The sequence below is a fragment of the Erythrolamprus reginae genome, chromosome 1, assembly GCF_031021105.1.
Source record: "Erythrolamprus reginae isolate rEryReg1 chromosome 1, rEryReg1.hap1, whole genome shotgun sequence".
Classification (NCBI taxonomy): Eukaryota; Metazoa; Chordata; class Lepidosauria; order Squamata; family Dipsadidae; genus Erythrolamprus; species Erythrolamprus reginae.
The window spans coordinates 239,570,349-239,714,527 of NC_091950.1; the positions used below are offsets into that span (position 1 = coordinate 239,570,349).

The 144,179-nt window shown below is 40.1% G+C and overlaps 1 protein-coding gene across 1 annotated transcript; it reads right to left on the minus strand.

The window, feature by feature from the left end:
- Positions 1–15,214: 15,214 nt before the first annotated feature.
- Positions 15,215–121,322, minus strand: SPTLC3 (serine palmitoyltransferase long chain base subunit 3). Its single transcript, XM_070738151.1, has 12 exons — positions 121,212–121,322; positions 70,288–70,479; positions 68,138–68,292; positions 66,161–66,309; positions 55,694–55,818; positions 51,543–51,636; positions 43,437–43,542; positions 42,424–42,643; positions 39,508–39,634; positions 20,660–20,795; positions 19,028–19,157; positions 15,215–15,766 (listed from the first exon to the last, which is right to left on the minus strand). Exons 1-12 carry the CDS (start codon positions 121,320–121,322, stop codon positions 15,653–15,655), a joined length of 1,659 nt encoding a protein of 552 aa, XP_070594252.1. The 3' UTR covers positions 15,215–15,652.
- Positions 121,323–144,179: the final 22,857 nt, after the last annotated feature.

The following is a 144,179-nucleotide window of genomic DNA, read 5'->3' on the forward strand; positions in this document are numbered from 1 at the left end:
GAATTAGTCCTTAAAGCACTGATGATGTCGGAGGCCACCTTTTCTTTTGGATCTTCAGGGCTGCGACACTTGGTGCTGTGGAAAATTGGGTGGTGGTGGTGGTCATGGAGTTGGTAGAAATATTTAGCCATAACAACATTCTTTTCTCTGAGTGTCAAGGACATTCAGCCTGCACCTGGAGTGGCATGACTGGGAAGCTTCTCCAGTTGGGACAGTGGATTGATTGGACCATGAGACGGACATGTGGGTGCAGGCGAGCAGTGAAATGCGACCATCTCAGCCTAGCTTGGGAAAGGCAGTAGGGATGATTTGAATCAGTTCGCAGAGCCAGTAAGAATTACCCTGATTGGCATCGCCCACGCCTGTTCGCTTGCCCGCCTGGTCACTATTCACCTCTTCGGGCCGACTCGACCGTGAATCTAACTTCAATTCCCAGATGCCTAGAGATGGATAATAGGACTGCAGAGCACATGATTCCCAGTCCACAGTTCCACCGGGGATGCTCTCAAATAGCAACATCGGTTTCCCTATGTATATAATATGTATATGTATATATACTGTACATATTAATAACAGACAAGAGTCTTATCAAACAGGAAAACAAACTGTATTCAGCTATGAGAAGTGTCGTCAACTTGGCTATGCCCACCCACCCAGTCACATGATCACCAAGCTACGCCCACCAAGCTATGTCCATGGGGACAGTAGTGAAAATTTTTGAATTTCACCCTTTGTGCAAGCTATTTCGACTTTCCTCACTTTGGGTGGGGAAAACCCAGGAGCTTTCAGATTCGGGTTTTTCCCAGATATGTCAGTATGACATCTCTAATAAAATGGAACTTTGAGGAAGTGCTTGCCTAGGAATATTCTTTGGTTGGGAGTGTTACTTGGAATCCCGACAATCGTATTACACAGAGATGTAATTACCAGCATTATAGCTCCCTGTCAAGTGCATTGATTACAACTAAAATTATTGGTCCATCTTCAGGCACAGCTGAACCCAGGAACCTGTTGAGTTTTTTTAGCCAGTTAAATTCAGGGGACGGATGGTTGCACGATCTATAGCAGAGTGTTTCAAATCTTTTCAGACTTTGGAAACTTAGCTGGAAAGAAAAATCCTAGAACTCCTGATTAATTGGCAAAGCTATAATGTGAGCAAAATTGCTTTGATCAAATAAACCCTCTTCCCTTTTTAGTCCCTCTCATGAAATGTCCACAAAATTCCAGATTTACACACGCACACACACACACACACACACACAGCTTGAAAGACCCAGGCCTGTTGCACAATTCATGCTCCAAAATTAAAGCAGATAATTTTGAAAGGTTTTTTTTAAAAAATACCAGCTTCCCCCCCCCCCTGCAGGCCTTGCCCTTGCCCAGTGTTGGTTATGACCTTTAAAGCCCTTCATGGCACTGGACCAGAATATCTCCGAGACCGCCTTCTGCCACACGAATCCCAGCGACCGATTAGGTCCCACAGAATGGGCCTTCTCCAGGTCCCGTCAACTAAACAATGTCGGTTGGCGGGCCCCAGGGGAACAGCCTTCTCTGTGGCGGCCCCGACTCTCTGGAACCAACTCCCCCCGGAGATTAGAACTGCTCCTACTCTCCCTGCCTTCCGTAAACTCCTTAAAACCCACCTCTGCCGTCAGGCATGGGGGAACTGAAACACCTCCCCCGGGCATGTTCAATTTATACATGGTATGTTTGTGTGTGTGTTTGTTAGTAAACGGGGTTCTTTTAAAATCTTCTTAAATATTTTAAATTATTTGGATTTGTCATGATTGCTGTGTCTTGTTGTGAGCCGCCCCGAGTCTGCAGAGAGGGGCGGCATACAAATCTAAATAATAAATAAATAAATAATAAATAAATAAATTTGCTATTGAAGTCAGTTTTTAAACTACTGTCCTCTCAATGTATCAGCCAGAAGGCTTTGATATGAAAAAGGCTCTCTTTTTCCTCTTCCTTAGACATACACATTTCTAGAGGGAAGGGATTGTATGTCATTGTCAAGACAAATTCTGGAGGATGCGGGTGGATTGCCTTCAGAAATAGATGGCTACAGAAGACTGGAAAGACCCAAGGCACCGTCTTACGGAGCGGTTCAGCAATGGAACAGACTATTTTCCTTCACTGGAAGTGTTCATGCAGAGGCTGGTTGCAATCTCCCAGGAAATCCATAGTGGTGGATTCTTGCACTGAGCAGGTTGGGTTAGATCAGGGGTGTCAGACTTGATTTCATTGAGGGCCACATCATGATTGTGTTTGACCTTGGGGACCCAGGATGGGCATGGCTAGCTTGATGTCACCTGTTGGGGACACCTGTGGTGGTTCGAGCACTCTGCCAGCAAAAATGGCCTCCTGAGCTCCGTTTTCGCTGGCAGAATAATTGTGAGCCTCTCTTTCACTGTTTCCAAGTGATTTAAGTACTCTGCAGGCTGGATCTGGCCCTGGGCCTTGAGCTTAACACTCCTGGGCTAGATGATCTTCAAGATATCTTCCAATGCTTACACTTTATGATTCTGCGATTTCAAACAGAAGGAACCAATATGTAGAGATATATATAAATATGAGGAAAATGTTCTTCGTTTCATGCTGAACTAGTGGATGGATCATGATACTGCATTTACCCAGCTGCAGTAAAAATCTTCTCTGTGTTTGGTTCCTGGACTTCAGAATAAAAAGGTGATATTTGGTGATATTCTTTCTATTAATAGTGACACTACAGTTCTGTTAAAGTGATAATCATTACGTCTGAATGTTCATATGTAGTTTAATATTGTATGTTTCATGAACATCATTTTAGTTTTTTTCATTGTGAATGAAATGTTTTGTCTCTTCTCCTGGTAAAGTAGCATGGATACTATAACAAGAAGGTCATGAGGAACAGTATATTGATCTGCATTGAATTCTGAATGAACTGGTGCTAAATAGCTGCTTGCTCTCCTCCCTGGTTATTATGTTAGTCATCTTCCCATCCAAAATAATTTTAATTAACAACAGTGGAAACACTGGTCATAAGTTGAATGAAATAAATACTATGTATTAAATTGCATGAATCTATGTTGCATGAGGAGCCATTTGATATAGTGGTAAGGTGCTGGATTAGGAATGGTGACACCATAAATTCTAGATCTTCCTTAGGGTGGGTAGGGGACTTTAGAATAGTCACATCCTCTCATTCTAACCTAGTTTGCAGGGTGGTTGTGGGAAAAATAGGAGGGAACATTAGGTACCACCTTGAGTTTTATAAAACAGAATAAAACAGGATACATTGCCAATCTAATAGCATTTTTAAAATTGCTATTTAAAAAAAGGGGGGGGGAGGTCAAAAGCTGAATGAATCATTGAACAGGTTTTCAGTGGATTTGATATGAAATTGCTGGAGCTTATTTTTCAGTCGGCACGGGTGAATCCTATAAAACAAGTAAAAAAAACATTAGCTATAACTCTTGTGTTAGTATTGGCATTCCTTGGGTTTGGGTCCTTGTTTTAAAAAACATCTTGTGGCCAGGGAACAAACAATTAAACTGCAAAAGATTAAAATCTAACTTTTCAAGCATCCAATTGCAGCCTCCCTAATCAAATTCCAGGGAGAGGAGACAGCCAAAGCAGAAAAGGTAGATTTTTTTTAAAAAAAACCTTGAATTATTTCCCTGCCTTACTATTTGGGGGAATCAGCTGATTGCAGACAATGACAAATTGCCTTTATTGCACATTTATCAGACATGATGGAACGTCACCTATCTGGCAGGCATTCCCCAAGCCCATTTTTGACAGTTTTTATCTTTCTCCTAGAGGAAGCACCATCTGACCCCTACAGAAGGTCAACAACTTAATTATCCTACTCAAGACAAAGCCACTCTGTGCACAGGAAATGAAAGAGGTACTTTGAAAAGAAAGACATTTCCCTCTCTTGAAAGAAATGAAACCTACACAATCCCATATTCTTTTCATCCTGAACAGACCTCCTGACTAGATGCTAACTGATGTGGATCATGGAAAGAAAGGAAACCCAGGCCCCCTTCCTGTCTTTCTGAATACAAGGACCCCAGCCCAGTGAATCTGTTTGGAAAAATAGTCCTATAAGGACTTCATACAAGGGCAAACTCAGCCATCAGAGGAGCCACTGCACAAACAAAAGTAATTAAGAAGCCAAACTAATATTACTGCGGGCACCTGCCTGGCATGAGTTGAGGCACACAAACAGTTGTAGGAAAGAAGCAAAGTTTTTATTTTTATTTTATTTGTTTATTTATTTAGTCTAATACACAATGAGGGTTTTAGTGGGTATATATATACACACACACACATAGTAAAATACATGATGAAGGTTATAGAGGATATACTCATAGTAAAATATATCTATGAAAGAATAGAAAAGAAGATATAGTAATAGAACATATCAATGAAAGAAGAGAAGAAGATATATAGGAATAGAAGAAAGGTATAGGAGATATAGGAGAGCAATAGGACAGGGGACGAAAGGCACTCTAGTGCACTTGTACTCGCCCCTTACTGACCTCTTAGGAATCTGGATAGGTCAACCGTGGATAATCTAAGGGTAAAGTGTTGGGGGTTTGGGGATGACACTACGGAGTCCGGTAATGAGTTCCACGCTTCGACAACTAGGTTACTGAAGTCATATTTTTTACAGTCAAGTTTGGAGCGGTTAATATTAAGTTTAAATCTGTTGTGTGCTCTTGTGTTGTTGTGGTTGAAGCTGAAGTAGTCTTCGACAGGCAGGACGTTGCAGCATATGATCTTGTGGGCAATACTTAGATCTTGTTTAAGGCGTCTTAGTTCTAGGCTTTCTAGGCCCAGGATTGAAAGTCTAGTCTCGTAGGGTATTCTGTTTCGAGTGGAGGAGTGAAGGGCTCTTCTGGTGAAGTATCTTTGGACATTTTCAAGGGTGTTGATGTCTGAGATGCGATATAGGTTCCATCTCTTATGGTTTTCATCTCTTCCCTTGCTGCTAACAATAGATAAATGCACAAGAGGTGAAAACAGAACTGGCTTATATTAATTTGCCATAGGAAAGAACCCACAGTAATTTAAATACATAAAAACCCAACTACAACAAACATATAACTTAAATCGCTGGGTTAAACATCGCCGGAAAGTTAAGAACAAAACGAAGATAGGACGCTGTCAAGTCTCTATTAAATATATCTCTTGCTTGTTTTTTCTGTATTTTCTTTTCTTTTTTTTAAATGTAAATGTATTGTCTGTTGTTGTTGTCTTATATATATGTAAATAAAAATTATTTTTTAAAAAAAAAAAGGAAAGAACCCACACGTTACAAAGAAGTGCATTAGGTGAAACCAAGAATATTAAAAGTAACTTAGTTGATAGATCTTTTTTCGCATATTTTAGAAATATTGACTACATCCAGTAGCTTTCACTTCCCATTATTTCTTGCAAATCCAAGATCTAGTCCAATTCCAGTTACAGACGACAAAGGCAAAATGTAAGCTTGTTTGCTTGCCTGCTTATTACTTATTTACCTATAACCAAAGTACAGCCATTCTTTCATGTGCCAATAAACCCACGGCCCCTTTCATTTCAAAATACCTTTACACCTAGTATCCCAACTACTGTATATGCAAGGAAAAGTTGGCTTATAACCCGGGCCATATACAGGGGAGGTGAGAGGGCAATATAGCAGGTATGAAAAAAGGTAGAGCTTTATTGCCATCACCTTCTTGAGCTTCTTTTACTACCCTTGAAGGTGTCCCTGCCTGTAGGCCATCCATCACAAAGATCTTGAGTTCTCCTTTTGGTGGGATGCAAACTCCTATGAAAATTAAGAAATGGAGAAGCCTGAACAAACTTTCCCCACCCCCGCCAATACTCTAGAATTGGAGGGAGAATTGCTGTTTAATAGGCTAATTTTTTCTATGGTTTTTCGCCAGATATGCTGACATCCTCAGAGATAAAATCAAGACAGTTTACAAACACGGGAAAGAACCAGATTATTTCAACTGCAGTGTGTCCAGTTGAACTTCATCTTGTAGCGGAGGAAGAACAAATTGTTCCGATGGTTTCAATGGTTTATAGCTGTTGTTATGCTCTTGTGTTTCTAAAATACACAATCTAAACCAGACTTCCTCATCTTGGCACTTTTTGAACATATTGAGACCACTCTCAGATTCTTACCCCATATGGCTCAGCAGTCTGAGAATTTAAAAATGGATTGTTCTAAACCAGGAGCAGTCCACCTTTTGGTATCCAGCAATATAACTTTTTTGTGAGCTGGGGTTGAGGGCAAGGACACCCTTGTTTATTTATGAAGAGTGATCTATTGTGAATCATGGCAAGTTTAGAATATCCTCCCATCTCTTGTTTTGGATGAGAAATTTAGGAGGGTTTTTTGGCTTTCAAAAGTGCAAGAGGTAAAATTAAAGTTGGGCTTTTCTTCCTCAAAACTAAGGGGAATTGGTGAGCTTTTGGAGAAGGTATGGTGAACTGAAGGTGGTTCTGCAAAAACTGAGCTGATGACTACAGCAAAGACCAAGGAACTGGTGAGTAGACTGATACCTTAGAAGGAAATAAGAAGACAGGAGATCACTCTCATGTGCTCCAGATGGCTGTTTCTCATGAAGAGACCTCATGACAGTAGTTTTCCATGGGTTGAAGTGCCAGGAGACAATGGGAGTAATCATCTTGCTTGGCAGCTGCAGCACAAACGTTTAAAGGACACTAGGTTCACAAACTACATTTTCACTCGCTTTCAGAAATTGCTAATTAGCTAAGGCGTTAGGGATCTTCAGACAGAGAATTTTTAAAATCCTAGGGGATAACACCTAATCTTTAAAGTGTTAGAGATTTTCAGAAAGACAAGTTTGAAAATCCTAGGGGGATTTAGAATCCTAAATTTAGAATAAAATCCTAGGGGTTTAGAACTAAGACGCCTTAAACAAGATCTAAGTATTGCCCACAAGATCATATGCTGCAACGTCCTGCCTGTCGGCGACTACTTCAGCTTCATCCACAACAACACAAGAGCACACAACAGATTTAAACTTAATATTAACCGCTTCAAACTTGACTGTAAAAAATATGACTTCAGTAACCGAGTTGTCGAAGCGTGGAACTCATTACCGGACTCCATAGTGTCATCCCCAAACCCACAACACTTTGCCCTTAGATTATCTACGGTTGACCTATCCAGATTCCTAAGAGGTCAGTTAGGGGCGTGTACAAGTGCACTAGAGTGCCTTCCGTCCCCTGTCCTATTGCTCTCCTATACCTTTCTTCTATTCCTATATCTCTTCTTCTATTCTTTCATTGATATGTTCTATTACTATACCTTCTTTTCTATTATTTCTTAGATATATTTTACTATGAGTATCTCCTCTATAACCTTCATCGTGTATTTTACTATGTGTATACAGATATATACCCACTAAAACCCTCATTGTGTATTGGACAAAATAAATAAATAAATAAAAAATAAATAAATTCTGCCGTTGAACATGAACAAAAGCAATTTCCTGATTTCAGAAGTGGACACTAGAATGGACTAATGTTTTTTTAGGTAGAGGAAAGATTTACAAATCTGTTGCATAACATTGTAACAATGAAAATATTGAAGGAATCTTTAAAAGAATAGAATTAGATAATAGTATATCCACAATATCAGTAATTATGTCTGCTTCTATGCATAGAACATTTTTTGTCTAAAAGACGTTATTAAGAACTGACAGAAAGATAGAGATGGTCTTGAGAGAAGATTTACAACTAAAAGGCCAAGAAAATGACTTTAAAAAGGATGTTTCACTGGATCTGGTTTGTAGATAATTCAGCAAGCAATTCTTCCTTTGTGCAAGATATCGTAGGTGAATAGTATTCCTAAAATACTACCTATTTTCTGTAATTTTCTTTTAAAATAAATATACTGTAGTTTGACAGCAATTGTGCTATGCCTCTCAGGTAAGAAAATGTTCCTTTGCTTACAATTAACTCTCTGTCATTCTCTGACCAGGTTGTTCATATTAGATACACGAGCGACAGTTAATTTATACTCAAACACTCACAGTTTGCCTCAACAACTGGGATATAACATCACTCTAATGACATGCCTTGTAAAAGAAGTTAATTTCTTCTCAATCCTCTTGAGCCAAGAGCATTGTTCTAGATAATGGCAAGAAAGGAAAATTGGACAAGCTAATACACTCCACTAAGATCCTAGACACAGAGGAGGGTTATAATGAGATTAATGAGTATTTTAAGAGAAATTCAAGATATTTGTATTAAGCTTTATTAAAGAATTTTATATAATAATAAAAATGGTTCAAATGCAAGAAAAAAGAGTAAAAAAGTGGTGAACAGGTAAAGAAAAACAAAAACATATGTAACGAATTAAATTTCACCTGATAGGTTTCATTATACAAAAAGTATAGCGAAATGGATTTCACCAGAGGAAAAATAAATTTGGCCTCTCCCTTCCCTCTTTAACATTCCACCATTCCACCCTTTTCAATCCTCAAACTCCATAAACCCCAGTTCAAGGAGTGTCCAAGATGGCAACACACGAGCAGCTCCCGAAATAAGCTCCCATCCTTTCACCCCTCTGAAACCCAGAGGCAAGGGAAGCACCTAGGACAGCTCCAGTAATGATACTGTGCGGGGTCCATAAGTCCAATACAGTGATCCCTCGATTAGCACGGTCTCGATTAGTGCGAAACGCTACAACACGGTTTTTCAAAAAATATTAATTAAAAAATACTCCATGTTTTTTTTTGCTATACCACGGTTTTTCCCACCCGATGACGTCATACGTCATCACCAAGAGTTACTTCTCTGTCTCTTTCTCTTTCTTTCCTGTCATTCTCTGCTTCAATCATTTTCTCATTTCTCTTTTTTTCTCCCCTTTTTTCTATCATTTCTCTCTCTCTTTCTCTCCCTGTTGCCGGCGTGGTATATGAGAGAGAAAGAGAGAGGCAGAGGTCGGGCGCATTACCGGGAGGTGGAGGCGGCGTGGGGACGCTGGGTGCCGGGGACACCGAGGAGGGGGTGGACGTGGCCTCTCAGCTGCAGAGCCGAACAAGAGCGGAGGCAACGGCGGAGTCCGGCGCTGGGGCCATGCGGGGCCGCTCATCCAGGGGGGCGTGGACTGGCAAGTCGCCCTCCTTTCTCTCTCTTTCTCTCTCTTATACCACACCGGTAACAGGGAGAGAAAGAGAGAGAGCGGAGGGCACCTTGCCGGTCCACGCCCCCCTAGATGAGAGGCTCCGCATGGCCCCAGCGCCGCCCAGGCAAAGGGGAAACCCCAAGATCGCTTGCCGCTTGCCGTATTGCAGCGAAGGAGGCGAAGCAAGGCTCCAAGCTGCAATACGGCAAGCGGCAAGCGGCAAGCGATCTTGAGGTTTCCCCTTTGCCTGGGCGGTGGGAAGACCAAGGGAAGGTTCCTTCAGCCGCCCAACACCTGATCCGCTCCGCAGCGCGGCAGCAGCGAGGAGCCGAAGATGGGGTTTCCCCTTTGCCTGGGCAACGGGGAAACCCCATCTTCGGCTCCTCGCTGCTTCCGTGCTGCGGAGCAGATCAGCTGTTGGGCGGCCGAAGGAACCTTCCCTTGGTCTTTCCCGCCGCCTACACGCAAACTCCACCATCTGCGCATGTGCGGCCATGGAAAAAATGGCGCGCATGCGCAGATGGTGTTTTTACTTCCGCACCACTATAATGCGGAACTCGATTAGCGCGGGAGGTCTTGGAACGTAACCCCCGCGCTAATCGAGGGATCACTGTACAGCAGAGAAACAGATGAGGATTTACGCCTATTTCCCCACTGAGCAACACAGCTTTAACTTCAGGATCCTCTTTACCTTCAAAGGTTATGACAATATAGAGGCCAGTAATAAGACAAGTCCCCTGCCTGGTTATCCAAAGTTTCAGCCTAAATTACTTCAAAGAGCAGGATGGGAATGAAGGTAAATTTCTGGAACAAGTCTCCTGCATTTATTCTATGAGTTCTGCCTTTTGTCTAGAGAAAACTTGATCTTCATGGGTTGAAAACATGGTCTACATGGGGCTATCCTTAAAGAGCATTCGGAGACTACAATTAGTCCAGATTGTTGTGGGTGTGCCTCGATGCATCCATATAACAAATACATTACGTGAGCTGCACTGACTTCCAATCAGAACGCAATTTAAGGTGTTGATTATCATCTATTAAGGCCTACATGGCTTAGGGACAGATTATTTACAGGACCATCTTCTACCTCATACTTCCCAGAGACCAGTTAGAGCCCACAGGGTTGGCCTCCTCTAGGTCCCGTGGGCCAAACAGTGCAGCCTGGCAAGAATGCGTGGGAGGGCCTTCTCTGTGGCAGCTCTGGCTGTCTGGAACCAGTTACTTCCTGAGATCCGCACCTCACCTCCCACTGTATTGTCCTTCCGGAAAGCCTTAAAAGCCTGGCTCTGCCAGCAGGCCTGGGGCCCTTGAGCAATAGCACCTAGCTCCAGCCCAGAAATATGAAAACTTTTATTAATGGGGTTTTAACTGTTTTATATTGTTTTTTAACTATTGTATGCCACCCAGAGTCCGAAAGGAGATGGGCGGCTCACAAATCTAATAAATTAAATTAAAATTCATTCTTTGATAGCTAAGTGACATTTCAGTCAAGGTGAACTGAAACTTACAACAAGCCCTCCATTTGCAAAATGTGGGGAGGGGTTTAAAATGGCAGCAGAAGCAGCCTCCCTGACATCAATAGTGCACCTGGAAGCAGCCAATCACCACCATGTGCCTCAAGAGAAGCAATTCCTCCTAGAAATCCATCAGAATGCTCATACAGTAGATGGAACATCTAAGAGACTACTGTGACCTTCCTATCTCAGTTCCGAAACTGTCAAAATAGAACCATTGATTTAAAAGGTTTTCACTGCTTACCTAATTCAAGAAATTTTAAGTGCGTATTCTTGGATTTAAAACAATCGTCTCTGCCCACCAGACTCACATAGAAATGAGCGTGGCAAAGTCAGCCCACCCAAACTGTCAAAATCCCTAAGGATGAGTTAGTTCATGACCTCATAACTAGAAAAGTGACAAATGATTGTGAGTCAGCAGTTAATAACCATAAAAATGGACAGCTAAAAGGTAGTAAATCTGCCAGACTTGCCAAAACTAAGGAGGCTAAGTAAACTTCAAGGAAGGAGGAAGCTAAACCTATACACTGAGAACTCATTAATTGGAGGAAGAAACTAGCAATTCTGATATGTCCTCCCAGTGCTGGTAAGTAATATGGAAATCTAGCAATAACAATACCTCTGCCCAGTGGTGGGATTCGATTTTTTTAATTGCCAAGTCTGTGGGTGTGGCATGGCTTGGTGGGCATGGAGGGGAAGGTTACTGCAAAATCCCCATTTCCTCCTGATCAGCTGGGATTCAGGAGGCAGAGAATAGGTGGGGCCAGTCAGAGGTGACATTTACTGGTTCCCCAAACTACTTAAAATTTCTACTACTGGTTCTGCTACTGGTCAGAACCTGCTGAAACCCACCTCTGCCTCTGCCACATTGAGGTGTTCATCTTCAAAATCATTTCATACCGCAGACTCTGCTTTGTCTTGGACACCAAAAGCTGTCAGCACACTATTCTGACTTCTTCACCAGTAACTGACAATGACTTCTCTGAGATCAATACTCCAGCAATATTGAGGGATATCCCAAAGAAACTGCCTCCTCAGCCAAGCATTGAGGAAATTATCAGTCTCCAATAACCAAGAAAGGCACATGGTCATTCTTCCAAATAGATTTTATTGTTCCTCACCTAGAGACAGAATTGGGCTGAACAGAAGTATCCTGCAATCTATAGGAAGCATATACTATGTGAACTATTAGGAAGGAACTGTCGTCACCCGTTTTCTTTCACCCAAATTATCTGAACTGAGTTACTACTTACCGATCGCTCCTTATACATTTTTGGGGAAGTTTGTTTGTTTTTATATCTCCTTTTAATATTAGCTTTTAAAAAATTACTTGTTTGTACCCCATCTTCTGTTTGATTTGACTCACCAGTTCGGTCCCATCCCCCCATTTTCAGCAAAAATGCAAAAGGATTTCTAGTCGCAAACAAAAATACCCGTTTCTTCTTCCCCAATCAAACAAGTTTTTTTCAATTTTTGAAAATTCTGTCATTTTCACCAGCAACTCTTCTGCTATACATACTGCTCAAAAAAAATAAAGGGAACACTCAAATATAACATCCTAGATATGAATGAATTATATATTGTCCTGTACAAAATTTAATACGCACAACAGCATGTGAAATTGATTGTCAATCAGTGTTGCTTCTTAAGTCGACAGTTTGATTTCACAGAAGTTTGACTTACTTGGAGTTATATTGTGTTGTTTAGGTGTTCCTTTATTTTTTTGAGCAGTGTATATTTCTGAATCTTTTTGTAGATGTCTTATAATGTGCAGCTTTGAGCTATCAGATGTTTAAGCAGTTTTATTGGGGGTTTATTTTATATTTATTTTAAAATATTGCTGTCCTTGAACTTCTTTGGAGTGTGCATAATCCCTATGAAAACTTGGCAAGTTTTAGGATCCAAGTATATTAAAACAGAGATCTTCATTTCCAGCTCTGAAAACTGTTAGACAAATGTTAAAACTCTGAGTATAGGACACTTGGCAGGGGTAGGTTCTGATTTCTCCTACTGCTGGTTCGCTCAGGGACATGATGTGCTGGCACAAGTGCGTGCATGCGCAGTACTTTAAAAAACTTGCACATATGCAGAGGCAAAAAAATCAAGATGGTGCCACCTATGACACCGTCGAGAGAACCAGCTAGGAGGGGTGGCAGACCTAAGTCACTGCTGGCTCCAGTGACATAGGCTGCCAAGTTACTACCAGTTATTTACAACCAGTCTGAACCAGGAGGAACCCACCTCTGACTCTTGGCCTTAATAGTTCTCTCCTGCTGAAACTGCTTTGGTTTAACAATTATGGTCCTCTGTTATCCTAAGTGAGCTGAGTGTGCTCTGGACAGAGAAACTACTTAACTATGGCCTCTTATTAATTTTTCCCAAATAGGCTTTTTGGCTGATTTTCCTCTTTTGCACCAAATAATGCTCTTTTGATCTAATTTTATAATAGTTGTATTTTGACATTTTAAATATTATTTCCCCACTTCTAAAACATTCGAGTCAGGGAACAAAGTAAAGTAATTTTAGGAAGGTTGGCCAAAATCCTCACAGTGCATTTCAGATGGCCTTTATAGAATTCTTTATCGTAAAGAAGATTTTTGTTTTAGATAGTTCATATAATTTGACGTTGGAATAACACAAACTGATCTGTCCATCCATTTCTGCACCTTACCTCTCTCCCTGTGATTAACATGGGGGCCTATCTATAATTCTCTGCACTCTTACTTATGGTTCTCTAGTCATCTTGAGATGGCTGCTTTTAAGTCACCATTATGGCTATTACGGGGATGGCCATACTGCACATGGGAACAACAACAAAATCAGACATCTCTTAACAACAAACTTCAGAATTCATTGAACACACATTTTTTTCTGCTTCAGGCAACATAACTACGTACTGCACTAAGCCAGAGTCCTGCTTTCTTTGATCATGATCAGAGCAGCTTGCTCTTTCCAGCATCTGCTTTTAGTAGACTGTTCCAAGCATGGAAATACAGTGAAACAGGCAAAGGCAAACTGCTAGTGGCTGAAGAGAATTGTGGAGGAAAAGACACTGAGAACAGGGTCTTCTGGAAATTTTTTATAACACTTGTAGAACAGAGTTTCTTTGTAACATATGGTTATTCATCAGGGGCAGATTGGTCCTGAGTCATTGTGCCAATTTTTCTTTAATGACCAAGAAATGAACCAACTTCAAATATTTTAAAAAACACACAAAAACATCCTTTATTTTTATACAGCAGTTTTAGTATAATGCACAAACATGGGCCTGGTTAGTGTTTTTCAAGTTCATTTACGAACGTGAACAATCATACAACACTGTACAATTCGCTCCTTTTACCCTCCTGTACTTCTAAAGCAGAGATCTGATATTCTGGAATGCATCGTGGTCCATTTTTAACCTTGTAGCCCCACTGAATTTTATTAACTTGAATAACAAAAAGGGACCTCAAAACTAATCAGCCTTGCTTCATCCTCAAAACTGCTTTAACAAGCAAGGGAATCCCATACTGTAATTGGTATTCCACAACTTAAATTGTTCAGTCCTTAAATCTAACTTTGCAGCTGTGTGTTAAGTGGATACCACAGCTTTTCAAGAACATGAAAGTAAAATACATCTGTGAAACAGAAAGCAAGGCCATCTCTTGATCAGACATGTTTACAGCAAGTATCATGAGACTTTCAAATGGTTTGTATCTCTCTCAAAAGTGATAGAAATACCTTTCAACCAGTTATCTTGGAGTATGTGTGCATATGCTTATAGCTATTTGAGGCCTTAATTGTTGAGAATGAACAACAGTCTGAAGGCAATGGTATATTCTAATTAGCCCTGGTCCCGTTCATTTGGTGAAACAGAAATGGAATTACATCTACTTTACTTTCCAAATCAACTGGTCATGTTTTAAAAACAGTTAATAATTTTAACCTCAAGAAAAAGATGGATATATCAACCTTCCAGAAAAGAACATTCATTGCGGTTTCATCTATTAAGTATATTCCACTGAAGTAATAAGGCTAAAAGGGTTAGTTCTTTCAACTTGAAGATGGCAGTCACAAATGCTAAGATCTTTGAGAATTGTTATATTTTGTAATAGCCTGAGTGTTTTGATTCAGCAGTCTGATTACCAAGCAAACAAATATTCATGGAGAAAGAAAAATGTCTTACAAATGACATCTGCTTTTTTCAGACTGAAAGACTTAACACATTGCAAATGGGAAAGTGAAATAGCTATTGCAACCGTATGTGATAACTCTACAAACCTACCTGAAAATTAAATAAGTAATTCTCCTTTAAATTATAAAATAATTCAAATAATTCAACAATGTTGAATCTGAATTAACATTGTCTTGGCTTAACTTTATCAACTGAAATATAAAACATTTTTAAAAAAAATATCAAGCAGCAAAGATGATTTTTTTCTTTTTTTCTTTACTCAAAATTTTCTAACAATAATACTTAGTTACACAAAAAACATGAAAGACCATTGACTATCTCTGAATCAAGCTCCTATTTACTCAGTATGTCAAAGTATTTCTACTTGATGGGGATTTTTTGCCTAAATCCTGTTAAGACGCAATGGAGATATATTCTTCTATAAATAAGGGCCAATTTAACAAGATAACTCTTTTTCAGCTATTACATTATATTCCAATTCATTTTTAAAAAGTGTTATCATAATTATCATTTTTCTGACTCTGCTCTTAAAACAGCAACAAGGGCTGTGTATTATCAACTGATGTAGCAGTAAGGTCTTTGGGGGTCTAATAATAATAACAACAATAACAATAATACTTGTATTTCCTTGTGAGAGAACTGCAACAATATTCTAGTCCTTTGCAGACAGAATCCAATCTGCTAAAAACAGATGTAAAATGCTTCTCTTGGATCAGGTAACTGTGAAGCAAAAACTGTCTTTAGAAAAAGAGAAATGCATTCCTATTGTTGAGATCCCCATCTTCTCCTTGCAACATCATTACAGTTTCTCCATGGGAGGGAAACTTAGTCTTCAAGTTCAAAGCTTGTTTCATCATACAGTTCAGGGCGAGATGACCTGGCATGCCGGGAATATTTAAGACACAAAAAATCACCCAGTTCATCTAGTGCGTTCAGGACCTGAAATGCAATTTCAGTGTATTAGAAAAGCATATTTAGTGTTTAAAAAAAGACACAAAAAAGACATATACTATTTTTAGTAAGGCATTTAATGCTGAACTGTTATGAATAACTCAGTTTTTTCAGAGGTCCTACATAAATCATGCATTTACAAGTTTCTTGTGGTTTCTGAGAGCTGCTTGTATCTCCTTGAGGAAGTCTAACAATAGAATAGAATTTTTTATTGACCAATCTCTCCTGGATTAGCAGAATTTTACATGGTTCCGGTCTTGGTGGAAAGGCATAGTTATGAAAAGGGTGATAAGGTCTTGCATGAGCCAGAACGCTCTCTATCTGGAATGGAATGAATAGGACAGGACTTGGAAGTTTTCTAGTCCAGCCCCCTGCTCAAGCTGGAGAACCTATAACTGGTGCTGGTGAACCTGTGGCATGTGTGCCACAGGTGGCACACGGAGTCATATTTGAGGGCACGCAAGGCTTTGTCCTATGTCAGCTCCAGTGTGCATGCTGGCCAGCTGATTTTCAGGCTTGGCGAAAGCTGTTTTCACCCTCTCCAGATTTTAGGAGTGCGAAAGACTCTGGAGTGTGAAAAATGCCCCAATGGGCAAACCAGAAATTTGGAAAAATGGACTTCCAGTTTCTCAGTTTGGCCATTTTTCACACTCTGGAGTCTCCTGAAGCCTCCGGAGGGTGAAAAATGGCCCAATGGGCAAACTGGAAGTCCGTTTTTCTGAACTCCTGGTTTGCACGTTGGACCATTGCAAATTGGGGGGTGGGGTGTTGCATGTATGGGGTTGATTACATGCGCATGGGGGATTTGTATGTTGGCACATGTGCATGCTATTGCATACACACACACTCCCATTTTTGAGACACAAGAAGAAAAAGGTTCGCCATCACTGACCTATGCCATCTCAGACAAGTGGCTGTCCAGCCTCTTCTTAAAAAGCTCCAGTGATGGAGCATCCACGATTTCTGGAGGCAAGCTATTCCACTGGCTAATTGTCCTCACTGCTAGGAAATTTCTCTTTAACTCCAGGTGGCTTCTCTTGCTGGTTAATTTCCATAATATTTCTACTTTTCTACATACTTTATTTTTCTTTCCTTTCCTTTTGAGCAGCATTTTGTTTGTGGGGAGGATGGGAACATTGTACAGTGGTACCTCGGTTTTCGAACGCTTCCCTTCTCGTACATTTCGGATATCGAACAAAATTTTCTGCAAAAATTTGCTTCAGTATCCGAACAAAAATTCGGATACCGAACAGCCAGAGAAAATTTTGTTCATTATCTGAAATGTAATCCCGGCAGCTTCAGGGCGCTGAGGAGCTCTCTAAGAGCTCCAAGCTGCAGGAAAGGTGGGGGCTGCTGCAATCCCAGCAGCTTTGGGGGGCTCTTTTCCTCATTGCTTCGTTTTATTACCTGTAAGGAGCTTCAAAAACTTTTTCCCTGTGGCTGCAACAGCGGCGATTTCCCTTCCAGTAGCAAGAGCCCCGGGAAGTCACGTAATGAAGAGAAGCTGCTGGAGCGGCAGCAATTGCTGAGATGGCTCCGCCAGCTTCCCTTCATCACATGACGTTCCCGGCGCTCTTGCTACTGGAAGGGAAATCGCCGCTGTTGCAGCCACAGGAAAAAAGTTCTTGAAGCTCCTTACAGGTAATAAAACAAAGCAATGAGGAAAGGAGCCCCCCAAAGCTGCCGGGATTGCAGCAGCCCCCACCTTTCCTGCAGCTTGGAGTAGCGAATTTATTTATCCCATTGGAAATAAAGAAAATAGATTTAACTGGTTCCCAGCGAGTTAACAGGGGCTGGGAACCAATTAAATCCATTTCCATTATTTCCTATGGGATAAATAAATTCGGTACTCGACCAAATCGGTTCTCGACCACACTTCTGGAACGAATTGTGGTCGAGTACCGAGGTGCCACTGTATATGAGTAGGTGTTTAATATTAGTATTAAACTAAATTAAATACATCTGGAAAAGCATCATAGCACTGTACCATTCTAAAATTCAGGGTTCTTTTATTTTCAAATTACTGCAGAGAACAGATCCTGACTGTCTCTAGCAAATATAGAATTCTTTAAAAGGCCTTATAGTACGTTGCAGTTCTTTAATGCGTTAATTGACTTTGGGGCATGGTCTTTTCCAATTTTATTAAACATATTGTACTTAAAATCATTAGCTGTCTTTCAAGAACAAGCAGAAGAATAACAAAACCAGAAGATCCAATTATTTGGATAATAAATTATTATAAATTTTATTTAAAATTCTGAGTTCATCAGGACAATATAGTCAAACAGAATATTTATAAATAATTAGATAGTGGCTCTTCTCTTAGAGATGAGATAGAATTATTATTCAATCACATTTTGACAAGCTTTTCCACAAATAGCATAGTTTTCTTCTGCTAAGAATCTCTCATTAATTACTCCTCCGAGACCTGAGAAAACTGAGAACATGATATTACTTTTCAGATCTGCCCCAATACCATAAAATTTGATACCATTGCATTGATACCATTGTAAGGGAAATGACCTATAAGAACTGGAATTAACAAGCAAAAAATGGTTTAAACTGCTTTAAAATATTTTTTTTGAGAGTAACTGTGAGCAGGCTGTCAAGTGCCCCAAATTTTGATTATGTGACTGTTGGACCCATTCAAGGCATAGGCTTTATTCATTGAGCACTACAGTAACTTTCAATGATTGCTGTATGAATTTACAACTTTTTCTGCCAGCTTCCAGAAACAAAGTCAATGAAAAAAAGCAACAGGAAATCAGAAATTTGGTCATGTTGGGTTCTTGATTAATAACTGATAGTGATAAGTCATGAATTCCACTATTGATGAGAACAAAAATATATAGTGTATTTTTATCAATTGTCCATAATATTGTAAATATTTAGCTTAACAGAATTTCAGGATTTCTAAAGGGTATTACTCTCATCATTCATAAAATAATATATATATATATTTGTAATTCTGCTCCCTTTCTACTTTGACAATTTAAGAATTCTATACAAACTCAAAACCTAATACAAATGGGTCCAATAAAATACACTGTTTAATCTATACTTCCTATCTTTATAGCAGCAGTGTTTCTGATGTTTCTAATTATCTAACTTAAAAGCTCTAAAGCCTCTGTGATCAAATGAAGCTTAAACAAGACAAAATTACAAGAGACAACAAAGAAGAGAAATCTAGTGAGGCTTCTCCCAAGCCCCTCCAGGAAGTTCATTTCATAAAGCTATCTCTGTGCTTACCGTGTCTAGCATCTCCCGTGTATGAGCAGTGGACACACAAAACCGAGCCCTGGATTCTGTGATTGGGGTAGCTGGGAAGCCAACTACAACCACACCAATGTTTTTGGATAACATGAGTCTTGCAAAAGCCCTGAGTAAGGAAACAAAATGAAACAGAACTTATTTTCTTAAAACGGCATCATATTTAAAAACAAAAAAATAAGAATTGCAAAAATAATACCAAAAACACAAACTTATTCTGCTGATATAAGAATCAATGTTAATTTTAAAAACTTCCAATAGGATTATGACCTATAAAGCCCTTCATGGCATCGGACCAGAATATCTCCGAGACAGCCTTCTGCTGCACGAATCCCAGCAACCGATTAGGTCCCACAGAGTGGGCCTTCTCCGGGTCCCGTCAACTAAACAATGTCAGTTGGCAGGCCCCAGGGGAAGAGCCTTCTCTGTGGCGGCCCCGACTCTCTGGAACCAGCTCCCCCCAGAGATTAGAACTGCCCCTACCCTCCTTGCCTTTCCTAAACTCCTCAAAACCCACCTTTGTCGTCTATACAATTTATGTATGGTATGTTTGTACGTATGTCTGCTTAATAATGGGTTTTTAAAAATATTTTAAATTGTAAATTATTAGATTTGTTATGAATTGTTTTATTGTGTTGTGAGCCGCCCTGAGCCTACGGAGAGGGGCAGCATACAAATCTAATGAATAGATAGATAGATAGATAGATAGATAGATAGATAGATAGATAGATAGATAGATAGATAGATAGATAAATAAATAAATTACAGCTATGATTAGTTCTTTCTTGTATTACTGTATATATGTAGTGTGGACTTTCAAAAACATTTATTTGGTAGATTTAGTATACTTTAACAATTCAATGGCATAAACAAAAAGGGGCTCCAGGTCTCACTTTCCTTCCCAGGCTTGCTTTTAGAAAACCAGGTTTAGAAAACCAGGTTTTAATTAAATTACGGTATCTAATTATGGCTTCCACATTCAGTTAACTAATCATTTCTGATTCCTCTCCAAAGGATCCTTTAATAAATGCACCCAATTGGAAGCTAGATTCATCTATCCATCCATCCAGTGAAGGGCTACCACAATTTTTACTACCACACTGTGGGCATGGCTTATGAAGGACGCCCTGCATTTTCTTTCAATATCTTTCAGTGCAAATTGGGTGCTCTAGGGTGGAGCTCCATTTTCGCTACCCCACTGTGTGTGTGACCCCCCCACCCCCGGTCCGGGCAGTAGCCCACCCCTGCATCCATCCATCCATCCATCCATCATCTATCTCCTTCTCCCTGCCATCTCCCACTACCCTGAGTGCAGCCTTACTGATATGCCAAATTATACATGGTGTAAATCTTTAAAAGGATGAGAATCTCATTCTGGCTGAAGGCTATTTTTTAATCACATAAGAAGTACCCACTGCTGAAATAATATAACAAAGATAACTTGCAGCCTGCTCTTCCCCACAAGATTGCATGGAGGGAGGGTAGGGAAAAGCCCCAATTTGCTATAGATAACCACCTATGTTCCTGTTAAAAATAATTACAAATGAATTGAGTTTAAAAATTATATTCTGAAAATTATGTAGGTTTTTTGTGCAACAGGAATTAACTTACCCAACTTTACCAGGTAAATAAAGTAGTAAAGGCACAACTGGAGAATCATCATTGCCATAAGTAATGAAGCCTAATTCACGCAATCTTCTTCTGAAGTACCTTGTATTTTCTGCTAGCTGACTGATTCGTTGATGTCCTGAAAGAATGAATGAATTACAGAATTCAGAAAAATAACGCAATATACTTGCTACCTAAAGACAAAAACAGAAGTATAGATATTTACATTACAAATGTAAAAAACACTTATTTGAAGCAAATTAGGAACTCATCAGTTCTGAAACATGGTGTAAACTGTAAAACGGATTCATGAAATTATTTCCAATAAATAAATTTGCCTAAAATTATCAGGCAAAAGAGTAGTAATGATGAGACCTAGTGAGGTAGACATTCAACCTTTTGATTTTTTAAAAGAGGATTCAGCAATAACATAAGCACGTAGAACAACACATTTTTCTATTCAGAACTAGTTTTCCATTTGTCTAATCATTTTCCTGCATGTTTATTTTAGAAATTAAATAATTTAACAATGTACTTAAACCATTTTAGGGAAGAAAAAGAGTGGCACTAATAGAGAGGTCCCATACTTGGTTTAACAGATTTCTTTTAATAGAACAATTCTCTTTGTTGCTTTATATTTGAAAAAGGGAAATTGCCTCATTTCAAAGCATGCTCTCTTTTTCTTTTCCAGAAAATAGAGAATACTTCTCAACTCTACTGAAAAACACATTAGAAATATTTAGAAAAAATTATTGAACTCTCAGGATAATTACCACCTATCTCTATACTGCTTGAATACAATAAACTTGAATATGTCAGGATATGCAAATCTATCTAAATCTGATCTCAGAACCATTGCCAAGGCTATTGATACACCTAAATTCCTGTTCCACTTGTCTGAGCTTGTGCTATCTATCCCAGCACTCTTTTATCCTTTTGGAATATGAAAAAAGAATTTGAAGGAGTAAGGCAACAAGATGTCATCTTATTCAATATAACTTTCAATGCTGTACAGCTAAAATTGGCTAGCTGAACATGTTTCCAGGACCACACTGCATCTTACAGATCAAAATGCTGATCTGATGGAATTGTTATTCAGTCACTTTCAACTTTTTGTGACCCAGTGAACATCATTTCACCGGAACTGTCTGTCAGTAGCTGCTTCTCTAAGTCCTTGTATACTCATGGCATATTTCAGCACTGATAGTATCTAGCCACCTGTCTTTCTGTCAGCCTCTTTTTGATTGCCTTCATTTTTTTCCAAGCATCAAGCTCTTCCAATGACTTTGCATTATGTGTTCAAAATATTTGAGTTTCATCTTACTATTCACTAACTGCTTTCAATGAGTAGTAGGAAGGGGCAGTTTTATCCTGTGGTCCCTTCTAGGTTCTACAAGCTTTGGAAAATTACTATCAATCTTCTCTAAGTTGTATAAAGGCTGTGGAGGCAGTGATTCAGGGTGAACTATTGGGCACCCTAGAAGAAATGAATTATCTAGATCTTATCAGACAGCGTTCAGGCCTAGGTAAAAGACAATTGATAGCATTTGTAACTTTGGGTGATACCAAAGTGCCTGAGTTGGCTGAGGAGCCCTCTCGGCAGGCCAAAAAAAAGCGGCTTGGGCAAGCAGGAGTTAGGAGTGCAAGGGTCTTCAAACCTGGCAAGTTTAAGGCTTGTGGACTTCAATTCCCATTTCTGAGCTAGCATGACTGGTGGAGGAATTCTTGGAGTTGAAGTCCACAAGTCTTGAAGCTGTCAAGTTTAAAGTTTGTAAAAAGTGCACATGGTTTTAAAAAGCATACATGGTTTTAAAAAGTATACATGTAGTATTCTGCTACACTGGTATTTTATTAAACAATATAATACTAGACCATTTGGTTCAGAATACTTTTTTCCTTGTTTTCCTTCTGTAAAATCTAGGGACATCTTATACACTGGTGCGTCTTATACACCAAAAATATGGTAAGCATTTTGCAAGAGCTTACAGGCAGCCTTTGCACATCACACAACAGTTCCTGTGGCATCTCTGAATTTTTAAAATAGCCTTGATTGAATATTTCTATTTAAGGATGTCTCTTTGACAATTGCCATTATGCAAATTCATTCTTTCTAGAGAAGCAATCCACAAGCACATACTGCTCCACCTTGGCACATATTATTATTATTTTACAATGTCTCTGCTGTTCTTTGTAATTAGCACTTCTCTCAGGCACAATGTCAAGCCTGACTATTTAGCATTCTTTTATATTTCATTTTTGATGTTGTTATTTAAAAACCAGTAATTACCGCAATCTTTGTCAAACTTGCTTCCATCTACTTTGGGTTGAGAAATAAGGTACTTAACATCCTCTGATTTTCAAAGCACTTATATGCCACTAAGACACATATGCCATTAATCATATAACTTAATTAAGAAACAATTGTTAACTGGGACAGTTATGAAACAAAAATCTTATTTTACTATAGCTGTTGTACATGGACATGATCAAGGACTATTCATTTCAACCCCTGAGCTACAAAATATTCTTCTCTATCAGAAATATGATCACATGATTTGGGAGAAATGTTTAAAACTCCATCTCCTCAAGTTAAATCAATAAACAACCTTTTTAGATATTGCTGAAATCTAATTCCAAGTTCCTTTTATCATAGACTTTATGATGGTGGCTTCTTGGTGCCGCAATTCAACAACATCTAGAGCAATGTTTACCATATTTGGCAACTTTAAGTTGTGGGACTTTAACTGTAGTGTCTACAGATTTTAAAGTTGCTGAGTTTGAAAAAATACTGCTCAGAGCACTGGATATTATGTCCCTTTCACTACTGAGCTGCTCCTTGTAGGAATCTTACTCGTAGAGAATTGGCATGTTGTAGATAAAGTTAAGCTGGAGCCTGCATTTCCAACCTGGAAATCCTTATCTTGGGTTGCATTCTGTGATACCATATTGATCAGGGTGGGTTGAGTTTAGAAAAATCTTGATAGCAATTGATAAGACTGAGATAAGAAAAATCTACCCTTAAGCAGTAGCTACCGTCCCATACAAATTATACTAAATAGATCAAAAGGTTCTATTTTCCATGCAGACAAAGATATTCCTAAACTGAAAGAAAGGAAGGAAAAAATCATAAAAAATAACCTATACAATTACCCTAAAATTATCAGAAGTTTAAAAAAATCTTAACAATTGAAGGAACATGATACTGATATCTAACTGGTACATGGTATCGAACAACACAATCCCAAATATATCTACCTATCAGCAATGTTCCCTCTAATTTTTTTTCGGGGTGGGCGGAAAAGTATAGTGCCTGAGGGGCATAGAAGTATAAATAAATAAATAAATATATAAATAAATAAATAAATAAATAATAATGAATCCCTTCTTTTTTATTAAAAGAAATTAATAATAAAATAAAACCAAACTCTATTACTATTAAAACTAAAACAACCAGCAAATCCAAAAACATAACTATTAATAAAAACAGGTGAGGGCTGGGGTTTTTTCTCTCTGTTATTATTTAAGTGCTTTTACCATATGCTTTAAATCAAGAATCACTTCTCTCTCTGTTTCTCTCTCTTTCCTGTCATTCTCTGCCTCAATCATTTTCTCATTTCTCTTTTTTCCTCCCCTTTTTTCTATCATTTCTCTCTCCCTCTCTCTTCCTTCCACTCCTCTCTCTCTTGCTTTCTTCCTCTCTCTCTCTCACTCTCTCTCACTCTTTTCCTTCCTCTCTCCTCTCTCTCTTTCTTTCTTGCTCTCTCTCACTCTCTCTCTTCCTTCCTATCTTCTCTCTCTCTCTTTCTCTGTCTCTCTCTTCCTTCCTTTCCTTCTCTCTTCCTTCCACTTTTTTCTCTTTCTCTCTTTCTTTTCCTTCCTTCCCCTCTTCCCCTCCCTCTCTTTCTCCCTCTCTCCCTTTATATTTATCTCTTCCTTCCTTCCTCTCTTCCTCTTCCTGGGGAGTGCACGCCCGTAGAAAAGGGTGCGCGGGGGGTATTTTGGGGGGCGCGCGTGCTCACGCGCGCAGCTTACAGGAAACAGTGCCTGTCAGGAGTAAGTCTTACTGAATTAAAAAAAATATTTTAAATAAAAGGGCACAGAACTGCAGCCTCGATTCTTGTAAATGTATCACACAAGTGGGATGTATTTATTGACAACATCCAGATAGGAATATTCTATAGCAGCCTTCTAGTTCCCCTTAGACAGGCTGAACTTCAACTCTCTTCATCCCAAGGCAGCACAGCTAAATAACGTGTTACGGTAGTTAACGATGACAGGAATTGCATCAAGTTGGGTAATGCTCTTCTAGAAAACTCTAGGAAGAATCTCAATGCTGAAAGTGGGTAACTCCAACAATTTATACCACATTTTAATCATACATCCCACAGATTGAAAAAAAAGAAAGACGGACAAATTTGGGCAATGGTTTAACCAAGAACTAACAGAAGTCTAGGTATGTTTTTTCCCCCTTATAAAAGTAATGGTGGACATGCATTCTTTTTCAGCTAGGAAGTTTTTTTCTTTTAATGTGAATACTTTGGAATTATTTACGTCTTAGCTGAATTAAAATGAAGAGAACAACATTAAAAGTCCATAAGGAACATATGGAGTAAAGGAGCAAGACAGCTGCCATGATGTTACAATGCTTGACCCTAGTAGTTAGCATGTGCAAGGATGTGGTCAAAAATAACTCTTCTGAAGTATGAATCTAGGGCAACCACAAAGGAATTGAGGAGCCCAAATGTCACATATAGAGCCATAAGGGGCTTCTTAACCACAAGTTCCCCTCTTCCAGGAAAAGATCTTAATCTTAGAAAACCACTGGTTTTACTAACATGAAAGCTGTAGACACTTGGAAATTTCTAGTTACCTATTGAATGCTGTCACAGCAATGTTCACTTTGCCACATCTTATGCAGTCAGATTCCTTCCTGGCTATATGCTGCTTGTGGAATTATGACGTTTGCAACATTACCATTCATTATTCAATTCTTATCTTTCCTTTTTTTTTTTTTTTTGGCCTCCAGACTTATTCCCTACATTCTCCATAAGCATAAACAGGTACAGTAGTTCGTGATAGAATTGACCATTGGAAACTTGGGGTTGAGATGGACGAGTAGCGGTGGGCGAGGAATGGCCTTCCAGCCTTTCATAGGCTGTGCTACTTTTAAAAAAAATAAATACTGTCCCCCCAAAAGATACTGATCTTCACCTTATGTGAATGACATCTAAATGAAACGATTTGCTGAGTGCTCCATTGATCAAATGGGGGAAGTTATGAAAGAAATTAAGGAATGTAGGAGTTATATAATAGGAGTTTTTAGCAAGAGTTTTTGAGTATAGCAACAGTCATGATTTAGCAATAAAGTAAGCAGATAGAATAACTTCAACTCTGGACAGGTACTTCTCACTGTACGACCACAAGTCAGCCCAAAATTTATGTTGTTAAGTGAGACATTTGTTAAGTGAGTTGCCCCATTTCATGACCTTTCTTGCCACCGTTAAGTGAATAACTGCAGTTGGTAAGTTAGTAGCATTAGTAATAGCATTTAGATACCGCTTCATAACACTTTTACAGCCCTCTCTAAGTGGTTTACAGAATTAGCATATTGCCCCCAATAATCTGGGTCCTAATTTTACCCACCTCAGAAGGAGGGAAGGCTGAGTCAATCTTGAGCTAGTGGTGAGATTTGAACTGCTGAACTACAGCTAGCAGTTAGCTGAAGTAGCCTGCAGTGCTGCACTCTAACCACTGCGCCACCCCGGCTCTATTGCTAAGTTAGTAACTTGTCAAAATCTTGCAAAAAGTGGTCATGTGATCTTCAATCACTGTAATAGCCATAAGGAGGCTATAAGCCACTTTTTTCAGTGCCGTTGTAACTTTGAACGGTCACTAAATGAGCTGTTGCAGGTCGAGGAGTATCTGTAATATGGATTAGATTCAAGGGGAAGACAACTAGAGTTAATTGAAGGTTAGCATTTTGCAGTTAACAGGTTCAACATAGTGTATCTATTTTTGCCTTTGGCCTTCTTTATACCCCAAATGTTTACACCTCTATCCGTGTTCTACCCTGAAAATAAGACTCTGCCTTATATTTTTTTTGAACCCTGAAATAAGCCCTTGGCCTTACTGCCATACACTCAGAAGCCTGATTGGGCTTATTATCAGGGGATGTCTTATTTGGGGGGGGAAACAGGATAAAGTTCTTTGGTGCTTGATAATAAATGCATCATGTTTTCTCTGTTGTGGGGTCTTCAACAGGGAATGCCATTAACATGGCTCTGTATGCTTGACCTGGCTTTGCAAAGTCATAATGATTCTGGAGACTCAAGTACTACTTTGTGTTCTCCTGATTCAATAGACAAAATGAAGTTCATGACTGACCTGGTGATAGAGATACAAGAAAGTGGAATTTGGGTAAGTTCTGGAAATTCCCGTTTACAGATTTTATTTCAACCAGTTAAAGAGTTAAGGCATATTTAACGCTGCCATATAACAAATACAGTTATACCTTGTCTTATGAACTTAATTAGTTCCAGGACGAAAGGTTCGTAAGGTGAAAAGTTCGTAAGGCGAAACAATGTTTCCCATAGGAATCAATGGAAAAGCGATTAATGCGTGCAAGCCCAAAATTCACCCCTTTTGCCAGCCGAAGCGCCCGTTTTCATGCTGGTGGGGTTCCCCTGAGGCTCCCCTCCATGGGAAACCCCAGCTCCGGACTTCCTCGTTTTTGCGATGCTGCAGGGGAATCTCAGCATCGCAAAGACAGGCGCTTCACTGTCAACGGAAGTCCAGGGGTGGGGTTTCCCAGCGAGGGAAGCCTCAGTGAAAGCAGTATTGGTCAATTTGGACAAAGTCTGGCCAGCATGACACAAGCACAAGCAAGCATGCTCATTTCCGATGCAATCTAGGATTTCCAGTGCAAAGACTATACTGCAAGTCAAATTACTGTTGCTTGGGTCTCTAACTAGATGGTAGGTACACTATGTATGCATACACACACAGACACAAAAAGTATCATATAGACAGGTTATTATTCTTTAGAGTTGCTATTCAGCATCATTGTGACAAATTCTTCAACAGATCCAAAACAACATCAACTATGTCAGAGTAACTCCACTCAAGTCCCCACACTATTTTCCTGCTACTAATGCAAACAACAGCTTTGACATGCATTTAGAAAGAGGTAATTGTCCAACATCCTTTCCTTTAAGTTGTTTCCCTTGCAATGCAGTACGTTGCAGCCTTACTTTCTGTTGTGATCCTGGCTAAAGGCTAAAAGGTGCCTTTGACTGTTGGACAGAGAAATGTTTCATGATCTGTTAATGAATCAATGGGTTTGGGGCTATGGAGGTACAGTATCAAACTTCAGTGTGTATGTATGTACAGATGTGTTTATGTGGATGAGTTTATATATTTATTCATTTCAATCTCTGGAAGCAGTTGGCCTGCAAATTCACAGCCATTCTGGGATTGCATCTAAGTGTGTTTTCCCCCATCCAGGCCTGAACAGCCTCAGGCACAAGGCCAGGTCCTCCATTTCATCTCCTGCCTGAATTATGCAAGCTGCACTCCCACGACTATTTTCTGGTTGGCTATCTTAATTTGTTATGAAGGGCACAGTGTCCATGTGTCCTTGCACTGTCAACATTTTTTAAAGAAAGCGAATAAAAATCCTGTCATCGTTATGTCCCTGATTTAAACCAACATGAACAGGGTGTCCTGTGGCAAAAGTCATTTTAGGGGGAAAAATTGCCGGGGGGGGGGGGGGGAATGGGAAATAGTTCAAATAGGTAAAATTTGTTTTAATGGCAAGATCAAAGACCTGGCTTTTCACCCAAGTTTCATAAGGTCTCAACTTTAGGGTGGTTGGCTGTACCTGCCTCTTTAGGTCATGTTGTACAATCCTGGCCCTGTCATAGCTAGTTCAGGGCCTGCTTGTAATCATCCCAGCTGTAGACTCCTCCTTTCTACAGTTGAGAAGGGCTCCATATGGCTCCAGTCCCTTCTTAAGTACTACTGCAATTAGAACTGGGGCTTGTTAACTTGCTTGTTCTTAAGTAACTTCATTTTTTAGTTTTTGTACTGGTGTATGAAAAGACTACAGTGTTGTGGCTCTTAAGATAATGGATTAAATCTCATGTGGCCCTTAGGTCTACGTCCACTGCACTAGAATGAAAGAGCATGTAAAGCTAACCCTTTCATAGGAGGGAAAAAATTATCTCAGATATTAACAGGATTGACATTTAATGAGGCTCAAATTTTTCAGATTTTATGTTTTTACTTCTCAGATGTATGTACTGTACTTAGAAACTTGGGTATTAGCTCTTTGAGGAAACAAAAATTGTAGCATCAACTCTGAGATATATTTACCCAATTTTTACATGATCAAAGGAAAATTCCCAAATTAATTTTAACACAGGAGAAAATTAAATGCTCTGGTTCCATTGTTTTGCATGATGTCATCTCATCTATTTTACAACATTGTTCTACCTACTGTGGTCAATTACGTGGCTCCTTTATGTTATGTATTGCCAGCTACTGAGGTCTCATTGGCTATCATAAGAGAAGAACAGAGTGAAAATATGTCGGGAAAAGATATCATCATAGTTGGAGAAGATCTAATCCAGGGAAAGGCAAAGTTGGCTCTTCTATGACATGTGGACTTCAACTCCCAGAATTCCCGAGCTAGCATGATGATTTTAATCAAAGAAGTGAGATTTAATACAGTTAAGCTTAACTTATTTTTATTTAATTAATTCTATATTGCCTTTCAGGATTGAGTATTTTTTGAAGTAACTCACCTATGATTTAACTTACAATGTGTCTGCCACTATTTAGTAATGCCTTATTCATATTCCATGGCTTTGATATTTGCTTGAATTGTAATAACATAAGTAGAGAGCAATATGAAATCATATACAGGTGTGTGCAGTTACCCAGTGGGAGATGCCTGTATGTTTTCAACCAGATATATTTCAGCCTTCCTATCTTACTACCTTACCCCTTCCTTCCATCTTAAAATTCAAAATTCAGGCTCCTCCCTTAACCATTTAAGAGACATCTATGACCAAGAGAAAACATCAGGAAGCTGTATATAAATTCATATTTTCAACAATAGTTTTCTCCACAACTACAATTCCCTACGACAGTGATAGCGAACCTTTTATTGGTTCGTGTGACAAAGGGGGAGGGGGCGCAGGGAGGTCATGGGCACGTATGCACAAACCCATAATTCCATGCACCCTCTAAGCATGCATGCATGACCCCCCACTCCCAGCATGCAATGACACACCTGTTTTTCGCTCTCCCCAGATTTCAGAACCTTTCTAGGAGCCTAGGGAGGGCAAAAATGACATTCTCCATCTTCCCGGAGACCCTCTGGAGGCCAGAAATGGTCGTTTCCCAACTTGAAAGGTTCAGGAGCTTGGAAACAGTCTGTTTCCTGACTCCCAGTGGGCCCAGAAGGCCTGAAAATCAGTTGGCCAACGCACACATGCGCACCAGACCTGAACTCATATGCCCACCGATATGTCTCCGTGTGTCACTTGTGACACACATGCCATAGATTCACCATCACGGCCCTAAGATGCCTCTTTGTTATCCACCTTAATATAGTTTTGGCACAAGAGTAAAACTTTTCATCATACTTTAAGAAGGATTCGGAGAGTGATAAATACTGGGTGGTGGTGGGGACAATGAAAAAGATTAGGAGCCTGGACACTAAACCTTGTGAGGAGAAATTGAAGGACCTTAGCATGGTTAGATTACTTCTTGTAGGAATGTTACTCATAGAGAATTGGCATGTTACAGATAAAGTTAAGCTGGAGCTTGCATTTCCAACATGGATAATAATAATAATAATAATAATAATAATAATAATAATAATAATAATAATAATAATAATGACTCTGGCATAAGCCAGTGAAAGTGGTCCCAGTGGTACTTGGCACGCTGGGTGCAATACCAAAGGATCTCAGCAGACATTTGAAAACCATCAGAATTGACAAAATCTCCATCTGTCAATTGCAAAAGGCCGCTTTACTGGGATCGGCAAACATAATTCGCCACTACATCACGCAGTCCTAGGTGCTTGGGAAGTGCCTGACTGGTGATGAAATACGAAATCCAGCATAGTTATCTCATTTGCTGTGTTGTATTGACATAATAATAATAATAATAATAATAATAATAATAATAATAATAATAATAATAATAATAATAATAATAATAGATTTGTATGCCGCCCCTCTCCGGAGACTCCTTATATTTTGTTGCATTCTGTGATGATATATTGTTCAGAGTGGGTTGAAAGTATGGTTTAGAAACATCTTGATAGCAATTGATAAGACTGAGATCAAACTGTTCAAGCAACTGAAGGATATCAACTGTCTTGTATTGACCCAGAGTATAATACTGTATATGGAATATTAATTTTAAGTGTAACTTAAGGCAGTCTTCAATCCAACATTAGGAAGTTTTCTAACAATAAGAGCAGTTTGACAATATAGCCAAATAATCCAGGAAATGGATCTATTCCAATTTGCTAGATAGATACAAGCAGACGCTAGATTTCTTGGTGAAAATTTAGCTTGGATTCCTGCATTGAAGAAAAGGTCAAACCTGATTGCATGACTGGCCCTTTCCAACTAGTTCCATATTGCTGGTTATTATAAGATTATGCTTCATTTTAAATTAATTATGTTATTGTCATGGTCTTGACTGAATTTATGCATAAGAGCATATTTAGATTTTCCTTAGGCCATTCTTTGTATATATGCCAAAAATCTCTGCCGGAGTGCAAAAAAAAGCACAGCAAAGAGCAGAAATCTGAAATGGCAGTTCCTGAAAAATGTTACATTCAAACAAGTGTTGTTTCTATTTGAGACATAAACAAAACATACTCTATCCTTTTCTTTCTTACACCAATGCCATTTTGAGCAGACATGAAGGAATTACTAGGGATATTGTATGTGTGTGTGTGTGTGTTTGAAAGGCAAGTGGAGAAGAAAAGAGGAACTTCTATACCAGATGATAAAAAGGATGTAAGTTGCTCCTTCCTCAGCCTTGCCACTTTCATCTCATTTTTGTTTGTATGTTTTTGCGGTCAGAGACCACACGCACTTAACTGAAAACCTTCCCCATCCCCCATATATATACATGTTTGGCTGAGCTATTTTAACACACAAGAACAGATATTACAGTGATAGGTACTTTGGAAAAACCTCAGGGCTTGAACACAATTACAGACTTGCAGCCAGATGCAGCTCAACAGTAAATCAAGGTAACTTAGCAAGGGCATGACATGGAGCCGAAATGGTGGGTGTGTTTTGCCCGAAGCAGATTTCAATGTGTCACTTTTACAAGTTCAAGCTGTAGCTGGAATACTTAGGTTTTAATTTCTTAGTGCTCTGAAGACTCCAGAGCACATCTGGTTTGAAGTAAAGGAAAGGGCTAGTTATCTCCTCCACACCTCCTCCTTTCCCAAATATACACTGCTAAAAAAAATAAAATAAAGGGAACACTTAAATAACACAATATAACTCCAGGTAAATCAAACTTCTTTGAAATCAAACTGTCCACTTAGGAAGCAACACTGATTGACAATCAATTTCACATGCTGTTGTGCACATTCAACTTTGTACAGAACAAAGTATTCAATGAGAATATTTCATTTATTTAGATCTAGGATGTTATTTGAGTGTTCCCTTTATTTTTTTGTGCAGTATATTTTTGAAATGAGCGATCTTAGTTGTCTTGAAAACATGGCAATAGAGATTTAAGAATTTCTGCTTATATTCCTTTTGGGTAATGGGAGGTGGCTTAAATCCTTTAAATTCAGGATTGTATTCCTTCCAAACAATGTACTATCTTTAATGGGTGGTGATGAAAGCCAAAGGATGTGCAAGCAAAAACTACTAAGGATAAACTACATCTGTCTGTGAGAGCCTGTGCTGATATAAGGAAGGATTTACCCATGACCTAGAAGTGGCACTATATTCTTATATTTCAAATATGCTTTCTACTGATACAGATATGATGGTAAATCATTAAGACAAATGTGGGGAATAACACACAAAGCATTCAGAACTCATAAGAATATATTCTGAATTGATATGCCACAAACACACAAATATCTCTTGAGTTTATGTAATTACTATAAATATAGCTATTTAAAAAGGGAAGGGTAAGCCTTGTCTATTGATGGGAATTATATATGGGGCAGTGGCATAGAGAAAACATCTTACAAAACTATAATTCCTGTTAACGTGTAATTCCTATTACAATATGCCATTTAAATAGTGGGTAGTGGTGGAACATAAACATGATCTTTTATGTGTACCCACAAGGGGAAAAAAATCACACGGTTAGGTCTGGAGATCTCGCAGGCCAAGCCCAAAGAGCAAGGTCTTTCAGAATGCCTTTTCTTGAAGACTGGTCATTCCGAGATTAAACAAACAACTGAACCTTGCTGGAAGAATGACACTACTACATCGCACCTGTGGCAGCAATTCAAAACATAGATAACTCATCTTTCAAATTTTCATAGATTCATTACATGACGATGCTTCATGAAATCTATTCATTAAAGATATAAGAGAGAGAGAGAGAGAGAGAGAGAGAGAGAGAGAGAGAGAGATAGATAGATAGATAGATAGATATCATCTGGGTGCTTGTCCTTTGATTCTTGTGCCCTGCAATAGCCAGATATTCTGCATAAGTATGACCTTGCCTGCAATAAGTAGGATGCTTGGCTGCATAGCTAGAGGTATAACAAGCAGGAAGAGGGAGATTGTGATCCTGCTATATAGAGTGCTGGTGAGACCACATTTGGAATACTGTGTTCAGTTCTGGAGACCTCACCTACAAAAAGATATTGACAAAATTGAACGGGTCCAAAGACGGGATACAAGAATGGTGGAAGGTCTTAAGCATAAAACGTATCAGGAAAGACTTAATGAAGTCAATCTGTATAGTCTGGAGGACAGAAGAAAAAGGGGGGACATGATTGAAACATTTAAATATGTTAAAGGGTTAAATAAGGTCCAGGAGGGAAGTGTTTTTAATAGGAAAGTGAACACAAGAACAAGGGGACACAATCTGAACTTAGTTGGGGGAAAGATCAAAGGCAACATGAGAAAGTATTATTTTACTGAAAGAGTAGTAGATCCTTGGAACATACTTCCAGCAGACATGGTTGGTAAATCCACAGTAACTGAATTTAAACATGCCTGGGATAAACATATATCCATCCTAAGATAAAATACAGAAAATAGTATAAGGGCAGACTAGATGGACCATGAGGTCTTTTTCTGCCGTCAGACTTCTATGTTTCTATAAAGAAGATTTTCTAATCTTACTGATTCTATGAAGTATCTGCAACTAGCTGTTAGCTGGATGCAAAGTTAAACTTCCATATATATATATATATATTGCCATATCTGGATAAAGTCTGGCACTTGATGTGTGATTCAGTGAGGAGAATCAGGGAATGTAGCTCTTCCAAACCTGAGACAGATGCAGAAAGAGACAATTCCATAACAAACTTACAGTCTTACAGGTCTGTAAAAGTCTAGTAAGCTAATAACGTGCTCTCAAGATGACACACTATTGCATTTGGTAGGTGGGTGTTTACTGCCTCTGAGGCTATTTCATGAACTTCATGAAACATGTAATAGGCCAAAGCAAGAACCTTTTGCCAGTCTTATAGTAGTTACCCATGGCAAAGATCTTTAGTTTTAAAGAAATCAAGTGAGCCAGACAAAATCTGAAAAGTATTATATTTTGCCTAAATGTTAAGTAATATACTGAGAACATGTGCCCTGCCGTGATAAGTGTTGGTTATGACCTATAAAGCCCTTCATGGCACCGGACCAGATTATCTCAGGGACCTCCTTCTGCTGCACGAATCCCAGTGACCAGTTAGGTCCCACAGAGTGGGCCTTCTCCGGGTCCCGTCAACTAAACAATGTCGTTTGGCGGGGCCCAGGGGAAGAGCCTTCTCTGTGGCGGCCTTGACTCTCTGGAACCAACCCATCCCCGGAGATTAAAATTGCCTCCACCCTCCTTGCCTTTCGTAAGCTTCTTAAAACCCACCTCTGCCGCCAGGCATGGGGGAACTGAGATATTCTTTCCCCCTAGGCCTTTACAATTTTATGCATGGTATGTCTGTATGTATGCTTGGTTTTATAATAAGGTTTTTTTAGTTGTTTTAGTATTGGATTGTTACATGCTGTTTTTATTATTGTTGTTAGCTGCCCCGAGTCTGCAGAGAGGGGCGGCATACAAATCCAATAAACAAACAAACAAACAAACAAACAAACAAACAAACAAACAAACAAACAACATGCAGGTTATATTTACAACAGAAAACCTTTTATAAAAACTGGTTTGGCACTGTTCCAGAAATTAAATAAACTTCTGGTCTTACCATTAAACCGAAGATCGATTACCAACCCACTGAATATTGTTAATAGCAAATGAGACAATGATGGGTTCTAAATCCCATTGCTACCGGTCTGCACTCGCGCTGCTTCTGCGCATGTGCAGAAACATCCAGGGCAGATGGGCGGAGTGTCCCACAGCCACTGCTACTGGTTCGTAGAACCGTACTGTATTTCTAGCCACCGACCATTGAAATCAGAGCGAGACCAATTTAAAAGTTTCTGAAAAAGACATGTAATACCTCTTTTCTTCATTATAAAGCAGTCACATTTAATAAAAGCTACATTGACAAGAGTCAATTTAGTATAGTAGTTAAAGGCATTAAGAACAAAGCCAGTTGTGTGACTTTGAGCCAGTTACTCTCTCTCAGTCCTACAGAGAAAACAGTGGCCAATATTTTCTAAAAACACTGTCCAGGAAAGAACAAGCATGATACTTATCAACAAGAACTGTTCTACTCTGGACTCCACTCATGTGCAAAAGTTGAACTGATCCAATACAGAGGTTGTGATCATCTCTGCACAATAGTATGAAGTTTGCAGAAGTGTTCATAAGCCGAGCTGAGTTTATTTATTTTATTTATTTTGTTTATTTATTTATTTATTTATTAGATTTGTATGCCGCCCCTCTCCGCAGACTTGAAGTGATTAACTTCAAGAAGAAGCCCAAAGAAATATGCCTTTGTAGCATTTCCTTTGGGACTGTGGCGTGGGTATTTTTTATTTGCCTCCCAGATCCTCAATAGCCCCCTCCAGTCGAGACATTGTTGTTGCATCTCCCCATCACAACCAAATAATCGGAAAGGTGGTGAACATGTAAGAAAAGAGAACTATTTGAAATGTTGCTATTTTGATTTTCCACTGGCCAGTTGGAGGGTGAGCAGATATGGTTGTGGGTCAGGGCAAATGCAAATATAGGAATTTGTCAGGAAAAGGTGATCTACAGCCTCCCTCCCTCCCATACTAGTTTTTTACCTTTAGGAGTATTATCCCACAGATGCCTGCAATGCTAAGTAAGGCACTTTTCAGTAATCCAGTCACACCTTATTCAAACAACCAAAAGGAACAGGTACATTCTAGACATTTCAAACATTCTTAGCATTTAAGCAAATAAAGATGCCTGCACATGGAAAAAAATGTTGCCATACAAATTACCACTCGGTGTTGTAATGTGAATTAGAGACACTGCATTGTTTCAATGTTTAAATACAGGAACAGCACAGATGTTATAGGAGAGCAGTATTTGTCAAAAAAATAGTACTGAAATAAAGACTTGAAATTTAGTTCTCAAGCTTGGGGAAAATCCTTTGATACTGGAAAAACCAGGACAATGTTGCCCTCCATTGGCAAGAATGTTTATATACAAAAACACTTAAACGGGCCTATTTTTACGATATCGATTGCAAACTCTTTCTGTAAATTAAGTTTCCATGGTTTGGTGCCACTTTAGAAATGGTACAATAATTCTGCTCACAGCTGACACTGAGCTGAAGTAATATGTCACTTCTGTTCTATGATGGCCTCTCTTGCAGCTGTCATTTAAATGTTATAATGGTTTCATGCAGATGTAGCAAATAAAGCCTTGAGATATGCTACTATAGCAGGAATCTAGGGCTAGACTCCTCCCCTCCCACTAACACCAACAGGAGCTGAATCTGGAGGAAGAAAGAACGACTGTAATACTATGTGTCCCACCTCTAATTCAGAGGTAGGTTCCTCCTGGTTCGCATCGGTTCTATAGAACTGGTAGCAAACCGCTAGTGACATCACAGAGCTGGTTTGTGGACACCTCCATCTTTGGGGGGATATTTTTTTAAAAAAATATTTGGGGGAGGATTTTTTTTGCTGATTTTTTCTTCTGCGCATGTGCAGAAGCGAAGTTTTCAGCACTGTGCATGCACGCACAACCACATAGCACAGGAGAAAGCAAACTGGCAGTGAGGTAAGTTAGAACCCACCCCTGCTCTAATTCCTAGAGCCAGTCCAGAAGTATACCATGGGTTGATAGTGTCAGAAGCCATTGAAAATTCAACAAGAGTTAGGATGGATGATTTTTCCATTCCCCCATGCGGGTCATTGTCTTTCCCACTACTATGTCCTTGTCTGAACTCAGATTGAAATGGGTCCAAAAACCTTCTTCCTGGGCTCTCTAGAGCTCTAAGGTACCCTCCACAACATCCTTCCCTAAAATGAGGGGTTTGAAGGCAGCACAAAAAAAATGAAGAGAGTGCATGAGAATCAGCAGGGTCTTTGAATGGCCGTTGTTGCAGTGCGAATGTGGAGTGGATGGTGGAGAGCGCACAGCTTGGAGACATTCTATGTGCCCCAGCCCAGCAATTGAGGACCTTTGTTGCTGACTTCCCCATTAACTTTCTAAAGATCCTGGCAGGAAAGATTGCAAATGACGATCACATGATCACAGAGTGTTGCAATTAGTCATACGCACAAACTAGTTTCCAAACATCATGTGACTCTGGGAACCCTGGAATGGTTGGAGCTCTAAAGGCAACTTGAAATCACCATTTGCTTAGTGCCATCATAACTTCAAATTATCACAAAATGAATAGTTGTAGATCAAGGACTGTGTATTCTAATGTAAATTAGATCAGGGGTTCCCAAATTTTTAGACCTCGGACCACTAAATTCATAATTTTAAATCTCATGGACCACTGATATGATCTGCCTAATGACTGGCTTGGTGGGCATGGCTAGGTGGTGATGTGACTGAGTGGCCGTGGCCAAGTTGATGTCAACTCACATCAAGGGGCGCCTCGCCAGCCTCTACTCACCCCTACCGTCCGAGCCACTCCTTGCCTGCTCTCGAGGGGGCAAGGCCCCAACAGGAAGCAGCTGTTGGAACTAAGCAGCCATCCTGAGAAAGAGTTGGTAAAACAGCTGGCTTAATTCAAATTGGATCTGGCTGAGAAGGAGGCTCAGCAGAAGCACCTCACTGAAGACTATGAGCATAGGCTTTCCAAGCAGAGAGAAGACCTGCAGGAGTGCAAGGCCAGGTACTGGCGCCTGGAGGCTCAGCAGCCATGATGCAGTCCCACTGGAAAGAAGCCCTCCAGCTCTTTCCCATCAGCAGCACTTATCACCAGTCTTCGCCCAAAGCCCTATATCAGGAGGCTGAAGCAGACCCCAAGTAGGAATTTCTGCCTCCCCCCCCCCGCTATGACCCCCACAAAAAGACCCCGAAGAGGGAGATTCTCTGCAGCAACACAAGCATTCATTGCAAGTATCCAGCCCAGGGGCTGTAATTTGAGGACTCCTGATTTAGTGCTAAAGCCCACTGCAACAATATCGCCAAAAAAGCCTCTAGAGTTGTTAACCTGATCCTACGCAGCTTCTGCTCAGGCAATCTCACACTACTCACAAGAGCCTACAAAACCTTTGCCAGACCCATCCTAGACTACTGCTCATCTGTTTGGAACCCATACCACATCTCAGACATCAACACCCTTGAAAATGTCCAAAGATATTTCACCAGAAGAACTCTTCACTCCTCCACTCAAAACGGAATATCCTATGAAAATAGACTAACAATCCTGGGCCTAGAAAGCCTAGAACTACGGCGCCTAAACCACGATTTGAGTATTGCCCATAAGATCATATGCTGCAATGTCCTACCGGTCAATGACTACTTCAGCTTCAACCGCAATAACACAAGAGCACGCAACAGATTCAAACTTAATACAAACCGCTCCAAACTTGACTATAAAAAATACGATTTCAACAATTGAGTTATCGAAGCGTGGAACTCATTACCAGACTCAATTGTGTCAACCCCTAACCCCCAACACTTCTCCCTTAGACTCTCCACGATTGACCTCTCCAGGTTCCTAAGAGGCCAGTAAGGGGCGTACATAAGTGCACTGGTGTGCCTTTCGTCCCCTGTCCAATTGTCTTTCCTTTCTTTCACCTATCTTATATATTCTCTTCCTTTCATTTATCCTCTCCTCTAATTTCACTTTCACCCTCTTTTATATTATCACATGTCTATTTTTCTTCCTATGTATTTGTGTATTGGACAAATGAATAAATAAATAAATAAAATAAATAAATAAAAATAAAATAAATAAATAAAAAATGCAGATAATTTTTCTGTGGACCACCAAAATTTTCTTCTGGACCACCAGTGGTCCATGGACCACCAGTTACTTACCCTTGAATTAGATACTAAAAACATGGAATGAGCAGGGGAGAAAGTAAAACATGAAACATCATTCAAGGATTATGTGAGTCAGATATATTGGTCTGAAAATTGCCAGCTTGTTCACACTTGATAGTATAAAAAAATTACATTCATTCATTCATGATACCAAATATGTTTACAGTATATGCAGCTATGATGACAATTTCATCTATTTTCAGTACAAACAAGACCAGGTTAGTGAAATATCCTACCTTGTGTGGTCCCATCTAGTCCCATGACACATTTCATCGCTCTTATAATTTGTTCTGCTATAGGTGGAGCCATAGATGTGGCATAAGTTGCACTATGTGAATGAATTCGTAGGTAGTCCACTAATTCCTTAAATCAAAAAAGAACAATATTTCAGTGCGGTCATTAAATCCTTTTCTGCTAGAATAAAAATTGGCAGATAAAAGAAACACCCTTCTTCCTGTGTATAGAATTGCAGAATGGCATGCGTTAATTTATCACTAAATGACAATTAAATTATTGTCCCCTTCTCATTGAAATTTTCTTTGAACATGTTGCTGGATATTTCCTCAATCAGCCTTAAAGCAAAACAGCCAAGACAAATAAAGAAACAAAACCAGTACATGGCAAGAAAAATGTATTTCCAAATTATCTTGAAAAAACATAAAATGCCTTATTTTGATTTTATTCATATATAGTACATGCATCACATACCCAGAAGAATGAAACAGTGCTACTTTGCCAGAGCAACAATTTTCATGTTGCTACTGATGCTAATATGAACAGCGTTATCGTTATCTTCTTTGTTAAATGCCTGACTTTCTGTTTTGCACTTTGTTGTGAACCATGTCAAGGAATGTGAGCTTTCCTCTTAAATCTATTATCCAGTTTGGCGCCTTCAGATTTATCTGATATAAATCTAAATTCACAAAATTAGAGTATAAACTAAATATATTGCATTGAGTTTAATGTTTAAACATAGCATGGAATCCGTATCTAGTTCTCATATTCACTTCAAACAATATAGGAATTGAAAGTTCAGAATGCTAACCTTACTATTTATGTAAAATAAGATTTTCATTTATGTTTAGCTATATGTACTAGTTTGACAAGTTCAGCAGGTAAACTAAAAGAGGCGGGTTGGTATGACTAATTAAACAGAGCCATTTTCCTAGTAAGTTTTTAGGGCATCGTATATGCTTGCATTATCATAATTAAATCTATCAAAGCATTTTGAAAGTGCTTGAGAACAATATGCAAATACGGTAGTTGCTATATTTGCAACTTACAATTGTACAATATCTGAAAACTTTAAACTGTGAGCAATCTGCAAGTAGACTAGTGGAATGAAATACTGGCCGAACTAACTACATAGAAGAAAGGTTTATTCTTACCATCCTTAGGAATTTCTAACAATCTCTACATTCTATGCCATCTGAGCACTTCTAAACTATTTGTCAGATCTCAGAGGTGGTTGAATGATTAGCAGGTGTAACCAAAGGTTAAAAAAAAAAATAGTTGGGTAGTATATGGACAGAGATCCCCATCCCCAAAATAGGGAAAGAAGGAATTCCGAAACTGGAGTACTGATTTCCACAGCATATTAATTGGAATGGAACCTATGTATGATGGCCCAGGTAAAGATCTTTATAGTCAGAGCAGTAAGATATTAAAGGGTATGAATCAGCCCCCCCCCCCTTTTTTTTGTGCTTTGGACTACTCTCCCAATAAGCTCTGATAAATGCATAAGAATATCTTGACCATTTCAGATAATTTTCCTGAGAAAAATGACTATTTTTTCATTTAAAGATTAAAATAGATGCATGAAACTTCAGAGAATTACATTTGCTTTGAGCTTTACTGATAGTGCTTGCTTAATGACCTCTTATTCAGTGACCTTTTGAACTGAAAACTGCCAAACTAGTACTTATGACCAGTCCTCACATTTACGTTACTCGCCTCCACTGTCCTAACATCATGATTAGAGTGCTTGGAACTCATCTTGCAATTGTGTTGAAGCATCTCATGATCATGTGATTGAATTCGTGACCTTCTTTGCCAGTTTCCTACAAGCAAAATCAATGGCCATGCTGGCTAGAGATTGCAAGTGGTGACCACGTGATTTACTCACTAAACAACTCTTAAGGATTTGTTTAACAACAAGTGGCAGAATTTCCATCTCTAAATCATGTGATATCTTACATTTCTGACAGTGATAGAAATTCCAATCCCAATTCATGCAGACTACCTGTAATTTATTGAAATTGACAAAACTGAGCTACCCAAAACTGGCCACTTTGCTGTCAGCTTTTGGCAGTGCAATCTTAATATGCTCGGAGAGCTTCAAAATGAAACATAGAAACATAGAAGATTGACTGCAGAAAAAGACCTCATGGTCCATCTAGTCTGCCCTTATACTATTTCCTGTATTTTATCTTAGGATAATAATAATAATAATAATAATAATAATAATAATAATAATAATAATAACAACAACAACAACAACAACAACAACAATAAATTATTAGATTTGTATGCCACCCCTCTCCGAAGACTCGGGGATGGATATATGTTTATCCCAGGCATGTTTAAATTGAGTTACTGTGGATTTACCAACCATTTCTGCTGGAAGTTTGTTCCAAGCATCTACTACTCTTTCAGTAAAATAATATTTTTTCATGTTGCTTTTGATCTTTTCCCCAACTAACCTCAGATTGTGCCCCCTGGTTCTTGTGTTCACTTTCCTATTAAAAACACTTCCCTCCTGAACCTTATTTAATTCTTTAACATATTTAAATGTTTCGATCATGTCCCCGCTTTCCCTTCTGTCCTCCATATACAGATTGAGTTCATTAAGCCTTTCCTGATAAGTTTTATGCTTAAGACCTTCCACCATTTTTGTAGCCCGTCTTTGGACCCGTTCAATTTTATCAATATCTTTTTGAAGGTGAGGTCTCCAGAACTGAACACAGTATTCCAAATGTTCGCTAAATTGCTAAACTTCAACATATGGAGGGACATTAGAAAAGTTCAGATCACTCTTGTTTCCTGCTTGAACCCACAATTTGTGATACTGTATCAACTTTTTTAAGGAGCCACTTATTGTAACATCCATAATGTTTTGGCTATTGTTGAATGCCAATGCTTGCTGCTGTTACCTTTTTGCCAGCTATATAACCTCCAGCTGCTCCAAAACTTTTCGTGAATGTTCCCATCAATACATCAACATCATTAGGATCCATTCCAAAGTATTCTACAACTCCTCTTCCTGTAGGACCAACGGCACCTATGCTGTGGGCTTCATCCAAGTAGACATAGGCTTTGTATTTTCTCTTCAAGGAAATAACTTCTGGCAAGCGTACAATAGAGCCTTCCATGCTAGAAGAAAGTTAATGAGAACTGAGCACATCTAATGAATTAATGAAAATGATCCATTATAATGTCAATATCATGTCAACTACTCCCTAGTCAATTTCTTTAAAAAATTATTTTGCTCAAGCATGTATAAGATAAAAGATATAAGTATGAACATGTTTATGAATGGATACAAATAAATGGGGACATCAGGACAGGGACGATAGGCACAGTGGTGCACTTATGCATATCCCTTACAGACCTCTGAGGAATGGTTGAGATCAACAGTAGAGTCTAAGGTTAGAGTTGTGGAGGCTTGGGGAAGAGACCGAAGAGTCCAGGTAGTGTATTTCCCCGAAGCAAATAAAAATTCTAAAACAGAATCATACAACCAGCAGAAGAAATAAATTAAGAAAAAATTATTTTATTTATTTATTTGTTTGTTTGTTTGTTTATTGATTGATTGATTGATTGGATTTGTATGCCGCCCCTCTCTGCAGACTCGGGGCGGCTAATCCAGTTTATTTATTTATTTTATTTATTGGATTTGTATGCCACTCCTCTCCAAAGACTCGGGGCGGCTAACAGCAATAATAAGACAGCATATAATAATAATCCAATACTAAAAACAATTAAAAACCCATTATAATAAAAACCAAACAGACATACAGACAGTTTGTAGGACAAAATCCAGTTTGTAGGACATAATTTAAGGCTCTTTGGTTACTGTGCTTACTAACATATTCAAAATATTGAAGTATTTTATATGGATTTTCTAGAATTTGCATTGTCAGTTTAAATTATATATTTTACATACCTATAAATGCCCTCTACTAGAATAAGGATTTTTTTCCATGCTCTTCGGCTTCGAGGCTGTCCCTGTATTACTGCATCCTTCAAAAGCTTTTCTAAGCTCTGCATATCTAATTTTAAAAATACAAGATAATGTGAAATATTGTAACAAATTATATATAAAATTTCTACAAACCGCAAATCTATTTTATAATAAATTTAAACCAAATGCGAAAAAAACAAACCAAGCTTCTGTATGAAAGATTACTATTGTAACTTTAGTATATGGACAAGTAACAATGTTTTTTCACAATCTCTTTTAGGAAATAACAGTCCATTAAACTTGACAGATATATGAAAGTGAAATGCTTTAGAGTTATTTGTATCTTATCCTTGCTCAGTCATATAGTCTATTAAGTTTCCGGATATAAGGCATGAGCCTTCAAATTAGGGTATGATATCAAGTTATTGATTACAAATTAAAATATTGCAAAACATAATGCTGTTAGATGGACAAAAAACCAAATAATGCAATAACAAATTTTTAATTTGCATTCTCTTTGCTTTTAAAAATTAATAGAGTTCCATTCAATTGCCCTGTCATTGCAACCGCTGACTACCAGCTGTCAATGATCAAAGCCCTGATTGTCCGAGTGGCTAATAGATAGAAGCTGCCCTAGGCAAGTAATTAGGCAGTCCTTTGCGTGATTTGCAGCCTTGGATATAAACACAGAAGGGAAAGTGGCTAGCCATTTCCCAAAACCAAATAGGCGTTGATTGCTTACCTGAACGCCTCTTCTCGTACGGTGAGTGGGTACAGCAGTCACGTGGGTTGCTCCTGTCCAATCCGTGGAACTGAGCCTAGTATTAAAAAAGACTGCTGGATCCGCCCCTTCCCCAGAATGCGCGAATCCGTAGACTAGGCTCAGTAGTGAAGCTCTTTAATGTTCAACTCTCATGTGTTATAAGAAATTAGGATAGAAGGTAAAGAAGACCACACAAAGGGAGGGAAGTGACTGCTGTACCCACTCACCGTACGAGAAGAGGCGTTCAGGTAAGCAATCAACGCCTATTCTCCGTACTGAAGGAGTGGGTCCAGCAGTCACGTGGGACATACCCAAGAGATAGGTCCCTAGGGTGGGAGTACATTGCTATCGTGAGAGATAACGGATTGGAGTACTCTTCTGCCGAAGGCAGCGTCTGCTGATGCGTACGAATCGATTTTGTAGTGCTTTATGAAGGAATTTGGCGAGGCCCAAGTGGCTGCTTTGCAGACTTCTTCCAACGGAGCCTGAGTCGCCCAAGCGGCAGATGTGGCAGCACTTCTGGTGGAATGCGCTGTAATATTCCTTGGAATGGAGAGGGAAGCTGTCTCGTAGGCCTTAGAGATGGTCTCTCTGATCCAACGACCTATTACTGTAGAAGACACTCTGGATCCCAAGGATCTGGGATGGTAAGCCATGAAGAGTGCTTCAGACCTCCGGATGGATCTTGTGCGTTGGATATAAACCTTTAGCGCTCTAGTGAGATCCAGAGTGTGCCATCTAGTTGCCAGGGGATGCTCTCGTTGGAGGCAGAAGGAAGGTAAGACGATATCCTGAGATCCGTGGAACATGGAACTGACCTTTGGTAGAAAGGTGGGGTCCAGTCGCAGAACCACCTTGTCCTGGTGAAACTGACAGAGGTCCTGTCTGATAGAAAGGGCTGCCAACTCAGATATGCGTCGGGCGGATGAAATCGCCACCAGGAATGCTACCTTGAAGGATGGGTACCTGAGGCACGCAGAGTTCAGGGGTTCGTAAGGTGCCTGAGTAAGAGAGTGGAGAACCCGTGGCAAGTCCCAGGTAGGATATCTGTGGATTTTAGAAGGCCTGAGGTTGGCCACTCCTCTTAGAAATTCTTGGATTTCTGGAAAGGAGCGGAGGGGCTGCCTGCGAGGCCCCGCCAAGACGGAAGAAATGGCTGCCAGGTGTCGGCGGATGGTGCTGGTAGAGAGGCCTTGGTGGAAACCCTTCATGAGGAAGGCGATTATCCTGTGGATGGGAAGACACAGGGGGGATAAGCCCTCCTGCGAGCACCACTGATGGAATTTGGACCAAATATGGTCGTAGATCCGGTTGGTAGACCCTCTTCTAGACTTCAGGATGATTTCCACTGTGTCCGGGTCATACCCTCGCAGGTCTAAGTCCCTCCGGATAATAGCCAGGCGGTGAGGTGGAACCACTCTGGGTCCGGATGGAAGGAGGCCCCCTGTCGCAACATATCCTCCGAAACGGGGAGTCGCCAGGGGTCCTGGACGGACAGTTGTTGGAGGTCCGCGAACCAGGGCCTGCGAGGCCAGTGAGGGGCAATCAGAATTACTCGGGCCTTCTCCAGGAGGATTTTGTTGATCACGTCTGGCAGAATTGGAATTGGAGGGAAGGCATAGAATAGACCTGGAGGCCAAGGACTCCTGAGAGCATTGATTGCCTCTGCTCCCGGAGACGGGAACCTGGAGATGAAGCGAGGGAGCTGGGCATTGGCTTTGGTCGCAAATAGATCCAACACTGGATGGCCGAACCTGAGGCAGATTTGGTGGAACAGTGACTGATGGAGATTCCACTCGCCTGGATCTATGGTCGCTCGCGAGAGCCAGTCCGCTTGGACGTTGAGGCTCCCCGAGATGTGGTCGGCTAGAAGCGACTGGAGATTCTTCTCTGCCCAAAGGCCTAACTTCAGGGCCTCCCTCATGAGGGCCTTGGATCTTGTGCCTCCCTGTCTGCAAATATGGCTTTTGGTGGCTATATTGTCGGTGAGAATCAGCACATGCTGGTTGGAGATGTGAGATTGGAATTGTTTTAGAGCTAGAGACACGGCTCTTAATTCTAGCCAATTGATGGGCCTGGAAGCCTCCTCCGGTGACCATGTGCCCTGAGCTAAAAGACCTTGGGCGTGGGCTCCCCAGCCCGAGAGGCTGGCATCTGAGGTGACTACAAACTGGTCGGGGCACCGGAAGGGAGATCCCTTGTCTAGGGCTGGAGAAGTCCACCACTTGAGGGATCTGCGAACCGTCGGTGGGATGGTGATGCGACGATTCGAGTTGCTGTGGCCCGATCTCTGGAATGGTAATAGAAGCCACTGTAGTTCCCTGGCGTGAAGACGGGCCCAGGGGACAATACCAATATGTGACACCATTTTACCCAAAAGGGAAGATAGGGTGGCAATGGAGGCAGATTGCTGGGGCAGGATGCGAGCAATGAGATCCAAAATGCTGCGTTTTCTCTCAGTGGAGAGGAAAACCTGGGATATCTCAGAATTAATGATAGTTCCCAGATGCAGAATGGAAGTGGATGGATCAAGGTGGCTCTTTTTAAGATTTATGGAGAAACCATGATTCTGTAGAACCGACGAGGTCTGCAGCCACACCAGTTCTGGAATTTCCATGAATTAAAATGTCATCTAAATAACATAAAATATGAATGGGAGAGGCCCGGATATGAGCCGCCAAGGATCCCAAGAGTTTAGTGAAAACTCTGGGAGCTGAGGAGAGCCCAAATGGCATAGCCCTATACTGAAAGTGCCTGCCTTGAAAGGCAAAGCGCAGAAATTTCCTATGGACCTTGGCAATGGGGATACGGAGGTAGGCCTCCGTGAGATCCAGAGACACCATAAAGTCTCCCCGATGTAGAGCTGCTAAAATGGAAGATAAGGAATGCATTTTGAATTTCCTATATTTTATGAACCGGTTCAATTTCTTTAGGTCTAAGATGGCTCTCCAGCCTCCAGAGGTCTTAGGGACCATGAAGAGGATGGAATAGAAGCCTAAACCTCTCTGGAGAGAGGGGACCGGTTGAATAGCTCTAATAGTCAACAAATGAGAAATAGCCTCCTCCATTCGGATACGAGAAGGAGGGGAACTGGGAGAAGGACAAGAAATAAAACGGTTAGGGGGAGGAGAAATGAACTCTAACCTTAGGCCCCTTTCCACAGTGTCAATGACCCAGGGGTCCTTACAAGAACGGTGCCAGGCGGAAGAGAACCAGGCTAGGCGACCGCCTATGGGAAAGGAGGAAAACTTACCATCTGGCTCTTTTGGAAGCCCTGGTAGAAGAGGATCCTCTCTGATAACGGGAACCTCTGCCCCTGGTGGTTCTAGATTGGGATCGAAACCGAGGGGAATACTGACCTGGACTCCTTTGAAATGCGAAGCCCTGATCCTGTTGACGCCCTGTGCGCCGAAAGGGCTGCGGTTTAGGGGCCTTCTTGGTGGTAGGTCCCAAGACCTTTTTCTTGTCTGTGGTCTCTGTAAGGAGAGGGTCCAGAAGGTCTCCGAAGAGGAGGTTACGTTTCAGCGGACCCATGGCTAACTGCCACTTCTGTCTTACTCCCGCCTGCCAAGGGCGGAGCCATAGAAGTCTTCTGGCCGTTGTGGAGGCTGCTACTGACCTGGCTGCAAATCTGGAAGATTGGAGGATAGCATCTGCTACATATTGGGCAGCTGCGAAGATTTTGTTGAAATCCTGTTGGCCCCGTAAGTCATCTGGAGGCAGGTGTGGTTGGAGCTGACGAAGCCACAAGAGCATAGCTCTGGAAAAGAAGGATGCCGCTGCAGCACTCTTAATGGCCCATGAGTCTGCAAGGAGACTCCTTTTGAGCATTTGCTCAAGTCGTTTGTCCTCTGGCCGGAGGACCTCCTCTGCCCTGGGACATGTTAGGAGTTCCTCATAGGAGGGGGAGAGCTTGTAGAGCTTCTTGTCCTTGGGAGTGGGAGTGAAGCCAGCGGTTGGGTGGTCCCACTGTTTAAGCAAGGCATCCTTAAACAACTTGGGCATAGGAATTACCTCATTGTCTTCCTGTTCTTCCATGAAATAAGGAAGATTTTCCTCCGGGGGGTCTGAGGAAGAAGTAGCCTGTTTTTCTTGCCCGGCTAGCCCCGTGGATACTCTAGCTTTAAGCAGGAGAGATTTGAAAAGCTGCGAAGGGAAGATAGCAGCTGGGGCTGGAATCTTAATCTGAGATTCCTCGTCTTCCGACAGACGCTGAAAGGGGTCATCATCCTCTTCTGCATCCACGTCCTCATCCTCTTCCTGAGAGGAGTCAGAGACCTCCATGACTGGGGCTCTGTAGGAAGGAGAAGAACTCACGGGACGGGAGGAGCATGGAGGGGGATGAGACAGAGAAGGCACATTGAAAGATGAGAGTTTAGCGTCAATGATGTTAGTCAGAATAGTCAAGATAGACTGAAACTCCGGTGGCAAGGAAGAAATATCAGGGAAGGTGTTTTATCGAGAGGAACGAGCATTCACACACATCCGAGGATGCGAACTGAGCGAATTCTGGGGAAGGGGTGGATCCAGCAGTCTTTTTTAATACTAGGCTCAGTTCCAACGGATTGGACAGGAGCAACCCACGTGACTGCTGGACCCACTCCTTCAGTACGGAGAAGTCTAAGCGGCAGACAGAAATGACAGCTGCCTGAAGCATCTCGAGCCACAACTCAGCTCCTAGAGAAGTGCCAAATCCACAATTTAGTAACTGATGGTATTAAAAAACACATTCACAGTAATTGAAGGATCAATAAAACCTCGCAATGGATATAGCAACCAAATTTTTACCAGTTTACAGGAGGAATGGGATGGCACAACCGTCCTCACTGAGCAACTGAGTGAAAAAGCTGTCAAGCATAGCATCAACGGTGGCACCTGAACGGCTTTGACATATTCAGTCCAATCAGAGAGCAGATGGATTTAACCCATTCCTGGATGCTATCTCCACCATGAGGAAGAATTTTACAGTTTTACTTCTTAAAACCCGTTTTAATTTTCTGAAGAAGAAGTTAGATCAGGTGAAAAATTATCTTTAAGCACTCATATTTTCACCATCCACACTCAAGAAATATCAAGCTATTTCTCTTCATGTATTCAGGGCAAAGCAATCACGACCAAATTTTTAAAATTTCTATTGTCAATAATTACCATTCAGCTTAAAGGGAATTCTCTGTATGGAATATTTTTCCTGCAAACCTTAACATTGCAAAACCAATGATTTCCTTTCTTTTTAAAAACAAAACAAAACAAAAACCTACATTAGATTTTTTTTTAAATGACAAGAACTAATACCTAGAATGAATAAAGAGGGAAAAAAGAATGAAAGACCAAAGCTAAAACTTCAGGAAACCTACCTACCTACCTACCTACCTACCTACCTACCTATCTATCTATCTTCCTACCTACCTACCTACCTACCTATCATCAATCCATCCACCCATCTATTTGATTTCCACATTTCTTTTACAGTTGTTATTATAGATATAATTTAACTATTTATTTATTTTATTTATTATTTTCTGCCTTCTTTGTAAAAATAATAAAGACAGAATGCAAATACATAAATAAAATAAAAAGTTAAATTATATCTATACTTATAACAAGTGTAAAATTATAAGTAGGCTAACATACCTACTACTCCTTCCTTCTCCTATTTTCCCCACAATAACCTTGTGAAGTGAGTTGGGCTGAGAGAAAGTGACTAGCCCAATGTCACTCACTTGACTCTCATGATTAAAGTGGGACTTGAACTCATAGTCTCCTCCTGCTTTCTAATCTGTGACAACCACGAGACCAAACTGGTTATTTTATGGCAGTTGTTCTCAACCTTGCTAATGCCGCGACCCCTTAAAACAGTTCCTCATGTACTGATGACCCCCAACCATAAGTCTAGTGCCAGTTCTCCCAACAGAGCTTTAAGCTGATTGGTAGGAAAGTTGAGGACCACTGTTTTATGGTAACAGCATTGTTTACATTTTCCTGTAATCTATCATTTTTATTCTAGTTATCAAAACCATATACTATAATTTCATTTCCCTCCAACAAAAAAGTCAATGGGTTTTCAATCATCATTCTCAGTGGTTAAAAACTGATGCCATTTGTAAAATCAAGGCAAACAGGAAGATTAATTCTATTTTAAATGTTCTAGTCATAAGACTACAACATTTGAATACTCATGTTTGATTGGTTTTGCTGTGACTTCTGTTGTTTTTGGCTGAAAGAAACTTAGAAAAATATCCTGTTTATTGCTTCAATATTTCTCATTTTGAAGGGTTAAGATGAAGATGATAAATTATTATCAAAACTATTTGTCGCTTAATTTAAATATCATCCCTAAATTATTGCAGTTCAGTGATACAATATTGATCAATGTTATAGAAGTTACAAAAATAATATTGCAGAATAATAAAAATGTTTTCTGCAGCCATTATTATAGTGGTGAAAACATTGTTCACTTGAATTTTTAGATTTACAAATGAATGTTCAGTTCTATTATGATAAATGCCAACATGTTTAAGCACTTAAACAAAAATAGATTGTGACATAAGCCTTTCTTGACTAGAAACTAACCAGCATCTTAAGGGCGAAAATACACAAAAACTCCACTAAGATTTTACAAAGGCGATTGCTTAATCAATTTTCCATTCAGTGAAGTGGTTTCTGTTGAACTAGGAAGGAGTTTTTAGTTTTAGTTCAATATTTACCAAATTTATAGTTAGGCTTACTAGACACTGTGCGAACCTCTGATAAGATAATAGCTGACTGGGAAAAATATTTAAAAGTAACAGCAGTATCTGTATCTGAAGACACATGTCTAGCATTTGTTCAGATCTTGAACACAATGACTTGATTTAATTCCAGGGTTAAATCATAATCTAATGCTGCAAAAGTTTGCTTTAGCCTCAATTTTTTCTATATTAACTTTGTCTTAACTGCAAATTCCTTTAAGGAAAGACAAGAACTAAAGACAATAAACATAAAATTAATTAACATTTGGAGGCTCCCAGGAAAAGATGACCAGAAAGGATCCCTGTCTCAAATTTTAGAGACATTTCTCAAGTTAGTCTTTTGTACCTTTTCTCTATCAATAAGAGAATGAAAAGAAATCTGTAATACAGACAAGAGTAACTAGTCTGAAACAAATCTAGTGTGTGCTACAAACGATAATCAAATTTCACTGTAGTAACCTGAGGCCTCTTTCAATGAAAATTAAAAAAGGTTTTTCTTACATATTAAAAGTGTGAACACATTATTTCCAAAGAAAAACAGTTACATGAATTTCATTTTTTTAATCAGTTAGTTAAAGCTGCCTCATTGATACTCACTGTTGTGCTTAAAGACTCTAATGGTTGCACCTGATAGCCTTGCACCAAGAACAAGCGAAGTATGGTTCAATTCATCACTTAGAATTAGACAACCCTGTGGAAATACATAGCAAAGAATTATAATAATATGTATTGTATATTATTGTAAAAATAATATAAATTAAGCAAGCAAGCAAACAATATTGTTTGCCTTATTTAACTTTGTTGTAATTATCACCAGCTATAAAAATAGTAAATAGAAATCTAAGGAACCTAAGGAAAATACACTGCAGATGCCTCTCTTTCTCTCTCACAAAAATGAATTGAAAGAAACCATGCCTTAAAATATTACCATTATAATAAAATCAGAATAAAATCAATATTGACTAATAATTATGGCTAACACATACATATGTCCGTATAATTTCATTAAGAATTTTGAATATTAATAAAATCTAATGCAAAATAAACTTAAAAAGAATAGAAAGAAAAAGTAAGAAATACAAGGGCAAAAGAAAAAAAGAAAAAGAATAAGGAAAGAGAAAAGAAATATATTAAAAGGTGATTTCCAACTTTCATTACAATTATACAAAAATTTAGTGATTCTTCACCCCTCCTAACATTGCAAACAATTGTTTCTTCATCCTATCCCTTATTTATAGACAAATTCATAAGACATCTTTTCAGTCCTAATGTATGTATGTCAGCAAAAAATCCATAAGGATTGCCAGAAGCAATGACTTATCTTGTTTCAACCTTGATTAAAATAATCAAATATTCCTTCCTTTTAACTTATAACATTCTTTAATTGATGCAAATATTGTCCTAGGATTCGGCTTCTCATAATTTATTTGTCTCATCACATGGTGTTCTTCATGTCTTTGACAAATCTCCTTTGAAAATTGTCTAGGTCACTCTCTAGGTTTATAATTTATATTTCCCTTTTGAATGTTAAAACATAGCCAAATTCTTTGTAGATCTAGTGAACCATCCTTTTGCAAGACATTCTCTTCACCTGTCAGTTATAAATCCAGTCTTTATCTTGTCAGATCAAATTTGTTCGAGATCTGTCATTTCTTCAATAACATATTTTTGATGTATACTCTGCATAGAAGCAGAAATTATTATTGACATTGTTCATAATGTGGTTTCTAATTTCTGATTTCGTTCTTCAAAATACTCATTCAGCATTTTATAGGCTTGAATTTTTACAGTCCCAAAATTTTTTAGTCCCCTCTAGTGTCCAGTTTTTAAGTAATAAAATTACTTTTCTCTATTGTGTCTTCCAAAAACCAAAACAGATCTATTTCCCATGAGAAGTTGTTAGTTTTTTATAATTAATTCCAAAATCCTATTCTAAAATCCTGCCTTTTGTACCAACAGGCAGGTGGGCTACTTCCCTCCCTCCATTTCTGATCGTGATTGTGGAAGAAGTTATCCAAATTTACACAGATACTTGGAAGATCATTGTCCGTTATACCATCATGCTGGAGGAGTAATACCTCATTAAAAAAACTTGGTCCAGATGACCCGGCTGGTAGTACAAAAGGCCCTTTTCCAGGGTTACAGGAGAAGATGGTCAATGGTTTTGAAGACAGAAGAGGGTTCTACATCCCAACAGTAGATAAAGTGGCAAAGTATCTTTTAACTCTTATGATTTAAACGATCTTTTGTTCGGGTTAGAAGGCAAACTCACTCAATGTTTTCAAATTTGCCATTCTGAAAGTCTCCAAAAGCTTAAAAGTAGTTAATGAGCAATTTCCAAAAAATATTATTAGCAAGTGAGATTAGTGAATATAGGCACAGGTCATGCGGTTGCAAACAAGATGGCTATTGCTGTCACCATCCAGCATTCAAACCAGTAAGACATAGCTGTCTTACAGTCTTGTTCTAAGAATGGTTGTCTAAGACACAGGTACATTATCTCCCAACCTCTCTTTATCCAGAGAGGTTCTGAATAGTGTTGGGCAAACCGAACCTGAACCCGAACTTTAAAAAAAGTTTGGGTAAAGTTTGGATTCGGCGTTCAGCTGAACCCTGTGAAACACCACCGCCCGGGAGGAGAGTGGGAAATCCCATCGTGGGATTTCCCACCTCCTTTTGCTTGCCACAAGCAAAAGGTGGTTGGCAATTCCACGATGGGATTCCCCACTCTCCTCCCGGATGGCGGCGTTTTACAGCATTCGGCCGAACCCGAACCTAAACCCGAACTTTACAAAAAAGTTTTAAAAAGCGCTGTTGTTGCTTGGGTTCGGGTAAAGTTCGGGTTCGGCGAACTCACCTGAACTTTACGGCAAAGTTCGGGTGAGTTCGCTGAACCCAAACTTCATGAATTTCGCCCAACACTAGTTCTGAAGAAATGGTCTACCCATCAGCTCTTCATTCTGCATGGCAGTCATCAGCTCTGTTTTCATGAAGACATCTTCAATTCCCTCATTCCTCCCTGGAAGCCAAGGTTTTTCAGCTGTACTTTAACTAATGACAGATTTTGATGTATTACTGTATTACTAATTTAAAGTTTGTCTTGGTAAAACTTGTAAATACGAAGGAGTGATTTAATTTGGTACCTGAAAAAGAGTTAATAGTAGCCAGATCTCTCCCTCCCCCATTTAAACTAAAGTTGCTATCCAACTATGCCAATAATATGAGGTTTTTTGAGCCATCTGAATTTTGATCACATGATCACAGGGATCCTGCAACAGTTATAAGTCTGAAAAGGGTCATAAGCCGCTTTTTTTCAGTGCCTGTAACTTTCAACAAACACTAAATGAACTATTGTAAGTTGAAGACTATTTGTATTTGTTAAAGATCTGAGAAGAATTAACTGAAGCATCAAAATCCTATGCTCATAAAATAAATTGAAGAAAATGGATGAGATCTGTATTTAATTAGTACTAATTTAGGAATTAGAATATTGATAATATTTCAGATTTCTTCTACCATATTTTGGTCTGAAATATATCAAATATCTTTAGCATGATCAATACTTATTAAAACTCATTTTTCTTTTTTTGGCTATATCCTTACATTTGGAATTTTTCAAGGCATCAGGAATGATGGATTGTTTTTGCAGAGGAATAGTTAAACAACAACAGCATAAGATGAAAAAAAATCCCCTGATTCGCAGCCATGGAATACTGAGAATGTACTATTTATCAACATGAATTAGTCTTTTTTGTTTTGGACAGAGATAAAAAAGAAGACTCAGTAAATGTATCTCTTGGTTCGTGGACAAGACAAAATCAGAGGCATCAACAGTTGACAACATGAATGTTTCAGTGTTATAATCCTTGCTTCACCATTTTGATGAAATCATAGAATTGTGTACATGCTTCTTAATGAATGCCAATTCAAGTAGTACAGTTTGACAGTTTCCTAATTATGCAATCCTAAACAGACTTACAAAAATAATTTCAGCAACCATATACAAGAAACACATAGATTTTGTTTTTTAAAAATGAAGCCTTTAGCACAGTCCCTTCATTGAATTATAGGCACTATGATTTTTAACAACTATACTTTATTATAAGTTAATACTTAATGACCGTAGTATTACCTCATCAATAAAAAAATTAAGAATGCATCAAGTCTATTTTCTAATAGCCTGATTCCTGAATCGTACAGATTTCCCATCTGTAAACACATAAACAGTTTGACAAAACTGTTCCATTGTGTGTATAATTAAAATTCTTATAACACACCAGAAGTGGGTTGCTCCCGGTTCAGCCCGGTTCTTAGAACAGGTAGCAACGGTGGTGGGAGATTCTGCCCACCTACCTTGGACACTTCTGCGCATCCACAGAAGCGTTGCACTTGAGCGAGCATACGAACCAATAGCAACGGGTTTTAGAACCCACAACTGTAACACAACAATGGTTTCATTTCTGTTAAATATCAGAAACCCTCTCTTAAACACTGCCCAAATGAAATTAGTCTGCTGTTGTATAATTTTATTTAGTTCAGCAATATTTAAGTAGGAGAAACAGTTCCTAGAGGTTATCCTAATATGTGCTCCTTCAACATAGCAGTGTTAGAAGCAAAAGTTAATTATTAAATCAATTAAGTTTAATGCAAAATATGCGGAGAAGTACCACAGGTTGTCTTGCTTTCTAAAAGAAATAACACAGCTTTCCAATGTATAGTGTAGTATATTTGGAAGGATGTTCACTTACCTTCCCTACTAATGCTGGAATATTCATAGAATTTGTAGCAAACCCCATACCAAATGCCAGAGCTGATTCAACACCAAGGAATTGTGCTACCGTATTTTCTAATTCCACATGTTTATCAAAGTTTCCTGTTATAAGCAGCAAAAAATATTTAAAGGATCTCATTAGTATCATTCATGAACATCTAAGTTAAACTATAATACAAATTTATTTACTTTCACATATCAGCACTGACAATTTTAAAAATTCTTCATTTTTAAATTTATAATAAAAAGTGGTATGTTTCTTATAGGGAAAATATAAATTGTGTTATAGTTAAAGCACCTATATTCCAATTTTTAAGATAGATAGTGATAATGTGATAAAAAGAAATACAAACAAAACTGGAAATGCATTGAGGATTGAAGAGAAACAAACAACAAACATCCTCCACAAAAAGCAGAAGAATGCAACAAAATGAAAATTTCACAGAAACATTACAGCCAATAATTTCTTTTAAAAAAATATTTTTTATTATTTTCAAAAAAGGACAAACAAAGACATACAACATTGAACATTTAAGGAGCTACCATTGCTCCGCTTATCGTAGAAGTCTAACTAATACAGAATATAAAAAACTCTAACTATTACCAGATCTATGCAGAAATACCACACTTGCAAATTACATTATCATTAAATTTAATTCTATGTTTTTAAGATTAAAATTATTGATTAAATTTCTTTATGTTTTAAAAAATGATATACTTGTATATATATATATATATATATATCTAAAGAGCAATAAACAAATTAAGCACTTCTAAGTTAGTTATAATATAAACTATTTAATTCTATCTTATGATTTTTTGAATAATCATTTATTCTTGTATATTTAATTTTTAGTACTGTTTTTAACATTCCACCAATCATATACTTTATCCCAAATTTTGTAAAATTCTGTTTCGGTTTGATTGTTCAAACGTTTAGTCATCATGTCTAATTCTGCACATTCTATAATTTTTTTGAATACCTCAGTGTCTTTTGGTATCGTCTTTTCTTTCCATTTTTGTGCGAATACTATTCGTGCCACCACCAATATATGTATTATTAAATAATAAATTTCTTTTTTATACTTTATATTTGAAATACCCAATAAGAAGAATTCAGGAGATTTTTTGATCTTCTCCTTTGTTATTTCATTTATCCAATTCTCTACTTTATTCCAAAATATTTTTGTCTCAGAACAAGTCCACCATGCATGGTAATATGTGCCAACTTCTTTTTTGCATTTCCAACAAATAGGCGATACAGATGGAAACATTTTAGAAATTCTATATGGTGGGAGGTGCCATCTATAAAACATCTTAATTTGGGTTTATTTAAAAGAGATTGATTTTGTTATTTTCCAATTATACATCCATATCTTTTCCCAAGTATCTAAATTGATCTCTTTACCAAAATTTTTGCACCAACTGATCATATTATCTTTCAGTATCCAACCAATCGTTCTATGGTTTAGTAAATATTTATAAACATTTCCAATTGTCTTTGTTTGGTTTTGGAATAATAATTTGCTCAATACATTGTTTTCTTTTTAAAAAATATAAGTCTTTACGTCTATTTGATATCTAGAACTAATCTGCATATAATGCCACCAATCTAAATCTATACCTAACTCGTATAACTCTTGTTTTGTTCTTAATTTTACTTGATTATCTAACAAGTCACTATATTTCCAAATCTTACCTTTTCCTTTAAGATTCGGGTGTACAATGGCTTCAAAGGGTGAAACCCATTCTGGCATTACTAAAAAGTGATTTTTCTTTATTTCATTCCACACTTCTATCAATGCTTTTCTAATAACATTATTTTTAAAATATGAGTGAGTTTTTAATTTATCATACCATACAAATGCGTGCCAACCGACCATCAAGTCGTGCCCTTCTAGATTAAGCAATCTTTGATTTTCTAATGTCAGCCATTCTTTTATCCATGTCAGGGCCGTGGCATGATAATATAGTTTCCAATTTGGGAGACCTAGGCCTCCTCTTTCCTTACGATCTTCTAATGAATTTTGTTTTATTCTTGATTTTTTACCTTGCCAAATGAATTTTCTTATTATCTTGTTCAATTCGGCAAAGAATTTCGTTCCTGGATTTATTGGGATCACTTGGAAAAGAAACAATATTTTTGGGAGGATATTCATTTTAACTGTGGAGATTCTCCCTACAAGTGATAATTATAGATTACCCCATATTTCTAAATCGTTTTTAATCTGACTTAATAATTTTAGATAATTATCATTTTTTAAGGATACGGCTTTGGAAGTCATCCATATCCCTAAATATTTCACTTTTTTCGTGATCTTCATGTTTGATAGATCTCCTAAATATTTTCTCTGTATTTCAGTCATATTTTTTGTTAATATCTGCGTCTTTTCCTTGTTTATTTTCAATCCTGCAACTTTCCCATATTCTTCGATCACCTTTATTAAATTTAAAATAGATTCTATTGGGTCATCCAAAACAAACACTACGTCGGCGGCAAATGCTTGTATTTTATAAGTTTCTTTTCTAATCTTCAATCCTTTTATTTCTTATTTTTATCAACAATGCTTCTAAAGTTAAAATAAATAACAATGGTGATATTGGGCAACCTTGTCTTACTCCTCTTTGTATAACTACTTTTTCTGTCTGTTCACTGTTTATTATAATTTTAGCAGTTTGTTCAGAATATATAGCGTCTATTATATTAAAAAATTTTGTTCCTACTTCCATCTTATTTAATTGTATTTTCATAAAATTCCAATCCACATTATCAAATGCTTTTTTGGCATCCAGAAATATAAGTGCCATTTGCTTTTCAGGATGCTGCTCATAATATTCCAAAGTATTAACTATTATTCTTAAATTATTTTTAATTTGTCTTCCTGGTAAAAATCCATTTTGATCACTATGTATCATATTATTTATAATACTTTTAAGTTTATTGGCGAATATTGATATAAAAAATTTATAATCGACGTTCAACAATGAAATAGGTCTATAATTTTCAATTTTTTAATTCGTTCTGATTTTTTAATTTGTCATCCTTGTCCTCTTTTTGCATTAAAATTTCTAATTTTCTTAATTCTTCTACTAATGTTTCTTGATATTTTTTCTTTTCTTTTTTCTTTTTTGCTACAAATGATATCGTTAGTCCGCGTATATATGCTTTAGTTGTATCCCATAAATTTTGAGGAGTGGTATCGGTATTTTTATTTATTTTTTAAAAAATATCTAGTTCCTTCTCTATCCATTTCTTATATTCTGGATCTTTTATTATAGTTCTATACATTGACCAATTCTTTATTTTCCTTTTACCTTTCCAATATATGGACAAAGGGTTATGATCCGCCCAAGTATTTGTCTCTATTTCTATTTCACTTATTTGTTCCATTATATGAATAGGAGCCCAAGCCATATCAATTCTAGACCATGTCTTATGCGGGTTGGAATAAAAAGTATACTGTTTATCTTTTAAATGCTGTTCTCGCCATACGTCTTTTAATGATAATTCTGAACTCATTTTCCAAAATGACGTCGGTAAAATTACCTTTTTTTTCTTTTCTTTTCTTTTCCCATTATAATCCATTTGGTCATCTGAGATTGCATTAAAGTCTCCTATTATTATCATATTTTCAATTGATAACTCATTAATTTTTTCATGTAAATCTTTATAAAATTGTTTTTGATTATCATTTGGTGCATAAATTGAGACAATTGTTAGTGGTCTTGTTTCTAAATCTAATTGTACTATCAAAGTCCTTCCATCCCCATCATTATATATTTCTTTTGATTCAATTAGTTCATCAATATACATTGCTACACCTCTTTTCTTTTGATTGGCCAAAGTAGTGTATAATTTTCCCACTTTTGAGTTTTTAAGGAGACTTCTTTTTGATTTTTTAATATGGACTTCTTGTAGAATATTTATCTGGGCTTTTTGTTTCGTAAGTTTAATTAATACTTGGTTTCTCTTCCTTGGGTTATTCAATCCATTTACATTGACTAAAAATATTTTCAGATCATGTGTCATCTTTATTTATAGTACCTTTTAGCTTCTTTTGGTTCTCGGAGTCGGGTATCCAAAATTAAATCCTGTGAGATCTGTAGTTGTTTCTGCTTCACCACCAGTGCTTCCTCCCCTCCACCACCTGTGGCCCCCATCATATCGTCACTACGCTTTGGTTGAATCTGAATTTGTGCAGTGCTGTCCAGTCCACTGCGTGCTAGGAAAGATCTTGCTTGTTCTACACTTTCTATTTTCACTCTCGTTGATTGCCATGTTAGGGTCAGACCTTCTGGTATCAGCCATCTGAAAACAATGTTCTTTCTAATTAGAATGCTTGTAAGAAAATAATATTGTCTTCTACTCTCTCGGACTCTCCTCGGAACTTGTTTCAGAATCGTGATTTCTTTCCCATTGCGTTGAAAGGATTCATTTTTTGTGAATCTCAGTATCTCGTCTTTGACGATTCTTCTTGTAAACTTAATGTGGACTTCTCTGGGTAAATTATGGCGCCTTACATAGCCGGTCTGGACTCGGTAGACTTCGTCGATTTCTTTTACCAGTTCTGTTGGGTCTAACTGCAAAATAGCTCCCATGACTTCTGCCATTTTTGAAGGTAAGTCTTCATCTTTTTCTTCTTCAATGTTTTGGAACCTCAAACCATGTAGTGCGGAGTGGAGTTCTAAATTGGTTATTGCTATATCAAAGTCTCTGCGGGCTGCATAGTTACGGTCTTCATATTCTTCTACTCTCTGTCCCACATCTTGGATTTTTTCTTCTGTCACTTGTATTCTCTTTTCGCTGTCTTCTAACTTTTGTTGCATGACTTTTATATTTCCATCCATTTCGACAACATTCCCTTTTACTTCAGTTAATTCAGTTTTAAGTTCCGCAATTTCTTTTTTAATTTCGTCTTTCATCTCCTTCATCTCTTGCCTCAGTTCTTGTAGATAAGTTTTCATTTCTTCTTTGTTTGTGTCACTTTGAGTTTTTGCCTGGGTTTGTAATGCCTTGATGTCTGCTAGTGCTTTTTGGATAATCTGAAAACTAGGGTCCATCGTAGGCTTGTCTTTTTCTTTCTCTTTGGTCAACATTGTGGGTATGGTCCTTTGTTGTAACGGTGATGAAGTTGGGGAGACCCTGGGTGTAGAAGTTGGGGCAGGAGTAGTTGGTTGTTTTCGCCTTGTTATTGTAGTCACTGAAGTCACACTCTGTGCCCTGTGGGAACCTTTCATAATCCAAAGTTACTGTTATTATTTTATTTTAAAAATTATTTTAATCTAAATCTTATATATTCTTAATAGGAAAATGAAACAGAAAAAAAAGAAAAAGAAAAAGAAATTAGATGTATCAATTCAATTCAATTAGTGCTATAATTAATTGTTTGGTTTAATTAGAAAAGAAAATGGAAAAGAAAAAGAAAGGAGAGGGGGAAAGGTAAAGAAATATTTCAGTGAGTTCCTAGACTCCTTAAAAAGGGGATCAGGTGGGGGAAGGGAAGAAACCAATATTCTAGCACATAGCTGTTTAATAATGAAAGAGAGAAAAGATATAAATGTGATTTTGAAAGGGGAAAAAATAATAATAATTGAAGATAAAAGATAGAAAGGGGAGAGAGAAAAAAGAAAAGAAGGAAGGAAGCAAGTGAAAAGGAAGAAAGATAAAAAGGGTTTCTTTAAAAAAAGGAAAACAATAAAAAACTGGAAAGAGTTTCTTTAAAAAGGAAAAAAAAGGAAAAAGGGAAAGAAAATATTTTATATATTTAAAAAATATGAAAGAATATATATAAGAAAAATGACAGTACAGTAATAATAATCAATTAACTAAGAAAAGGAGGTAGAAAGAAAAAATCTAATAAATCTAAAGGAAAAATCCAAAAAGGGAAAAAGGAGACAAAAAAAGAAAGAAACTAGAGTCCAAAAATGCCAGATATAAGTTATACTTTAGTAAAAATCTCCAAAAAAGAAATGCTCCAAGCCAATGTCCAATATAATGTCCAATTTAATGTCCAATTAAAACAGATGTCTTCTTATTGTATAAAAAAAAAAAGGAGAAGAGAAAAAATAAGAACAAAAAATATCCTTACGCCTCCAAATTCAATAATTTCATTGGATAATCTCAGATATAATGCAGGTTTACTTGAGGTTGACCAAAGCATTAGTTCTAGTGCTACGGTAGCTTCCCTAGAGGATGAGCTTTCCATATTAGTTGAGATGATCCTTTCTTATGGAGAATAGTTGGACTTTTCATGAATAAGTACAAAAAATACGTTATTTTGTTTCTTAATGAAATTTAGAAATGCTAACTTTTTTCAATTTTCTCCTTTTCTTCTTTATTTTGCACATGTATATTGAAAATTTTAGAGATAATACAATATTATATGTATTTATTTAATTTTGCTTACCTCTCTCAATTTTCCTATTGCAAAACTAAACTATAACTAGATAATCTGAAGTATCATAGCTTTTGAATGCTACCCCCCCAACATATTTTAAATTCTGAAAATATAGCAAATAATATAATCACTATATCTGTTTGTATCTATTCTGCTCTCCAAAAAGGAAAGGGGACAAAGTAGTTTTCACTTATTTCTTTATTCATGTCAGAAAAATAAGGGAACTTTCCTAAATGTCATATAAGAACATGTCAGGAGAAACTTTACAAAAATCTCCTTAGAGTAGAAGATTCCACTAGAGAATAGCCATGATTTTGAATAGATTTGGATCTACGCTAATGCATTTAATTTCCATGTTATGTAAAATGGATTTATAGCTAAACCTCCTTTGAAAGTTTCTCATTTTTTGGATTATATTTTGCTTCTGTTGCCTCCTATTAAATTAGAAACCCTGATATATGCACTGAATAATCATGAGCTGCCCAGATAAATTCACCCATCCCATTTCCTTCAATTAGTAATAACAGAGATCATCAAAGCAATCTTGTGTAATAAAATCTAGCCTAACAAGCTAAAGATATTCTATCAACACGCAAGCCTTATTTGTATGGCAATGGCTCACTGTTTAAACTATAATGTGAATTGGCTCAACACTGCAGGCACACAACCTGACCAACAAGGATTTGTAAGATTAGCCCTACTGCTCTGCACATTTCTAATTAAAATGGAACTTCTGTGGGCGGTAGGGTGAGGTGTTTGAGAATGTTCGTGACAAATAGATTTTGGGTGGGAATGAAAAACCCAGTTTAGTTTCATCAAATTTTCCCTTTTAATGCGGAAGGATAAGGCAAAGTTACATCCAGTTATGAACAGTTCCGATTGTCAAGGCTCACTGGAGCAGGTTAAATTTACATACGTAGTAGAGTGAAGTAACCATATGTCCCACTCATTCATGTGGATTAAATCAAGGAATTATATCTTAATTGAAGAATACAGGCAGTGCTCAACCTATCACCACAATCAAGCTCAGAATTTGTGTTGTTGAACTTTATGTTGAACTTTTCTTGCTAGAGTTGTGAAGTGAATCACTGCAGTTGTTAAATTAGTAACACAGCTGTTAAGTGAATCTGGCTTCCCCATTGACTTTACTTGTCAGCAGATGATCACATGACCCTGCAACCATCATAAATATGGACAATAGTCAAGTATCTGAATGTAAATCACATGACCATGGTGATTGGCATGAAAAATAGGAATAGCACTAAGAATTATATACTGGTTTAAAGAGTCAGCATATTGCACCCAACAATCTGGGTCCACATTTTACCAATATTGGAAGGATGGAAGGCTAACTTAAACTTGAGTCATTCAGAATCGAACCGTTGGCAGTCTGCAGAATTTACCTGGAATAATATATTCTAACAATTGTGTCACCAAGGTTGGGGTATGCTGCAATGTTGCAACTGTGAGAAATGGTTATAAGTCAATTTTTTTCAGTGCTGTTGTAACTTTGAATGGTCACTAAATGAACTGTTGTAAATCGAGGACCTGTACATGCTTCCTTGGGTTCTTGGGTTGGGCTGGGAAAAGACATTTGTCTGAGAAAAGGATCACTATAAGCATAGTTTACATTAAATGAAATGGGTGAATGGCCTGCCTTAATATAAGGCAACCTTTGGTTTTTTTGGCATTTTTACTGCTGAGACATAGGAAAACAATTTCCAACAAGCTTTCAAATATAGATCTATTTGAAAATTTGGGTAATGTCAGAAGTTACAAGAAGGTAGTATGAAGGACTGGGTTTCTTCCCTTTGTTTGAACTTTCATGTCTCATATAATTTTCAAGCTCTCCATGGTTTCTATCTGCTTTAATTAGAAAGAAAGTAAACATTTTCAGAATAGCTGTTTTGCACTGAATGATAAATCTCTCCTCAAGCTTGAGAAATTGACAAACGAAGATCTATGCAAGCTAACTTTCCCACAAAGATAAATTACATCCAGAAGGTTCATGAGCCATTAGAATTTCTCTTAATGGTGGAAAAAATAAAATAAAATTTCAATCTTGAGTGCTTAGTGACTCTCGCTTTTCTATTCTGCATGGTCTTCAGCAAAACTATTGCTAACGTTAATCAGAATTCTTTTTTCACTATAAGAAACAGAAGATTGATGGCAGAAAAAGACTTCATAATAATAACAATTTATTAGATTTGTATGCCGCCCCTCTCCGAAGACATATATATGTCACATGTTTTTGCTGAATTTGAAAATTAAGGGAGACTAGGATAGATTCAACGGAAAAGACACACCCACACCCACACCCACACATCTTCTATTTTTTTGAACCCTGAAATAAGTACTTGGCCTTATTGACATGCACTGAAATACCTAATTGGGCTTATTAGCAGGCAATATCCTAATACTTAGATATCAATTGGATCTTCTGGAAGAAATGCTTACTGCTAACTTGGAGAGGTGGGATTCAGCCGGTTCGGACCAGTTTAGGTGAACTGGATATTAACTTTCATATGGTTCACTGAATCAGTTGTTGCAAGGACTGGCTGATCCTATGTACTCTGCCTGCCCCACCCAGGAGTTCTCCCTGTGGCCTGTTTTGGATGCCAGGTAAGTGCAGGGCCTGTGTGGAAGATCTGAGAGGGTGAAAATGAGCCTACCAAAAGTACCGGAAGTCCAGAAACAGGCCCATTTCTGGCCTCTGGTGACCCGCAAGAGGCCCTCCAGAGCCCGGGGGAGGCCATTTCATCCTCCTGGAGGCTTGAAGAAAACCTCTGGAGCCTGGGGGATGACAAAAAACAGGCCTACTAGAAGTACCAGAAGTCCAGAATTGGCCCTGTTTCTGGCCTCCAGGGGGCCTCCCTAGCCTGGGGGAGGCAGTTTTTGCCCTCTCCGAGGATCAAAGAAAGCCTTTGGAGTTTGGCGAGGGTGAAAAATGGGCATAGCAGAAATACCAGAAATCCAGAAAAGGGCCAATTCTGGCCTCCAGAGAGCCTCCGGTGACAGAAGAGGGCAAAAACCTCCAGAGCCTGGAGAGGGAAAAAATACCTCCATACACACTATGGTGCAGGAGGCTGATAGGTCACGTCCCCATGGTCACACCCACTCAGCAACCAGGTAGTGAACCAGTTGCCAATTTTTTTCAATCCCACCTGTCTCAGGGATGAAAAACACTACTCTGATAATAGCTTTTTAGAATTATTTTATCACAAGGAGGTTATCTTTTCAATCATGGGTGTACCACATTATTGAATCTCTACACACAATAATGCCTCTGCCTAAAAAATTGCTGCTGCCTTCATAACTACAACTAAGCACAACTTGAGATAGAATTAGAACTCTCCATTCCCTTGTGTGCACGTTAATAGAGGATGGACTTCCAGGCTGATGAAAAATGTCCGTGAACTGGGACCAGATCATGAAATAAATGAATAGGTACACAAGAGTTCCATTCAACTTTTCTTCCGCCTTCTCTGTTTTTAGCCATTATAATAATTTGTTCTGGGAAAAATATGTGACTGCATTACATTAATGGATCACTATGCTAAGGTAGCACAGGGAAAACAGCCCTATAGAGTTTTATTTCATTTGAACAAAAATGAAATTAACTTCTGGTATTAAAAGCTCTTCCTATTAATGTTGCTTTTAAATGAAGTTAATTGAAATTGAATTTTAAAGCTGAATAAGAAAAAAACCTCTCCTATTCTTGAAAGCTTTAAAGTGAATTCAAATATAATCCAGGCAATCCTATAAATGAGCTGTTTTAGCTGAGCGATAGTTACTCATAGTTTAAGAGTTTCTGGTTAGGCAATAAGTTGTTGTTTATGGGGGTGGTTGGGTATCTAGGTAAATAAGTATGAGAGTAGCCACCCAAGTGAATTGCTTTAAGATTATGTGAGTAATGAATAAAATTCATCAAGAAGTCAAATCTACAGTATAGTTCTAAATAAGATTTCTAGACTCAGATTTTAATAATAATAATAATAATAATAATAATAATAATAATAATAATAATAATAATAATTTCAACTCACCTATTTCCTGTCTGGTGCTACATATTCCCGTGCCATATTTATTTAACACTGAACTCACTGTTTTCAAAGCATTGTGGTCAGTTTCTGCAAAGCCAAGGTAATTATATGAACCCATATTGATTACATTCTTGATTATCCTTCCAGTGAACCTACAATAATCAAAGAAAGTATAACAACATAAATCTAATTATTACTAAAATACTTTTTAATTAACCAAATCTATTTTAAAATGCAGTTAATACCAGGAGGTATTAACCTCCTTCCTTTCTAAATCAATTCAGATAATATTTTCTTTAGCCAAGGCTGAAGGAGGTTTTTCATGAAAGTTATGAAGCAACAAAATATTATCCAATTAAAACTGCTTTCTTTGATACTTTAAATTTTCCCCTCCCCCTGTTAATTGCCATTTTAAAATTTATACAATGTATTTTTTTGTATTGTATGTTTGTGCATGTCCATGCATGTACACACACATAAACACATGCAAACACAAACATGCTAATCAAAGACCACAATAAAGGCTTATCTTACTTTATCTTTCAGGAAAAAAGTTGTATAAGACAATCACAAATTTCTATATAAACTCAGACTGTGCTCAGATATGATTTTAGGGATGTCAACACAAGTATTTTATAAGATGCGAGGGGGACGTTTGCCCGGATTCGCCTGGTGCACCAATTGCGGCCCTACCTGGACCGGGACTTACTGCTCACAGTCACTCATGCCCTCATCACCTTGACATTCGACTACTGTAATGCTCTCTATATGGGGCTACCTTTGAAAAGTGTTCAGAAACTTCAGATCGTGCAGAATGCAGCTGCGAGAGCAATCAAGGGCTGCCCTAGGTATGCCCATGTTACACCAACACTCCGCAGTCTGCATTGGTTGCCAATCAATTTCTGGTCACAATTCAAAGTGTTGGTTATGACCTATAAAGCCCTTCATGGCATCGGACCAGAATATCTCTGGGACCGCCTTCTGCCTCACGAATCCCAGCGACCGGTTAGGTCCCACAGAGTTGGCCTTCTCCGGGTCCCGTCGACTAAACAATGTCGTTCGGTGGGCCCCAGGGGAAGAGCTTTCTCTGTGGCGGCATCGACTCTCTGGAACCAGCTCCCCCCCGGAGATTAGAACTGCCCCCACCCTCCTTGCCTTTCGTAAACTCCTTAAAACCCACCTTTGCCGTCAGGCATGGGGGAATTGAGTCATCTCCCCTGGGCCAATACAATTTAAGTATGGTATGTCTGTGTGTATGTATGCTTTAATAATGGGGATTTTAATGTTTTCTTTTTTTAATCGTTAAAATTATTAGATTTGTTATGAACTGTTTTCTATTGTTGTTGTGAGCCGCCCCGAGTCTACGGAGAGGGGCGGCATACAAATCTAATAAGTAAGTAAGTAAGTAAGTAAGTAAGTAAGTAAGTAAGTAAGTAAGTAAGTAAGTAAATAAATAAATGTGCGTTTGTAATAAAATATTTTCAGCAAGCTGAATTAAGTAAAAATAAATGGCAACAGTGAGATAAATCTGACAAGACACAATGTCCAAAAGGGTGGTAACCTTTCACCTACTGCTATTGGAAGATTCCTTGAACTACGTTTCTTCCTCTGCTTGAACATGTCCTTTTTTATAAGTATAAAGACTATACAACATTCAACAATCCTTCAGAACATTACTTCTAACCTTAAATTATTATTATTAGATAGCCCAGGTCCTGTTGGGTCATTATTTCAGAGGTATTTCCTTACCAGATTCCTTAGTGCTTCCAACAATGACAGTGTTTCTAATGTACTGCCTTCTTTGGAAAAGTTGAGCTATGTTTAGAGATGTATCAAAAATAGCTTACCCTGAATATCAAATATTACCACAGGAAATGTTTTCTGTATTGTGCCATAAATCACTTTATGATAAAGTTTGTTCAAAATGTTTTATAAGATTTGCCAAATTTCAATTCCACAACACTTTGTAGACTGACCCACCTAAATGTCAAGTTGTTGTCATCTGAAACACGTTCCAACAGGTCAAATTTTGCTCCAGGAGCACTGCAGATAGGGCGGTTCCAATTATCTCTTATTCTCATATAGAAGTTTCTTGTAAAAAAATGTTCAAAATCTTGATAAAGTGGGACAAAATCCTGAATGTTTTTTTAAAGAAAGAAAAAAACAACCTGCCGTGTTACATTTTTTAGTATTTACTTATTTTTTATTAAAATTAAGTAACTATAACAGTTATCAGATAACTGTTACATGTTGTAGGTCCGTTATAGCCAACCTTAGTTCAATTCTTACATTTTAATCTTTTGGGAAAATTAATATAATACAAGGCAACATAAACACATAGGGCATTATATGCTTGTGTCTTTCAATCCCCATACTGTCATTATTAGATCTGTCTTTCTTGTAAAGATATTATGGGAAATATTAAAGCTCTTGTAATAGAAATTAACCTTGTTGTTTAACATTAGCAAACTAACAATCTACGGATATCCATACATATTTGCTTAAATAGCGGATGATGCTTGAACACAATCTAATGAGGCAATCAGAGTTACATTTTGTGAGGCCTACCTGAGATATATATGAACTTGTGGATTCTGAGGCTCTGTAAAGGATTCTCTCTAGTATGAAATCTGCCACCTTCAAACTGGGCATATGTCCTACAGGGCTACCTATTCTGGGCAGCCTCACAGACTGAGTGGTGTGTAGTTGGATTGCAGAGAAGCTCTTTGTTCATTATACTTTTCAGTTGAGTTGAGATGAGATGTGGAAGCAAATCATTTGCTCCCTTTCCAGATAACCACATAAAACTTTCTTTCCATGACTCTGTAGTCCCTGTTCAGGGTAGAATCAGGGAGACTGGATAGCACTGAGAATTTACTGGCCAGATACCCGGAGTTTGCAGATGTCTTTTCTTTGCACCATAGGAGAGAAACATCTTCTACTGCCACCTAGGATTGAATTCTCAACCTTCTGAGTGGAAGGTGAGCGTCTTCTCCTCTATGCTACCATGCTGCTCCCTCCCAGCCACCTAGGACGTAAATAAATAAGACAGGGGCAGCAGTGGGTTGCTCCTGATTCTGTGAGCCCGTAGTGGTGGGAGGATCCGCCTACTCACCCAGGACGCTTCTGCGCATGTGCAGATGTGTCACACATGCGCGAACCGGTAGCAAGAGGTTTTAGAACCCGCTACTGGACAGGGGAGTGTATATGTTTAAAAGGAATCGATACAGCTTGTCTTTATGCATAACCGTCCAAAATTGTAATGAGAAAAAAAATCATATTTTGTTACTTTGTAGCTCAGCAGCTACATTACCTAAGAGAACCACGGATTTGTGCCTTCCTATTAATTGCATTTAAAAGCTATTCAGATCCGCTTTCAGAAGGTTCTGTACTTACACCTGTTGCCCTCCTAAACACTGACATACCGGTTTGAGCTGATGAGTGTTAATCCTAAATTTCTGACATATTTTGTTTTTAGAACTCGGGGCAAGAAATTTTAGAATTGCCACAATCACTGTCAGGAAATACTCCATATTTGCATATTTTATTATCCTTTTTGTCTAAGCCAGTGATGGCGACGGTATGGCACGTGTGCCACTGGTGGCACGCGGAGCTATATCTGCTGGAACACCAGCTGTTGCCCTACCTCAGCTCCAGCATGCATGCGCGCGCTGGCCAGCTGATTTTCAGCTCAGATGGAAGCTCTGGGAGGGCATTTTCAGCTTCCGGAGGGCCTCTGGGAGGATGGGGAAGGGTGTTTTCGCCCTTTGCAAGCTCCAGGCAAGTCTTTGGAGCCTGGGGAGGGTGAAAAAGGGCTGACTAGGCCCACCAGAGGTTTGGAAACAGGCTATTTCTGGGCTCCAGAGGACCTCCAAGGGGTAGGGGGACACAATTTTTGCCCTCGCCAGGCATTGAATTATGGGTGTGGGCACTCGTGCAGGTGCAATAGTGTGTGCGCACATGCTTTGGGCACCCGAGGGAAAAAAGGTTCGCCATCACTGGTCTAAGCCATCCACAGGAGAAGCAATAGGCTGAATGCCTGTATTTGTCTGCTTGTTTCAGCCTTTTCCCTTTTCCATTCTGCTCTGCTTCTTGAGAAATAACTTGGGACAGGTTCAAATTTTACGTACCATTTGCTCTTCCCGTTCGATGGTGCCAATCTTGCTTTGTAGTCCATAGTCTCTTAAGAAATCTCTCAAGTAGCCAAACAATGTTGCAAATACAAAACCAAGAAATGTAAGAACAGAAACATACATGGGTGGTTGTTCGAAGGATTCATTAAATGGTCGTTTATAGATAGATCCATTTGCCACACCATTTTCCTAAAAAAAAAAAACACCACAAAGTTATATGGTAGTAATAAACATTTATCCACTTAAAAGTGTAGTGATTTTAGTGTGTTTTACTCCTACCATCTGCCCACTTTTTTTAAAAAAAAAAGATTCACACAAAAAATATCTTAACTAATCGTGAACAGAGTTTCTAGTTATTTACTATTTCTTTGCTAATATGATTATTATTATTAATAATAAGAATATTAATAATAACACACAGAGTTGGCCTCCTCCAGGTATCGTCGACTAAGCAATGCAAGTTGGCGGGACTGCAGAGGAGGGCCTTCTCTGTGGCTGCCCCGACTCTATGGAACTAACTATCCCCCCAACGTCCATACTGTTCCCACCCTACTGGCCTTCTGTAAGGCCACAAAGACCAGGCTCTGCCGGCAGGCTTGGGGGCCATGAATCTACATCTTTCATGGCCAAACTATATGAATAGTGTGTATATATGTGATTATGTCTTTTTATAATAAATGGGTTTTATCATGGGGTTAGTTTTAGATATTATATTCGACTTCTCTTATTGCTTTGTATCTTTTGTATTGCATTTTTTGTAAGCCGCCCTGACTCCTTCGGGATTGGGCGGCATACAAGTCAGTCAGTCAGTCAGTCAGTCAGTCAGTCAGTCAGTCAGTCAGTCAGTCAGTCAGTCAGTCATCAGTCAAACAAACAAACAAACAAACAAACAAACAAATCCAACAGATTTGATAATTGACTTGTTCTAAGAGTAAAAAGTAAATGAAAACCAATTAATAGAGAGACTTGATATAAGTGTAAGGAAAAGAGAATGAACTTAAGGGGTGCAGCACATTTCTGTAGCTCAGAATTTAATATTCTAATCCTGAATTAGGCTTTCTAACTAAATCCTAATTATTATAGCAAGTTACTAAACTGTAGAATTATATTAGGGAAGTTTCTATTCTTGTGTAAAAAAGGTAAGCCCCCAAAATTCAAACAGTATAACAAGGATCTGATTATTTAATTAGCATCATTTGGATGATCTAAAGCTGCATCAAAAAACACAATCTCAAATAGAATTGTTGCTAACATTATCGGTTTATCTAGTTAACATATTGCAATGGAGTTTGGACTACTAGACAAATGTATCACCACATCATCAGCAGGGGAAAAATAGTGAAAATTGAAGGAATGAAGATGTCATGTGGAAATAACATCAAGAGTTTGGATGAAGATGATTACTACAAATACCTGGGCATCCTTCAAGCTTACAATATCAAGCATAATGAAGTTAAGGAAAAGGTCAGAAATGAATACGTCAAGAGAGTGGAAAAGATCTTAAAGTCCATGCCCAGTGGAGGAAATACCATCAAGACAATGAACACTTGGGCAATTCCAATCATTAGATACATAGCTGGAATAGTAATCTAGATTTGAGGAGAACTAAAACTCTGAACAGGAAGACCACAAATATAATGACAATGAATCATGCTTTTCATTCAAACAGCCATGTTGACAGACTATACTTACCAAGGAGAATAGGTGGGTGTGGAATGTTGCAAGTATAGCAGACAGTTGAAGAATTAAAAAAATATTATTGGAAGAATATCTGAAGGACAATGCATTGAAGCTGGTATACCATGAAGGCCCACTAGGCTCTAATCTACAGAGACCAAAATGGATTACAAGAAAGACTAAATGAAAAACAGAAAAGAGCTGTAGCAAAGCAAAGTATTACGAGACCAGTATATTTAAATAATATAGCAGGCAAAGCAGATACCAAGACCAGGCAATGATTAAGAGCAGGAAAATTGGTGAAAGAGACACAGGGGTTAATTTTGGTTGCACAAGACTAAATCTTAAGAATAAATGTGTACAAAGCCAGAATTGAGAAGATAACTGACAACAAATGTCACCTCTACAAAAAAGCTGAAGAAACAGTGGATCACCTAATCAAATGCTGCAAGAACATTTCACAGATTGGCTATAAGCAATGGTTTAGCAACAATTGTGCATTGGAATATCTGCAAGAAAAACCATTTGCTTACACATAAGAACTAGTTAGACTATAAGTAAACAAAGTAATAGAAAATGAAGAAGCTAAAATGCTGTGGGACTTTAGAATTTAAACAGACAGGCCCCTGCTACATAATACCCCAGACTTAAGAATTATACATAACAAAGACAAAAAAAAAAAATTTGGATAGTGAATGGGACAGTACTTGGAGACAGCAGAATATACATCCTAAGCTGGCACCTTTAATATGATTAAATAATTTAAATTTAAATTTGGCTGCCTCTGCAACCAACCCAAATATCTTATTGCACTAAATAATAGAAAAAACTGTGATGTGCCCTTCTTTGCATATCTTAAAAAAAGGCCTACCGTATGCTAAAATGATCCCTAGTTATGAATTCATACACTTTCCATGTTTTCTAGTCTGGGAGAAAAGTTGCAATGAATCAATACAAACCAGACACATCCAAAACCAAATACAGTATTCCCTCGATTTTCGCGAGTTCAAACTTCGCGAAAAGTCTATACCACAGTTTTTCAAAAATATTAATTAAAAAATATTTCGCGGGTTTTTTCCCCATAACACAGTTTTTCCCACCCAATGACGTCATATGTCATTGCCAAACTTTTGTCTGTCCTTAATAAATAAATATATTTTAAAATAAACTTTAATAAACAAACATGGTGAGTAATAATCTAAATGGTTGCTAAGGGAATGGGAAATTGCAATTTAGGGGTCTAAAGTGTTACAGGAAGGCTTGTGATGCTGTTCATAGCCAAAAATAGTGTATTTACTTCCGCATCTCTACTTCGCGGAAATTCAACTTTCGCGGGCGGTCTCGGAACGCATCCCCCGCGAAAATTGAGGGAATACTGTATACCAAAAACTTACATTGATTACAGTATTTCCAGGACTAAACAAAGGTTTGCTTGAAACACCCACATTTGTAATTTAAATGAGTTTCACGTATAAAGTATTAGCCTGTTACTTGTACACACTAAAAAGTCTACCTTACCAACCTGTCCCCAATGGATAAAGGCGGAGTATTCGATCTTATCTCATTTCTTTCTGTTCGTAACCTGAAAGATCCCCAAAATCAAGATGTTCTGAACCCATGGTAAGAATTCTCATTCATATCAGCACTAACAAGGAAACATTTTAAAGATAAACATATTCATTTACTAAATTTATATTTATCAATTTATATTTATTGTTTTATTTCTTTAGCTGCTTATCACCACAATTGACTCAAATTTAAATAATACGTCTTCTAAGCATCTCTTTATTTATTTTGGGTAGCCAACCAATGTTCTGTCACATAAAAAATAAAATTTAGCTAAGAAATGTTTATAATCCTGTCTTACCTCAAATATCTATTAAGAAAATATAGAATCTGTAAACTGGGCAGTCCTCAGTCTACAGAATTCTAGCACAGGACCCTTGGCATCAACCACACTTTTCCTGAGCTTAAAGTTGCCTTCTGGTGTCCCCACTGCTTTGCAAATAGTTATAGCCTCCAATAAAGAGAAGCATTAGTTGTAGCCTTCCTATCAATGGTCACTTCTGTCCCACATGAGACAGGAAATGGAACCGCAAACATCAGGAACTGAATTAGTGTCTGGAAACTGGAAGCAGTCAGAGTGGACTTACTTATACAATGGTGTCTGTCCATCTTTTTCTCTCTCTGCATATGTGTGTGTGTGTGTATAGAAAATTGAAGAGATGCCAATTGTTGTCAGCCAGATAAACCATTAATAGCAGTAAGACTTATATACAGGGAAGGGCTGCTGCCCAGACCCCCCAGGGGTGGGTGGGTGCAGTAGGATAGAGAAAATGGAGCTCCACCCCAGAGCACCCAATTTGCACTGAAAGATGTTGAAAGAAAATGCAGGGCATCCTGCATAAGCCACGTCCACAGTGTGATAGTAAAAATTTTGGTAGCCCTTCACTGCTTATATGCTGCTTTACAGTGCTTTTACTGTCCTCTCTAAGTGGTTTAAAAAGTCAGCCTATTGCTCCCAACAATCTGGGTCCTCATTTTACCCACCTCAGAAGGATGGAAGGCTGAGTCAACCATGAGCCTGGTGAGATTTGATTTGCTAAATTGCAGTCAGCCAGCAGCCAGCAGTATTGCATTCTAACCACTGTGCCACCATGGCTCTCTGAAATAATTAAGATTATCTCAGTACAAGTACAAGTATTGTTTTTAAAAAGTATTTAAAAAACAATAATTCCTATCCTGAAAAAAAGGTCTAGAAGCCTGAAGCACAAATGGTGAACTCATTTAAATTTAAATGGTGGATAAATCAGTAGTAATGGTCAAAATAGTGCATTATTATTATTATTATTATTATTATTATTATTATTATTATTATTATTATTATTTAGATTTGTATGCCGCCCCTCTCCGAAGACTCGGGGTGAAACCAAATTAAATCAAATTATTTGATGTCCTTAATTATAAGAATTACTAAGCTGCTTCATGTGTTGTGTAGATGTCAAAGCTCCTGGATAATTTATAACAGGAAAAATGTGGAAGGTATATGGAAACTCAATTGCTTGGAGCATCATATGTCAAATAAGTCTCATAGATAATTTATAAACAAACAAAAAGCCTTTTTATGAGGATTATTGCACAAGTTGCTTGAGAGTTCATTTGAAACAGAAAAAAGGCAAATCATCATAATCTTGTGCTTTATCTTCATCTTCATCTCTGTAACTTTATGAAAATACAAAACAAAAGTACAAAAATTTGAGCAACCATGTAATTACAAATTACCATAAAGCATGCTCAGAACATACAGCCACAATTTAGAATATAATTGTCAGATGCATAAGACTATGATAGAAGGGATGTTGGTCTTATGCGATATGTCATCCAAGGATGGGATGACACTGTCCATTCAGTTAATGAGGACTGAGTCTGTCAAATTGTAGCTCTCCACTTCTGCCTCCACGTCCCCCTCTTTTGGTGAAGACTGATAGACAGACTTGGCACATGTTCTCCTAAGTTGCACTCAGAAATACATTAATAAGATCACAATTTGATGTCCCAGAATGTAAACCAGATTGACTTTGATGCTCGTATCACCCAGACAGTTGCCCAGTGTGCCTTCTTGAGCACCTTCTCTGTTCTTCTGTCCTCTGGCCGCAGAAGCTCATCAAATTCGCTGGGCAGGTTGGTTGTGGAATACAGGGCCCAGATGGGTGCATGGACAGAGGGCATCTGGAGGTCTTATTCGAGCTCAAAAGCTACATTATAATGGAACAGGCCATGATGCCAGCATGTGCCACTGGCCCAAAACCGTGTCTACAAAGAAAGGGAAGCTGAGAGGACTTTGGTTTCAGCGATGGTTTCCGCAAAAAGAGGATCCTTAGAGCCTGAAAGCTGATTGGATGGTGGATATGAAGGGCCTAAATTGGCAGTGTTCTTCACCTTAAAAAAATAGCGACTTGAAGAGCCCTGGATGAAAAAGGGCTGATGAGGCAGGGGGAACCTGAGGACAGTCCCTCATTCTCAGATAGGTTCAGGTCTAATTGGCCCTCTTACATGGACACATCAGATCAAGACACTCTGAAGCTGCCTTCTTCCCTGGGGCTCCGCTTGCTCCCATCCACTGCCTTATCCAATCAGATTTTAAGGCATTTGGCAACTTTTCACTTGGATCCAAGACCCTTCTTTCCGAGGGGCACAGAGGACTAGCACCTTGGTAGGGCTGTTTTTCAAAAGAATTTCTATGCACAGGTTGGCAAAGTCTCCTCCTTTTTCTTTTTACCAGAAAAAGTATGCAGGTACACTTTCCTCCGCAATCCTTGTGTTTCATATGCAGTTTTTGAAATCAGGGAGGGGATCGTGGCTCTGCCGCCTGAAAAGTGTTTCTCCCAGATTCAAAAAAGGGGAATCACGTTTTCGGGCTGTTCTAGGTGGCGGAAATCACAGCAACAGCGTTTTCAGGTGGCAGCACCTTGCCTTATGCCTCCCGCACAGAGTCTGCTTCACCAACTGAGTTCCAACCTCCGCGCATTTCATGACTGCTTTGGGTACCAGGCTCCAACCAAGGCAACAAAGGCTCAGAAGCTTTGCTGGGAAGCCTGGCAACTTGTTTACAAGATGGCAGCATCCAGGAGGACTGAGATGCTGCATCTCTATTGGGCCTTGCTGCGAAAAAGCCAGGCTTACAATGCCTATGGCTTTAGCTGGGAAGACGGGGCATTTCGGGAGTGGAGCCTTAGGTGCCAAGTCCCTCTTCTGCCCCCATGAAAATCATCCCCCACTCCACCCCACTCCTCCAGTTAAATGCATGGAGGGTGATAAAGTTTGCTTTAAATGGATTAAAAAATGTGCTGCTCATTATCAAAATCCGAATGGAAGTGAGGACCCTGCCACCTGGAACCGCCTGAAAATAATAATTATTAATAATAATAATAATTTATTAGATTTGTATGCCGCCCCTCTCCGAAGACTTGGGGTGGCTCACAACAATAATAAAACAGTGTGACAATGTAAACAAATCTAATATTTAAAAAGCATCTAAAACTCCCTCATTTAAAAACCATGCATGTGACGCACGGAGGCCAAAAATATCTGAAAGTGGGGCCCAGCAATATTCAGAGTGTAAGATGCACCTAGATCTTCACTCTCTTTTGGGGGGAAAAGATGCATTTTATATGCAGAAAAATACAATATGTTTATCTAGATTATCATCTATCTTTCTGCCTGTTCCATCTCATCTATTTCTCTCATCTGTTTGTCTGCCTGCCTACCTACCTAGCTACCTATCTTATATATTAACCCAAATCTAGGGGGCACCAAAATCAAAAATTAAAAGGCAGATAAAATCATATTAAAACTATAAAACCAAACTGATTAAAATATTAAAACCAACAAAAATGTGACACTAAATAAACCTTCTAATTTTTCAGTCCCAGACCTTGGGGAGAAAGCCAGATTTTCAAAGCCTTATGGAAGTCTAAAAAGATGGAGGTCTGCTGAACTTCAGGGGACTGCCATGGAAAGGACACACATATTGAAATTAAATTAAATTATTAGTAATCGACTCAAAGGAAGAGGAATAAAGTGAGAGAAAAAGAATGTGGCCTACAATAACTGGCACATGAAGAAGACCAACAAAAATGAGCAATAGGTGGATAAAGAGCAGCAAAGAAAGCTGTCACTGAGGCCACAAGCTAGGACATATACCATTTAGTTGTTTTATTAAGTTGGATTGTTACATGTTGTTTCTTTTTTTTCATTGTTGTTAGCCGCCCCGAGTCTGCGGAGAGGGGCGGCATACAAATCCAATAAATAATAATAATAATAATAATAATAATAATAATAATAATAATAATAATAATAATAATCAACCGGACACAAAGAAGGGCAAGAAAAACCTCTATTGACTTGCAAAAAATGTTTGTTAAGGCAATGAAAGACACGAACACTATACATGTGTTAATGATGACAACTGAAGCTTAACATTCTGAAATGTTAGCAGCAGCACTCTGATGAAATCTTTAATATCAAATTTCCACAGCCACCAATTCCTGATGACTTGGCTAATGATGGTCCATCCCTGCACATTTCACTTGAAGAGATCACCAAAACTGTCAGAGTATAAAGAATTTGAAAGTACCCGGCCTGGACAATCCATCAGTAGATACCAAGAAATTGAAAAAAACTTCATGGCATAACAGTAGATTGGCTAACAAATTTCAATGCTACTGTGGTCTGCAACCAGGTGCCTGCTTGACACATCTTTAATCAGTAGCTCCATGACATCACTGAAATGAGAATCCATCAGTGTGATTATGTCAAAGGCTTGAGTGCCAACCATTTTTGTGGCTCACCTTCTCATGAGAAGCATAGAGAAAATAACTAATCTAGTATACCTGGACAACCCTCATCCTAAAAAAACAGCAACTTTTGAACCAATTCTGCATCAGCTGATATGGTATGCACTATGTGACCATGGTATGACCAAGCTACTCATAAAATGAGTCCAGATGCTCTACATTAATATCAGTAACTTGGTGAGATGAGTTACTGGTTTTTCTGACAGCTTTCCTATGAAAGTTGGTGTGCATCAAGGCTGTTCACTCTCATCATGAATATCACCATGCAAGACCATTAAAGACAAATTCCTTCTGTTACTTAGGATTCATCTGTAAAGTAATGGCAATATTACTAGAGAAATGCACATGAAGGTAAATGCAAAATGGCTGAGGTGGAACAAGATTACTGGAGTACTTTGTGATAAGCTCACGCCAATTCACTTAAAACTGAAAGCGTATAGAACAGGGGTCCTCAAACTACACCCCTTGGGCCAGATATGGCCCGTCAAAGCCATTAATCCGGGCCACGTGGGACCATAAGGCTGCCTTGCCCACATCTACCCACCGGCACCCACCCGCTTTTTGGAGGCCAAAGATAGGCCCATTTTTGGCCTTCCCAGCCTCCAGAGAGGGAGGGAAGGAGAGAGAGAAAGACACGGAGAGAGAGAAAGACACGCACACAGACACACACAGAAGTCCCTCTCACACACACCCAAGGAAGCCACATTCTTTCACTAGCCTGCTGTCCATCCCTAGGAGCATAACAAATTAAAATTTAATTTGTGTGTATTGTTAAATGGACTGCTAAATTACCCACGCCCACTCATTCACATGTCCACCTAGCCAGTGTCCCCCACCCCAATCTGAGGGACCATGAATTAGAATGAAGATTCTCCCAGTACTACTATGTAATGCTGATTGCTGTCCAACTACCGAAAGTGCTGAACACTCTCTACATGCCATGGAGCTACATACTGTATGTCCCATTGCTCATTAGGTCATTGCTCATTTTTGACCACATAGTATCAATCCAGACCTCAGAAGATGGGAAAATATGGGGAAAACACACTGTTGCTGGTTTTCCCTACTACTGTAACACTGATGTCTACTCAGAAGACCAAAGCAAAGGTGGCAGACCCTCTTGACATGGATATGACAATCACCAATCAGATCCAATAACTGCTATGTCTGATCACATGAAAGGGCATTCAGTTGAGCCGAACGTTGGATGCTGCATCTGAAGGAAAATCTACATGAAGTAGCTTTTGTAACCTTTCTTTCTATACAACAAAACAGTGAGCATTCAGTTCAGAGATTCATATCCTATTTATATTGTTAAGATCAATCAATAAATAGTTTATTTTTAGGATTAATTTGTCAACTATATATTTAGCACTAATTGTTGCCTCCACGTGCCTATATGAACTCCCTACAACACCTGATGAGGTTGCGGATGTTCTCCTGAGGAATCTCCTCCCAGATCTTGACTAAAGCATAGTATCAACCACATAGTATCAATCCAGACCTCAGAAGATGGGAAAATATGGGGAAAACACACATGGATATGACAATCACCAATCAGATCCAATAACTGCTATGTCTGATCACATGAAAGGGCATTCAGTTGAGCCGAACGTTGGATGCTGCATCTGAAGGAAAATCTACATGAAGTAGCTTTTGTAACCTTTCTTTCTATACAACAAAACAGTGAGCATTCAGTTCAGAGATTCATATCCTATTTATATTGTTAAGATCAATCAATAAATAGTTTATTTTTAGGATTAATTTGTCAACTATATATTTAGCACTAATTGTTGCCTCCACGTGCCTATATGACCTCCCTACAACACCTGATGAGGTTGCGGATGTTCTCCTGAGGAATCTCCTCCCAGATCTTGACTAAAGCATCCGCCAACTCCTGGACAGTCTGTGGTGCAATGTGATGTTGGTAGATGGAGTGAGACATGATGTCCCAGATGTGCTCAATCATATTTAGGTCTGGGGAATGGGGCGGCCAGTCAATGCCTTCATCTTGTAGGAACTGCTGACACATGTGAGGTCTGGCATTGTCCTCCCCACCTGCAGAATCACACCTTTATTGAGTATGTAAGACACGCACACAGACACACACAGAAGTCCCTCTCACACACACCCAAGGAAGCCACATTCTTTCACTAGCCTGCTGTCCATCCCTAGGAGCATAACAAATTAAAATTTAATTTGTGTGTATTGTTAAATGGACTGCTAAATTACCCACGCCCACTCATTCACATGTCCACCTAGCCAGTGTCCCCCACCCCAATCTGAGGGACCATGAATTAGAATGAAGATTCTCCCAGTACTACTATGTAATGCTGATTGCTGTCCAACTACCGAAAGTGCTGAACACTCTCTACATGCCATGGAGCTACATACTGTATGTCCCATTGCTCATTAGGTCATTGCTCATTTTTGACCACATAGTATCAATCCAGACCTCAGAAGATGGGAAAATATGGGGAAAACACACTGTTGCTGGTTTTCCCTACTACTGTAACACTGATGTCTACTCAGAAGACCAAAGCAAAGGTGGCAGACCCTCTTGACATGGATATGACAATCACCAATCAGATCCAATAACTGCTATGTCTGATCACATGAAATGGCATTCAGTTGAGCCGAACGTTGGATGCTGCATCTGAAGGAAAATCTACATGAAGTAGCTTTTGTAACCTTTCTTTCTATACAACAAAACAGTGAGCATTCAGTTCAGAGATTCATATCCTATTTATATTGTTAAGATCAATCAATAAATAGTTTATTTTTAGGATTAATTTGTCAACTATATATTTAGCACTAATTGTTGCCTCCACGTGCCTATATGAACTCCCTACAACACCTGATGAGGTTGCGGATGTTCTCCTGAGGAATCTCCTCCCAGATCTTGACTAAAGCATAGTATCAACCACATAGTATCAATCCAGACCTCAGAAGATGGGAAAATATGGGGAAAACACACATGGATATGACAATCACCAATCAGATCCAATAACTGCTATGTCTGATCACATGAAATGGCATTCAGTTGAGCCGAACGTTGGATGCTGCATCTGAAGGAAAATCTACATGAAGTAGCTTTTGTAACCTTTCTTTCTATACAACAAAACAGTGAGCATTCAGTTCAGAGATTCATATCCTATTTATATTGTTAAGATCAATCAATAAATAGTTTATTTTTAGGATTAATTTGTCAACTATATATTTAGCACTAATTGTTGCCTCCACGTGCCTATATGACCTCCCTACAACACCTGATGAGGTTGCGGATGTTCTCCTGAGGAATCTCCTCCCAGATCTTGACTAAAGCATCCGCCAACTCCTGGACAGTCTGTGGTGCAATGTGATGTTGGTAGATGGAGTGAGACATGATGTCCCAGATGTGCTCAATCATATTTAGGTCTGGGGAATGGGGCGGCCAGTCAATGCCTTCATCTTGTAGGAACTGCTGACACATGTGAGGTCTGGCATTGTCCTCCCCACCTGCAGAATCACACCTTTATTGAGTATGTAAGACACGCACACAGACACACACAGAAGTCCCTCTCACACACACCCAAGGAAGCCACATTCTTTCACTAGCCTGCTGTCCATCCCTAGGAGCATAACAAATTAAAATTTAATTTGTGTGTATTGTTAAATGGACTGCTAAATTACCCACGCCCACTCATTCACATGTCCACCTAGCCAGTGTCCCCCACCCCAATCTGAGGGACCATGAATTAGAATGAAGATTCTCCCAGTACTACTATGTAATGCTGATTGCTGTCCAACTACCGAAAGTGCTGAACACTCTCTACATGCCATGGAGCTACATACTGTATGTCCCATTGCTCATTAGGTCATTGCTCATTTTTGACCACATAGTATCAATCCAGACCTCAGAAGATGGGAAAATATGGGGAAAATAGGCGTTGATTGCTTACCTGAACGCCTCTTCTCGTACGGTGAGCGGGTACAGCAGTCACATGGGTTGCTCATGTCCAATCCGGTGGAACTGAGCCTAGTATTAAAAAAGCTTGCCGGATCCGCCCCTTCCCCAGAATTCGCGAATCCATAGACTAGGCTCAGTTGTGAAGCTCTGTAGTGTTCAACTCTCATTGTTAGAGGAAAAAGGATTATAGAAAGGTGAAGAAGACACATACAAGGGCGGGAAGTGACTGCTGTACCCGCTCACCGTACGAGAAGAGGCGTTCAGGTAAGCAATCAACGCCTATTCTCCGTACTGAAGGAGCGGGTCCAGCAGTCACATGGGACATACCCAATAGATGGTCCCTAGGGTGGGATTAGATTGCTATCGTGTGAGATAACGGATTGGAGTACCCTTCTGCCGAAGGCAGCGTCCGCCGAAGCGTAAGAATCAATCTTGTAGTGCCTGATGAAGGAATTTGGCGAGGCCCAAGTGGCTGCTTTGCAGACCTCCTCCAACGGGGCTTGAGTCGCCCAAGCGGCCGAGGTGGCTGCGCTCCTGGTGGAATGCGCTGTGATGTTCCTTGGAACTGAGAGGGAAGCCGACTCATAGGCCTTAGATATAGTCCCTCTGATCCAACGGCCTATTACTGTTGAAGACACTTTGGCCCCCATGACTCTGGGATGATAGGCTACGAAAAGTGCTTCTGACCTCCGAAAGGGTCCTGTGCGTTGGATATAGATTCTCAGCGCTCTGATGAGATCCAGGGTGTGCCATCTAATTGCCAAGGGATGATCTTGTTGGAGGCAGAAGGAAGGTAGGACAATATCCTGAGATCTGTGGAACATGGAACTGACCTTGGGTAAGAAGGTGGGGTCCAGTCGCAAGACTACCTTGTCCTGATGGAATTGACAAAGGTCCTGCCTGATTGAGAGGGCAGCCAGCTCCGAAATGCGTCGGGCAGAGGTAATAGCCACCAGGAAAGCTACCTTAAAGGATAGGTACCTGAGGGACGCCGATTTTAGGGGTTCGTATGGTGCCTGCGTGAGGGAATGGAGAACCCGTGGCAAATCCCAGGATGGATACCTGTGGACCTTGGAAGGTCTGAGGTTGGCTATGCCCTTGAGGAATTCCTGAACTTCAGGGAAGGATCGGAGAGGCTGTCTGCGGGGACCCCCTAGGACAGATGAAATGGCTGCCAGATGACGCCGGAGGGTGCTGGTGGAGAGCCCTTTATGGAAGCCTTGCATAAGGAAGGAAATAATTCTGTGTATGGGGATGCACAGAGGGGATAGACCTTCCTGTAGACACCACTGGTGAAACTTGGACCACGTGTGGTCGTAGATTCGATTGGTCGAACCCCTTCTGGCCTTTAAAATGACCTCCACTGAATCGGGGTCATGACCACGCAGTTCTAAGTCTCTCCTGATAACAGCCAGGCGGTGAGGTGGAACCACTCCGGGTCTGGATGGAATGAGGCCCCCTGCCGCAGCATATCCCCCGAAACGGGGAGTCGCCAGGGGTCCTGGACGGACAGCTGTTGGAGGTCCGCGAACCAGGGCCGGCGGGGCCAATGAAGGGCGATTAAGATTACTCGGGCCCTCTCGGTGAGAACCTTGTGAATCACGTCCGGGAGAATTGGAATTGGAGGGAATGCGTAGAGTAGGCCTGGAGGCCATGGACTCCGGAGGGCATTGATTGCTTCCGCTCCCGGGGATGGAAATCTGGAAAAGAAGCGAGGGAGTTGGGCGTTCACATTGGTCGCGAAGAGATCCAGGACTGGTAGGCCGAATCTGAGGCTGATTTGATGGAACAGGTCCTGATGGAGATTCCACTCTCCTGGGTCTATCGTTGCTCGAGATAGCCAGTCCGCCTGGACGTTGAGGCTCCCCGAGATGTGGTCGGCTAGGAGCGACCGAAGATGTTTTTCCGCCCAAAGGCCTAACTTGAGGGCCTCCCTCATGAGAGCTTTGGATCTCGTGCCCCCCTGTCTGCAGATATGGCTTTTTGTGGCAATGTTGTCGGTGAGAATGAGAACGTGCCGGTTGGGAATGCGAGGAGAGAAATGCTTCAGAGCCAGGGAAACGGCTCTTAACTCTAGCCAATTGATTGGCCTGGAAGCTTCCTCCGGGGACCACGTGCCCTGGGCTATCATCCCTTGGGCGTGGGCGCCCCATCCCGATAGACTGGCGTCTGTGGTGATGACAAATTGATCCGGGCATCTGAACGGGGATCCTTTGTCCATGGCCGGAGACTTCCACCACTTGAAGGATCTGCGAACACTTGGTGGGATGACAATGCGCCGATTTGAGTTGCTGTGCCCCGATCTCTGAAAGGGTAATAGGAGCCACTGGAGTTCCCTAGCATGAAGGCGAGCCCAGGGAATGATGCCTATGCATGACACCATCTTCCCCAAAAGGGAAGACAGAGTTACTATGGATACTGAAGAATTAGATAAAATGTTAGAAATTAACTCCCCTATATTGAGTTTTCTCCCGGGAGAGAGAAAAACCTGGGAAGATTCTGAATTGATAATGGAACCCAGGTGAGAAATGGATGTGGAAGGTTGGAGGTGACTTTTTTCAAAGTTGATGGAAAAACCATGGTCCTGAAGGACTGACATGGTGACAGAAAGGTCTGTTTTCACTTTCTCTAGGGAGTTCCCATGAATCAAAATATCATCAAGATAACATAAAATGTGAATGGGAGACGACCGGATATAGGCCGCCAGGGACCCCAAGAGCTTTGTAAAGACCCGAGGGGCCGAGGAAAGGCCAAATGGCATCGCCCTATACTGGAAATGCCTGCCTTGAAAGGAAAAACGTAAAAACTTCCTGTGGCATTTGGCTATAGGAATGTGAAGGTAGGCCTCAGTGAGGTCTAGGGAGACCATGAAATCTCCGGAGTGAATGGCGGCCAAAATAGAAGATAAGGAGTGCATTTTAAACTTCCTATATTTGATGAATAGGTTTAGTTTCTTTAAATCCAAAATAGCTCTCCAACCTCCAGAGGATTTTGGAACCATAAATAAAATGGAGTAAAATCCTAGGCCCTTCTGACCGGAAGGAACCGGTTGAATGGCTCTGATGGACAATAGATGAGAAATGGCCTCCTCCATACGGTTACAATCTGAGGAGGACCTGGGAGAAGGGCAGGAAATAAAACGTTTGGGGGGAGGAGAAATAAATTCTAAAAGAAGGCCAGTTTGAACAGTGTCAATGACCCAGGGGTCCTTGGAGGTGAGACGCCAATTTGAGGCGAAATGAGCTAGGCGGCCCCCTATGGGAATAGAGGGAAAATTACCATCTAGGTTTTTTTGAGGCCCTGTTAGAAGAAGCTCCCCTTTGGAAGCGAAAACCTCTACCCCTGGAGTTCCTACTTTGGGAACGAAAGCGGGGGGAATACTGACCTGGAGATCTCTGATAGGACGCCGCTTGATCTTGCTGGCGCCCCGGGCGACGAAAGGACTGCGTTTTGGTAGCCTTTTTTGTGGTTGGACCCAAAACTTTCTTCTTATCCGTGGTTTCCATGAGGAGTGGATCCAGAAGATCACCGAAAAGAAGGTCGCGCTTTAAGGGTCCCTGGGATAACTGCCACTTCTGGCGTACTCCCGCTTGCCAAGGGCGAATCCATAGGAGTCTCCTTGCCGTTGTAGAGGCTGCAATAGACTTAGCAGAAAATCTGGTAGATTGCAAGGTGGCATCAGCCACGTACTGGGCAGCTGCAAAGACCTTGTTGAAGTCTTGTTGACCTCTCAAGTCATCGGGAGGAATATGCTGTTGAAGTTGGCGAAGCCACAGCAGCGTGGCTCTGGAGAAAAAGGAGGCTGCTGCAGAACTTTTAATGGCCCAGGAATCTGCCGTGAATCCTCTTTTGAGCATTTGTTCAATGCGCTTGTCCTCTGGGCGGAGGACTTCCTCCGCCTCTCCCGGCACAGCCGCTGCCGAATGAAGGATCTTGACAGGTTCATCCGGTTTGGGAAAGGATAGAAGCTCTTCATAGGAAGAGGAAAGTTTGTACAACTTCCTGTCTTTAGTTGAGGGATTAAGACTAGAGGCTGGGAAATCCCACTGTTTGAGTAAGGCATCCTTAAACAATTTAGGCATAGGAATTACCTCGTTATCCTCCTGTTCCTCAGTGAAATAAGGTAAATTCTCCTCCGGGGGATCAGTGGAAGTGGAGGCTTGTTTCTCCTGGGCCGCTAATCCCGTAGAAATCCTAGCTTTGAGGAGGAGAGATTTGAATAATTGAGAAGGGAAAATGGTAATTGGAGAAGGAACCTTTATTTGGGATTCCTCATCATCTGATAGCCCTTGGAAAGGGTCCTCATCATCCTCCATATCCTCATATTCGTCCTGAGAGGAATCTGAATCATCCTGAATAGGAGCCCTAACCGCTGGGGAAGAACCCAAGGGGCGGGAGGGACGAGGAGGAGGAGGAGGTAAGGGAAGCTCATTGATGGAAGAGAGTTTGGCATCAATGGCCTTAGACAACACAGCAAAAATAGATTGGAACTCAGGAGGTAAATTAGAAATATCAGCAGGAATGGCAGAAGAATCCCTAAAGGCCTGGGAGGATCCTGGCTGGGAGGGATCTTCAATAATATCTGGTTCCTCTGGCCCTATGCCCCATAGGTTAGGTTGGGGTCTGTCTAGGTTAGGCTCATCCAGAGATAACACAGGGACCCCAGAAGGAGGTAAACTAGAAGCCTCTGGGGGGTCTTGACTACTGAGTACTTGGGCCTGCACTTTTAAACGTTTTGCTGATTTGTCATGGATTCTTTGTAGGGCTAGGTCCCTTCTCTTCTCGGCCCTGGTGACCTTAGTCGAGGGGCGGGCCCCAGGAGAAGAGGAGGAAGAGGCCTGGGGGATACTAGTAATCTCATCGCCTGTAGGCCTGGCCTCTCTGGGACCTTTAGTTGTGCCTCTCTTGGGAAAGGAAGCCATAGTCTGAAATTTAACAGAAGACAAGGCTGAGCCAATAACTGAATAGAAAAGGAGAAGAATTTTAAGGACTTCCCAAGAGGAATGGATCCTGCTTCGAGGCCTCGAAGCTGCTGAGACGTGAGGACAATCTGGGCAAACCCAGAGTTCGTGCCCCCAAATCCAGCGGGGCCAGCCTCCCTAAACTTTTCAATTAAGTAAACCAAGGCACTCTGGTTGGAGGCTTAGCCGGTGGAGAATTTAGCCTGGGACCCCCAAGGCCCGCTCCGGGATCCACGCGGTGGACTGAGGCCTACGCGGCTGGCAGGAGGCCAACACGAGAGGCCTAGTTTAAAAAGGGCGCGAAGGCCTTCGCGCCTAAAAATCGCTCCGAATATGCCTTAAAGGGGAAGCGATCGACTAAGTCCAGGAGACTAGAAAGCCGTCTCACTCCGCAGGAGGTATATTTTAAGCCCTTTAATATATATGCGATAATTAGAATCAATAAGGCAATCAATTAATACTTGCACTAGAACCTCCAGGCCAAAGGATTAAAAGAATCCACAAGCGGCCGCGGGGATCGTACACGGCAAAACCGCCGGGGGAAAACGAAACCGCAACTTCTCCAAGGGAAAAAAGCCGAGCCGCAAACGGCTGGCGCTATTAGTGCAAGTAAAACAAATAAGGATAAACAGTCTTACTATTTTTGAAGGAAAAGATCGAAGGGAAGGTGTTAGAATGTTGAACGAATGTTGAACGAGCTATCACAATACAACCGCAGGATATGCGAACTGAGCGAATTCTGGGGAAGGGGCGGATCCGGCAAGCTTTTTTAATACTAGGCTCAGTTCCACCGGATTGGACATGAGCAACCCATGTGACTGCTGGACCCGCTCCTTCAGTACGGAGAACACACTGTTGCTGGTTTTCCCTACTACTGTAACACTGATGTCTACTCAGAAGACCAAAGCAAAGGTGGCAGACCCTCTTGACATGGATATGACAATCACCAATCAGATCCAATAACTGCTATGTCTGATCACATGAAATGGCATTCAGTTGAGCCGAACGTTGGATGCTGCATCTGAAGGAAAATCTACATGAAGTAGCTTTTGTAACCTTTCTTTCTATACAACAAAACAGTGAGCATTCAGTTCAGAGATTCATATCCTATTTATATTGTTAAGATCAATCAATAAATAGTTTATTTTTAGGATTAATTTGTCAACTATATATTTAGCACTAATTGTTGCCTCCACGTGCCTATATGACCTCCCTACAACACCTGATGAGGTTGCGGATGTTCTCCTGAGGAATCTCCTCCCAGATCTTGACTAAAGCATAGTATCAACCACATAGTATCAATCCAGACCTCAGAAGATGGGAAAATATGGGGAAAACACACATGGATATGACAATCACCAATCAGATCCAATAACTGCTATGTCTGATCACATGAAATGGCATTCAGTTGAGCCGAACGTTGGATGCTGCATCTGAAGGAAAATCTACATGAAGTAGCTTTTGTAACCTTTCTTTCTATACAACAAAACAGTGAGCATTCAGTTCAGAGATTCATATCCTATTTATATTGTTAAGATCAATCAATAAATAGTTTATTTTTAGGATTAATTTGTCAACTATATATTTAGCACTAATTGTTGCCTCCACGTGCCTATATGACCTCCCTACAACACCTGATGAGGTTGCGGATGTTCTCCTGAGGAATCTCCTCCCAGATCTTGACTAAAGCATCCGCCAACTCCTGGACAGTCTGTGGTGCAATGTGATGTTGGTAGATGGAGTGAGACATGATGTCCCAGATGTGCTCAATCATATTTAGGTCTGGGGAATGGGGCGGCCAGTCAATGCCTTCATCTTGTAGGAACTGCTGACACATGTGAGGTCTGGCATTGTCCTCCCCACCTGCAGAATCACACCTTTATTGAGTATGTAAGACACGCACACAGACACACACAGAAGTCCCTCTCACACACACCCAAGGAAGCCACATTCTTTCACTAGCCTGCTGTCCATCCCTAGGAGCATAACAAATTAAAATTTAATTTGTGTGTATTGTTAAATGGACTGCTAAATTACCCACGCCCACTCATTCACATGTCCACCTAGCCAGTGTCCCCCACCCCAATCTGAGGGACCATGAATTAGAATGAAGATTCTCCCAGTACTACTATGTAATGCTGATTGCTGTCCAACTACCGAAAGTGCTGAACACTCTCTACATGCCATGGAGCTACATACTGTATGTCCCATTGCTCATTAGGTCATTGCTCATTTTTGACCACATAGTATCAATCCAGACCTCAGAAGATGGGAAAATATGGGGAAAACACACTGTTGCTGGTTTTCCCTACTACTGTAACACTGATGTCTACTCAGAAGACCAAAGCAAAGGTGGCAGACCCTCTTGACATGGATATGACAATCACCAATCAGATCCAATAACTGCTATGTCTGATCACATGAAATGGCATTCAGTTGAGCCGAACGTTGGATGCTGCATCTGAAGGAAAATCTACATGAAGTAGCTTTTGTAACCTTTCTTTCTATACAACAAAACAGTGAGCATTCAGTTCAGAGATTCATATCCTATTTATATTGTTAAGATCAATCAATAAATAGTTTATTTTTAGGATTAATTTGTCAACTATATATTTAGCACTAATTGTTGCCTCCACGTGCCTATATGACCTCCCTACAACACCTGATGAGGTTGCGGATGTTCTCCTGAGGAATCTCCTCCCAGATCTTGACTAAAGCATCCGCCAACTCCTGGACAGTCTGTGGTGCAATGTGATGTTGGTAGATGGAGTGAGACATGATGTCCCAGATGTGCTCAATCATATTTAGGTCTGGGGAATGGGGCGGCCAGTCAATGCCTTCATCTTGTAGGAACTGCTGACACATGTGAGGTCTGGCATTGTCCTCCCCACCTGCAGAACCACACCTTTATTGAGTATGTCTTGATAATTGCCAAGAATTTCCATCTGTTGTCTATTCCATTTGCACAATAGCATGTGAAATTGATTGTCAATCAATGTTGCTTCCTAAGTGGACAGTTTGATTTCACATTTGATTTACTTGGAGTTATATTGTGTGGTTTAAGTGTTCCCTTTATTTTTTTTGAGTAGTGTATATACCCAAACAACACCTGTCCTTGGAGAATTGTACTAGTTACAAGTTGGCTTTGGGGTGCAACTCAACCAGTTACCTTTAAAATCCCTTATGATTCAAGGCCAGGATACCTGAGGGACCATCTTCTCCTAAGGCAGGGGTATCACACTCAAGTTGTCAAGTGATGTATCTATATTATATCACTTCTGACTTGTAGAATTCTGTTCCCCACAGAATAAACCAGCAGATTAAGGAACTTATTAATTTATGTGACATCTTTACATATTGCCATATGTGGCTTCTTTATTTATTTAATGGAGTGAGTTTCAAAGGAACCCCCATTATCCCCCCCCTGAAGCTGCTATAACCTAGGAGGCGTAGCCAGCGGGCTGGGAGTTTGACAGCCCTATCCTAAGAGCACCTGTCATAAAGTATGATTAGTAGGTTGAGTCAGAACTGCCATCAATAGAAGTCACAGAGCACTTTTCAATTGCTGCCCTCTCTCCTCTGGAATTTGGAAGGGACTTAATGTTCCACAAAACATATACTGGGATACAAAAGCATTGCCAAAGGTTTTATGCCTCTTTTTCTTTGCATCAATTCAATGTTCAACCAAGAGAAAAGAGATCAACTTTCAATGAAAATGGCATAGTGGAATGCAGAGGTAATCCTGACAAAGGTATGGAAGAGCCATTAAGAGAAAATAAAAGGCATCTTGATTTTGGGATGAAGGAACTGTTTGTGAGAGAAGCGCAAAATAGCCCCATATATTTGGTATAAGAAGGACAAAGAAGAACACCAGCAGTCTTTTAAAGTTTGGTTATACCCCACAACAGTGATGACAAACCTTCTTTCGCTTGGGTGCCAAAACGGGATTCGTGCGCATGATAGCATGCACATGCGTGCCCACCTCACAATGCAATGCTCTCCCCCCACACGCCTGTGTGCACAACCTCGTTCCGGAGGGCAGGGGGAGGCCGTTTTCGCCTTCATCAGGCTTCAGGAAAGCCTCTGGAATCTGTTGATGGAGAAAAATGGGTCCAATGGGCCTACTTAAAGTTCGGAAACAGTTGGGCCATTGAGCCGTTTTTCACCCTCATCAGGCTTTACACCCCAAGCATTGCACACCAAGACACCTAGACACAAGAACAGTTTTTCCCGAACGCCATCACTCTACTAAACAAATAATTCCCTCAACACTGTCAGACTTTTTACTAAATGTGCACTTCTATTTCTACTAGTTTTTCTCATCATTCCTATCATCTTTTTCCTCCCACTTAGGACTGTATGACTGTAACTTGTTGCTTGTCTCCTAAGATTTTTATGAATATTGATTGTTTCTTCATTGCTTATTTGACCCCTATGACAATCATTAAGTGTTCTACCACATGATTCTTGACAAATGTATCTTTTTCTTTTATGTACGCTGAGAGCATATGCACCAAGACAAATTCCTTGTGTGTCCAATCACACTTGGCCAATAAAATTCTATTCTATTCTTTAGGGAACCCTCTTGAATCTTGGGGAGAGTGAAACGGCCTCCCCTTGCCCTCTGGAACGCTGAAAATCAATCGATCAGCATGTACATATGTGCTGGAGCTGACATAAGGCAACATCTCATGTGCCCTTAGATATAGCTCCATGTGCCACCTGTGGCACCCATGCTATAGGTTCGCCATCACTGCCCTACAACAATACTAGCATTTATGTAATCCTTGAGATGCCTATTTTCTGATCTGTTCTTTCTCAAAAGGCTGACACAGAATATACTGAGAGGTAAATGCCTTAATTAATTCCAAACAGTTATAAATTTATTACTGTTCAGCTGAGTTCACAATTGCAATAATAACAAAAGTTGTCCTGACTAATTATTTCTTAAGGGCAATTAAATGAATCTTCACCTTAACATCTCAAATGGTATTCTAAGGAACAGTATGGAAGATAGCAATTCTCCTAAATCACCCTATAATATTAGGAACTCCGGAGGGAGTCTGTATGACTGATTATTTACAATACATAGTCAAGACAATTCATCTTCAAATTAAGAATGAATAATATTCTAGGTGTTTGCTTAATTTGCAGGTAGTATTCTCTGCTCCAGCATGATGAAAATAAGCAACTATAATAGAAACACATGACATCATTTTGGCAGGATGTCCTGGAGAATTTGTATTAGTCCTCTCAATGAGCATTCAAAGCATACTTATATACATAGAATAGTTTTATGACCACTCAGCCACGTTAGCTTCTTATTCTGAGTATCTCCTCCCAATCTTACTGTGATAGTGTTTCTCAATCTTATACTACACAATCTAATCCTCACCATATTTAGAAAAGAGTTACTGCTTACTCCCGACTATGGAGTGAAGACTGCAGACTGAAAGACAAATACATTTATCTTTCTGTGCTTAACGTTTTACATTTAGAAAATATATATGCCTCCACTTTCTGAATTGCTCTTTAATTGTGCCTTATGATGCCACAATGAAACCAGGTTCTCCAATGTTACAAGCCATTTTTCCTTTTAATGTCAAACCTACTCATCTAGAATTTTATTTATTTATTTATTAATCAAATTTGTATGCCGCCCTTCTCCATATACTCGGGGCGGCTAACAACAGTAATAAAACAATATAAAGAATACTGTTTTACAGAAAATAAAGGTTTAATACTTTACTTTTTGGCTAGTTCCTAAAGCGCTGTAAAAGGGAACCACGTGCAAAGTAAATAGCACAAGAAACTGATTCCACCTCCATCTCACTTAAAATGCATTGAAATTTGGCATAAAGTTCAAAGTGACTGGTTTCCCCTGAGCTCTTTATTTCAACAGCTTAATTTAATGGGAAACAGGATGTTTAATAAACAGAATGCTGTAAACTACAGAAACTACAAGGGGAACAATGGTTTTTTTTTAGGCCAAGTTTGACATCGGGTGACTATGTAGACACAAGTTTAAGTTTTTAGAAGCCATAAATCCTTGGCAGTGTAAATCAAAATATATACAGCGTACTATAATTCACACACAAATATACTAATGAAGCCAATTTGATGAAATGGTTCACATATTGGGAGTAGAAATGATAGACTGTGACTCAGAGTAGGTTCCTCCTGGTTCACACCAATTTTATAGAACCTGTAGCAAACCGCTAGTGATGTCACAGTGACATCACGGGACCGGTTCCGTCTGTGCTGGTCTGTGGACACCGCCATCTTTTTAAAAAAAAAAATTGGGGGGATATTTTTTTGGAATTTTTTTACTGATTTTTCTTATGCACATGTGAACAAGCTGTTTCTGGCACTGCACATGTGCCACCATCTAATTTTCAGCTTTTTTTAAAAAAAAATGAATTTTTGACAGAACAACACCCCTGCTGTGACTTCTAACCTTCTGTTAGGGACGGAAGCCAACTCTGTGGCCAGTCACTTTGTCTTAGCCCAACTCAACGCAAACAGTTGTGAGGGAGAAGTAGAACTGTATAAAACAAAAAGGATATAAATAAAATAAATGAATATTATGTTTATCCCAGCTATTTGTCTATGTTAATAAAAAAAAAATTACCAGCCTTTTAGTTTCTATTCCACAAATAAAACTTAGACCTCTGACACTGAAATATTTCATCTTATTAGATTATACATTGCACAGCCTTGACAGAACACATAAAATAAAGAAACCTATTAAAGTTTTAAATAAGTAATCTATAACTATAAACTATACTTGTAAACTATACCTATAAACTAAAACTCAAAGGTCAACTCCTTCTCAAACATAGTTATATTACTCTAGAGTCGATAAAAATCGACACTTTTTTTAAAAATAGATTTTTTATTTAAATCTTTAAAAAAAAAGAATTAATCAATTTTTTTAAATTAAATCCGAAGACTCTTCCCCTGGGTTCCGCCAGATGACATTGTTTCGTCGACGGGACCCAGAGAAGGCCAACTCTGTGGGACCTAACTGGTCGCTGGGATTCATGCGGCAGAAGGCGGTCTCAGAGATATTTGGTCCGATGCCATAAAGGGCTTTATAGGTCATAACCAACACTTTGAATTGTGACCGGAAACTGATCGGCAACCAATGCAGACTGCGGAGTGTTGGTGTAACATGGGCATATTTGGGAAAGCCCCATGTAGAGAGTGTTATAGTAGTTGAGCCTCGAGGTAATGAGGGCATGAGTGACTGTGAGCAGTGACTCCGGGTCTAAATAGGGCCGCAACTGGTGCACCAGGCAAACATGGGCAAACGTCCCCCTCGCCAAAGCTGAAAGATGGTTCTCTAATGTGAGCTGTGGATCGAGGAGGACGCCCAGGTTGTGGACCCTCTCTGTGGGGATCAATAGTTCCCCCTCCAGGGTAATGGACGGACAGATGGAATTGTCCTTGGGAGGCAAAACCCACAGCCACTCCATATTATCAGGGTTGAGTTTGAGTCTGTTGACACCCATCCAGACCACAACAGCCTCCAGGCACTGGCACATCACTTCCACTGCTTCGTTGACAGGACATGGGGTGGAGATGTAAAGCTGGGTATCATCAGCGTACTGATGATACCTCACTCCATGCCCTTGGATGATCTCACCCAGCGGTTTCATGTAGATATTAAATAGCAGGGAAGAGGGGACCGACCCCTGAGGCACCTCACAAGGGAGAAGCCTAGAGGTCGACCTCTGACCCCCCACTAACACCAACTGCGACCGACCGGAGAGGTAGAAGGAGAACCACTGAAGAACAGTGCCTCCCACTCCCAACCCCTCCAGCCGGCGCAGAAAGATACCATGGTCGATGGTATTGAAAGCCACTGAGAGGTCGAGAACCACCAGAACAGAAGATAAACCCCTGTCTCGGGCCCAACCGAGATCATCCATCAACGCGACCAAAGCAGTTTCCGTGCTGTAGCTGGGCCTGAATCCTGACTGTTGAGGGCCTAGATAATCCGCTTCTTCCAAGGACCGCTGGAGCTGGAGCGCCACCACCCTCTCAACAACCTTTCCCATAAATGGAAGGTTGGAGACTGGACGATAGTTGTTGAGAATGGCTGGGAAGACTTCTTGAGGAGGGGGCACACGAGTGCCTCCTTGTAGGGAGCCGGAAAGCACCCCCTCCCCAAAGAAGCGTTGATAATCTCCTGGACCCAGCTCCATGTCACCTCCCTGCTGGCCGAGACCAGCGAGGAGGGACACAGATCCAGTAAACAGGTGGCGGAACTCACAGCTCCAATGGCCTTGTCCACTTCATCAGATGTCACCAGATCAAACTCTTCCCAGACAGATGAACAAATACGGGCCCCAGTCTCCTCGACTGACTCATTGTCAGTCGACTCTGTCATCCAATCGGAGTTGAGGTCTGCCCGGATCCGAGTGACTTTATCAGTGAAAAATGTGTTAAAATCCTCGGCGCTACTCTGCAAGGGCTCCCTAACTACCCCCTGGTTAATATCAATAAAACTGGTTCAGGAGATTGTTATAGTCGGTACATTCTCATGCCCAGGTTAATTTCGAAAATGAAGAAAACAGATAATAATGAGACATGGTGGAAAAAATAACTTTTTAAATAAACAGTTAATATATGCCATTACACATTGGAATACTAGTTTGGAGGAGCCCAATTATAGTATTGAGATATGGCAAATTTACATTTAAAAGTTTACATCATATTTTAAATACTGTAGTGAAGTTCATCTTATCCTTATCTGTATAACATAAGAACCAATAACAGCCATTGTTACTACTTATTAGAGAAGAAACTAAATTAGAGCCTCCGATAGGTTTTTTTCCTTTTTCTATAATTAAAATCCATTTTCCCATTTGACTGAATCCTCCCTTACTGAAACCTTGGGAAGTAATAATTTATAACAAGATCAATGCTGTAGATTACAGTAATTTCAGCAGGCTACTGAAGCTGACTGTAGATCTGTATGTCAGCGGTTCAAATCTCATCACCGGCTCAAGGTTGCCTCAGCCTTCCATCCTTACGAGGTGGGTAAAATGAGGACCCGGATTGTAGGGCAATATGCTGGCTCTGTAGAAAAATGCTATTGCTAACATGTAAGCCGCCCCGAGTCTAAGGAGAATGGCGGCATAAAAATCAGAAAAAATTTGCCTCTTCTTACGAACTTTTTTCGTCTTACGAACGCCAAACCCGAACTTCCGGGTTCGGCGTTCGGGAGGCTGCTGGGAAGCCCCCCGGCTGTTTTAAAAGGTGACAGCGGGGCGGCGGGGCTTCCCAGCGGCCTCCCGAATGCCGAACCCGGAAGTTTGACAAAAGTTCAGGTTCGGGAGGCCGCTGGGAAGCCGCGCCACCCAGCTGTCATCTTTTAAAACAGCCGGGGGGCTTCCCAGCAGCCTCCTGAACGCCGAACCTGGAAGTTCGGGTTTGGCATTCGGCTTTGGGAGGCTGCTGGGAAGCCCCCCGGCTGTTCTAAAAGGTGACAGCTGGGCTGCGGGGCTTCCCAGCAGCCTCCCGAACCCCGAACTTTTGCCGAACCTCTGGGTTCGGGAGGCTGCTGGGAAGCCCCGCAGCCCGGCTGTCACCTTTTAAAACAGCCGGGGGGGCTTCCAAGCAGCCTCCCGAAGCCGAACGCCAAACCCGAACTTCCAGGTTCGGCGTTGGGAGCCCGCCGAGAAGCCCCGCCGCCCGGCTGTCACCTTTTAAAACAGCCGGGGGGCTTCTTGGCAGCCTCCCGAACGCCGAACCCGGAAGTTCGGGTTTGGCGTTCGGCATTCAGGAGGCCGCTAAGAAGCCCCTGGGCTGTTTTAAAAGGTGACAGCCCGGCGGCAGCGTTTTTTTTGTTGTTGCACGGATTAATTGACTTTACATTGTTTCCTACGGGAAACAATGTTTCGTCTTACGAACCTTTCGTCTTATGAACCTCCCCCGGGAACCAATTAGGTTCGTAAGACGAGGTATGACTGTATTTGTTTGGTATCTCTGATAAGTCCTAAAGGATTTTTTCCCCCTGAACGATTATTGAAAAGAGGCATTGGTCCTACCTGAATGCCTTTTATCAGTGGAAATTGTGGGATAGGCCAGGAATGGATGTTGACCTTGTTCTTCTGCCTAGAGACTGAGTCATCAAAGTTGTAGCTGTGCCTCAATGTATGCCTTTATGTGCATGGATCCCCCACCCCCACACTATAGTATCTTGGAGACTGACAGAGCCACCATGAGCAGTTTAGCATAGTTTTTATAATTGGACAATTAAGAAGAATCCGTAAGAAAACTATAATCTGGTCTGGAGGTTTGGCAGAAGCATATCTTTCAGCCATACTTCCCCTAAAAATAAATGATAAAAAAAACTCATTATCAAATTGATTTCACTTTGTTTTTTGCAATAGGAGACATAAAGAGACTGAAAAAAAATTCAATACTAAACCCAAATTTACTTTACTACTATTTTCTTACTATATGTTTTATATTATTTAATAGACAACATAATTCTAAAACCACTATTTAGAAAGAAAAGGCCAAGAAGCCATCACTGATGCAATAGTGACATACTTCTAGTTTTCTGCTTAGCCTTACTGTATACATGAAACAAAAAACATCAAGCATATGTTTCAATTGTTGATATTTATTTAATTACCGTAAAACTATGCTATACACATATATCTCATAAGCAAAACAATAGTAATCACAGTAATTATCACCACCTATAAAGGAATAAGTAAGGGGGTGGGATAAAAGTAGGTAAATAGGAATTGCTCAAGCTTGGTAGCCACTGAATGGCAAGTGGCCTATATCATTAACTTTGCTAAAGGACCAGTTCTTTCAGTTTTATTCCCTAAATAGTTTCACGTTAAGAACTTTTATTTAACTTACAGGAACTTACGCCTTTCTTCCTTCCTATCTCTTTTTTTCTGTTTTTCTTTCATGTTAGATTAGCTAGGAATGTCTTTTTATTGCCTGTAAAAAAACCAACAACTCCAGGAGCTATTTTTTGGCTTATGAAATTAAATAAAAATGCTTTTAAGTAAATATTGTAACTCCGTTTCAAAACATGAGACCGTCATCATTAAATATGCTGCCAGAGCTGTGGAGATGCCAAGTAGGAAAAATATATACCAGTAGATATTATAGAAACTGCAACACATTTTGACATAATTCCTATCATTTCTGGGACTTGCAAAACTATGCACAGTAATTTTATTCCCTGTTCCTTAAGTGCAGTATATATAAAAATGTTAAATAAGGTTTTCAGAGCAGTACATTGCAGTCCAAATGACTCATGACCAGGATGAAGTAGATGTCTTGCATTTCTGTTTGCTGGGAGCAGGTGGTGAGAAGGGATGTTGGTCTTACCCAATACGCCTCTTCCAGGAGTGGCGGATAGAGCATCTAGGAATGGGTTAAATCCATCTGCTCTCTGATTGGACTGAGTCTGTCAAAGCTGTTTAGGTGCTTCCCTTGTTGCTAATTAGTTTTAACCAAAGAAATGAAGCAACAGATTCCATTGTGCCATTGCCAAATAAATGCCTTCCTCCACCATAACCAAAACCAACAGTCCACTCTGAATAAACTGGGTGGGGCTGGACACCATCCACCATTCTTAGAAGAGGTGTATCAAGTAAGAGCAATGCCCCTTCTACATCAGAGCAAGTCGCCGTGAGGAAGGACAATATTCCAGCCAGGGTCATCAATACGATGCAAGCCTCCCGGAGACCATCCACTACTCACATATATCCACTACCTATTTGGTGTACCTTTTGTGGGTGGAGTGCAATGTCAGCCATCGTTCCTTCTATAGCTTCACCTACTCACGTCCTCCAGTTCCTCCAGGACGGATGAAAGGTCAAACGGCATTGCCCTATATTAATAATGATTTCCAGCAAACTGAAATCTCAGAAATTGTCTGTGATGTGGGACAATAGGCACATGTAAATATGTAAGTTCAATGGAAGAGAGAAAGTCGTCCTCCCTAATGCCCTCTAAGATATTGGAAAGTGAAAGCATCTTAAACCGTTTGTAGATGACGTGATGGTTAAGTCATTGAAGATTGAGAACTGCTCTCCATCCCACCAAGGTCTTTGGCATGACAAACAAGATCAAATTGAATCCCTGTCTGCGCTGATCCTCTGGGACAGCCTCAATGGCATATCCAGCAAGTTCTGAATAGCTGTCTCCATGAGGATCCTCTTGGCTGGGATTCTAGATTCTAGACAGCAGATACAAACCCTTGGGAGAATAGAGTGGAATTCAAGTGAGAGACCTGATTGGATGGTCTCTCAAATCCAAATATCCAAAGTGGACTCCTCCCACCGGTCTGCAAAATAGGCCAGCTGGCCTCCGATGCAGTGCCTCCTCCTCTTTGAAACGGCCATCTCGATTTAAAGGGCTAGCTCCATTCCGGGCGAACTTGGCATTGTCTAGGTCTCTGTACATAAAACCCTTGGGACCTCTGAGTCATGGCACCTGAGTGACAGGTTGGTCATCTAGGGTAGGGTGACAGCTGGAAATCAGGGCATCTGAATCACATCTTTCTGCAGTCCTTGGTTTTCGTCAGTAACGGATCCAGGCAGTTTCCAAAGAGATGCCAATTTTTGAGCCCCAAGAGTCTGCGCACCCTGACAGAGGTGCTGATTTAGGTGTAAAACAAGCAGTGTTCAGATTGTGCCTACTGTGCATTGGGTGTACAGCTTATTGATATCCTGCCGGAGGTGAGCATCAGTTGGGGATGTCATTTCCTGAAACTGGCAAAGCCAGATAAAAGATGTCCAGGAAAAAAAGTACTCCATAGTTGATGCTCGGATTGCCCATGATTCCACCGGATCCTAGACAGATGGGAGGAGATATGTAGGACTGCCACCAGAGCATCCACGGAAGGAACTTGTATAGTCTCTGCCAGGTCAGGGCCCCTGTTATACAATTTCTTTTCCATGGACAATGGCTTGGGACTCGTTCTGGGAGAAGACCAGTGCCTGGTAATAATGTCCATGAACATTTTGGGAGATGGAACCACCTCCAGTGTAAAAGTTTGTTCCAGGAACAGGGGGTCCATTAGGCCCTGTACCAAAGATTGCTCTGGATTGGAATCAGATGGTGCTAAGCTAGCTGCAATCTTCACCTTGTACAGCAAAAGCTTGAACAAGTGTATGGGAAAGAGGCTGATGACAGAGGGCTATTTGAGTGGGACACCTTCATCCTTGGACAGTTCAAACTCTGAATTACCTGAGATTGGTTGTCTCTTTAAGATCAATCAGACACCTGGTCCAGTTCGTAATCCCCTGCAGGAATATATTCCAGTTGGTCTCTAAGTGTGCAAATTCTCCCTGTGTCCATCTGGCCCTGATGTCTGGACTGTTGAAGGCCTTATGCAATGCCCTGTCACATTGCCTCTACCACAATTGCTTTCATGTGCTCCTAGAGTCTGAGGCCTGTGGCCATAGGAGTGAAGGTAGTTTCTGGCACTGAGGTACTCTGGCAAGCAGATGCCGGGATATCCTCTGAAAGAGGGGAAGAGATTAGCTCGTAGGCCTCAAAGTTGACAATTGGAGCTTGGGACAATAGACTTGAGATTGGAGAGCCCGATATTTGAAGGGCCAGCTACCTGAGGTAAATGTTGTTTATCTCCTTCAGCGGATGTGGCAATTTGGGCATGACCCTGGCCTCTAGCTAGTCAAATAGCTTGTCCAACATCTTATGACACCATTGTTCATCGACGCTACTAGATCTGGAGGTGCTGGAGGAGGAAGAGGCCTTGGAAGGACACTCAGAATCTTCTGTTATGCACCTGTCTTTACGACCTTTGTTAGAGCTAGAGGCACCTGATGACGATGCCTTAGAGGCCATGATAGATGTGGTCACCAACAGGCCAATGCCAGATATAACAATGTCACACGCACTTGGACCAGATTAAACATATTAAACATAATGATCCAATTATCTGGTGTTTGCCAAGTATCCTAAAAGGCTGTGCCCTGATGGGGCATGGTTGCACACTAAAAGATGCTTCAATATGTCCGTCCATGCTACTCCAGCGACAATCTCCGTTAAAATAAACCCAGGGCTTGCTTTGCCTCCGACTGCTGCGACTGATGGATTGCTGCCTTTGGTGCCGAAAATGCCACCAGTCTCCCAACATCTCCCAACTGGGAGATGTTTGACCACACGACAGGCAGGTCAGATCGGAGCCCTGATCCAAGCCAAGAGCCATTTTGCCACTCAACTTTCCCCTTTTAATAAGTAGTCAGACAATAAATGGAGCAGCTAGCCACAATCTCCACTGACAGTCCTGTTACTTATAGGCAAAATGACAACTGCCTGAGGCAGCCCAAGCCGTGGCCCAGCTGTAATGTAAATCCCGATGTCAGCAAATTCAGTCTCTGTACCTGTAGCTTCCAAACAATTTCCCCATCACGTGTTTTTAGTAATTGAATTGGAAGCTAAGTGGATAAAAGTGCTAGTCACATTCAACAGCCATGCAAAGCTAGGAAAGGAGTCACACCTGGTCCCCACTACTATCTGAAAAGAAGCAGAGCTGGATATGTTGTAATGCCATGTGTAGTAATAAATTGCAAAATACACAGGAATAAACACTTTCGACATTGCTGTACAACTGGATGTGCAATTGATATAAATAATGATCAGAAAGTGGCAAGCAAATCAAGTATAAGTGAATGAATTATAAAGGCCTAGGGAAAAGTCCCCAAAGGTTTCCTTGACATTTAACCCCTCAACATGAAAGGGCAGTTGGGGGACGATTACCAAAGACAATTTGAAGAGTACAAATAAGCCAATGGTGGGATTCAAATTGTTTTACTTCTGGTTCTGTGGGCAGGTGGGGGCGGGGGCAGGCATGGTGGGCATGGCAGGGGAAGGTTACTGCAAAATCCCCATTTCCTCCCAATCATCTGGGACTCGGGAGGCAGAGAATAGATGTGGGTAGGGCTAGTCAGAGGTGGTATTTATTGATTCTCCAAAGTACTCAAAATTTCTGCTACTGGTTCTCCAGAACCCACTTCTGAAATAAGCACATAGAGAGGGACATTGTTCCAGAAACTGTATGTCCCGAGCTATGAAATGTATTATAACTGAATGTCAAATTTCAAACAATGATTAGAAATGAATTGAGAGACTAGAAAATGTGTGAATCTACTGTAATATGTTTACATAATACCCAGTTTCATTCAGTTAATGCTTGCTGTAATACTTTGCAGTAGCAATTGTCTACAGTCTCTGAGGATTAATTACATTAAAATATTAAACATTTTGCACAAGTCAAAGTTTTCAGCCTATCTCCTATGTGCAGTAACGTAGACAAGATATAACCAATGCATGAATTACTGGAGTTAAATCTGTCCAAACAGGATCCATACTCATGCACTAGCTAGGCTTCTAGGAAATACTACACGCCAAAGAAATTACTTATGCCCTAACAATAAATGAACCTAAAAGCACAAGCAACTTAAAAATGCAATTATGGGGGCAGGAAGAAAGAGCACAACCTTTTCAGATTGAGTACAGATAAATAACATCCACTGTTTTATTTGGATTAAGCTTCACTTTCTTGGCTGCTCTCCATTCATACTTTTATTAACTCACCTGGATTTCTAGTGTTGTCAGTATATATTCGATGACCCTTCATTTTAAAATTCTGAATTATCTCACTAACCACTCAATAACTCACTAACCAATTTAGGGAAATAATAAACAACACGAATGAAATGAAATTTGAGAGGAGTTTTCTTCCACTAGCCATCTCTTAATATGTTTCATTGTCACCAAGAAAGTTGTAAATTAAACCACTGAATCAGCTATGTAAAGTGGAAGAAAATATTAGAACATACAATAACAGAGTTGAAAGGGACTTTAGAGGTCTTCTAGTCCAACCTCCTGCTCAAGTAGGAGACCCTATACCAGTGATGGCGAACCTTTTTTCCCTTGGGTGCCGAAAACGTGCATGCACAAATTATCGTACCTGTGCAAGTGCCCACACCCAAAATTCAATGCCTGCGGAGGGCAAAAATTGCCCCCCCTGCCCCTCCAGGCCCCCAGAAACAGCTTGTTTTCCAACTTCTGGTGGGCCCAATAGGCCCATTTTTCACTCCAGAAAAACGCCCCCCCCAGAGCTTCTCTAGAAGCCAAAACACCCTCCAAGAGCTTCTGTGCAAGCCAAAAATCAGCTGGTCGGCACACACATGCACATTGAAGCTGAGCTAGAGCAACAGCTTATATGCCAGCAAATATGGCTCCACGTGCCACCTGTGCCATAGGTTTGTCATTACTGCCCTATGCCATTTCAGACAAGTGGCTGTCTAGGCTCTTATTGAAAGCCTCCAGCGATGGAGTATAACTTCTGAAGGCAAGCTATTCCACTGGTTGATTGCAGTTAGGAATTTTCTCCTTAGTTCTAAGTTGCTTCTTTCCTTGGTTGATTTCCATTATTTCTTGTCTTGCCTTTTGTGCTTTGGAAAATAGTTTGACTTCTCGTGTTTGAAGGAGCCCTTCAAACATTTGAACATTGCTATCATGTCTCCCCTAGTCCTGCTTTTCATACCCAATTCCCATAACTATTCTTTTTATATTTTAGCCGCTAGCCCTCTAATCATTCTTGTTGCTTTTCGCTGCAATCTTTCTAGAGTCTCGCCCTCATTTTTATATTGTAAATATCAGAACTGGATGCAGTATTCCAAGTTCTAAGGCAGTGGTTCTCAACCTGGGGGTCGGGACCCCTTTGGGGGTTGAATGATCATTTCACTGGGGTCGCCTAAGACTACATGGGAAAAGACAAATTTCCCATGGTGTTAGGAACTAAAGTGTCTATTCTGGAGCCTTGGGACACATTTTTACAATCCGACCAGGCGTTTACAGTGGGGGTGTCCCTCTGACCTTCCTGCCAATCAACTTCAAGCTCTGTTGGGAGAATTGGTGCTAGGCTTATGGTTGGGGGTCACCACAACATGAAGAACTGTATTAAGGGGTCGCGGTATTAGAAAGGTTGAGAACCACTGTTCTAAGACTTTGTAAAGCGGTACTAGAACTTTACAGGATCTTGATTCTATCCTTCTATTAATGCAGCCCAGGATAGCATTGGCTGTTTGGCGACCGCTGCACACTTGTTGGCTCATATTTAAGTGATTTATTTATTTATTAAATTTGTATGCCTCCCCTCTCCGTAGACTCGGGCCGGCTCACAACAGTAATAGAAAAAACAATGTACAATACAAATCTAATAATTAAAACTAAAAACCCATAGTTTAAAAAACATGCACACAACATACCATACATAAACAATATAGGCCTGGGGAAGTTATCTCAGTCCCCACATGCCTGACGGCAGAGGTGGGTTTTAAGGTGTCTGACCATTTATTTATTTATTGGATTTGTATGCCGCCCCTCTCCGCAGACTCGGGGCGGCTAACAACTATGGTAAAAACAACATGTAACAATCCAAGTTAATAAGACCATGTCTCGCGGCACACTAGATATTGATATCAATAATTCAATAGTTGATTAGCAATCAATTGGCAATTTGGTTCATTTTCATATTCCACTTCTGAGAAGACTGCCTGGATTTCAGAAGGTCCTATAGACCATTTTAGCTAAATAGTTTATAGTACCTTTTGAAATCCATCTGAATTTTGTAGCAAGGTGAGGGTTACACATAATTCTTAGGAGAGGGGGAGAGTATTTAATGAGGTGGAGTTATTACAAGTAATTCCTCATGCCCTAGGAATCTTATGAACATTCATAGCCCTCCTCCCTCCCTTCAGTAGACCAGATAAGCAGTTTTAATTTAAGCAAGAAGTCACCTGATGTATGCCAATGGTGCATCAGGACTTAAAAAGCAATGACTGGGACTCTTAATTAGACATAGTGACAACTAATGAATAACTTTAGTGTAATTGTAATTCTGTATTGCTGGAACCAGTAATCTTGGTAGTACATTTTATATGGGCTGCAGATTCTAGTTGCCTTCAAAGGCAGCCCATGCAGAGAACTTAGATTTAAGTTCAAATGCTCAAGGTATGAATTAATGAGATGAGAGCATCGTGTTCTAAATAAAACCACAACTGACACAGCAGCCAAAGCTGTTGAAAGAATTCCTAGGTACAACTTCTATTAGCCATATAAGCAGTAATTGCAAATCCAGGAGGAACTTCAAATTATGAACCATGTTCCCTGGGGGAATACAATTTCATCAAGAATATTGCTAGAATTCAATAAGAGCTTGTTTTGCTTGATCCAAATTCTCACAGTTTCCAGGTACCAATTCAAAAGTCCCCATGGCATCCTTAGTTTGACATGAAATGACAATATATAATTGAGTATAACCAATTCTACGGGACCAATGCTGCTGAAAGGTCTGACAAGACCAAGAGGAGCATACTCCACCATTTGGATCTTAATGGTCAACTAGTCACCAATATTAATTCTGTCTCATGATGGGGAGGGTGTCTCTGATTAAAGGGATCACACAAACCTATAGCAGGAAGTTTGGAAACAAGATAAAAGTCAAGCACATCTGGCTTCTTCAAAAGACAATCACTCATTTCAATGAAGGAGGTATCAATCCATCCTTCAATAAAGCATTGACAATTTCCTACATTCAGCAAACTATGCCCCATTTAGATATCCAAATGAAGAAAGGATATGGATCCAACATAGAGGTAGTAGGGTGAAACTCAAGAGCATCTTATCTACTTCCGCAGATCCTGCATATTCAAATGAATCCCAATTCATGTCACAAGTTAACTTGTCATTAATATTAGAATATGTCCAACTGGCATCCAATCCACAGTGGATGCAAGCACTTTTACCAATAAATGACTCTGAAATTTCATGTGATCTGCCCAGAAGCATTTTCCCCCCAGCTCATTCTTCCCTCAAACGATCTCTGATGGCCAAAATTGCTGTTTTTCTGCTTTTATTGCAATGATATCTACTTGATTGTCAGACACAGTACTCAGTAAACCAAAAAGCTGTCCAGGACTGGCAAATTTGTAAGATGGCTAATAGAAGCAATCTCATCTAGTGTTTTGACAGCCATAAATCCTGAATCGGTCAAACGGTGGCAGTCTCACTGTGAACATTGAAATCTTTCAGAAAAAAAACATAGTGTCCACACAAAATTCGTTATCATCAGATAATTGGTATATCAAGAGAGTCCATGAAGATAGAAACATTAGAATGGCAAGTGAATGAATAAGGAAGCCTGGAGAAAGAAAGGAAATTGATAAAGTTTTAGCCTTACAAGGTAGACCAGACTAAGAAACAGATACCCTATGAGCCTAATGGCACTTTCATAAAAACAGCTACAATAACAGAATTGGCAATTCTGAATTACTATTCCACCTTTCCCTCTTCATCTAAATTGAGAGGGATGCTGTCAGAGGCATTTTTGTAAATCTCTTTCTTGGTATAGACTTAAACTGTTTTCATTTGATCATTTGTCAATGCCATCTGCTATAGTCTAATCTAGATTATAAACATTATTTTCCCAATTCAGAGTTTTCTTCTGAGAACCAAGAAAAACATATACCATTTAGCTTTTCATCTCAGATTTCTGTTGTACACACACTGAATGAGCCTTCTCATTCACAGCTGAGCATTTAACTACAATATCTGTAGGCTAGCAAGTAAGACACAAGGTTGCCACAATTCAAGCATTCGAGCAACAGGCAAAAGACGTTTATCTTTTTTTTTTCATTTTCTCTGGAAATCCTGATATCGATTCATGACCTCCCATTGCTCCAGAATTTGAGTAATATTACACCTTTACTCAATGAATAAATTATCTATTTTGGAAATATCCTGGCTACAATGATTTTATGTAGCCTTGATAAATAATCACAAATCAAGCAAACAAAAGTTTCAGAGAAAGAAAAAACAAGAAAAAATCTACAATCCTAAATCACGCTATTCATAGATAAAGCAACTCATCATAAATTAATGATAAATGCAAACTTGCAACTATGTTTAGGAATGTCTATAATTTTTTCAATCTTGCTTTATGAATATAATTACGTGAACATGGTTCCTAGAAGTCTATCATAATAAATGAATTAAGAACCTACGGCTTGAGGTTGTTGAGTTGGCAAGAGTTCTAATTATGGATTCTAGTGCTCGTCTGCTTCATATTAATTAACTAAAGCAAGGAAACCCCATAGATTCATACTGTGATGGCAGCTACAACAAAGTCCAAGGATCTACCTCAAGTGAGTTCTGGATCCTTTTGCTGCCAGTTTGCTCAGGGTCATGACATGTGCAGAAGCAAAATGCAAGATGGCGGCGCTCACGGAGACACCAGACTTCCGTTGCCAGCCGAAGCACCCATTGTTTTGCTGCTGGGATTCCCCTGAGCCTTCCCTTGCTTGGAATCCCCACCTCCGGACTTCCATTGCCAGCTGAAGTGCCCATTCCTGCGCTGCTGGGATTCCCCTGAGCCTCCCCTTGTTGGGAATCCCCGTCTCTGGACTTCCATTGCCAGCCGAAGCATGCGTTCTTGTGCTGCTGGGATTCTCCTGAGCCTCCACGGCTGGGGATTCCCACCTCCGGACTTCTGTTGCCAGCCGAAGCGCCCATTCCTGCACTGCTGTGATTCCTCTGAGCCTCCCCTCGCTGGGAATCCCCACCTCCGGACTTCCGTTGCCAGGCGAACAGCCCATTGTTTTGTTGCTGGGATTCCCCTGAGCCTCCCCTTGCTGGGAATCCGTGCCTCCAGACTTCCGTTGCCACCCAAAGCATGCATTTTTGTGCTGCTGGGATTCCTCTGAGCCTCCCCTGGCTGGGAATCCCCGCCTCCGGACTTCCGTTGCCAGCCGAAGTGCCCATTCCTGCACTGCTAGGATTCCACAGCCTTCCCTCGCTGGGAATCCCCACCTCCAGACTTCCGTTGCCACCCGAAGCAGGCTTTCTTGTGCTGCTGGGATTCCTATGAGCCTCCCCTCACTGGGAATCCCCACCTCCGGATTTCCGTTGCCAGCCGAAGCTCCCGTTCCTGCGCTGCTGGGATTCTCCTGAGGATCCCCTCCCTGGGATTCCCTTCATTTTTGCCAGTGCCGGTTTGAATCCCAGCAGTACAAGAATAGGCACTTCTGGTGGCAATGGAAGTCTGGAGGCGGGGATTCCCAGCAGCGCAAGGCAAAAGGGGTGACTTTTCAAATGGATCTGCACGCATCATTCGCTTTTACATTGATTCCTATGGGGAAAATTGCTTCTTATTACGAACTTTTCTACTTACGAACCTGGTCACAGAATGAATTAAATTCGTAAGTAGAGGCACCACTGTATTGCAAGTTGGATTTTATACAGAATGGCAGCAGACATTTTCATCCTTCAAGAAAGAATGAGACAGCTCATGAGGAGGACACATTGGCAAAAAGAATCAGAACACCAAATACAAGCTGATTGGACACAACCTTGCAGATGAACCTCACTCTGTCAAAAGACCTTGGAGTACTCATATCTAATGATCTAAGTGACAAAGCCCACTGCAACATCACCACCAAAAAGGCATTAAAAGTTGCTTCTTCTCCAATAATGTTACACTACTAACCACAGCATACAAAACATTCACCAGACCAGTCCTTGAATACAGCTCATCTATCAGGAACTCACACTGCATATTCACACTATAACTCACACTATTCCATATGGAAGTCTCAAAGTCATCCAATGGAAAATATAAAAGGGACACATCTACCATATTAATTGAGTTACAGTGATCCCTCGAGTTTCGCGTCCTCGAGCATCGCGAAAGGGCTATTTCGCTAGTTTTCAACCCGGAAGTAAACTCTACCATCTGCGCATGCGTGCCTTTTTTCTATGGCCACGCATGCGTAGATGGTGGAGTTTCCCGCCGGCTTCCCTGGGTCTTCCCCCTCTTGCCCCGGTAAGACCCCAGCGGCGGCGCGAGCAACGGCGTGGGCGGGCGGGCGGCACACGCGGGGACACCCCAGCTCCGCTTCCCAGCTGGGAAGCGGCCCCAGCAACGGCGTGGGCGGGCGGGCGGTGCGTGCGCGCTTGGGGAAACCCCAGCTCCGCTTCCCAGCTGGGAAGCGGCCCCAGCAACGCGCGCGCGCTTGGGGACATCACAGCTCCGCTTCCCAGCTGGGAAGCGGCCCCAGCAACAGCGTGGGCGGGCGGGCGGTGCGCGCGCGCTTGGGGAAACCCCAGCTCCGCTTCCCAGCTGGGAAGCGGCCCCAGCAACGGCGTGGGCGGGCGGGCGCCACGCGCGCGGGGAAACCCCAGGCGCAAGCAACGGGGTGGGCGGGCGAAGGGCGGTGGAAGTAAAAACACCATCTGCGCATGCGCAGATGGTGTTTTTACTTCCGCACCGCTACTTCGCGAAAAATCGATCATCGCTTGGGGTCCTGGAACGGAACCCTCGCGATGATCGAGGGACCACTGTATTTGTGCTGTAAGCACTTTCCAGCAAAAATCATTATATTACCTTGGCCAAGGGTGATGGATTTATTTCACTCTCTGAACTGACTCTGAGCAACCAAACTGGAATCCTCAATGCCGACAAAAGATATGGTGAGAACTCAAAGTAGGCGAAGACAATTAACTCTTTTGAAGATGTGGCCACAGTACACTATTTACATACTTCATTCATACCACTTAAAACTTTCATAACTGCAAATATTAAAAAGAATGTACAAGGCAAACATAAAACATCCAATTGCAGAAAAGAGAAAGATTTGTCTCGGAAGATTTTCCTCAGAAACTCACCTTATCATACACATTTGGACTTCTCCGCAAATGCTTTCCTCCAAATGCATAGCTCTGAAACAGCTTCCTTTAACACATTCATCAAGCTTATCTTAAAACCTCATTGTAATACAATTTTGTAATTACAATGTAATGTTTAGCCATTCTTCCTCAGCAGTAACACAAATAGCCCTACCTGCTTCTACAAATTCTTAAAATAAAAACTAGTTTAATACCACATGAAGAAAAATTGTAATATCCATTTTAGAATTTTTCCTCCCCTCCATGAATGACAAGGAGTGGGAGGAAACCGTGGGAAATAGGGTAAGCTTCGTGAGAAGGATTAAGACCTTGCCAACTGTGGGCAGAAAAGCAAAGTTGGTTCAAATTCTCCTGACTTAATAGTAGACAGATTATTATTATGTCAGAAGAGAGGCTACAGATAGCATGGACCTTTGATCTTTTCCCAAGTCAAAGTCATGAAGATAGCAAAGTAATCTCCATTTCATTATATAAAGGATTTAGCAGCCAACTCAAATTTGTGTGTTCCCATGGGTAGGTGGAATGACCCATATCAGGTTATAATGGAATACTTTGGAACTGAAAAGTTTTGGTGTGTTTTTAAAGAAATAAAAACTGCAGCACTGGAAAGCGCTCAAGCGGTAGTGGTATTGGATTGGAAAGAGTCTATAAAATGGACACTACAGAACTGGTACTGGTACATGGTGGATCACATTCATTTTGAAATCATGGAAATAAGATTAAACAACTTTGATGAAAATAAACTGGAGAAGCTGATGGCACAATGGAATAAGGTGAAAGGTTATATGCTGAGTAGAATCTGTGACGAAAATGTGAAAAATAAACTCCAATCACTCTTTCAATAATAACAAATGCAAAGTAGAGCTAAGTATATGTGTGTGTGTGTGTGTGTGTGTGTGTGTGTGTGTGTGTGTGTGTTTATGTCGGATTACCCTGGTATATTGAAGGAACGTCACAGCTCCTATTTGATACATACATACATACATACATACATACATACATACATACATACATACATACATAAACTAGTAAATATTTGAACCCCCCGCAATTGGTGGTGGTGGTGATGGTTATTGTCAGTCGGGTGATGGGCACATGCACTGTGCACTGTTTTATGTTTGTTTTATGTAACCTTATGTGCAAAACCAATAAAAATATATTTTAAAAAAAGTTTTGGGGTGGGAATTTTGCACATGTCCTTAAAGAAATTTGCACACGTCAATGAACCTATGCTGACACTTTGTTTTTCTCTATGCCTCTTACTATTAAGCAACTCAATCGGTACTGTCTTCCATTGAAATATCAATGCTTCTTCTAAGCAACACTCTACGGAGAGGGGAGGCATACAAATCTAATAAATAAATAAAATAAATAAACGCTGATCCGAGTAATGATAAATGCTGTACACTACAACACTGCAATACTGGTCATACTGTACTATAAAACTGAATACCACAGAAGATATATTTTCAATATTCCAAGGCAGCTTGCCATCTACTTTCACAATCCTTCACTCCTTTCCCCCATCTAGCAGCACCTGGGAAGTAAGATTTTCAATGCTCTCTGTCAGATTCCCACAAGGAAGGTTCAATGGAGAAGCTGGCAGGAAGTTGAAAACCACTCCCACTTCCATTGCTTTTTTTGCCCACACTTGGTCTAAATCTAAATCAATTACCTCATTAGGCACAGGTTGTCCAGTACATTGCTAAAACTCAGAAGAACATAACTGTCTCCATCAAGGGTTGTTGGTTTGATTTGTCTGCCTACCAAGTCTCCGGAATCCCCCAACATTTTTGGATTTAGCTTGGTCTAGGATGCTCAGTTTCCCAGTTTAAACTCTGGTTGTCTATGTGTTATGAAATTAAGGAGTTTCATCATGTCTTCTGATTGCTGATTGATGTTCATGGATGTACTATGCTAGACCTCTGTCTGTTTGTCTTACATAATGGCTGTTAGCAATCTTTATATTATATGTTGTATATTACTCCTGTGGGTTTTTTTTCCTTCTTGGGTTACTGGATCTTTTAATTTACTTAAGATGTTTTGGAGGATTCTAGTTGGTTTGTGTGATGATGACATTGTGTTTTAGTCTCCTGGCTGTTTCTGTGATGTTTTTCATGCATGGCAGTGTTATACTCTTTAAAGCTTGTGGTTGGTTGTGCTAAAGTGGGTTAAGCTTCAGGCACTTTTTTGAGTTGCATGGATATCCACTTTGCTGGAAGATATTGTATAGGCAGATTGTTTCCTTTTTTGGAAGCTCTAGGTTGGGGTAGGCAAAGTTGGCTCTTCTATGACTTGTGGACTTCAACTCTCAGAATTCCTGAGCCCATCATAAGAGTCAACTTTGCCTACACCCTGCTTTACATTGCTGCAGTAAATTTGTGTAATGTTCTTATATAGCTCTTTTTGAAGAAAGTTGTATTCTTTGTTTGCTGGTTTTTATTTATTTATTTATTTATTTATTGGATTTGTATGCCACCCCTCTCTGTAGACTCGGGGCGGCTAACAACAGTGGTAAAAACAACATGCGACAATTTGATGGACTTGTGTTTCTAATTTGCTGATGAGGATATTCAGAAAGGGGCAGTGTGTTGTTTTCTTTTTCTCTTCTGAATTTTATTCCTTTGAAGATGCTGTTGATTGCTTCATGTGTCTTCTCTAATTGTTCCTTTTATTATGACAAAGGTGTCTTCCACATACCAGAACTATAGTTTTTGTTTTATCTGAAGGAAGGCTATGGTTTCCTAGATGCTGCATTACAGTATACAGTATAAAAGGGGCATGCATAAGCGCACCATTGTGACTACTGTCCCTGTCCTATTCTCTTCTTTTGTTACTTTTTATCATTACTTATCAAATGTTTTATTTGTACAAATTACCACCCTATAATTGTTTGACAAAATAAATAAATAAAAATAAAGTATCTGCTATGATACTGAGAGTGGTGATCTCATGGATGCTTCTCTATTTTGTTGACATATTTATCCATCAAACTGAAAGTAGGTTGTGACACAGAGGTTGCTGAGGTCCATGATTCTGGATACTTTGTTTAAAATAATGTTTATTAATTTTTCCAAGGTTTTTTTTTTTAAAAAAACACACGATTCTGGGTATTTTGATCTTATTGTGTTTTGTAAAATACTGCTGTCATGGATTGTTTCTCCAGTTCTGAGGTCTATGGAAGTAAAGAGTGCTGTGTGATCAAACGAAACCATAATCTCATCTTTTGGAAGCCCTATATTAGGAAGCTGATGGAATATTCACTTCTCAAATTGAAAAGCATACAGATACATGGGTAAAAAAAATAACCCTGCTGAGTACCTCTGAATAAAGTGATACTAAGATAGATGATACAGTATATGAAGAAATAGGTAGCAAAATTTTTACTGTTGCGTGCAGGATGTTGGGGAGGCAGTTGAAGCATGCAACTCTGAGGATAAATTATAGGGATTTATGTTTGCCAAAGGGGGAAAGAGTTTTACTATATTGAGTTTTACTATATTGGATTACAGAGTTTAATATAAAGCTGCAAAGGAATTATGTGTCATTATAACAATTTTACCCCAAAAGAAAAAAAATGCACCACCAAGAAACAGCATAATGGAGAGAGAGAAAAAAGATATGGTTACTGCAGGATTTGGCTCTGCAGATGAGTACATCATTATTTATATTTATTTTATATATGTCTCATAAATTCTATGTTTGTAAGATTAATGGCTGTGGTACAAAATATTATGTATTACCTGCAATTTCAGAGAGAGACTTGGTTGAATAACTAGAGGTTCATTAGCTACATATATCAGTAAAAATTGTTTATTTTTTCCAAATCTTTTTTGTGGATTACATCCAGGACCAAGCTCCTATGATGACCTTATACAGTATATAAGAACAAAACTAACAATTTTGGACATAGAATAGAATAGAATTTTATTGGCCAAGCGTGATTGGACATACAAGGAATTTGTCTTAGTGTATATGCTGTCAGTGTACATAAAAAAAACACAAGATACATTTGTCAAGTCTCATAAGGTACAACACATAATGATGGTCATAGGGTACAAATAAGCAATCAGGATACAATTGGTATCAATATAAATTGTAAGGATACAAGCAACGACTTATAGTCCTGCAATCATAAGTGGGAAGAGATGGTGATAGGAACAATAGGAAGACTGATAGTAATAGTAATGCAGCCTTAGTGAATAGTTTGACAGTGATGAGTGATGGTGGACGGGAAAAAACTATTTTTGTGTCTAATTGTCTTGGTGTGTACTCTATAGCATTTTTGCCCATTATTACCTATAATGAAAGAGTGATATCTGCAGTAACAAAAACTATAAACCTCAAAGTGGAGTGGAGTGCATCAACTGGCTTATTTGATTGATTGATTGATTGATTGATTGCTGTCACCAGACGAGTGAGGGGTTATTGTTTGCTATTTTTTGTATATTGGGTTCTAGCTTCATAAGTTCCCCAGAGTCACTGAGAGTGAGTTGGACAGCACATCCCTATGTACATTTTCTTAAATAAATAATATAATAATCCAATAATAAATAATAAAATAATTCCAAAAAATGTGACAAGAAGCAAATTCACCTGTGGAAATCCAACTTAAGATATTCAGTTTCTGTGCTTCATATATAACACTGCTGTATTGCTTCCTTTGGGATACTCGGAATACTGCATATATATATGCTTGACAAATAAAATAAAACCCACCCCTGGTAGGGATGACAGATGTAATCCATCATATATGAGAAGCCCAGAAAATTAAGAGAATCTATGATGCACCTTATTCATTTAAGTACAATGGCTAAGATAAAATCAAACAAACTACCGTACATATTATTTTAGCATACTATCGATAACCCATAGCATTATACTAAGCATAATGAGATTTAATATAATATCTTGCATGAACACATTTATAATTTGTCATACATTATAATATAGTACAGGGCTGTCATATTAATCTGTCATATTAATCTTTGTTTGGATCTTAATCCAAGCAAAGATGCAGCCAAGACATAAAATAGGTTCAGAAAGATTAAAGATTAAGTTGTGAAATAGGAGTGTTAAGCTTTTATGAAGCTTAGGATCTATTTTGCCCATTGATATCACTCAAAAAACATAAAACCACCACTTTCTAGAAGCTACAGAAAAGTATGCTGATTTTCATACCCAATGCTAATTCACAGTTATGCTTTATATCGCTAATTCTTGAGTTCACACTTTATATTCAGTAAAAGCCAAATAGTGTTGCAGCTTAGCACACTGGAATCTTTACTGTCAAGTAGAAACATAGAAGATTGACGGCAGAAAAAGACCTCATGGTCCATCTATAGTCTGCCCTTATACTATTTTCTGTATTTTATCTTAGGATGGATATATGTTTATCCCAGGCATGCTTAAATTCAGTTACTGTGGATTTATCTACCACGTCTGCTGGAAGTTTGTTCCAAGGATCTACTACTCTTTCAGTAAAATAATATTTTATCATGTTGCTTTTGATCTTTCCCCCAACTAACTTCAGATTGTGTCCAGTACAGGGTGTTCAGGGATAAAGCATTTTGAAATTCTCTGATATTTCCACGACATTTCCCTGTAAATTGCAATCTAGTTAAGGCACAGTCATAGTTGACTTCATACCAAATGGCTAAGCCATAAAAAAATATCGGTAGCTGAAGAAGCAAGTTGTTGCCACAGTTATGGTCATTTTTGCCTCTGCCAGGTAGCGTGATCCGGGTTTTTTTATATATATATGATTTTTCCAACTTTTAAACATTTTAATTTCCCCCCTGATTTATTTTGTTTTTTTCCTGATATTTCCTGAACTGCTGATTTCCCTGATAATTCCCTGATTTGTTGGACAGCCTGCAGTATCATTTCTACAAACATAACTAAGTAAGAATAGATTAGAACTGGTTTATAGCATATTCATCTGAAATTGCTTCCAGCCTTGCTTTTATTATACTTCGTTTTGCCTCACCCATGAGCTGATATTGGGAGGGAGACTTAAACACCATGATCTTCTGAAACTCAGTATTTCCCTTCAATTGTATTTCTTCATCTCAGAAAATGTATTAGACAGATTTAAAAGCTATGATTCAATTGTTCAATTTTTATTTTTTGATGTCATTTTGGTTTTGAAAGATAAAGAATTCAACTATTGTGATGTATAAAATGTGGTTTACATCTAATTAATGAAGTTACATGAGCTTTTGTTTAGAAGAATTTGGATAAAACAAGTCATGATTTGGCATTGGTGAACCAAGTCAGTATCTTTTAACAGGTAAAAAAGGCACTTTTACCTGGAAACTTCCTTTATCTTACTGCATTAATACTAGAACATGATTTCCATTGGGATTTGCCCCTTGAGAGAGGATGATACTATTAACCTTCAATAATAAACCTTTCTCATACTCAGCACTGTTATAACTATAGATAACTGAAGACCAGTTTACAAACTTTTTGAGCAAACATATTTATTTATTTATTTTATTATTTTATTCGTCAAACAAGTATAGTATTTTAGTACATATCAACATAACATAACCTAAGTAGAAGGTAGTAATAGAAATGATAATAAGACAGTAGGACAGGGACATTAGGCACATAAGTGCACTTATGCACACCCCTTACAGACCTCTTAGAAAAAGGGAGAGGTCGATTGTAGATTTTGGGGTTGGGGGAAGCAATAACAGAGTCAGGTAATGAGTTCCAGGCAGTGACCACTCTATGGCTGAAATCGTATTTTCTGCAGTCAGGTTTGGAGCGATTTGCATTCAGTTTGTATCTATTACATGCTCTTGTGTTGTTGTTGTTGTTAAAGGTGAAGTAGTCACTGGCAGGGAGTACATTATGATGTATGATTTTATGAACAACCGTTAAATCAGTTTGGAGACGACGTAGTTGTAAATTTTCTAGGTTTAGTATTTGAAGTCTGGAGGAGTAGGGTAATTTGTTACGTGAGGAGGAGTGACTCTTCTTGTGACGTATTTCTGGACTCCTTCGATTGTATTAATATCTGATATGTAGATGAGAGAAAGCAGATTACATGGTGCCTTTTCAGTCGGGATGTTGAGCTGCATATGAGATGGGTACAACATTGATTGCTCCAGTGGATGGCCTTTGTGGGGACCGTGATATTGGAAAGCGTGCCCTTCTTGTCCCATGTGACCAATTTGCAGATTTTGATACTGTCCACCATGGTATCCCTCTGGGGATTCAGTGCAGTGTTCTGAAGTGGATCCATTCCTATCTCAGTAGGTAATTCTAGTAGTAATACTGGGAGAAGCATCTATAGCAGTGTTTCCCAACCTTGACAACCTGAAGATATTTGGACTTCAACTCCCAGAATTCACTGGTTGGGGAATTCTGGGAGTTGAAGTCCAAATATCTTCAAGTTGCCAAGGTTGGGAAACACTGATCTATAGGACACCATTGAGATGTCAACCTACATGTTAGAATATGATACAACCAATATGTAGATATTAAGCTTTATATTTATACCTTGGATCTACTAGAGATGTAGCTGACGTCTTATCCCAGTGCTTGCAAGCTGCTGAGTTTTAGATAGGAGGAGATGGGCTAAAGTTAAACCCTAGTGAGAGGAAATTACTGTTTACCCATTCTGGTTTCTGTCATCTATTGAATGGGCCTTGCTGCCACTCATAGCTAGTGCTCAAAAGGCAGATTTATTTGCTAGATTTATGAGATTTAGAGGATGCCTGATTTCATAATAATTTCACAATGGCTTTATATCAAAAGAAAAAGAAACAGAAAGCAATAAAAATATACTTTCTCTAACAAAAAGTATTACCAACAGGACTTCACAAACTCCTTAGCCTTGGAGAACAGCCTCTTTTTAAAGACTTCCAAAACATCATGAGGGTGGGATTGATGCTTGTGGCTTGTTGATGAGTGAGACATTTTCAGCCCTCTCTTTTACAGGTTGATTCAGCTATGGTGATTCACGTCCTTGAGACCCATGCAATTAAAGTATTGTAATATGCTCTTCATAAGAGTTGCTTCTGAAGGCCATTTAGAACCAATCGTTAGCCCAAAATACAGTAGCTCACTTGTTAATGTATTTTACTTCTTATGATCAATATTATACATTATTGTGGGTCCTACAATGGCTGCCAGCCTCCAGGTACAATTCAAAGTATTAATTTTGATTTACAAAAACCTTTGTAGTTTTGTATTTAGGTAATTTCAGGATCACCTATTTCAATTGTATCGGTGGTTATTGAGTGTATCGGTGGTTATTGAGGCAGGCAGGATTCCCTTGAGTACCATTTGTTGGGGGTCAGGGGAAAGGGAGGGTCTTGTCTTCTCTTTCTGCTCAAGATCCCCATGTACAATTAGTGGGCCACTGTGTGACACAGAATGCTTGACGCAATGGGCTTTGGCCTGATTCAGCATGGCTCTTCTTATGTTCTTAATTCTGCTAAGGCTATCCTCACAAGAAAAGAAATTCATAGTATCCTAACATCCATTAAGTAAGGAAGTCTATAGACAGAAAACAATGCTTATCCATCATGGAACTAATGTTATAGAATACAGTACTCGGAACAGACTCCCTCTAGAAGTTAGACAGACCCATATCTATGGCATTCTATTATTATTTAGTATACAAATTTTTATCTTACTATACACTGCTGTGAAGATTTGACAAGATTCAATACTACTTCATAAATTTTGTAAATTTATTTATTATTTATTTATTTATTTGATTTTATATGCCACCCAACTCCCGAAGCACTCTGGGTGCCATACAACATCTAAAAAAGACAATTACTGTAAATACATAATTGGTATGGTTACCTACATTCTTGTTGCTGTTAAAAAGTTCAAATTTGGGCTAGCCAGTTTCAGGGAATATGCACTGAGACCTTGAAGAGTCTCCAAGACACCTTTGTCAGTTGTGACCAAAGAACAAGAGTTTACATTTCAGCAAACTATAATTCTTTTAAATCCGCATTAATCATTGTTAGGTAATATTCAGAATTTCAATCATATAAGTTTGTTTGTACAGTGACAGTCTAGAACAGGGGTGTCAAACTCATGACCGACAGGCTGGATGGGTCACGTCCTGGCTCCGCCCCCACCCGGTTTAGCAAAGGGGAAAAAATCCTGATACGTCATGTGACAATGTCATGACTATGCAGGTTTGACACCTCTGGTCTACAAGTTACAAAAACGAAGTAGAAATCTAATGCTGACTTACGTGATAAGGTTAAATAGTAATCTAAATATGTGACTATTATGTTATGGGAAATCCTTAATTTTCATTTTTTTCTCTATTCTTCCTCCTAGTTAGGCAACTACCAAACATATATTGAAAATATTTTCAAAATAACTCAGTAACTAAATGAAACAAATTAAATTTAATAAATTAAAAAATAAATAAATTGAAATTATCTGAATTTTTTTAAAAAATCAGCAGTTATTGAAGTAAATTTTGGCTAGTTAGTAGGTAAATAAGTTTATATCAACTATAATATTAATAAGAATTTCAACAGATTGTGAACTGCCTAGAGTCCCTAGGGAGATGGGCGGCATATAAATTGAATGAATGAATGAGTGAATAAATAAATACATTTCAGAGATTCCATTCATAAATCATGAATATACTTATGGCATATTGAAGATGCATTTTCATAGCATTATGTACAATAAATGGATGGTTTTTATATCAATTATTTCAGGTGATGTGTCAACTTGCAAAACTTTCAAGTTGCCATGGGGGGGGGGCGAGATGTCAGCAAATCTTAATTCTAATAAAGGAAACAAAATATTAGGCAGGCAGACACTATTGAGTCCAACTGCATTACTGTTTTTATGGAAAATTCCATTATTTTTCTGAGAGGCAGTTGGAGTCTTTCAGATGAACTAGGGAAATATCCATGAATAATATAAGATGAAACCCCAATAAATATTATTTTGCATCCAAGGACCATTTTAGTATGTTATGTATTATATTACAATATATGCTCTTTTCTCTAAGGTATACCATCATTCTTTCCCTCATTTTACCCCCAAGCAATTACCTCACAGAAACTCCTCCAGTCAGGCCCTGCGTTTAATAAGTCATTTAATAAGTCGTAGTAAAATTCTGTTATTTCACCAGACATATTTAGCAATGACAGTAAAGGTAGAACAAGCCTTAAGAACTAAAGGACACTCTGCCTCAGCTAAGGAAGCCCCTGAGTGGCCACTTCATTTCTAGCCTCTTCAGATTGATAAGTAAAGAAAAACTATTTTTTTTACCTCAAAGGAGAGGATTGAGACTAGAGAACTGCTTACTAGCCATTAATTTGCTCTGTTCAAACCTGATCCCATCTTTAGATCATTTGGGGGGCAGCAAGAAGAAGAGGGGAAGCAAAATAATTTGGCATTACAGTACATATTGATGAATTAGGATATACGCCAACCCTGAACATCAAACCACCAGTTCAAGGTCAATGACAATTGTTGACAATAATCAAAATAGTTAATAAGTGAACTGACCTGCGATCAAGGATACAACATTCCACCTTTTTTCCTCACTCCAACTAAACCTTTCAAAACAAAATTCCCATCTTGCATTAGAAAATAACCCCAAAACACAGACAGCCTTGCTTCTCCAACCATTGCCAAGACCTGTTTGACAAGATGACACCTGAAAAACCCGTCAGGAAGCATCCGACAGGTGTGACTACCAGTGAAAAGTTGAAATCGAGGAAGATAAAGTGAGAGACGCCGGTAATACCTCAACGTAAAGAAGATACTATCGGTTTACTCCCAACGGAGATGAGCAGAGAAGCCAGCTGGTGCTTGAAACAGCCTTATAAAATCATCTCACTTAGATATATAGACCGATGGTGAATTTGCAAAACGGAGCCCAAAACACATAATCGACCTGGCATTTATGAGAAAAGGTTTGAGTTTTCTTTTCAAGGAGCAATTCATGTTGCTGTGCAGGTTGTACGATGAAAGATAAAAGAGAGTACCACGAAATTATTCACAAGGAATGAGAAAATAAGGGGAAGGAGTTGTGCCCGGCTCGCTTTAGGTAACCACATTGAAAAACTTTTTGAAAAGAAGAGGGACAAGAAGGTACATGTGAAAGAGGGACAAGATGATGCATCTAAAAGTTTCCATTAAAATAACGGCGAAAACAATAAAAAACCAGGCAAGTTGTGCAGCCGATCCTGGAGCTTAGGCGCTTACCTTCGTCTCCTTAACCACGCCGTTTTTTTTGTGGACCCCGTGTTTTAAGAAGTTGTTTTTTTTCTGACGGCAGTGTAGATGTCCATTGGAGAGACCTTTCGGGTGAGCCATTTGCTTTAAAACACACACACCAGGTTTCTAGTCCCTCAGGAACGCCTCGGTACTTCAAAACTTCAAAAAGCTGAGCAAATAAAATAAAATAAAAATCAAACCCACCAACCCGATTCCTTCAGAAAAGATCTGTACAGAGATATCCAATGGGTCCGGATGGGCTGATCGAGGCGGCTTTTTTTTTTTTTTTTTTTAAATCACTTCATACAATCTCAACCACCTAAAAGGCAAACTCTCTCCGTAGTCCCAGGGAGCGAAAACAACGGCAAAAGGTGCATGGACTGAAATCGCAAAACGTAGAGCCCATGCTGTTGCTCGGCGCGCCGAGCTGTGTGACTGGAGAGGAATTTAGCGAAGCTGCTAAAAAAGGAGGGCGGAGAAAGAAGGCGGGAACGCTTCGAGGCGGGCAGGCTGCTTGCTTGAAAGGGCTTAAAAATGCGCAAAGCTGGCTTTGTACAGGGCGCTCCGCGCGCCTGTAAATATTTTCGCGTTGAATCTTTGTAATGGCTTGCTCTACTTGTATGGCGAGGAATCTCTCTCTCTCTCTCTCTCTCTCTCCTAATCAGTACAAAAAGACTGCTTACTTTGAAATTAACTTTCTTCTCCCTCCCCGCCTCCCCCTTCAGTCCCATTGTCAGGAGAATTCTTAACCGTTCTAAAATCTAAATGTTTTTTTTTTCTAAGAAGAAAAACGTTTGGGGCTGATCATCGCCCAGAGTAGCCCCACAAGGAGATAAGGCGGCAAAGAAAAATTAACACGCAAACAAACGATAAATAAATAAACGATAAACAAATGAATAAATACATTTCATTGCTAAACTACAGTAAACCTACCGATTAATTTTTCAGAGAAAGGCCACTGGGTGTCTGCTCTAGCCCCACAACGAGATAGGCGGCAAATAAAATTTAACACAAACGATGAAAGGATGAATAAAAAATAAATAAATAAAATTTCATTGCTAAACTACACTAAACCTACCAACTATTTTACAGAGAAAGACCACTAGGTATCTGCTCTAGCCCCACAACAAGATAAGCGGTAAATAAAATTTAACACATAAACGATGAAGGAATGAATAAATAAATAAATAAAATTTCATTGGTAAACTACAGTAAACCTACAGATTATTTTTCAGAGAAAGACCACTGGGTGTCTGCTCTAGTCCCATAATGAGATAGGCGGCAAATAAAATTTAACACATAAACGTTGAAGGAATAAAGGAATGAATAAATAAAATTTCATTGCTAAACTACAGTAAAACCTATCGATTATTTTTCAGGGAAAGAGTGTCTGCTCTTAAAGATTTAAGAACCTAGGCCGAGTTTAGGTGCAACCTGCAAGTCATAGAATTAATTTAATTTTGATAACAAAGCCAAAATCAGGAAAGATGGAGGCAAAAAAGTTAGGTGTGGGATACTGCTGGCTTGGAAATCTAAATCTAGCAACTTTCAAAGGTGTTGGGCCTGCTTTTTCCTTGCTGATCTGTACTGATGTGTTGAGGGTCCAGATCTTGTTCGTCTAGCCACTTTTTCATAAAGCAGGTTATAGTCCTGGTGCTTTTTGTGTTATTTGTGTTAGTTTCAGCACAATAATCTAATGAATTCCAAAGCTTAGTTTCTCTCCAATGCAGTTTCTCCCTCATTATACGGTGTTGTGGGAAAATTATGCCTCATGAATAATGCTCAAAGCTCAGGATTGTCAAACCTTGAAATTATACATGCAGGAATATATATATAACCATCTGTATTAATATAATTACGACGGTGAAAGAACCAGTTTAGTGTACTGTATTGGTTAAGGTCTAAGTATTAGGCATTTGTTAAGGGTCCCTCTGGGAGGAAGATGGGCAATTTCTAAATATGATAAGTAAACAAAAATAAGGCCTCAAGCTAGTAACTAGAAACAAAGCCGGCTGGGTAACCTTGGCCCAATCACCCTCCCTCAGCTCTAGGAAAAAGATAATGGCAAGCCACTTAAGAAAACTGTCTAAGAAAACTGCAGGGACTTTTCCAAGTAGTTGCAAAGATTCAACAGTGACTCAAAGGCCCATATGCGTGCACACACGTATAGCTAAATCTTGGATAGAAAACTCGTAACAAGAATTTGACATAGTTGCATAGTCCTATTACAATTGCAGAAGTATCTCTGGCAGTATTTTTCCTCTCCATACGAGAGGAGAAGGAATCGACTTTGGATCCACTAGATCTTAACTCTGTTCCTCTGAGATAGTCTATATTGAGTATATTATCAGGAAGCTATGATATCCCCTTCCCACGTAAATCATGGTTCAGATTGGCAGTTACAGGCATGCCAAGACAATCCACATGATACCTTTGCTTCATTTGCTGTATTGTTTATCAGTGAGCTTTTCGGTGCAATTCAAAGTGTTGGCCATCACCTCTAAAGCCCTTCATGGCATAGGATCTGGCTATCTGATGGAGCCTAATAGTTTCTGCCAATCTTTGATGATTAGGCATAGCCAGCATGCTTTGGATGTCGCTGAGGGTACTCATGAATGAGGTCCTCTGGAATGACATATCTCAAGGAGATGTACTGTACGACCACCATCCTGACCCAGGGATGGGTTCCATTTACCTTCCCTACTGCTTTGCATCACAACAGAAGTGCGTGTTTTGCGCCCCATCACATTGTGCAAAACACATGAAAATGACTCTCTGCGCATGCGCAAAAGCCTTTGCACATGCACTGAGGGGGTTTTTGGAAGCTGTGGCAACCAGAGGACAAGTTTGGGAGCGTGGACGCTAGTCATTGCTGCCAGTTCGGCCAGCAGTGGTAAATTTCTGGTACCAGTTCTAAAGAATCGGTCCAAACTAGCAGCAACCCACCACTGCCCTGAACTTATTTCCATGAGGCCTTCTCTTCTCGCAAATTTTGGGTTGCAAAACTTGGACCTCTTGTGGGGTGTTTGAGCTGGCAGTATTCACATTCTTTTTCCAGACAATTGTTTTTGTAGGTTTTTTTGTATTACTTTATTTTTAATAGTTTCATATTGTACACTACCTAGAATTGTGATGGAGGCAGGCAGCCTATAAAATAAATTACTTAATAATGTGGGGGATTTTAAAAGCAGGAGCGCATATGGTATGCATTAATGAGATTTATGAAGAAATGTGTGACTCGCCTATTCAATCCCCTAGCTGTTTTGAGATTGATTTTAAGTGTAAGTAAATGCAAAGTATGCTGCCATTGAATTAAAAAATAAATAACCCCATCTAAATAAATTACAATACTGAATTAATAGAAATAGAAGGTTGAATTTTAAATATGTTGGTACGTGCTTACAAATCAGAGCAGATATAACTTGTAGCACTCAAAAGTACCACAATGTACTGTAATTTTCCTTTTTTAATTTAGAATTTTAGGGAACACAAAATTATTTATAAAATAGTAAAAAGAAAACCAGTAACATCAAAAAGATGAGGCAAATCTATGCATATTTGATAGACTGAATTCAGAACATATAATCACTACCTATGGTAACTCAGCTCTGTATATGAAACTTCATAGTCATGTCTGACTAATATGCGTAGGAGCAGATTGCCAGGTGTTACACCTACTAAGCAAAGAGTATAGTAGATGGGGTGACGAACTGAACTGAAAATCCCAGTATAGTGACCCATTCTTAGTGAGCCATTTGGTTAAAAAAGAGAAGCATATGGAAAGTTACAGACCAATCAGCCTGATACAAGCATGCAAATTAATATTTATTTATTTATTTATTTATTTATTTATTTATTTATTTATTCATTCATTCATTCATTCATTTATTCATTTGTCCAATACACAAATACATAGGAAGGAAAAAGACATGTGGTAATATATATAAGGGTAAAAGTGAACTTAGAGGAGAGGATATATGAAAGGAAGAGAATATGTATGATAGATGAAAGAAAAGAAAGACAATTGGACAGGGGACGAAAGACACACCAGTGCACTTATGTACGCCTCTTACTGGCCTCTTAGGAACCTGGAGAGGTCAATCGTGGAGAGTCTAAGGGAGAAATGTTGGGGGTTAGGGGTTGACACAATTGAGTCTGGTAATGAGTTCCACACTTCGATAACTGGATTGTTGAAATCATATTTTTTACAGTCAGGTTTGGAGCGGTTCGTATTAAGTTTGAATCTGTTGCGTTCTCTTGTGTTGTTGCGGTTGAAGCTGAAGTAGTCATTGACCGGTAGGACGTTGCAGCATATGATCTTGTGGGCAATACTCAAATCGTGTTTTAGGCGCCATAGTTCTAGGCTTTCTAGGCCCAGGATTGTTAGTCTATTTTCGTAGGATATTCTGTTTCGAGTGGAGGAGTGAAGGGCTTTTCTGGTGAAATATCTTTGGACATTTTCAAGGGTGTTGATGTCTGAGATGTGGTATGGGTTCCAGACAGATGAGCAGTAGTCTAGGATGGGTCTGGCAAAAGTTTTGTAGGTTCTTGTGAGTAGTGTGAGATTGCCTGAGCAGAAGCTGCGTAGGATCAGGTTAACAACTCTAGAAGCTTTTTTGGCGATATAGTTGCAGTGGGGCTTTAGCACTTAGGTCATTCTATATTAGTATTCCAAGGTCTTTTACTGAGTGTGGGTTAGCAGTGAGTGATTGTTTATTCAGTTCATATGTGCGGTTTGGATTCTTTTTGCCGATGTGGAGGGTAGAGCATTTGTTGGTTGATATTTGCAGTTGCCAGGTGTTAGACCAGTCTGAGACAAAGTCCAGGTCTTTTTGGAGAGTGAGTGTGTTATCAGTGGTGTTGAAAAGTTTCACATTGTCGGCAAAAAGAACACAGTTGCTTTCGATATGGTCACAGAGGTCATTAATGTAGAGAATGAAGAGAGTAGGACCTAGTACACTTCCCTGGGGAACGCCGCTTATGACAGGGGCGGGGGTGGAGATGGCACTACCAATTTTGACAATTTGTTGCCTGTTTGACAGGAATGCGGTAATCCAGTTGTGGAGGAGTCCTGAGATGCCATAGGATTTGAGTTTTAGGAGTAGTTTGTCGTGGACCACTGAGTCGAAGGCTTTGCAAAAGTCTATATAAATTGCATCAATGGATTTTCCTTGGTCGAGGTGGGTAGTCCAAATGTTTTTGCAGTGAAGTAGTTATAGGTTGCAGGATAATTTCTTTCTGAATCCAAATTGTTTGTTTGAGAGTAGGTTATTAGATTCTAAGTAGAGGATGATTGATTAATTTATAATTGATTCCATGATTTTACAAGGGACGCAACAGAGAGATATTGTTCTGTAGTTGTCCACTAGTGAAGGGTCTCCTTTTTTGAAAATGGGGATGACTACTGCTTTTGACCACAGCTTGGGGAGTGTGCTGGTCCTGAAGGATTTTTGGTAGATAATGCTTAGGGGTTCAGCAAGAGCAGAAGAAAGTTTCCTTAGGAAGTATGCACAGAGACTGTCTGGTCTGGCAGATAGGGAAGGTTTGAGGTCACGGATTGCTTTTTCTATGTGGTCTACAGTGAAGACGATTTGGGTTAGGTTTTTTAGTGGGTTTGAGGTGCGATTTGCGAAGATGGGGGAAGAACCATTGCTGTTAACAAAAACAGAGCCAAAAAAAGAGTTGAAGAGTAGTGGAATAGGTCTGGAATCATTGAGTTTGTTGTTGACAAAGTTATAGAAAGCTCGGGTAGACTTGGTGCGAAGGAGGCTTTCTTCTTGTTTGCTGTGATAGTTGAGGCATTCTGCTTTTATTCGTTGGCATATGCTTTTGTAGTGGACTTTAAAGTTGGTTACTGGGCTTTTTTTGTTTCTACGCCAGAGGGATCTTTTTTTGGTTTGTAGTTTCTTTATCGAGACATGTATGTTATTTTTTCATTTATCTTTGGAAGAAGTGAGTGGCACATGTAGTTCTATAAGCCTTTTGATTTGGAGTAAGAACATATTGTAGAGATCATCAGTGGTGATGCAGTTAGAGAACAAGGATTGCCAATTAAGGATTGAGAGATTGGCATCTATGAGATCATAGTTGGCTTTCCTAAAATTGTACTTAGGAGTCACGTTATTCTGGTGAGTGTTTAGATGATGTAGGTTGAGGTTGAAGTTGATCGTACTGTGGTCGCTGTTGGAGAAGGGTTCTTTTGTGTGCAGTCCATAGATAGCACTTTTGCTGTTGCAGAATATGAGGTCGAGACAGTTGTTGAGTCTGGTGTTGTTTGATACTAATTGTTCCAGTCCTAGGCTGGTGACGGCGTTATAGATGGCGGTATGTATAGGTTCAGTGGAGCATTCATTTAGTGACCAGTTGATGTGTGGTAGGTTGAGGTCACCAAGGAAGATAATGGGATGGGGGCAGGAGGCTGCCCAAGTTAGGAGGGAGGTTAGTTTAGTTGCATGGGTAATGTCGTAGTTTGGAGCTCTGTAGCACAGTAGGAAACGGAGTGTAGTGTTGAGGAAAATGTCACAAACTAGGCTTTCAGGGAGGATAAGATCATGTGCAACTTGAATGTTTTTTAGATTGAGTGAGCTTTTGTAGAATATGGCTATACCACCCCCTCTGCGGGATTCACGGTCAGACCGGAAGACCAGGTAGTTACTTTGTGTGATGAAGGAGTCGGGATAGGAAGGATTCAGCCATGTTTCACAAACAAAGATTAAGTCAAATAAGTTGGTGTCAAGTAGGATGAGGAATTCAGACAACTTGTTGATAATACTTCTTGCATTGATTAGTTTACATTTGAGATTGAGTTTGTGATCAGGGGTGAGATTGGATTGAGTTGAGTTGAAATTGGATTGAAATGAGGTAGTAAGAGGCGCGCTATCCTATTCGTTGCTTGAAGTGCTGGGGGGGTCCGTTTGTAGATGAGGGACATTAAATAAATGCAAATCACTTGTTCTTCTTTTATTTTGGAGAATTACTACAAATAACTACGAACAGTTCATGGAAAAACCATGTATATAAGATACTTTATTCAGAAAAAGCATTGCCTACATAATTTGGATGTGTTTTGCTTCTGCTGTTAAGCATATATAAGATTGCTAAATGACCAGTGTCCTTCAATAGATCTTTCTGTACATTTTTGGTATAAAGTATAAGGTTGGACTGTCCGTGATGATGGTGGAGCCATATCTGCAGGCAAATGAGCCGTGCCAGTAAATGTAAAACAGTTTTAAACTATTTGAAAAAAAAGTTTGATATGCAAATCATAGGAGCAACATATACCCCTCTTTTCTGGTTAAGGTAAATCTGGAGCGTTGTGTCCAATAATAGTGCCACAATTTTAGGAAGTGTATTGATAACAGTCATATTCAGATAAATGCTGCATGGCCGGGGTGTTAAACTCAAGGTCCATGGGCCAGATGCAGCACACAGAGTGCTTAGATCTGGCCCGCTTGGAAACAGCAGATGACCTGCTCATGGTACTTCTGCCGGTAAAAATGGATCTTGGGAGGGCTGGGTCAGGAGGACTTTCTTTTCTTTGACAGAGGGCTAGCAAAACAAACTAACTAAAAGCAAAACAAAAGGAGAAATGTTTCTCCTTTTGCATTTGAGCATGCAAGATGGGACAGGAAAGGAGAAAGGGAAAGAGGAAAAAATGAGAAGATGGGAAGAGAGCAAGGAAGGAAAAATAAGGAAAGAGGGAAAGGAAGAAAGACAGAAGGCAAAAGAAGAGAAGGAAGGAAGGAAGGAAGGAAGGAGGGAAGGAAGGAAGGAAGGAAGGAAGGAAGGAAGGAAGGAAGGAAGGAAGGAAAAGATTATAATGAGAAGGAAGTCCTGCCTTAGCACTTGGCCATCACAGGTGCCCCCAACACGAGTGATGTCAAGCTGGCCATGCTCACTCCTGCCCTGTCCACTCTTGCCAGTGCCCACCCTGGCCATGCCCACCCTGCCCACTCCCTGAAGTCAAACACAAACCTGATGTGACCCTCAATTAAATTGAGTTGACATCCCTATTGTATGGTGAGGGATCTAGAGACCAGTTTGGTCTACTAGTGATTAAGGCGCCAAGCTAGAAAACAGGAAACTGAGTTTTACTTCCATTTTAGGCATTAAAATAAACTGGATGATTTCTCAGCCCAACCCATCTAACAAGGTTATTGTTGTGGAAAAATAAGAGGTGGAAGGAGCGTTATATATCTTCACTGCCTTGAGTTATTTATGAAATCATACTTAAAAAGGATAAAAATGTAATCTGAAAACTAATTTGTATGAGAAGCTATTGACATCATTGCTTATGTCTAGCCTGGAAAAGAGTAGGCTTAGGAAGTTATGATAACAAATTTTGAATACTTTGGAGTATTCCTTGATCGCCAGATGTCATTGGATTCACTTGTGACAGCTGTAGTGAAGCACATGTTTGCATAAAAATATCTAATGTACCAACTATGGTTTAAAGAAGCTTACTTGTTCTACTTCGGTTTTATTCTCTTCTTGACTATTGCACTGTGCATTATATGGGGTTGTGCTCAGTGGTGGGATTAATGTTCTCTGGGCGTGGCGTGGCTTGGGCTTGATGGACGTTGTAGGGGAAGGATACTGTAAAAGCTCCATGGCCACCCCACTCCAGGGGAAGATTACTGCAAAATCCCCATTTCCTCCCAATCAGCTGGGACTTGGGAGGCAGAGAATAGATGGGGCAGGGCCAATCAGAGGTGATATTTACAGGTTCTCTGAACTACTCAAAACCTCCGCTACTGAACTACTGAACTACTCAAAATTTCTGCTATTTCTCCAGAACTGGTCAGAACGTGCTGAATCCCACCTCTGGTTATGTTTGAGAAGTGTTTGGAAATTATAATTGATGCAAAATATGGTCGGTTGAATAAGCAACTAATGGATATGAGAGACTGTAATACCTGTGTAATCTTTTGTTTACTTGGCACAACATATGGTCCTAGTGATGGCCTTTAAAAGTCATAAATGGCTTAGGGCCTGACCATCTGAGGGATTACTTTTACCAATCTGCCCAGTCAGATCATCAGGGAAAACCTTTCTGAACTCCCTGTCTGCCATCTGTTTCCCCCAAAAAACTAATCTACAGGATCCAGCTTATTAAATATATTTCTCAAATAGGCCCCATTCCTCCTGTACAATAGAGTCTCGGTTATCCGCCCTTCGGTAATCCGACACTCTGGATTATCTGACGTCGTAGCTGCTTGGGGGCATGGCTGTAGGAGAGTGGCGGCATATAAATCTAATAAATTGAATTGAATTTCTGCGCCCCCAGACACGCCTCCAAACATGACAGCCATGATGGGGAGGCAAGCTGGGAGGAGGGAAGCGAGCTAGAGAGAGAGAGAGAGTCGAGGACAGAAGCCGGCAACCGAGAGAGAGAGAGAGAGAGAGAACCGGGGACAGAAGCCAGCAAGGGAGAGAGAGAGAGAGAGCTGGGGACAGAAGCGGGTGAGCCAGCAAGAGAGAGAAAGAGCTGGGGACAGAAGTGGGCAAGCTAGAGAGAGAGAGACAGGGACAGAAGCCGGTGAGCTAGAGGGAGAGAGAGAGCCGGGGACAGAAGCGGGCAGGAGAGAGAGAGCTGGGGACAGGCCCAGTACAGTAGAGTCTGGATTATCCAATATTTTGGTTATCTGACTATCAGCCCGCCCGTTAAAATTGTATGCATTTTGCAGGCTAAACTATCTGTAAATTGAAAAAAAAATCACAAAAAAGCAGGGGCGGGATTTTATGAGCAAAATAAACCAATAAGCATTATTTTTTTATTTCAATTTTCATTTCATTGTGTGCAGAAATGTTCAACCTCATTTCCAAGTGAAAGACGTTTTCAAATTGACCAAATATAAGCACTTAAAATAAAGAATTTTCGGTTCGAGTCACACAGATTCGAAAACAGTACAAATGTGCCTTTTTTTTGCCCAGCAAAAACTAAGCCCCCCCCCCAAAAAAAAATTCTCATAGAGAGAACCCCTGAAGTGATGAAAAGTCATGAAATTTCAAGTTTCAGAAATGCAGGGGAAATTTTTTACAGGGTCTCAAACTTCAATTTCGAGTCTCACAGACTCGAAACATAACAGCAGGGTTAAATGCAACCATCTGCAATTTGGGGTCAGCGTGGCCCCAGGACCATTCCAGAGCATGATGGAATCATTGCTACACAACATCCCTGGAGTGGTCCACTATTTTGGTGACATCCTCATCTTGGAGGACTCAGAGGAACGATTAATAGCCCGGCTACACAAAGTGCTAGAGCGGTTCCAAGAGAGTAGGCTCAAAGTCAGAAGGGACAAATGTAAGATTGATTGATTGATTGATTGATTGATTGATTGATTGATTTATTTATTTATTTATTTATTTATTTATTTAGTCCAATACACAAAGAGGGTTTAGTGGGTATATATCTATATACACATAGTAAAATACATGATGAAGGTTATAGAGGAGATACTCATAGTAAAATATATCTAAGAAATAATAGAAAAGAAGGTATAGTAATAGAACGTATCAATGAAAGAATAAAAGAATAGATATAGGAATAGAAGAAAGGTATAGGAGATATAGGAGAGCAATAGGACAGGGGACGGAAGGCACTCTAGTGCACTTCTACTCGCCCCTTACTGACCTCTTAGGAATCTGGATAGGTCAACCGTAGATAATCTAAGGGTAAAGTGTTGGGGGTTTGGGGATGACACTATGGAGTCCGGTAATGAGTTCCAAGCTTCGACAACTCGGTTACTGAAGTCATATTTTTTACAGTCAAGTTTGGAGCGGTTAATATTAAGTTTAAATCTGTTGTGTGCTCTTGTGTTGTTGTGGTTGAAGCTGAAGTAGTCGCCGACAGGCAGGACGTTGCAGCATATGATCTTGTGGGCAATACTTAGACCTTGTTTAAGGCGTCTTAGTTCTAAACTTTCTAGGCGCGCAGGATTGGGATCACCAACATGGAGTTCCTGAGGTTCCTTATCAACATGTCTGGCATTCGCCCCACAGATTCCAAAATAAAAGCCATTAAAGAAGCAAGGACACCCCCCCCCCAAAAAAAAAACAAGGCAGAGTTGCAAGCATTCTTGGGCTTACTCAACTTCTATGCCATTTTTTTAAAAGCAGAAGGTGACCATCAATGAGCTTCTCCATAGGCTCCTGAGGAAGGCATATACGTAAACATGGTGACAAAGAGAGGACAACACTTGTGCTGGCATGAAGGATTACTTTCATCTAACAGCATTCTCATGCAATGCAGTGAAACCGTCCCCTAGTTTTAATGTATGACGCTTCACCTTTTTGAGTAGCGGTGCTCCTCAGCCACTAGCTACCCAATGTCTCAAAAGCCCCATCACCTATTATTCAAAGACTATCACCAGCTGAGCGGAACTACAGCTAGCTAGACAAAGAAAGCTTGCAGCAATGGCCGACATCAAGGGTTTCCATAAATACCTTTATGGCTGCAAATTTGAACTTGTGACAGACCACAAACCTCTATTGGGTCTGCTGGCCAGCAATCAACAAATGCCACAGTACATGTGACCCAGTTTGACCCTCTGATCTATCTTCCTATCCAGATACAGCTAAAAGCTAAAATACAGACCGTAGAAGAGCATTGGACATGCAGACGCACTCATCCATTACGCAACACCTAACTTTATGGAGGACCCCGCACTTGTGGCTGAAATCCTGCTGGTCAGCATAGAATGAACCAACCCTGTCACATCACAGTACATTGCAGTGTGTTGTCATGAACTGGGTGTTAAGGGAATGGCCACAGGAGGAAGAAGGGAAGGAATTTAAAACATTAAAAAAATAAACAGATTAAATTGTCTGTGTTGAAGGGGTGTTTACTGTGTGTGGGAAGGGGGAGCGAGTTGTTGCGCCACAGAGTCTGTGGAAATGGGGACTCTTCACATTGGAAACTCAGGTGTAGTGCATAGAAAAGCACTAGCTAGGAGCTACCTGTGATTGTCTAAACTGGGCTAGGACATTACCGAGTGGGTGGCAACATGCCTGCCATGCCAGAAAACCAGACTGGCACCACCACGATCAACCTCTTTAGAATGGGATACATCCAGAATCCACATAGACATTGTGGGTCCTATGGTGGGACAAATGTTTTTAATACCAGTAGATGCCTACTCAAAGTGGCTGGAGGTGGTCAGCATGCACAATGGATGCTACTATACGAGGAAATTGTTCACAACTCACAGGTTGCCAGGTGTCCTTGTGTCAGACAATGGGCTACAATTGACAACCAACCACATTGGAGTCCTTCCTAGAGGAGCTGGGAGTAAGGCATGTATTTGTCTTGCTGTTCAGTCCAGCTAGTAATGGCCAAGTAGAGAGAATGGTGAGAATGCCCAAAGAGACTTTAACCAGGATGGCCCCAGATAATTGGCAAAAAAAAAAAAAGGTTTGCCATCACTGTCATATCTCATAGTAAAATCTGTCTCTAAATTTTAATCGGGAATACATTGTCTAAATTTTGTTGAAAAACACTCAACCAATTCAGCCAACATGGCTAGTGATGAAGAATGCTGGGAGCTATAGTCACAAGTTCTTTTAAATTTTATGATCTGTACATTTTTTTAAAATTTCAATTGGACAGTAGTGACCTGTCTCTTTCTCGCTTAAAGAGCCCATTCAGTATTTCTTATGTACTGAAAAGAATGCCACCAGCCATTTAATATTCTGTGCATTTGAATTTTATTTTATTTTTCTCAGTGGAGATGTGCAGTTGAACAAATTCCATGTGAAGCAATTAGGAGGATGTGGAATTTAAAATATTGTTTAACTAAGTGAGACATAATTTACAGTTGCTGTGATGTTCATGTTTTTAAGAACCTCATGTTCCAAATGATTCTGAAATACATTTTGGCATGCACTTTTGGCCTATACAGTCAGATCTGTTGAACCTTTTTGGTTACCTGACGAATGAACTTTCTCAAGCCAAACATGAGCAGCTTGGCATCATCCAGTGTTTTGAATGCCACTCGAAGCTGAAGTCAATATATATGGAATGCTGATTGCTTTCATCCGCCTGTTATTAAATTAATGTGCAAGAAAAATAAGTAACCGCAATGTCATTTATACTTATAGAATATCATTCCTGCCTCCTTCTATTAAGCTTAGCCCTATCCCTGTTACTTTTTCAGAAGAATCTGAAAATGTGGTCCATCTAGTAATCTTAGGGACCCCATGGTGGAACCTGCATAATGATTGTACTGGGTGTAGATGGGTCCTCACAATATTTGTATTGTGTGTAGATTCTCTCACGATCATTTTTTACTTTATCTTGTTTTTATAGAGTTTTAATCATTTGATATTGGTTTAAGTATTGGTTGAATGCCACCAGTTTAATGAGATGGGCATTCACACAAATGTGTCAAATCTATACATCAAATCACAAAAATCACCTTTTGTGATTACTTTTCTTTCCACCAAGGAATTAATAAACAAGCCTCAATAAACTCTAGGGATCATAAAAATCCAAAGAGAAAAAGAAAGCTGCTTTTCTTAAAAAATATTTATTTATTTATTTATTTATTAATTATTATTATTATTATTATTATTATTATTATTATTATTATTTATTGGATTTGTATGCCGCCCCTCTCCGTAGACTCGGGGCGGCTAACAACAATGATAAAAACAGCATGTGACAACCAATAATAAAACAACTAAAAACCCTTATTATAAAACCAAGCATACACACAGACATACCATGCATAACTTGTAATGGCCTAGGGGGAAGGAATATCTCAACTTCCCCATGCCTGGTGGTATAAATGAGTCTTGAGTAGTTTATGAAAGACAGGGAGGGTGGGGACAATTCTAATCCCCCGGGGGGGAGTTGGTTCCAGAGGGCCGGGGCCACCACAGAGAAGGCTCTTCCCCTGGGGCCCGCCAAACGACATTGTTTAGTCGATGGGACCCGGAGAAGGCCAACTCTGTGGGACCTTATCAGTCGCTGGGATTCGTGCCAATAATTATTTTATCACAAAAGTATGGGTTTGATAATGGATTAGATGGAAACATAAACACAGGTGCTAATCTTATTAAATAACAAAATAAAGAATATGTATGTAAGTTGAGGTGACATTATATAAACTAAAATTTACCATAAATGAAAACAAAACAAAAACAAAAGGAAAGGAAAGAGGAGAAATGTTGGGGAAAAAAGCCTGTGGTTTTAACTCATAAAGTAAAAAGATTGTTCAAGACACCTTTTCTTTACCACTGCATTGAGAGTGGGGTGGGGGAAAGAAATAATAATTTAAAAGTTGAGAGACTACAGATATCATTGATTGCTACAAATGAGGCGCAGATCAGTACAGATTTAAAGAAAAGCCAGAGATATTATCATATTGGTGAAATGAGATGTATTATTTGTTTGTTTACTTACTACAAAGATTTACACACTTCCCATCTAATCAATTTAATTTTCGATGGTCATCATAAGTTAAAATCTATACAAATTGCTAGCACGGTCACCAAAGGGGTGAAGGTCACAGCCTGGGTCCATGATGGCAAACCTATGGCACACATGCCTGAAGTGGCACGCAGAGTCTGGCACACATGGCATCGCCAGTTCTTCTTCAGGGTTTCTGGCGCACACATGCGCATGTGATGATCAGCTGGCCTTTGTGCATGTGGCAGTACCAGAAACCAGAAGAGCTGCTCTCCTATTTTGTGGTGTGAGCATGCGTGTCAACCAGCTGATTGGCGCATGTGCATGTGCGGCAGCAACCAAAAGACTTACTGGCCAGTGTGCATGCGTGCACCAGAAACTGGAAGTTCATTTTCTGGCATGCGCATGCCCCCTGGATAGCTCCTCTTCCTGATCCTGGCCCAGATGAGCATGTATGCACATGTGAAGTGCATGTGCACACATGAAGTGCTCCCTTTATGGCACTCAGTACTGCACGTGCGCAAGTGCACTTCCTTTTCGGCATTCAGTGCTGAAAAGGTTCACCATCATTGGCCTAGGTCAAGAGTAGGCAAAGATGACTCTTCTATGACATGTGGACTTCAACTCTCGGAATTCTTGAGCTAGCTTGATAGGCTCAGGAATTCTGGGAGTTGAAGTCTCTTAGAAGAGCCAACTTTACCTACCCCTTGCCTAAGTGAAGCAAACAGGGAGCCATTTTAGGCTACAGTGATCTACAAAGATGCTGGAGGCAGATGATCACTTTAGTGTCAATGACCAAGGTATCAATTCACACTACTTGGGAGAAAGCAATGATAAACCATTCCTGTATTTTTAACCAAAACAATTAAATGGATAAAAAAATATAAAATGATATGTAATATATATGTGATATGGGCTGGATGAAGGTTAGATGGCACTGAACATGCTCCTGAGGAACAATTGAGGATCTTTCAGATCACTAATAGTTTATAATGTGGCTAGATTAAAAACTTCAGGATTTGTATTTGCTGCTGTTGCTATGGAGGAAAAGAAATTCCCAACCCACCAGGACAAAACACGGAACACCAGAAATGTGGGAAAACACAATGAAAAATACCACAAGTAAATCCCTATTTTGTTATGTTGCTGCTGCTGTTCAATCGTTAAGTTGTGCCTAATTCTCCAAGACCCCTTCCTGTATTTATTTGAAAAATCAATACATGGTGTAACATAGAAAACTCTCTTTTCTGCCCTGCATTGGTCATTCATAATGCTATTGCTTAGGTAAGGAATTGCTAATGGGGAAAAAACAATGCAAACCTAAAAAAAATATGTACTACTTTATTAGTAGCTCAACATCTACTTAGAAATTGTTTCTTTCTGAAGTGGAATAAATGACAATGAGTCAACTGGGATTATTTTTTCTCCCCTGGGGTATTTTGTATGTTGGGATTTTTCTTTGCTTAATTACTGTAATTATGTCACCTATTTTAGACTTATATTGTGGTTTTTGTTTTGGTTGCCTGCCATACTGAAGTGAAATTTTTTTTAAAAAAATTTCAATATGGCAGGTAACAGATTTGTTAAGTGCCAGGGAAATCGGGAGATTCAGGCAGTTCAATGATTTATTGCAATTCCATAACCCACCACATCTCTAGCATTTCTTCACTTTCCCCCCCCAAAAATACAATGTACCAAAATCATATCGCATAACGTTATCATTACTCCTTGCTTAGTGCTGAACCATTTGCTAGATACTTTTTTTTTACTCAGGCCAGCTTTACTCCTACCACATACTTTCATATCACATTTAGCAACACAGCTTCTGCTCCTTGCTTGCATAATATATTTTGTCGTTTAAGCTTATTCACTTTATGACATATTTTCTTCCAATGAGCAAACTTCCAATGAACTTTCCTTCTCACATGCGTGCATTTCTCAATCATTTCCTGAAGAGTAAAAATCTGGTCTGACCTCACTACTATTGTTTATTGTCACTTTTTACACCTTTCCAAACAGAAATTTGTTAAGGACATCCTTGGAAACACCTAACAAGCTAATTCTCTGCTATGTTTTTAATTCACTCTTACTATCCTTACCCATTTATGCCGCCAGGCATGGGGAGACTAACCCCTAACCCTGTGGGGGGGGGGAAATTATTGACCCCCTCAGAGAGGGTCTGCAACTTGGGAGTCCTCCTCAATCCACAGCTCACATTAGAGAACCATCTTTCAGCTATGGCGAGGGGGACGTTTACCCAGGTTCACCTGGTGCACCAGTTGTGGCCCTATCTGGACCGGGACTCACTGCTCACAGTCACTCATGCCCTCATCACCTCGAGATTCGACTAATGTAATGCTCTGTGTACATGGGGCTACCTTTCAAAAGTGTTTGGAAACTTCAGATCGTGCAGAATGCAGCTGCGAGAGCAATCATGGGCTTCCCCAGGTATGCCCATGTTACACTAACACTCTGCAGTCTGCATTGGTTGCTGATCAATTTCCGGTCACAATTCAAAGTGTTGGTTATGACCTATAAAGCCCTTCATGGCATTGGATCAGAATATCTCTGGTGCCTTCTGCCGCACGAATCCCAGCAACCGATTAGGTCCCACAGAGTTGGCCTTCTCCGGGTCCCGTCGACTAAACAATGTCATCTGGTGGGTCCCAGGGGAAGAGCCTTCTCTGTGGTGGCCCTGACTCTCTGGAACCAGCTCCCCCCGGAGATTAGAACTGCCCCCACCCTCCTTGCCTTTCGTAAACTCCTTAAAACCCACCTTTGCCGCCAGGCATGGGGGAATTGAGATATCTCCCCTGGGCCTATACAATTTATGCATGGTATGTTTGTATGTATGTCTGCTTAATAATGGGGTTTTAAAAATGTTTTTAAATTGTTAGATTTGTCATGAATTGTTGTGAGCCGCCCCGAGTCTACGGAGAGGGGCGGCATTCAAATCAAATCAAATCAAATCAAGTCCAAGTCAAGTCAAGTCAAGTCAAGTCAAATCAAATCAAATCAAATCAAATCAATAAACAAACAAATAAATATAGTTATAATGGCCTGCTGCCCAGATGGGGTGGTGGTGGAATGCACTGGGGTAGCAAAAATGGAGCTCCACCCCAGAGCACCCAATTTGCACTGAAAGATGTTGAAAGAAAATGCAGGGCGTCCTGTATAAGCCACGTCTACAGTGTGGTAGTAAAAAAATTGCTAGTCCTTTACTGAATCATTTCACAACATAAATATATTTTTCTCATTGTTTCCCTTCTTCATTAATCCAGTTTGGTATAAATGTGAAGATGCTAGCCTAGAAATAAGGAGACTCTGAATTCTAATCCCGCTTTACGTATGAAAGCCAGCTGGGTGGCATTGGATCAGCCTCTCTCTCTCTCAGCCCAGTTCCCCTCACAATGTTGTTGTTGGGACAAGGTAGAAGCATTTATGTATGTTGAGCAATAAAGGTGGGATAAAAATGCAATGATGTAACAAATTAATTCATGTCATTTACTGTTTCCTCCTCTTACATTTCAAGTTTATTTATCCTATGACCAGATGAGCTCATAAATTGCCATTAACATTGGTCAATCAAAGCTTTCACAGTATCATTTTTAGTAAAAGTAAGAGTGTAGTTGCATTCAGCACTATTAACAAAGACTGCATTTGCATGATGAATACAAAAAGAGAGAGTAGACTGAAGGAAAGAAAAGCAAAAAGGAAGGGAAAATTAAAGGGAATAAAGGGAAGGGAAAAAAGGAAAAGGAAAGGGGCAAGAAAATAAAGGGGGGGAAGGAAAAATAAAAAGAGGAAGAAAAGGGGAAAGGGAGAAGGAAAGGAATGGAAAGGACGGGGGAAAGGAAAGGGAAATGGGAAAGAAAGAAAAGGTGGGAAAGGAAAAAGGAAAGGAAAGGAGGAAAGGGAAAAGGGGAAAGAAAGGGGAAAGAGAGGGAGAAAGAAAAGGGGAAAGGGAAAAGTAATCATAATAACAATAACAACAGGGATGGGGAAAGGGAAGAGAAAAGGGAAGGAAGGAAAAAGGAAATGGAAACAGAAAGAAAGAAGAAAGGAAAGGAAAGGACATTATGTTTTAAACATTCATTTAGACGGGATGGCACAGTGACTGGAGCAAAGAAAAGAATTTACTTGACATTCCAGCTGATTTAGTGAACTTTCCTGCTTTTCCCACAAGGAGAGAAGAGATAGGTATCTCGACAGTAGAGGTGGAACTCTCAGAGCCTGTTCTTTGCAAGGAGTGGCACAATGCAACACTAAGCATGGCAGTGTTATGAGAGGTGGGGAGAGCAGGGAGGGAATGAAATCTGCTATAGAGAAAAAATGGGTTTTACCTTTTCCTTAGCCCAGCATAGGAAAGCTAAGCCCCGTCCCTCCAAGGCTGTTGCCTTAGTTAAACTGGAAATTATTTTAGCCAGACTTCAATTACCAACATTGCTGTTTGTTATTGTTCTATGGCTTGAGGGAAATCTATTGGGCAACAACGCAAAGCAAGCTTTGGCTTGAATGTTCCTTTTGTGCATCAACTTCCACAATGCTACTTTAGGTAAGCTGGTTTGCCTTGGAATTCTCTGAACACATCGTAAAAGCCTGTGCCAAGATGTAATCTGTCAGTCTGTGAAGTGGCAGAAAAAAATATAACTCTACGGCCTGAATGGCCAGATCCTATTCTGACTCAGTAACTAGGCTGGTGAGAATTTGTGTAGGGGCCAAGTTAAGGAAAGTGAGCTTTCTTTCCCATTGAGTGTCATCTGCCAATGGGAAAAAGCAACCACCAATAGTTTCTCTTAATGTTGTGGGTTGACTTGAACACATGTAGACAACTGCTTAGAACGGCAGGTGTATTCACTTGAAATTACTTGTCTAGCAAGCACCAAGTGAGGGAGTGTTCTGGGACTGGGACTTGCCAATAGGGTTATTTCTGAACACAGGCCTAGCATTCCTTGGTGCTAGAGCCATGTCCTATTCTCTACTTCATCTTACTACTCCTCTGTCCTCCAATAAGCCGATCAGGTGTAGAGGAGAGACCTGGCATAAAGGAGGAGAGAATGATTGATTACAAGCAAGCCACATCTTAGATTTGTTCTACAAGGGGACAATGGAGCCACTGTGAATAGTTATGGCCAATATCGTGAGATTGTGGTTCATGAATCAGACAAAAATGGCATTAAACCTTCAAACAAAACAATAAAAATAGTAATAATGTGAGACAGCGAGTCCGGTGGCGTATTTTTCAGAGTATAAGACATATGTTTTTCTTCCCTAAAAGAAGCTGAAAATTGTGCGTCTTATATTCTGAATGTAGCTTTTTTCAAAGCTTTTCCACCCAGCCCTAACCAGGTGCTAATGATGTTCCCAGCTCTTGCTGGCTTGCAAGCTCTTTCATTGTTACTCTCTCCGAATAATTTTTTTTAAAAAAAACCCTAACCAGGGATAAAATAATGTGCTAAAGCTGACCAGACTAAGGACACTAGGCAGATGAATGTCTGGTAAGCAGATTCTTTTCCCTATTTTCCTCCCCAAAAACTAAAGTGGTACTTATACTCCACAAAATACTGTACGTTTAATAAATGGGAAGTAATCAAGTCAAACCAAACCCCTTATTAGAAAAGCAGTGAAAAAACTATAGTGGTGATATTATACCTGGCAGGAACTGGGTCTCTTTCCCAATTTCAACTAATCTTGAGTAAAGCCCTCAAAATTCTTGGTTTTTTGAACAATAGTATAGTTTTCCAAATATAGTGTTTATAGAAGAGGACTAAACCAGGGATGAAATGCTACTGATTTGGCCCAATTCGGGTGTACCAGCAGTGACGGCTGCTGGTGGTTCAGGGAACTGGTAGCGGCAGCAGCGTGAAGTTCCACCCACCCACCCACCTGGACACTATCATTTTCTTTTTTTAAAATCTCTGTACATGTGCAAAGCGTTCCGAGTATGTGTAGAAGATCAAAAAGCATGTGTGCGAGCGAATGAAGCATGCACACGCACACAAAGAGTGCACTTCCAAACCTGTAGGAAAGGTACAGTAAGTAGATTTCACCACTGGACTAAACTTGTAAAAAAAATGGCATAAACTTTCCAAAGATTATATGATCTGCATGTTCCCATATTATTATTTAGTAAAGTGACATATCAGTGCATAGTTTAAATAGTCTGTTTCTGCCTGTATCTCAGATATCTTGTTGAACATCTGACTTATTTCTAGAACTTTTGTGAAATATTGCATCATAATTCCATCTCTGCTACTTAATTTGAACGATTTATTACTGTGTTCAAATGATTTATTCTCAAATAATTGCACGCAACATTATAGGCCTCTAGCACAACAGTGCCTACATTTACTGTTATTTCCATTATAAGAGCACTTAAACCCTAATTACCTATGTGAGATGGGGCTGAATATTTCAGATTCTTTAAAAGTTAATGCTTTGGAGTAGATGCTGAGGATTTGATTCATCCCCTAGATTTTTTCCCCTAAGGTGGCAATAGCTGTATTGCAGAAATCTGGATAACTACTATGCAGCGACGGGCTACCATTCCCGGCACCACTGGAACGGGGCAGGGAGCGCGCGCCACAGGATTCAGCTTCTGCGCATGTGCAGAAGCTGAATCTTGTGATTTCTGCCTGTCACTTACCTGATTTTCTTCAAAAGCAAAAAAGCCAAAAACAGCAGGAATCATGTAAGTTACCCCCCTGGCTGCCCTTTTGTGATTCTGCCTTCCCCTCCACCTCTCCTTGGCTGCCCTGCTGTGAGCGCCACTGTTCCCTGTAAGCTGTGCACACGTATACATGTGCGCCACAAAATACCCCCCACGCACCCTTTTCCAAGGATGCGCAAGGAGCCAGATGTTGGAGTTGGGGGCAGGGAGCGACGGGAGTGCGGAGGCAACTCGCGCGCTACCCATCCCCCTGCCAGCCCACGGGGGGGGGGGGGGAGCCGCTGGCAGTAGACATGGGTGGAAGGAAAGGGAGCTGCAGCCACCCTCGCCTCCCCATGGTGCCTCCAGCCCCCTCGTGCCCCTGGCCTCTCGCCGCTGCCCTCCACCCGCCTGATCTGCCCCCCCTCTGGCTTTCTCTGCCTCCCGCCTTGGGGCGCGACTTCTCCCGCGGCGGTGGCAGCTGCGGCTTCTCCTCCTCCTCATCCGCGCTCCCAGCCAGGGGGCTGCAAGAGGGTTTTCTCCGTGCGCTTCGGGAATGCCTGCCCCGCCCCTCTCGCAGCCCCTTCGCTGGGAGCGCTTTCATCTAGAGCTTTCAGCAAGGGGGCTGCAGTAGAGGCAGGGCAGGTGTTCCCGAAGCGCTCGGAGAAAGCGCTCTTGCAACCCCTTCGCTGAGAGAGAGAGAGCAACAGACAGAGCAAGATGGAAAGAGAGAGGGAGAGAGAAAGAGAGAAAGAAAGAGGGGGAGGAGAGAGAGATAGCAAGAGAGAGAACAAGAGAGAGAAAGCAAGCAAGAGAGATAGAAAGAGTGAGAGAGAAAGAAAGCAATAGAAAGAGAAAGAAAACAAGAGAGAAAGTGAGAGAGAGAGAAAGAGAGAGAGAGAGAGAGAGAGCAACAGACAGTGAGATAGAGAGGGAGAGAGAAAGTGAGAAAAAGAGAGAGAGAGAGCAAGAGGGGGAGAGAGAAAGAGAGAAATGACTCTTGATTTAAAGCATATGGTAAAAAGCACCCAAATAATAACAGAGAAAAAAACCCCAGCCTTGTGTGTGTGTGTGTGTGTGTGTATGTATGTGTGTGAACTCTTGAACCATTTCCAATAGCCCTCACCTGTTAATGGAAATAGTTCAAGAGTTCACATACACACACACAAGGGGGGAGAAGACAGGGATGGAAAAAGAGGAGAAGATAGTAATAATAGTAATAGATTTTGGTTTTGTTTTATTATTAATTTCTTTTAATAAAAAAGAAGGGAAATTTTTGTTTGTTTGTTTGTTTTGTTTGTTTGTTTGTTCGTTCATTCATTCATTCATTCATTCATTCATTCATTCATTCATTTATACTTCTATGCCGCCCAGTCCCAAAGGGACTGCCGCTCAGACACTATACTTTTCCGCCCACACTGAAAAAAAATTAGAGGGAACATTGGTGAGTGCTGCCCTTCCCCGAACTCTGCCTGCCCTCTCCTGCTGTGATTCTGCCTTCCTCATCGCCTCTCCCTGGCTGGCCTGCCGCAAGCGCTGCCCTACCCCGAACTACACCTGCCCTGCAGGGCAGCCAGGGGGAGGCAGTGAGGAAGATAGAATCACGGCAGGACAGCCAAAGAGAAGCAGAATGGGGAAGGCAGAATCATGGCAGGGCAAGCAGGGAGAAGCGTTGGGGAAGGCAGAATCACCGCAGGGCTAGCAGGGAGTGGTGGTGAGGAATTCAGAATAACTGCAGGACAGCCAGGGGGAGGGGGGAGAGGCAGAATCACGGCAAGGCAGCCAGGGAGAAGTGTTGAGGAAAGCAGAATCACCACAGGGCAAGCAGTTAGTGGCGTTGAGAAAGGCAGAATCACGGCAGGACAGGGCAGGCGGAGTTCGGGGGACGGCTGCGCAT

What these genes read in the sequence shown, in the direction of transcription:
- SPTLC3 (XM_070738151.1), bottom strand. Translation starts at nt 121,322, where the DNA reads ATGGCTCACCCGAAAGGTCTCTCCAATGGACATCTACACTGCCGTCAG. An exon ending in GCGTGGTTAAGGAGACGAAG is followed by an intron (nt 70,480 to 121,211) that starts GTAAGCGCCTAA and finishes TTTTTTTTTTAG; the next exon opens with GAAAATGGTGTGGCAAATGG. An exon ending in TCGAACGGGAAGAGCAAATG is followed by an intron (nt 68,293 to 70,287) that starts GTACGTAAAATT and finishes AAAAACATTCAG; the next exon opens with GATTTTGTCCCACTTTATCA.